The sequence below is a fragment of the Chelonia mydas genome, chromosome 23 (assembly GCF_015237465.2).
Source record: "Chelonia mydas isolate rCheMyd1 chromosome 23, rCheMyd1.pri.v2, whole genome shotgun sequence".
Taxonomy (NCBI): domain Eukaryota; kingdom Metazoa; phylum Chordata; order Testudines; family Cheloniidae; genus Chelonia; species Chelonia mydas.
Genome location: NC_051263.2, coordinates 660,380 through 782,275, shown reverse-complemented (window position 1 = coordinate 782,275; position 121,896 = coordinate 660,380). Strand labels below are relative to the sequence as shown.

At 58.0% G+C, this 121,896-nt stretch overlaps 5 protein-coding genes across 15 annotated transcripts; all 5 read left to right on the top strand.

Moving 5' to 3' along the window:
* Window positions 1-1,546: 1,546 nt before the first annotated feature.
* Window positions 1,547-10,518, top strand: CCDC9 (coiled-coil domain containing 9). 5 transcript variants are annotated; one of them, XM_037884525.2, is made up of 15 exons: window positions 1,547-1,710; window positions 2,484-2,509; window positions 2,922-3,026; window positions 3,619-3,765; window positions 4,188-4,454; window positions 5,482-5,565; window positions 5,775-5,951; window positions 6,214-6,401; window positions 6,578-6,630; window positions 7,074-7,185; window positions 7,654-7,732; window positions 7,971-8,376; window positions 8,617-8,805; window positions 9,058-9,131; window positions 9,713-10,518. In XM_037884525.2, exons 2-15 carry the CDS (start codon window positions 2,507-2,509, stop codon window positions 9,728-9,730), a joined length of 1,902 nt encoding a protein of 633 aa, XP_037740453.1. In that variant the 5' UTR covers window positions 1,547-1,710; window positions 2,484-2,506; the 3' UTR covers window positions 9,731-10,518. The 5 variants fall into 5 exon arrangements, with proteins under 5 accessions (XP_037740453.1, XP_043390405.1, XP_043390404.1 ...); XM_043534470.1 differs by having other exon boundaries at window positions 1,609-1,710; window positions 3,619-3,747; XM_043534469.1 differs by having other exon boundaries at window positions 1,610-1,710; window positions 7,974-8,376.
* Window positions 10,519-14,759: 4,241 nt separating this feature from the next.
* INAFM1 (InaF motif containing 1) lies at window positions 14,760-15,888 on the top strand. The gene has a single exon (XM_037884469.2). It carries the CDS (start codon window positions 14,890-14,892, stop codon window positions 15,298-15,300), a length of 411 nt encoding a protein of 136 aa, XP_037740397.1. The 5' UTR covers window positions 14,760-14,889; the 3' UTR covers window positions 15,301-15,888.
* A 2,958-nt stretch (window positions 15,889-18,846) lies between these two features.
* Window positions 18,847-29,758, top strand: C5AR1 (complement C5a receptor 1). Of its 4 annotated transcripts, XM_043534474.1 has the most exons (3): window positions 23,067-23,116; window positions 23,721-23,774; window positions 26,091-29,758. In XM_043534474.1, the coding sequence occupies exon 3, from the start codon at window positions 26,111-26,113 to the stop codon at window positions 27,185-27,187; it is 1,077 nt and encodes a 358-aa protein (XP_043390409.1). In that variant the 5' UTR covers window positions 23,067-23,116; window positions 23,721-23,774; window positions 26,091-26,110; the 3' UTR covers window positions 27,188-29,758. The 4 variants fall into 4 exon arrangements, with proteins under 4 accessions (XP_043390410.1, XP_043390408.1, XP_043390409.1 ...); XM_043534475.1 differs by lacking the exons at window positions 23,067-23,116; window positions 23,721-23,774 and adding an exon at window positions 18,847-18,889; XM_043534473.1 differs by lacking the exon at window positions 23,721-23,774 and having other exon boundaries at window positions 23,025-23,116.
* Window positions 29,759-31,511: 1,753 nt separating this feature from the next.
* LOC102933214 (C5a anaphylatoxin chemotactic receptor 1) lies at window positions 31,512-36,538 on the top strand. 2 transcript variants are annotated; one of them, XM_037884365.2, is made up of 4 exons: window positions 31,512-32,333; window positions 32,769-32,949; window positions 33,156-33,387; window positions 35,105-36,538. In XM_037884365.2, the coding sequence occupies exons 3-4, from the start codon at window positions 33,303-33,305 to the stop codon at window positions 36,175-36,177; spliced, it is 1,158 nt and encodes a 385-aa protein (XP_037740293.1). In that variant the 5' UTR covers window positions 31,512-32,333; window positions 32,769-32,949; window positions 33,156-33,302; the 3' UTR covers window positions 36,178-36,538. The 2 variants fall into 2 exon arrangements, with proteins under 2 accessions (XP_037740293.1, XP_043390407.1); XM_043534472.1 differs by lacking the exon at window positions 33,156-33,387 and having other exon boundaries at window positions 31,512-32,949.
* Window positions 36,539-38,057: 1,519 nt separating this feature from the next.
* Window positions 38,058-53,206, top strand: DHX34 (DExH-box helicase 34). 3 transcript variants are annotated; one of them, XM_037884362.2, is made up of 17 exons: window positions 38,058-38,178; window positions 40,117-41,075; window positions 41,587-41,898; window positions 42,348-42,611; window positions 42,936-43,038; window positions 43,235-43,452; window positions 44,517-44,691; window positions 44,862-45,055; window positions 45,809-45,910; window positions 46,012-46,236; window positions 46,844-47,011; window positions 47,279-47,393; window positions 47,748-47,854; window positions 48,163-48,420; window positions 49,675-49,851; window positions 50,151-50,280; window positions 50,547-53,206. In XM_037884362.2, the coding sequence occupies exons 2-17, from the start codon at window positions 40,341-40,343 to the stop codon at window positions 50,678-50,680; spliced, it is 3,417 nt and encodes a 1,138-aa protein (XP_037740290.1). In that variant the 5' UTR covers window positions 38,058-38,178; window positions 40,117-40,340; the 3' UTR covers window positions 50,681-53,206. The 3 variants fall into 3 exon arrangements, with proteins under 3 accessions (XP_037740290.1, XP_043390402.1, XP_043390403.1); XM_043534467.1 differs by lacking the exon at window positions 46,844-47,011; XM_043534468.1 differs by lacking the exons at window positions 49,675-49,851; window positions 50,151-50,280; window positions 50,547-53,206 and having other exon boundaries at window positions 47,279-47,395; window positions 47,728-47,854; window positions 48,163-48,343.
* The last annotated feature ends 68,690 nt before the right edge of the window (window positions 53,207-121,896 follow it).

Sequence of the window (121,896 nt, the reverse complement as noted above, 5' to 3'; positions counted from 1 at the left end):
AAACTTCCGACCTGTCCGGGTGGTGAAGCCCTGGGATAAATTGCCTCTGGAGGAATCTCCGTCATTCCAGATAAGACAAACCCCTGCCAGGGATGGTCTACATAATACTTAGTCCTGCCTTGAGTGCAGGGGACTGGACTAGACGACCTCTCAAGGGCTCTTCCAGTCCTATGGTTCTATGGAGGGATGGACAGATGGATGGACGGACAGATGGAGGGATGGACAGGTGGATGAAGGGAAGGACGGATGGAGGGATGGATGGATGGTTGGACAGACAGCTGGATGGATGAAGGGACGGATGGATGGAGGGACAGATGGACAGATAGAGGGACGGACGGAGGGATGGATGGAAGGATGGATGGACAGATGGATGGAGGGAAGGACAGATGGAGAGACAAACAGACAGATGGATGAATGGATGGATGGACGGAGGGATGGAAGGAAGGATGGACAGACGGAGGGATGGATGGAGAGACAGGTGGAGGGACAGATGGAAGGATGGATGGATTGATGGAGGGACAGACAGAGGGACAGATGGAGGGAAAGGTGGATGGAGGGACAGACAGACGGAGAGACAGATGGACAGATGAAGGGATGGACAGAGGGATTGATGGATGGTTGGACAGACAGATGGAGGGACAAACGGACAGATGGAGGGACAGACAGAGGAATGGATGGAAGGATGGAGGGACAAATGGAGGGATGGAGGGAAGTATGGACAGATGGAGGGGCAGATGGATGGATGGAGGGACAGAGGGACAGACAGATGGAGGGATGGCTGGACAGACAGACTGAGGAATGAATGGATGGACGGAGGGACAGATGGACAGACGGATGGATGGAGGGGCAGACAGACAGATGGACAGATAGATGGACAGACGGACAGAGGAATGGAAGGATGGATGGAGGGAATCATAGAATGATAGAATCATAGAATATCAGGGTTGGAAGGGACCTCAGCAGGTCATCTAGTCCAACCCCCTGCTCGAAGCAGGCTCAATCCCCAACTAAATCATCCCAGCCAGGGCTTTGTCAAGGGACAGAGAGACTGTCAGACAGACAGAGGGACAGATGAAGGGATAGACAGACGGAGGGACAGGTGGACAGACGGAGGGACAGGTGGACAGATGGATGGATGGAGGGACAGACGGACGGATGGAGGGATGGCTGGACAGACAGATTGAGGAATGAATGGATGGATGGAGGGACAGATGGACAGACGGATGGATGGAGGGACAGACAGATGGACAGATAAATGGACAGACGGACAGAGGAATGGAAGGATGGACGGATGGATGGAGGGACAGAGAGACTGTCAGACAGACAGAGGGACAGATGAAGGGATAGACAGACGGAGGGACAGGTGGACAGACGGATGGATGGAGGGACAGACGGACGGATGGAGGGACGGACGGAAGGGCAGACGGAGGGAGGGACGGAGGGACTCAGGGACAGACGGAGCGGAGAGGCCCCTGTCTCTGGCTGGGGGGGCTGGGTAACCCCCGGCTGCTGTCGGGTCCAGCCCCCCTGACTGAGCCGGGCCGCGGGCGGGGTTTGGGGGCGTGGCTCAGACCCGCCACCTGCGGCGGGCCCACAGACTGACGGGCTGTCGTGGCCCTTTTAAGGCCCCCCCCACGCCCAAGGAAGCGGATGTGGGGCCAGCCACGTGGGGGAGTGGGAGGAGCGCGGCGGCGGGAGCGGCGGGGACAGGTGGGGCGGGCGGGGGGCTCCGGGGTTGGGGGGCGGGGCTGAGCTGGGGGGATTTGGGGGGCGGGGGGGGTAAGCGGGTCTGGTGAGGGGGTCCGGGGTGGGGGGCGGGAGGGATTTGGGGGGCGGGGCTGGTGGAGGGTTTGGGAGGTGAGTGCGGGCTGGGGGGGGGCTGAGCTAGGGGGCTGGGGGGATTTGGGGGGCGGGGGGTAAGCGGGGCTGGAGGAGGGGTCGGGGGGTGGGGGAGGATTTGGGGGGCGGGGCTGGTGGAGGGTTTGGGAGGTGAGTGCGGGCTGGGGGGGGGGGGCTGAGCTAGGGGGCTGGGGGGATTTGGGGGGCGGGGGGTAGGGTTCGTGGAGGGTTTGGGACGTGAGTGGGGGCTGGGGGGGGTTGGGGTGCGGGTCTGGTGAGGGGGTCCGGAGTAGGGGTCTGGGGGGGATTTGGGGGGCGGGGAGGTAAGCGGGGCTGGAGGAGGGGTCTGGGGGCGGGGGTGGGGGAGGATTTGGGAGGTGAGTGCGGGCTGGGGGGGTGGGGTGCGGGGCTGGGGGGTGCTGAGGTAGGGGGCTGTGGGGATTTGGGGGTCTGGGGGGTTGGGGGGCAGGGTTTGTGGAAGGTTTGGGAGGTGAGGGGGGGGGCTGGGGATCTCCCCCCGTCGGTCTCTGTCTTTGCGTGCCCCGGGGCGCCCCCCAGCTCTGTGCAGTGGGGGTCACGGCCTGGCCCTGCCCCACACGGGAGGGGCCAGGCCCGGGACTGACCCCTGGTGTCTTTCAGAGCAGAGCCGCCCGGCCCGGCCCAGGAGATGGTGAGTCCGGGGGCGGGGGGAGAACCGGCAGGGCGGGGGGGTGTTGAATTCACAGCTCTGGCTCCACCCTGCCCCCCCTCGGGCTGGGGTACCCCAGCAGAGTGTGGGGGTGGAGCAGGAGTCCTGTCCTGGGGGTCACGGTGCTGCTGGCGGCTCCAGGGGTTACCCACAGTTGGGTCGCCCCAGTTGCTCTGACCCAGCCCAGAGTTGGGGGGACCCTCCCCACCCCCTGTCAGCCCCCTTACAGCCCCCAATGGCCCCATCCCCTCGCCTCCCCAAGGTGCCAGGTGTCGGGCTCAAGCCGCGCCCCTCTGGGGGGTGGGGGGGATGTGCAGTCCACCTGCCCCGCTTCCGAGTTTGGGGGGGTCCTGCCCCTGTGGGCCCCCCCCAGCTCTCCCCGCTCTCTCCCCAGTCGGCCACGCTGGACCTGAAGTCGAAGGAGGAGAAGGACGCGGAGCTGGACAAGCGCATCGAGGCGCTGCGCAAGAAGAACGAGGCCCTCATCAAGCGCTACCAGGTGGGAGCGGGCTGGGGGGGGCCAGGCTGCTGCCCCGGGAAGGGCTGGGCAGAGGCGTTAGAGGTAGGAAAGCCCCAGGGAGTTCCCAGGTCCCCCTCCCCTGCGGTGCCAGCCCCCCCCCCATCCCGGGGGCCAGCCCCAGGGTGTCCAACGGGCCCCGGGGAGCCCTGTAATCTGGCTCATGGGACACACAGGCCCAGCAGCAGCTTAGCCCTGGGGACGGTTTATGTAACACCAGGCTGGGGGGGGTTGGTCCTAGAATCCCTGGGGGCCCCCTAAACAGGGACATGGGGGGAGGGGGTTATTTTCTGTGAAGCGAAGGCATCTGGTGCTGGTGGGTGTGTGTGTGGGGGGGTTCTGGGCCTGATGTCCAGATCTCGGGCAGCAGGGAAGGGGGTCGGTACCAGTCCAGATGGGTGCACTGGAGTGGGGATACCAGCCTCCAGGGGCAAGATGGGGTGCATATATTGGGGAGTCCTGGCTTTTTGCTCTGGGGATCGAGGTGGGGGGGGCGGGGAGGTACCAGCCCAGCTGGGCCCCGCACCCCCCGCTCGGCCCGGGAGCCCCGTCACGTCCCTGCCGCTCCCCGCAGGAGATCGAAGAGGATCGGAAGAAGGCCGAGCAGGAAGGCATCGCGGTGACGGGCTCGCGCCGGCCGCGCCACTCCGAGGGGGAGCCCGAGAGGAAGCGGGCGGACAAGGACCTCTCCATCACTGTCCAGGTCTTGCTGTCCCCCGGGGTGAGCACTGGGGCTGGCCGGGGGGGACGGGACAGCCGCCAAGTGCATGTGGGGGCAAGGTAGAGTAGCACTGATCAGTGAGGTGGGGAGGCAGGGCTGCTGGGGGGGCGGGGGGGAAGGTAGCCAATGATCAAGAGTGGGGTGTGGGTAAACCAGCGGGGGGGGCAGCAGTGGGGGGGGGGCACAGCTGCTGTGGTGGGGGAGGAGCGTGGGGGAGCCAGTAGGGAGGGGCAGGGGGCATGGCTGCTGGGGAGCTGAGGGGTACGGTGATCAGTGTGGGGGGCACAGCTCCTGTGGGGGGCTGAGGAGAACACTAAGTCGGGGTGCTGCAAGGGAGGAGAGTGGGGAGCAGCTGTGGTCGAGCCCTGGTGTTGCACGCCCGGCCCTGGCATCTCACCCTCTGCGTCTCTCCCTCGCCCCAGGAGAAGCGTGTGGTCAGCGACAGGAAGTCCCCCGGCGCGCCCAAGGCCAGCCGTGGCCCCGGTCCCCGGGGTGTGGGGCGGGTCGGCCCGTACCCCTCCAGCCGGTCGCCGCGGGCGGAGCAGCCTGACCTGCCCGTCTGGGAAGGGGCAGGAGGCGGCGGAGGGGATGGGCCGTCTCTGGGCGGGCGAGGGCGCAGGCCGCGGGGCCGAGGAGCGGCCGGCGCGGTCACGGCGGCAGGAGAAGGAGGCCCTGACAGGAAATCCAAGGTGCGTCGTGTCTTGCGGGCGGTTTGCCAGGCTGGGCTTAGTTCAGCAATAGTGCGTTGCACGTGCGTTCACGCTCGCTGCACTAGTGCTGGTGGTGTGTGTTGCTTTCTGCTGGGGCAGGTGCCGTGGAGCAGAGAGGGATGAGGGGGTGAAGGGCTCGTAGCAGGACTCTCCCCCAGGGGGTGGGTTGCAGAGTGGGACATGGGGTCTCTCTGGGGGGCACCAGCTCTGAGCCGTTGGCTGGCTGAGGCGGTGGGGAATGGGACACAGAATCGTAGCAATGCCGGGCTGGGAGGGCCATCGAGAGGTCATCGCGTCCAGCCCCCGGTGCTGAGCCAGGGCCAAGGAAACCTAGACCAGCCCTGGCGGGGTTTGTCTGACCCAGTCTCTTGGCCGCCCAGAGCTGAACTCCCCCGAGAGTTCGAAGGCTTTTCCAGATGTAGTTATTCCCTGTTTTGTAGCTGGGCGTTTGATTCCACCCAGCCCCCCCTTCCCAAGAGAAGTGCGAATACTTCACCTGGCTGAATTCAGACCAGTTCTCCAATTGGTCAAGGTCGTTTTGAACCCTAACCCTACCCTCCAAAGTGCTGGCAGCCCCTCCCCTCCAGCCTCCCGGGCGTCATATGCAGACTTGATAAGCGTGCTCTCTGTTATCCCTGTCACTAAGGAAAATATTGACCAGTCCCAGGACTGGCCCCGGCGGGACCCCACTGGATCCGCCCTCCTGGTTTGAGAGCAAACCACGGATAACTCCTCGTAGGGTGCTGTCTCCAACCAGCCAGGCACCCACCTTAGAGTAACTCTGTCTAGGCCACGTTTCCCTGGTTTGCTTATGAAACCGCCATGCGGGACGGTGCCAGAAACCTTCCTGAAATCCCAGCATGTCTCCTCTGCTGCTTCCCCCTCGCCCGCGCGGTCAGTAACGCTCTGCCGTAGAAGGAAATTCGCTTGAGTCAAACTCACGCTCTCGCTCTCTCTGCCGGTGTCCCCGGGGCCTGCCACGGTCTCACTCCCCTCCCCACGCCAGGAGTGGGAGGAGCGAAGACGGCAGAACATCGAGAAGATGAACGAGGAGATGGAGAAGATTGCGGAGTATGAGCGGAACCAGCGGGTGAGTGGAGGGCAGGGAGGGGTGGCCAGGTCAGAAACCTCTTTCCCACCCGCCCCGTTTTGCTAGCATTGCTGGGAGGTGCAGGGGGATGGTGGATTCCCCCCAGACCCCCTGTGCTGGGCCGTCTGCACCACAGCGCCCTCCTTGCCGTGGGGCTGGGCGAGACGGTGTGGGAGCCGTGGCTCCGGGCTGACCCTTCCCCTCTGCAGGACGGGCTGCAGGAGAAGAACCCGGTGCGAAATTTCCTGGATGACCCACGGCGAAGCGGCTCCTTTCAGGAGGCCGACCGCAAGGAGGGGAGCCGGCGGCACGTCCGCAACTGGGGGGGCCCCGACTTTGACAAGGTCAAGACTGGCATGGAGCGGGAGAAGGAGTGGCACGCCCCGGTAAGTACCTGGGGGGAGGGGAGCCAAGGGGGGCCCTGCATGGGGGAGGGCCTTGGGGTGGAGGTCTGTGGGAGGGATAGGTGGCATGTGGGGGGTGGGGGTGTATCCCAGCCCCCTGCCCCTCCGACCAGGGCCAGCTGGAGCCCCTCAGGGCAGGGGCTGTGCCTGGGTGGGAGTGTGTGGGGCGGGGGTCCCGCCCCACGGCCCTGTGAGACGCCTGTTTCTGGCTGTGAGCCGCGTGTGTCTCTCCCCCTCCCTGCAGGGCCGCCGGCCAGGCCCCAGGAGCGGGGGGCCGCTGGACATGACGCTGTCCATGACGGGCCGGGAGCGGGCCGAGTACATGCGCTGGAAGAAGGAGCGGGAACAGATAGACCAGGAGCGGCTGGCCCGGCACCGCAAGCCCACGGGCCAGTGGTGCCGGGAGTGGGACGCCGAGAAGACGGACACCATGTAGGAGGGCGGCGCAGCGGGATTCCTGGGGCGGGCGGGGAAGGCCCCGGGGCTGCGCTGGGTCGCTTGGGGAGGGTGTCGCGGGGGGCAAATCGGGCCCGGTCTGAGGAGCGGGGGGGGGTCTGGTCGGTGGGGGGGTCGGCCGTGGCTGCGCTAACCTGGCACGCGTCTTTCAGGTTTAAGGAGGGTTGTGGCACAGCACCAGAACCGGACCCGGGCGCCAGGCGTGGTAAGTGACCCCAGCAGCACCAGGGCCCGGTGGAGACTGGGGGGGCCTCCCCATGGGTGGGGGGATATAGGGGAGGATGTCTGTCTTGGAGGGTGTTTGGTCCCTGTGGGCCCAGGTGCGAGGAAGCGGGGATGGGGGGGTCCCCTGCTGGACAGCATAGCGGTGGTGGGTGGGTGGGGGACACTGTGCCCTGGGGGCAGGACCCCTGTGGGGGGAGGTCCGTTCCTATGCCCTGGGGCGGACCCACTGGTTCTCCACGGGTTGGACTGGAATTGTGGCCCCGGCAAGGACGGACTCTGGGGTGATCCCGAGGCCTCTGCTCCTGGGAAGCGTCATCCAGCCCTTGCCTGCCTCCCCCCCAGCCCCAGGGGCTGGTCCAGGGGCAGCCCTGCTGTGAGCTCCCCTGCCCCGGACCGTTAACTCCTGCTGCCCTCTCCTCTCAGACGAGAACAAGCGCCCCCCCAGGCCGCCCACCTTCGGGGAGTTCCTGTCCGAGCACCGGGCCGAGCGCAGGAGGAAGGGCCGGGGCCGGCCCGCGCCCACCAAGCCCTACAGGTGAGTCCGCCTTTGCCCTGCTGTGTGAGGGACGAGGGCCGGACTCCTGGGTTCCATTCCTGGCTCTGGGCGGAGGGAGTGGGGTCTGGTAAGTTAGAGCACTGGAGGTGCCGGGGGGCTGGGAGCCAGGACTCCTGGGTTCTGTCCCTATTTAAGCCACTAACTCCGTGTGTGACCAAGGGGGGGGCTCTCACTGCACCCCAGTTTCCCTGGGGCTGGTGTGAACCCTTCCTGGGCTAGTTGGCTCTGTTCGTTGGTGTGTCCTGTCCGTCCGTCCGTTGTCGTCCCACCCACCCACCCACACCCACACACACACAGAGCTTGTGGGGCAGTGGGAGCCCTGGCAGTGCCTCCCCGAGCCAGGGAACAGCCCCCTGGGGGCCAGGCTCTGCAGTGCAAGGTGGGGCAGGTGCTGAATGGGCTCTGGCTGGGTTGGGCCCTCCTGATGCCTGTTCCTCCCCCGCCCAGCATGCACGACAACCGGTGGGAGGAGAAGGACGAGGGGCCGGTGGCCAAGGAGCTCGACCCCCGCCACGAGGAGCCACAGGTAAGTGGGGGGCGGGGGGTCCAGCCATGGCCATTTGGGGAGACCCCACCCTTCCACTGGTCCTCTTCATAGGTGGCTTGGTCTGCAGCTGTACCCCATGTCTCCCTACAGACCCCACTTCCCCCAATCCCGTCATGGAGACTCACCCTCACGGGATCAGGCCCCGTCCCCTGCCCCCAGCCCCAGCTCCCTGGGTCCCGCTGCCCCTCGCTGTCTGAACGTCCCCACCCTGTGCCAGCAGGCGGAGGGACTGGCCCCCCAGCTGCCCCCCGAGCCCCAGCAGCCCCCCGATGAGGATGAGGACCAGTGGGAGGATGTCAGTGAGGAGGATGACGATGAAGGCCATCTCAGCTCGTCGGGCGAGGAGGAGGAGGTGCCCCCCGTGGGAGCCCCGAAAGCCCCGCGGGCTCCGAAGGTTGGGCGGGGCCCAGCCCCCAAGCTGGACATGCCACCACCTGGAGCCCATGGAGGACAGGGCAAAGCCCTCAGCCCCTTCTCCCCAGCTGAGGGCTACCAGCCTGTCTCAGACTGGGGCGAGGAGATGGAGCTGAACTCGCCCCGGGGCAGTGTGAGGGACAGCACCCCGCAGGGCCCCGGCCCCGCCCCCCAGGCACAGGGGGCAGGGCCCCCTGGAGAGACTGCAGGTAAGAGGCACTGGCTGGGCTCTGCCGGTGGGAGGGGAGGAGAGCCTGTGTGTTGGGGGGCACGTAGCGGGCTGGTCTGGCTTGGGGCGTTTGCCCTGTAGGGGCAATGTGGTGGTGTGGGATTTGGGGTGCAGTCCCAGTGGGATGGGGGAGCAGGAGTTAACAGTGGGGAGGGGTCACAGGGCGGGAGTACTGGGGGGGCATCACCCCAGGAAATAATGGCTCCCAATCTCCCCGCAGGGCCGAGCCCCCCAGCTGTGGAGCCGGGCGGGTGGGGCACGGCTGAGCCTGTGGAGACTGGACGGCAGGAGGAGCCGGCTCGGGCCGGGGGATCGATGATGCTAGCAGCCCCTGGCAGCACGGAGAGGCGGGAGCTGGCCACCCCCGCAGCTGGGAGCCCTGAGGAGCTGGGGGTTCCTGCGATGCAAGGTGCTGGGGGGGCGGGGTCTAGAGATGGGGGCTCGGGGGCAAGGTGGGGGGGGGGTCTCCCCTTTGGCCTCCGGGGAACCATGGCTGGGCTGGTGGCAGAGTGGGTGGGCTGGGCTACGTGCTGGGCTCAGTCCCCGGGGGCGCTCACCCCCAGCCAAGAGGGAACCATGTGCTCCTGGGCTGGGGTGATGGGGTGGGGGTGGGTTTGCCCGCAGCCCCCAGCTGCTGATGCTCTCTCCCTCCCGTCCCCAGGAGCCGCGGAGACCCTGAGCCACCTGGAGCCGGAGCCGGCACTGGGCGTGGTGCAAATCACAGACGTGGAGCGGGTGTGTTTCCGTAAGACCTCGGCCTTGCCCGCTGGCTGCTAGCGGGACTCGCCCCTTCTCTCTGTCCCTCTGCTTCTTCGCGGCCCCCCCGGCCGGGTGCTCCCGCTGCGGGCTGACCCACCTGCCGTGCTGGGCCCAGACAGGGAACGGCTCGCTCTGTCACGGGGATAGGCAGATCCCCAACGGGAAACCGGCCGCAGCCTGGCTTGGGGCTGCCGCGCGTTCCTGTCCCGGGGCTGGTGGCTGGGCCAGGCCCCTTCGTGCCTCTGACAGGGCAGCTAACCCGGGGCCTGAGTCTGCTGGCAGCGGGGTGGTGGGGGATTGACTTCAGGGGAGCAGGATCAGGCTGGGGTCTGCTCTGAGGACATGGCAAAGCAGCAGCTGCCGCTGGGCCACCAAGGGGCGAGCAGCTTTAGCCGCCGGGCCTCCCACCTGGGAGCTCTCCACTGGGGTCCGTACTGCAGCATCTGCTGGGGTGTGGGGTGATATGTCTCTGTCAGCCGCACTGACCGAAGCCATGGCCAGGATTCAAACTCACAGCACTGTCTGTCTGTCTCTCTCCCTCTCTCCCTGTTTGTCAGGATAATGGAGAGCCCTGATGCCCCAGAGCCACCCTCCCACCCCCGCGACATGAGGCCAGGCGGCTCCCTCTATGACTTCCACAGATCGGTAGAGCCTCTTTCCAGAGCCGTGTGGGCAGGATGTGCTTTGAGGCTCAGCTGTCTGGGTTAACCTCCCTGGGGATGCAGGGCTGGGTGGGTGTGTGGGTGGCCTGGAGGGTTTATTCTGGTGGGAATTGCATGACACCGAGCAGCTGGGTGAGGAGGTTGTTCCAGTAACCGGCGCTAAACGTCTGGGATCCGACATGCGACTGTCCACAATGAACCTCCCCTGCTGGAGTCTGGGATGGCTGCCCCCGGCTCACCCTGCCCCCCTAGCTCCGAAGTCCAAATGAGGGCTGTGTGTTAACCAGGGGCATGTGTGTGGTCCCCAGCCATGGCTAGCCCTGTCCAAGCACTACTAGCCAATGTCTCCTGTGCTGGGAGGGCTGGAGCCAGCCGCGCTTTGCCCCTTCTCAGCTGTAACCATTGCAAGGGGCTGTTCTCGGGCCGGCTGAATGTGTCCCCATCCTTCTGGTCTGCGCTCCTGAGGAGCCGGTTCCACCCACTGCTGTGCAGACCGTGAACCCTTTCCACAGGGGGTAGAACTCCCCCACCCTGCTCGCTGGGGGCAGGAGCCTCGGGCAAGAGGTGTCTTCACTCCCCGGTGCTGCCCTGGGATGCTTGGTTGTCCTGCCCAGGTCTCCCGCGGTGTCCGGCCGCTTTCGATCATGTAAAAGCAATGCCAATGTACTGGACTTTCTTACAATAAAACCTTCACCAAGCCACTGGGCCTGGCTGCGTCAGGTTCTTCCTGGGGGAAGGGGATGGGGTGGCAGCTCGGGTGCTGTATGCCCAGCACAGCTCTGAGAATGCAGCTTGGAGGGGTGGGGGCGTGTGACTTGACAAATCTCTTAATGGGGCAGCCTGCGCTCCTGGGCACAGCCGTGGGGATGGGCAGCCTTGGAGGTGGCCCTTCACTTGGGCACATGCTCCCTGTGGAATCCTGCTGGCTATGCCCAGACGGGCTGTCCTTTTGAGACAGAAATCTGGGCAGCTGGTGCTTTCTGTAACTGTTAAACGCGGGGCCCTGGCCAGATTCCAGCATTGCTAATTAACCCCCTGTCCTAAGCCACCCTCCCGCAGAACGTTTAAAGTGGCTGTGGCTCCATCTCAAGGAAGGGTGCAGCCGTTACGGCTTCCACCCCAGAGAAAGCTGCAGTACAGTGGGTGATCTCTGGGTAAAGCCCCGGAGGGTCCCAGGGGTGACGGGCGCTGGGTAAATGTAGCTGGACTGGTGGAACCAGCAGGAGCACTGGAGTAACATGGGTGGGCCGGTGCTGCCTGCCAGACCCCCGTGCTAAACCTGGTTTCAAATCCATTAATAGGTTTAATCTCCTGGACGTCCGCCCCTACACTGGGGACCGGAGGAGCTCAGCCGGCTGGGTGCAGAGCTGGCCCTCGCTCCCGTCTAACACAGCCAAGCCTCTCTCCCCAGCACAGTTCGGCTCACGGGTGCTTGGGAGGCACTGCAGCCGGTCTGGGTGCTCAGAGCGCTCGGCTCCTGGTGACGTGGGAGCAGTCGCTCTTCGTCCAAGGGGAGGATTGTGGTTCCCTGGAAGCTACAAAGGGACCTCACAAAACTGGGTGACCAGGCAACAAAATAGCAGATGAAATTTAATGTTGCTAAATGAAAAGTGACGCACCTTGGAAAACATCATCCCACCTCTACTTATATGATGGGGTCTGAATTAGCTGTTACCACTCCAGAGAGATCTCAGAGTCACGGTTCTCTGAACACACCTGGTCAATGTGCGGCAGCAGCCAAAAAAGCGAACAGAGTATTGGGCATCATTAAGAAAGGGGGAGATAAGGCAGAAAATATCATGTTGCCTCTGTATCAATCCATGGTATGGCCGTGTCTTGAATACTGCGTGCGGATGTGGTCACCCCATGTAGCGGGCGGTCACCCCGCTCCGGCCCTGAAAGGGTTAAAAGCCAGCCCTTGGAGCCAATCAGGGTCTATCTGGGCCCTATAAAAGAGCGGCAGGGCCAGAAGGCAGTCAGTCTCTCTCTGGCTTTGGAGAGAGATGGACCTGGCTGCCAGAAGCGGGGACGGGGACAGAGCAGTGCTGGAGAAGGGGCAGGCTGAGCTGGGGAGCTCAGCCTGTCGGCCTGACAGGAAGGCCTAGGGAGGTTCTGGGGCAGCAGGGAAAGGCAGCAGGTCCAAACCCCCCTTGCCAATGATGAGTGGCCATCACAAAGGGCAGTTTGCCCCAGAGAAAGAGGACTAGAGGGTGACTGGCAGTAGCCATTGAGGCAAGGTGGGCATAGGGGGAGGGGGTTCCCCGGGGAAGGGAGACCCAGAGTGTAGGGTGCTGCTGTGGGCAGGACCCCAAGGGAAAGGGGTGCCAGGGTCTGGGAGGGACACAGGCCGGAGGCAGGTGAGACGCTGGCCAGCAGGGGGTGCTCCAAGGCTGAGAAGAGCTAATTCCCAGACTGACTAGCAGGAGGTGCCGTGGCGGTGAGTGCTCGATCTGCTACGCCCCATCTCAAAAAAGGTAGATTAGAATTGGAAAAGGTTCAGAAAAGGGCAACAACAATGATCGGGGGCTGGAACGGCTGCTGCATGAGGAGAGATGAATAATACGGGGACTTCTCAGCTTGGAAAAGAGACGACCGGGGGTGGGGATAGGGTCGAGGTCTGTAAAATCATGACCGGTGTGGAGAAAGTCAATCAGGAAGTGTTATTTACGCCTCGTAACACAAGAACTAGGGGTCACCAAATGAAATTAACGGGCAGTGGGTTTAAAACAAACCAAAGGAAGTGTTTCTTCACACAACACACAGTCAACCTGTGGAACTCTTTGCCAGAGGATGTTGTGAAGGCCAAGACTATCAACAGGGTTCAAAAAAGAACTAGATAAGTTCATGGAGGAGAGGTCCATCAATGGCTATTAGCCAGGATGGGCAGGGATGGTGTCCATAGCCTCTGTTTGCCAGAAGCTGGGAATGGGCGACAGGGGATGGATCACTGGGTGATTCCGTGTTCTCTTCTTTGCCTCTGGGGCACCTGGCACTGGCCGCTGTTGGCAGACAGGACACTGGGCTAGACGGACCTTTGGTTGGAGCCGGTCTGGCTGCTCTTAGGAAGCAGCACTAGGAAAGCCAGGGCCTGCAGCAGACCATGTACAGAGCACACCTGCCATGAGCCCTTGGCCATGGACACAGCACAGCTCTCGGAGGCTAATGCAATCCCTGCCCACGCTGCGGGCGCCACATGGCCCCACTCTGCCCCCTGGAGCCAGCGTGTTTCTTAGCTGTAGTGGGGACAGGGAGGTGTTAGAAATCCAGGAAAGCTGGCTTCCTTAAGACCACAAGGACAGGGCAGGTACAGATGCCTCTCTGCGAGCAGCCGTTCAGTCCCCAGACATGTCTCTCAAATGGGTGCGGGCAGGAGCGTTCATTGCAACGATTAAGGCTGTGATTCTCTCATGGAGGTCGTGGAAGTCACGGATTCCGTGACTTTCGGTGACTTCCGCAGGGGCTGGTGCAGCTGACGTCAGGGCCAGCTACTCAGGTGACCCACAGGCCACAGCCAGCAACACCGGCCGCTACTGGAATGACCGGGAGCCAGCTGCTCCAGTGGTCCCTGGGGCCAGCCGCACCAGCCACTGCTCGGGACGCTCTGGGCAACTGGCTCTGGGGACCGCCCAAGCAGTAGTCCTGGGGCAGCCTTGGGGAGCGCCAGAACAGTGGTCCTAGGGGTGCCCTGGGGACCGTCCGAGCAGCAGGGGTCCTGGGGCAGCTGGAGCAGTGGCCCCAGGGGTGCCCGGAGAGCAGTCCCGGGAGCAGCAGCTGTGGGGAGCAGCACTGGAGCAGCAGGGCCCCAGAAGTAGCGGTTTAGACGGGTATCTTTGGTAGAACTCCTGGACAGGTCACAGGCAATAAATAAAAATTCACTGCCCGTGACCTGTCCAGGACTTTTACCGCAAATGCCCGTGACTACATCTTAGCCTTAGCACTAATGCACGGAGCTCCCTGCGCTGACTGGGTTACGGCACGGAGCTGGGTTCTGTTCCCACCTCTGCCACAGTGGTGCTGGAGGACCTTAGGCAAATCCCTTCTCCCTGTGCCTTCGCTCCCCAGCTGTGAAAGGGATCAACTGTGGTGAGGGACGCCGGTCAGGCAGAGCCCTGGAGCTCCCAGCCACTGCCAGCTAGTGATGCCCGGAAGGGGGGAGGCCCCTGCTGTGCCGTGGTAGCCCCTGGAAGGTGCAGTGGGGCCAGGCGCTGCGCCTACACTAGGCCCAGAGTCACTCCCTGTCCCATGCCATGCAGCCCCCCTGCTGCTGCTGGGATTCTCCAGGGAGGATTGGCCGCGTCATTGGGGTCCCTGGAGCCGGGAGTGTGGAGCTCCCCTGCCAAGGGGATGGCGCATCAGTGTGGAGCCTGCCCAGCGTGGGATTCGGGGCCGGAAGGGTGACAGGGGTGATGCTGCAGGTGGCAGGTGCTGACTGGTCAGGGATGGGGGTGCGGGCGAGGGTCCCCAGGTGCCCCAGAGCCGCACACTCTTCTCCAGCCCAAGCCCCCTGCCCTGGGGTGGGGTGGAGAGGCACCTGTGCCAGGAGGGGGGTGGGGAAGAGGGTCCTTGCAGCCCCCAGAGCTCAGGGGGTGCTTCCTATTCCTGGGGGCTGCATAGGTGTCCCTCCCTTCTTTGCTCTGCAGCCAGGCGCGGGCAGATTCCTTCGAGGCTGAGAATGGGAAATTCTCTGAGACTAGGTGCAGGCTCTGCAGTCAAAGAGATACCCCCACTCCCACAGCATTACGGGGGGCAGAGCTCTGTCTCCTGGGGACCGGATGGGGTGGTGAGCCGGCAGGGAGCCGAGGGGAGGGGGCTGGTCTGGGCCCTGCCGCGGGGGGGGTGGGGGCAGTCTGGGTGGGAGAGGCTGGCATGGCGCAGGGGGGCCGGGGCCGGGGCCGGCCCAGTGCGGGGGCGGGTCTGGCACGGGGCGGGTCCGGGTCCGGCACGGGAGTGGGGGCGGGGGAGAGGCGAGGCTGCCCAGAGCGGGCAGGGCGCGGACGGGGCCGGCAGGACAAGAGGTTCGCGGGCGCCCCGGGCCGTGCCAGCCTCCCCCGTGCGCCCTGGGCGCAGCCGGCATGAAGCAGCGGGAGGGAGACGGGCCCGGGCAGCCGGTGCCCCCCAGCTACGCCGGGGATCGGCCGCGGGGGGGCGGGAAGCTGCTGCTGGGGGGGGGCCGGGCCCCCCCGCGCTGGCTGCGCGTCGCCACCGTCTGCGCCTATTTCCTCTGCGTCTCGCTGGCCGCGCTGCTCCTGGTGATTTACTACGGGCTGGTGTGGGCGCCGCGGGGCCCCGGCGCGGAGAACGGCACCGCGCCCGGCCCGCAGGCCCCGCGGCTCTGCAACCACAGCGGGCCCGGGCAGCGGCTGCAGGCGGCGGCGGCGAAGGGGGCCCCGGGGGGCGGCCCGCGGCCCGCGCAGGAGGAGAGGCGAGGGCAGCAGGGCCCCGCGGGGCGCACGGGCTGGAGAGGCCGCGACTGGACCCACTGAGGCGCCGGAGGATGGAGCCGCCCCTGGCCGTGGGACCGAGCCGGGGCAGGAGGCAGCAGCCCCCCCGGCGGGATGAGACCAGGACGGAGCCGGGGCCCGCGGCCTGGGCGCAAAGGGCTCCCCACGCATCGCTCGGGGCGCAGAGCGGGGACCCCCTCGGCGGCCGCAGGAGCCGGGCGGTGGAAGCCCCAAAGCGCAGAGGCGGAGGGGGGGCAGGTGTCCCCCCCACTGCCGGGAGAGGCGCCCAGAAAAGTCCAAACAGCCTCAGGAGGCGGCCAAGGCCAGGCCCGGGAGAGGCGCAGCTGGGGCGGGGCCGCGTGTGGACTGGCTGAGCCGGGAGAAGGGCCTGGAGGCCCCCGGGGGGCACGAGGCTAACCTAGCAGCATAGCCCTCCCTGCCCCCCAAGGCACCGTGTGCTGGCGCCGGCAGCCTGGGGTGGTTTGGGTGTCAAGGCCATAATAGACTGAGACTTCCAGGGCCACCGGTCTGTGGGGCCCGGACTGCGGGCCTTGGGCTCAGCAAATCCTGTATCCTTCTCTCTCTCTGTCTGTCTGTCTGTCTGTCTAATAAACCACTCGCTGCTCCTGCCCAGCCTGTGTCCTGTGCCGCGCCATTAAACTTACCCATGGGTAGGGGGCATGGGAGCAGGGGGCGGGGTATGGGTTGCAGGGAGTTGCACGGGGTGGGGGTGGAATTGCAGGGAGCGGGGTGAGGGGTGGGAGTTGCCTGGAGCAGGGGGCGTTGCAGGGAGCAGGGTGAGGGGTGGGAATTGCAGGGGGGGAGGAGGGGGGGTTGCAGGAAACAGGGGGAGAGGTGGGAGTTGCAGGGGGAGGGAGAGACTGTGTCACTTTAGCCCATTCCCATCTGTGGGAGTCGTCGCATCCAGACTGGCAGTCAGCAGATACCCTCCAGTCTCCCATATTCCATACAGCATCGCACCCCCCATGCAAAATTGATGCAGAAAGGGGTGTCCCTGGGCACTGCTGAAGGCTTCACAGGAATTTTTCATTCAGTATTGTGACGGGTTGGGTCACAGAAACCCCTTTGGGGCTGCCACCTGGTGTGCCTAAACTGTGTCTGAGCCTGTTTTCCCTGCCAGCTTGGGACCTCAGTGCCCTGCCTGGTTTGAGCCAGACACGCTAGCCTGCTGCAACACAGACCCAGGCCTGAACCACGTCCCCTACAAGCTGCAAGCTTAACTGAAAACAGCTTAAGAAGCGCTCCTGTCTCCAGCACTCAGGTACCCAGCTCCCAATGAGGTCCAAACCCCAAATACATCCGTTTTACCCTGTATAAAGCTTATACAGGGTAAACTCATAAATTGTTTGCCCTCTATAACACTGAGAGAGAGATATGCACAGCTGTTTCCCCCCCCCCCCCCCCAGGTATTAATACATACTCTGGGTTAATTAAAAAAGCAAAAAGTGATTTTATTAAATACAAAAAGTGGGATTTAAGTAGTTCCAAGTAATAACAGACAGAACAAAGTGAATTACCAAGCAAAATAAAATAACACTCGCAAGTCTAAGCCTAATACAGTAAGGAAACTGAATACAGATAGGTTTCAGAGTGGTAGCCGTGTTAGTCTGTTTCAGCAAAAAGAACGAGGAGTCCTTGTGGCACCATTGAATTCGGCTTGAATAGAGACAGGGAGTGGATGGGTCATTACACAAAGTAAAACTATTTCTCCCATGATTATTTTCCCCCCATACTATTACTGTCACCTTCTTGTCAACTGCTGGAAATGGGCCGTCCTGATTATCACTACAAAAAGTTTTTTTCTCCTGCTGATAATAGCCCACCTCAATCCATCACTCTGGTTAGAGTTGGTATGGCAACCCCCATTTTTTCATGTTCGCTGGGTGTGTATATATATATCTTCCTACTGTATTTTCAGAGAGATATGCACAGCTGTTTCCCCCCCCCCCAGGTATTAATACTTACTCTGGGTTAATTAATAAGTAAAGAGTGATTTTGTTAAATACAGAAAGTAGGATTTAAGTGGTTCCAACTAGTAACAGACAGATCAAAGCGAATTACCAAAGCAAAATAAAACAAAACACGCAATACAGTAAGAAAACTGAATACAGATAAAAATGTCACCCTCAGAGACGTTGCAATAAGCTTCCATCACAGACTGGAAGCCTTCCTAGCCAGGGCCCAACCCTTTCCCCTGGTACAGCCCTTGTTCCAGCTCAGATGGTAGCCAGGGGATTTCTCATGACTGCAGCCCCCTTTGTTCTGTTCCACCCCCTTATATAGCTTTTGCAGAAGACAGAAATCCTTTGTCCCTCTCTGGGTTCCCACCCCTCCTTCTCAATGGAAAAACACTAGGTTAAAGATGGATTCCAGGTCAGGTGACATGATCACATGTCACTGTAAGACTTAATTACCCACTTGCCAGCCCACAGGTACACAGGAAGGCTTACAAGTAAACAGAGCCATCTACAGTCAATTGTCCTAGTTGATGGGGCCATCAAGATTCCAAACCACCATTAATGGCCCACACTTTGCATAATTACAATAGGACCTCAGAGTTATATTTCATATTTCTAGTTTTAGAAACAAGAGTGATACATTTATACAAATAGGATGCCTACACGCAGGAGATTATAAGCTTTGTAATGATACTTTACAAGAGACCTTTTGCATGAAGCATATTCCAGTTACATCATATTCACACTCATCAGCATATTTTCATAAAATCATAGAGTGCAACCGCACAAGTAGTATTACACTGTTCAGTTTAACATCAACTTTATCCATATGTAACAGAAATGGTTTATCACAATCAGGTTGGACTCAAACAGACTTTTTTTGGTAAGGTTTATCATGGAAATAACAATGTTACTGAATCCCTTTACAAACTCGTGGTAATATTTGACTGGGTCAATAGTGGCTTGGGCCTTTTGTGATCTCACCAGGAGTTCTAGAAAATAGCCAGTTTATCCCTGTAAGCTACGACCTGGTGTATCTTCTGTGCCAATGACTAGGCAAATCTTCCCCCCTCCCTTGTCAGCCAGGTAATTTGCATCCAGTGACACTAGTTTTCAAATTCTCATCATTGTGCATGCCGCAAAATTTCTTTCCCTTTCTTAGAGTTGACTCATCCTTCCCGTCAGCAGGATTGGGTCCTTTCCCCCTCACCTTTCTCCTAGAGAGTTGAGAGCTGAACCTCCCTGCTTACAAGAACCCTTTGGCTGGCTAGGTGTGTCCACCAACTGCAGCCCCTCTGTGCTCCCAGCATCTACACAGATGCTCTCCTGCATTCTTGCTTTTAGATCTACCACCCCCGCCAGCTTAGAGACTGGACTCTGTTTACAGGGACATAATCAATCCCTACCAACAAGTCAGAATCAGGATTCTGCTTACTCTCCACTCCCCACTCTTGGTTCCACATTGGAGCAGACGGGCCCGAGCCCACCTCTGGCCCCTCTCCCTGCTCCTAAGGGCTGAACTAGGCAATTTGCCCACAGAGCCCTGGAGCTTCCTGTTTGTGGCATTATAAAACCTCAGCGTTCGTTGCCCATCGGCGCTTGTGAAAATCGCCTGCAGCCCGGACGCAGCCCGCGGGGTCTGGGCACATGAGGTGAGTGCTTGCTTAGCTCTGTGCCGCTGTTATGCTGACAAAACGACACCAGATCTTTTCAGGGGACAAGGCCATACGCCATGTTTATTATGATAACACAATCTGATTTATAACCAATAGCTAATAGCTATATACCCCTACCCAGACGCACCCCCACCCAAGGTTCTGCAGATGCTGTACAGTCACCTGTCCTGAACGTAGCTTGAGTCCGTAGCGTGGGATCGTAGCTCGTGGCGGCGAACTGGCCAGGAAAGCCGGGCACGAGGAAGAGCCGAGTCTCTGTCGAGCGCGCACCGATGCCCTTCCATGTTGGCAGCAGAACGTTACCCAAAGTCTTCCATCTCCCCCATCCTTTTCGCAGGCTTCAGTTTGAACAAGCGTCTGTGGGCCTTGCGGCGTCAGGCTGCCTCTGGGTCCGGTGTGGTTGATCACCCGTCAATTGCAGACGCGACTTGCAGCCTCGGACCTGCCTTTGAGCTTGTTTCCATTGCACCTTTGTTCTGTTCTTTGAGGGTGGACTCTTCTCACTCTTCTCTTGCGTCCGACGAAGGGGGATTCACCCACGAAAGCTTATGCTCCAATACGTCTGTTAGTCTATAAGGTGCCACAGGACCCTTTAAAAAGAACAGGAGGACTTGTGGCACCTTAGAGACGAACAAATTTATTTGAGCATAAGCTTTCGTGAGCTACAGCTCACTTCATCGGATGCATTCAGTGGAAAATACAGTGGGGAGATTTATATACACAGAGAACATGAAACAATGGGTGTTACCATACACACTGTAACAAGCGTGATCAGGTAAGGTGAGCTATTACCAGCAGGAGAGTGGGGGGTGGGAAACGGACCTTTTGTAGTGATAATCAAGGTGGGCCATTTCCAGCAGTTGACAAGAACGTCTGAGGAACAGTGGCGGGGGGGGGGAATAAACATGGGGAAATAGTTTTACTTTGTGTAATGACCCATCCACTACCAGTCTTTATTCAAGCCTAAGTTAATTGTATCCAGTTTGCAAATTAATTCCAATTCAGCAGTCTCTCGTTGTCCATTTATTCTTTTACTGTCCAGTTTGACCAATGTACATGGCAGAGGGGCATTGCTGGCACATGATGGCATCTATCACATTGGTGGATGTGCAGGTGAACGAGCCTCTGATAGTGTGGCTGATGTGATTAGGCCCTATGATGGTGTCCCCTGAATAGATATGTGGGCACAGTTGGCAACGGGCTTTGTTGCAAGGATAGGTTCCTGGGTTAGTGTTTTTGTTGTGTGGTGTGTGGTTGCTGGTGAGTATTTGCTTCAGGTTGGGGGGCTGTCTGTAAGCAAGGACTGGCCTGTCTCCCAAGATCTGTGAGAGTGATGGGTCGTCCTTCAGGATAGGTTGTAGATCCTTGATGGTGCGTTGGAGAGGTTTTAGTTGGGGGCTGAAGGTGATGGTTAGTGGCGTTCTGCACTTATCCTTGCAACAAAGCCCGCTGCCAACTGTGTCCACATATCTATACAGGGGACACCATCACAGGGCCTAATCACATCAGCCACACTATCAGAGGCTCGTTCACCTGCGCATCTACCAATGTGATATATGCCATCATGTGCCAGCAATGCCCCTCTGCCATGTACTCTGGCCAAACTGGACAGTCTCTACGTAAAAGAATAAATGGACACAAATCAGACGTCAAGATTTATAACATTCATAAACCAGTCGGAGAACACTTCACTCTCTCTGGTCACACGATTACAGACCTAAAAGTAGCAATATTACCACAAAAAGACTTCAAAAACAGACTCCAACGAGAGACTGCTGAATTGGAATTAATTTGCAAATTGGATACAATTAACTTAGGCTTGAATAAAGACTGGGAGTGGATGGGTCATTACACAAAGTAAAACTATTTCCCCATGTTTATCCCCCCCCCGCTGTTCCTCAGACATTCTTGTCAACTGCTGGAAATGGCCCACCTTGATTATCACTACAAAAGGTTCCCCCCCCCCCCCGACCCCTCTCCTGCTGGTAATAGCTCACCTTAAGCGATCACGCTTGTTACAGTGTGTATGGTAACACCCATTGTTTCATGTTCTCTGTGAATATAAAATCTCCCCACTGTATTTTCCACTGAATGCATCCGATGAAGTGAGCTTATGCTCAAATAAATTTGTTAGTCTCTAAGGTGCCCCAAGTCCTCCTGTTCTTTTTGCGGATACAGACTAACACGGCTGCTGCTCTGAAACAAGACTCTTTGCTGCTTTTACAGATCCAGACTAACACAGCTACCCCTCTGATGCTCTTCTCACTTTGTAAGGGCTGTTGTCTGCATCTTCAGCCGTTGGTGTTTGCACTTCACCTGATCAGGACAAGCTGTGGCTGGAGGTTGATTCCATTATCCGTGCACCCCTCAGTCACACATCTGAACTAAGTTAATAAGGTTACAGCAGGTTTTGCAAAATGGACTAAGCATTTCAAAATAGAGTTTTAGTTACAATATGGAAAAAACAACTTCATTCTTCAGCTCTCCACTGCGGGCCCGGAGCCATCTCTTCTCGGGGGCGGGGGGGGGGGCCTTCCAGTGGGGAACAGCCGAGCCCATGGGGCAAATGCTGGTGTCTTCCAGCCTGCACTTCATGGGCAGCAGCTCCTCCACTGGACATATTCAAAGGGTTTAGGGGTGAGATTCTGTCTGCTCCCCCCTGCATCCTCGTGCCAGAGCTGGGGTGTGTCCCCCATGCAGCCTTTCCCACAGCTACTGTGCTGAGCTGGAGAGTGGCATGGCCATCCGGGGGCACGGCCAGCTGGGACAACCCAGCCGGCGGAAAATGGGGCTCCATCAGGGTGCAGAGCCGCAGGGAACAGAACCCAGGAGCCCTGTTGCTCTGACCACTAGCCCCTGCCGCTCTAAACCATTAGCTCCTCTGCCTAGCTCTGGGGCTAGGACCCTGGAGTCCTGGGTCCCAGTGCGGGGGAGGGGAGGTGGGACCCCCGGTGACTAATGAAGAGATGGCCCAGGTGCCCGTTTTCACTCACACAGGTGCAATTGTGGAGTTTCTCAGGTAGGAACGCAGAGGCAGAATTAGGCCTGAAGTGGGCCCCTGCCCCGCCCCCTGCAGCTAGCAAAGGCCTCTCAGCTGGGAGGGCTGCAGGTAGCTACCCCAGAGGAGTCCTGTGTTCCTGCCCCAGCTCTGGGAGGGGGCTACAGTCTGAGGGGTCCCTCTGCTTCCTTCTCTCCTGGGTAGAAGGAGATGGAGGTAGGGCTGATTCCTACCCACCCTCCTGTAGCTACCCCCCATTGCTGCAGCCTCAGCAGAGGAGATATCTGAATGGGCCTGGGCTGGAGTCCCCCCCAGAGGGTCCCTCAGGGCAGGGCCGAAATGCATCAGTGGGGCTTGGGTTCTGTGGGTAGCGCCCAAGATGCAGACAGCTGGGAGGCCCCATGGCAAGGAGCTCACAGCCTGGCGAGGGTGCGGGGCACTATGCCCTCCCTAGCGCTGCAGCAGGAAGCAGGTTGAGATGAGGTTTTTGCAAGGGGAGACTCTCTCCGGCCCCAGGCTGGCCCCAGCTGCCCACACTGTCTGCAGCGACATGGCTGCTGGCAGCAGACAGGTGTCCCGCCATGCCTCAGTGGCTCTGAGCCGCTGGGGAGGAAGGCTCATGTGAGCCAAAACCTCACCCACTTGGCTGGGTGAGTTAATCTCCCCAGGATGCAATTCGGTTCCAGACAGCCCCTTTGAGATCTCCTGCGTCCGACTCGTCTGTCTGCGCAGGGTCCCTCTGCCATCACCGCCCCCGTCCTGAGCAGGTGTGTGTCAGGCGGGGAGCTGAGAGCGTAACTTGCACTGTCATTTACTTGCACTGTCACTCTGCCACGGCAGAGTGTAGCTGTTCTGACCTGGGGGGGCGTTTCCCGGGTGTAAACACCTGCATGACATGGTGGGGGATGGAGAACAGGGCCCTAGTGAGGCCCAGAATGGTTTAGGTGTGGGTGGCAGCACTGGGAATCGAACCCAGAGCTCCAGGAATGGGGGTGGAAGCCTCCACCACAGCCAGGTTCCTTTCTGGGCTGCCACCCCATCTCTGACCCCTCTCCTTGCTCCTAAGGGCTGAACTAGGCAATTTGCCTGCAGAACCCTGGAGCTTCCTGTTTGCGGCATTATAAAACCTCAGCACTCGCTGCCTGTCGGCACTTGGGAAAATCGCCTGCAGCCTGGACGCAGCCCGCCGGGTCTGGGCACACGGGGTGAGTGCTTGCTTAGCTCTGTGCCGCGGGCCCGGAGCCATCTCTTCTCAGGGGCGTGGGGGGCTTTCCAGCCGGGAACAGCCGAGCCCATGGGGCAGATGTCGGTGTCTTCCAGCCTGCACTTTGCGGGCAGCTTCTGTCCAGCTGCTCTGGCATTGTCATTATCTCAGACAGGCACAAGTTGCTGCGGTTAGACTGGTTTAGATCTCAAAGCTTGTTAAGCCGCTCAGGGCATTGCTGAAAGTGGCCTGATCAAAGGAGGGTGTCTATCAGAATCCAGGTGAGGCGGTGCCACCCACCTTAAGTGCTGGCTCTGGGCTGGCACTCCTAGATCATTTGCTTTTTCCCCCCGGCCCCTTGGGCTTGCTCTGATAGTCTGCCCACAAATCGCCCCATGGCGGCAGCACCTGCTCCCAGACCAGCCGTGTCCCAGGTCAGGATTTGCCTCTCCCGGTGGCTGCATTTGGGGTAGGAGCTTTCGATAGGCTATGGGTCAGCCTGCAAGTTGTTGGAACGGTCTCGGGGTTTGTCCATGGTGTGGCAAGCCTGTTCGGTTTGATGCTGGCAGCTCAATTCCTGGCACCGCGTCTTCTCTTCTCTAAAGGGCAACCCTTATTCGTCGCTGCAGTAAAACAAGCCTTGAGCTGCCTCTGCACAGGTGAGGTTTTTGGTATGACTGAGGTATGAATGTAAAGTGGTGCGGTTATACTGGTGTCACTCCCGTGTAGACACACGTATTCCGCATCAGAGCAGCCACTTTTCAGGGTAGTTGAGGTTGCCTGGGGAGGAGCTGGCACTAACCAGAAGAAGCCCCTCGGATACCTCAGTGCCCCCTTGGCGGCTTACCCCAGTGTAATGCAGTTGGTGGAACGGGTCACACTTCCCTTTGTGGACCAGGCTTGAGATTTTCCCCTGCACCAGGGATTTTGTTCTGGTTCTGTTCTGAAGTCAATGTTTTTGGCAGCTAGGGGCTTGGGCTGTGTTTAACCCAGCCTGGTTGGATCGGCGTACAACCATACTGCTCTGCCAACTAGCTCCGATACGTGTCTGGTGCCAGTGACCGAGCCAGGGCACCCCCACGCCCTGAGCTGTCCGTCCCCCAATAGTTATGACCACTCAGCCTGCTTCGAGCCCTGGCAGGAGGGCTCCTGTGTTTGCAAAACTGGATTGCTCTGTGGCTTGAAACTCTGCAGCATCGGAGCTGCTGTCTGCCTTGGGCTAAAAGCCCCGTTTCTGCACGTTTAGCTCTGTGAGCAACTGTACATGCTGACACGCAGTCACCTGCTCTGGCCACTAGACTCCACTGCCCTCCCAGAGCTGGGGGGGAGAGAGCCCAGGAGTCCTGGCTCCCAGCTCCCTGCTCTGAGCCACTAGCCCCCACGCCCCTTCCAGAGCTGGGAATAGAACCCAGGAGTCCTGGCTCCCATCAGCCCCTGGGTAACCAATAGCTCCCGCTCCCCTCCCAGAGCTGGGGAGAGAATCCGTGAATCTGAGGTTGTGCTGTTGCGCGATCACATTGTTCCTGTCGCCAGCCTAAAGCGGGGGAGATGCCGAGCTCAGGCACTTGCTGCTACCCGTGTGGGGCCCGTCTCCTGATTGCAGCACAGTGACCTGCACCACTCAGACGGGGGTTTTCACCGAGGGCCCACTCCTGTAGGCATTGCTGGCCAAGCCCCCGGATCAGGGCCCGCACCCGGAGAGAGTGCTTTATAAATAACGGTTGTTTTTTCCTACCTGCCCCAACGGCATGGCCTTGCTGTTTCATCACGGAAAGGAAGTGACATTGGGCAACTGGCTCCTCAGTGAAGAGTCGTTAGCCTCCAATGGCCATTCGCTGGCTGTGCAAAAGGCACTGGGGGCCTCAGCCCAGCTCCCAAGAGGGCAGGCGCCCATCTACCCACTGGTGCCACCTGGGCCCCTGGGGGCTAGGTGGAGCAGAGAGGCCAAGGACTGAGGTCTTGTCTGCTCTGGGGGTCCCAGCTACCCCCGTGCAAACGCCGCTGTACGCTGTGATTTGCTTTCCAAGCAGCGTTCAGCCGGACCAGTGCAAACAATGGTGTAGCCTGTCTAGGCTAGGGGTGTGCAGCGGGGCAGGAGCTGGGATCGGGGCACATCGCCAGTGCAACCAATGCCTGGGTGGTTGGTGGGGCTTGGATCCCATCTCATCCTGGAGGGGGTGCAGCCGGCAGGGCCCCGGGGACAGTGCTTGGGGGAAGCCGTCCTGGTAGTACCTAGGCAGCAGATTCACTTTATCCAGCACCAAATTCACGCATGCTAATTCCTGCAGATTAAAATTAAAAACAAACCTGTGAGTGATTCCAGCTGCTCCGAGCCCCGTCTCCACCCGCTTCCCTGCAGTTTGGGGGCCTGAGGCGTCCCCAAGACCAGGGGGCTGCTAGCGGGGGTGGGGGTGGAGGTTGGTTTAAAACCAGGAACATTCTCAAGGGCAGGGTTTTTTTCGGGGAGGGGTTAAGGACAGGGATGGGGGATGAACCCTAATAATTCATGGCCGTTAAGCCGGGGGCTGGGCTGCATGCTCCCCTGCAATGAGACTGGTGGGAAACATCAATTTTCCCTCCCAGTGTGGATGAGGCCAGGGCCTGCCTAGCATGGTATCCCGTCTGCGACAGTGCCCAGCACTATCTCACTCAGAGAAAGGTGTAAAACTTCTTGTAGCTCTGGAGCAGCCTGTCCGCAGGGAAAGGTCGTCCCCCCCCCAGCACCTCTCAGTCAGTATAGATCCTGGCCACACTTCCTGAGTCCTTCCCAGCGGGACGCCAGGTGGTCCCGTGAGTACAAATTTTCAATTCTTTTTTAAAAATCCTGCTAAGCTCCTGGCCTCACAGAGATCAAATGTCGGTGAGTTCCACAGGCCAATCCGGATCTGTGTTTTCATAAAACTCTGTGGTTACAGTGCCATTCCTGCAGAGTAGCAGGAAGTGACTAGCCTTTGTATTTTATTGTTTGTTTACAGGATACAGAGCCTGGTGCAGAATGAATGACACCGAGCTCTATGGTGACTATCCTGACTGGTACGGTAGCTTCACTGCGCCCAGCTTCGAGACGCCGACTCCGCTGCCTTTCCAGCTGACCCCCGTCCTGTGGGCGTCTCTGGTTCTCTACTCCCTCGTCTTCCTGCTGGGCGTGCCGGGGAACGTGGCTGTCATCTGGGTGACGGGCTTCGGGATGAAGCGCACGGTGAACACCGTCTGGTTCCTCAACCTGGCGGTGGCCGACCTCCTCTGCTGCCTGGCGCTGCCCTTCCTGGCCGTGCCCGTGGCCCGCGACAACCACTGGGAGCTGGGTGACTTCGCCTGCAAGCTGCTCCCATCCCTCGCCATCCTGAACATGTTTGCCAGTGTCCTGCTCCTGACGGCCATCAGCCTGGACCGCTGCGCCCTGGTGACCAGGCCCATCTGGTGCCAGAACCACCGCACGACCCGGCTGGCCTGGGGCCTGAGCGGGGCAGCCTGGCTCCTGGCTTTGCTCATGACCCTCCCAACCTTCATCTTCCGGACGACGCACCGCAAGGCGTTCTCAGACAAAGTGATGTGTGTCTTGGAGTACGCTCAAGTGTCCGGTTACCAGACCGCCGTCGAGCTGTCCGTCGCTACCTTCCGCTTCGCCGCCGGCTTCCTGGTCCCCTTCGTGGTGATCGCCACCTGCTACGGCCTGGTCCTGGCCCGTGTCCACAGGAGCCGTTTCACCCGCTCACGCAAGACCATTAAGGTCATTCTTGTGGTGATCATCGGCTTCTTCGTGTGCTGGCTCCCCTACCACGTGGTGGGGCTGATCTTGGCCGCCCACAAGCCCAGCACGAGCCTGTTCAAAGGCGCCGTTGAGTCCGACCCCCTGATTGTGGGCCTGGCCTACGTCAACAGCTGCCTCAACCCCGTCATCTACGTCATCATGGGCCAGGACTTCAAAGACCGGTTCCAGCGCTCGCTGAAGTCCATCCTCCGCAACGTGCTGAGCGAGGATTCGCTCCACTCCGCGGCTGACAGCAGGAGGAAGACCAGATCCACGCTGGAGACCAAGTCCACGATGGAGGACCGGAGCACCGGGGTGTGAGCTGGGGAACGGGCCCGCAGCAGCCCCACCGCAGGCCAGGCTTGTGACATGGCAGGCGACAGCTGCCTCACCTTTGCTCGCTGTCGTTACCCTGGGGGGGTCCGTGTAGGGCACACAGCCGTGCGGCCACCGCCCCTCACGTGCCCCAGGCCCCTGCAGGCTGTGGGGCGGGGCAGACGGTGATTTAATGCACAGTGCCACCTTTATATTTGCATATCTGAATATTCGTGCCCTCATTCTCCTATTTCCCCATCATCCAACCCTTTGGAGCCTCACACCCCTTCCAGCTCCTGCCTTGATTCCCCCCAATCTCCAGTGCCCCATGTCCCCCTGCCCCAAATTCCTTCTCCATCCCTTCCCCCCAGTCTGGCGCCACCCCCAGCAATCCCTCTGCCAGAGAGACGTGACTGGAACAACACCTGGAATCGCTCTACAACCAGATCTCCATGGCTACAGGCCACATGCTGGGTGGGTCTCCTCTCTGGCTAGGGTCCTCTCTGTGGTTGGAGACCTCCATGCCGTGGGGTCTCCTCTATGGCTGGGGTCCTCAGAGAGAGATCCTGCCTCCAGGAGGCTAACTATAGAGACGTGGCGCATGGAGCCTCACCCTCAGCTCTGCAGCTGTCCCAGGCAGGAGCCCTCAGCCTGGGCCCTGCTCTCCCAAGCTATGGGGGTAAAGGCTCTGCCGGGCAGCGGTAGTAGCCTGTTACCCTCTTATACAAATCAGCCATGAGAGGGCGACAGAGCCCCCCCGGCCCCAGTGCAGGGCTTACAGAGACCCAGGGCCGTAGGGCGTGACTCTCCCTGCCCCTCATGCAGGCGTCGGCACCAGCCCTGGATGTGACGCACAGGTCGGAACGGGGCAGCCTCTGGGCACGCACGCTGCAGGGGTGCAACTGAGCACCTGAGAGCCAGGTGCCCATGTGCACCCATGCAAGCAGCCCCCGTGCAAGCTGCTGCAAGCAGCATCCACCGGGGGAAGATTACGGGAGAGTTTCTAGCTTCCCACCCCTGTTGCCAGAGGCTCAGAATTTTCTGTAACTTCCCCATTTTAGTGCTGAGATTTTGGGGTTGGGTTTTTGGAGCCAACCGCCCCCCCCCAGCACCCCGCAGGGGCACCGTCCTGGAAATGGTGGTGGTTTGGGTTTTGTGTCGTGGGGGAGGATGACTGGCAGGAATTCACTGCCCTCCTGCTACAGGGCCCGAACCAGCCCCGACAAGGGGGCAAGTTGTTGAGGTTACAGGTCTGAGTGCACCTCTGCCACGCCCAGGCCTGGGGCACAGCGCCCTGTGTAGCAGCCTTGCTGACCCAGAGGGTCTGAGAGAGTCCTCTGGGGCTTCCCTTTGGGAGCCTGTGCCCAGCAAGCCAAAGTATTGTTTGTTTTAACAATGGGAACAAAGCATTGTGGGGGGGGGGGGAAGGGTTTTAAAAACACAGTCTGTGACCATTTTTTTCTTACCTAAATCCACTCTGTGATGGGGATCGAGACAGGGCCGGCGTCGTCAGTTGCCCCAGCAGCTCCTGCATGTCACCCTGGCCCCCCAAACAGCCCCCCCCCAAGGAGATGCTTGTTACAAACTGCTCGAGCCCCTCTGCTTGCCGGTGTGCCCAGGCCTTGGGCTGGCCTGGCGCTATCTCCTACCAGCGCTCGGGCGTTTGCTGAGCAGTGGCTTATCTTGAACTGTCCTGCCTCCTTCCTGCTTTTTTGTGCGGCCAGACGCCGGCTGAGCTGAACCAATAGCTTCATCCCGCAACGTCCACGGACAGCGGCCATTTCTTGTCAGGGCATGGCTCCAGCTCCGCCACCCCTCGACTCTCGTCCCTCCTGAACACCGGCCTCTGGAGCAGCTGGGACTGGCCGGGCAGAGATGGGAGACTGAGGCAGAGTGAGTCCTGCCCTGATCCGTGGGCCCAGAACGTCCCAGGAGGCCTCACCGTGACGCTCCCTCCGGCCCCGTGTGATTGTGCATTGCTCCGTCAGGGCTTGGCAGCCCCGGTCCCAGCGGCTCCCCCTCGCCCCTGGGCTGAGGTCCCCCTGCCCAGCAGATCAGCAGGTGGCTCTGTGGCTTGATCCTTGGCTCTACGCCTTCCTCCATGAGACTGTACGGGGCTGCGCTGCCTGCTGGGTCGGCACCAACGTGTTCCTGGGTGTATGTCCAGGTTTGCCATAAACACAGACGTGGCTGCTGCCGGGTCTCTCCTTGACGATGAGTGTGCGGGGCCTGGGGGCGGGGGGGGGCATGAAGCCACCTGTTTATCTGCCGGGGCAGGGGGACCTCGGCCCAGGGACAAGGCACCCGAGGGGCTGAGAATGGGGCTGCCACACCCTGAAGGGAGCGTTGGGGGGGGTGTTTAGTGGTTCATGGAGCTGTCCACAAGGCTGGGCGTTTCGGGGCGCTGGTTCCGCGCACGCTGTCCGGGGTTCTCTCTTTGCCAGGGTCCCCGCCAGCAGGGCCTACGCAGACCCATGCATGCCCCTTAGGAATCCCGCCCTCCCAGCACGCGATGCTGCTCCCAGGAGACCCGAGGAACCACTCCCCTGTGCGATGAATAAATGTGCCTCTTTGTCACTGCGTTTGAGTTGGCATTGGGATGTTGGACAGCTGCTTGTGGGTTAAAAACGGAGAAGCAGAACCCTGTTCATAGCTGAGCTCAGCAGCTCTGGGCGGCTGCGGTGGGACGTAGCTAGGGACAGCTGCGTGCGGTGCCACGGGGCGGGGGCATGGCCATGAAAGCAGGTGTCCGAAAGGAGCCACAGGCTGGTTGCCTGGTGGGGTCCATGGTCCGATGAGCTGGGGGTGGCCCCAAAGGCCCCCTCTCCCTCAGTCTGTGGCCCTAAAGCGCAAACAGCTGGGAGTGAAACCTTGATGACTGCTGTTTTCACAGCGTCTCGCACCGAGCCAGGTGCTTCCTGGTGGACACAGAGCACAGCATTCCCTGGCCCCAGGACTCTGAGCCTGCGGTCAGATCCGGGCCGGTGCAGGGGGGGCCACGACCCAAGGAGCCCAGCCGCTGGGTGCTGGGGCCTGCTTTTCGATTTGCCGCAAGTGAAGGTAGCGGGGAGCGGCAGGGGCCGCGCCAGCACAAAGACCTCGCTGTTCTCAGGGACAGCACACGCTGGCCGGGAGGGTGCAAGCAGAAACATCCCCCGTGAGTCTGTGTGTTATGGTTGCACCTAAAGGCCCCAATCCTAGCCTGGGCCCCTCCTTGTTTTAGGGGCTGCAAAGGAGAGCCCCTGCCCACACCGCTAACAAATCCAGAGCCCAGCTGAAAGGTGGCTGGTTTGGTTACACACGTGACCCTGGGGCCAGCAGGATCCTATGGGGGGGAACGCAGTTTGGCAGTTGTGTCCAGGCCTCTCTCCCACCCCGCAGGGCAGTAGCAAGGCGCTGACTGCAGTTCTCGTTTCCGGTGTTTATTTGGAGGCTGGTCACAGGACAGCTGGGGAATGTTCTTGCTGCCCTAAGCAAACTGGCAGCTGATGAAGCAACTGGCCCCCGCAACCCTGCCCAGGGAGGCAGTCATCCCAGCTGTGGGGAGGGTGGGAGGAGCTGTAAAAATGTAGAAATGCCGGGGCTTATGCAAGCAGCTGCGGGCTGTTGCAGAGGTTATGGGTGGAGTTCTTAGCACACCAGCCTCTCGGGAAGTGGCCCCTGTCAAGGTTCCTTCCCCACTCTGAACTCTAGGGTACAGATGTGGGGACTTGCATGAAAACCTCCTAAGCTTACTTTCACCAGCTTAGGTTAAAACTTCCCCAGGGTACAAACTATTTTACCCTTTGCCCTTGGACTTTCGCTGCCACCACCAAACGTTTAACCTGTTACGGGGAAAGAGTTGTTTGGAAACGTCTTTCCCCCCCAAATCCTCCCAACCCTTGCACCCCACTTCCTGGGGAAGGTTTGGTAAAAATCCTCACCAATTTGCATAGGTGAACACAGACCCAAACCCTTGGATCTTAAGAACAATGAAAAAGCAATCAGGTTCTGAAAAGAAGAATTTTAATAGAAGCAAAAAGAATCACCTCTGTAAAATCAGGATGGAAAATACCTTACAGGGTAATCAGATTCAAAACACAGAGAATTCCTCTAGGCAAAACCATAAGTTACAAAAAGACACACAGATGGAATATCCATTCCATTCAGCACAGCTTATTTCCTCAGCCATTTAAAGAAATCAGAATCTCTCGCATCTCAAGCTAGATTACTTACTAAGTTCTAAGACTCCATTCCTGTTCTGTCTCCGGCAAAAGCATCACACAGACAGACCCAGATCCTTTGTTTCTCCCCCCCCCAGCTTTTGAAAGTATCTTGTCTCCTCATTGGTCATTGTGGTCAGGTGCCAGCGAGGTTATCCTAGCTTCTTAACCCTTTACAGGTGAAAGGGTTTTTCCTCTGGCCAGGAGGGATTTTAAAGGTGCTTACCCTTCCCTTTATATTTATGACAGCCCCCATCTCCACTCTGTCGAGGGCTATCAGTCCCTCTGCTTTGGGGCTGGAGCTGACCCCTCACTGGGCAGGGGCGGGTTGGAGGGCACATTCTCCGGGGGCAGGTTATCCCATCACCGTCTCTGCAACAGTGGGCGACAGCCTCTGTTGAAGACTGGGCTAGAGGGACCCCATGGCTGGTCCAGTCTGGCCATGCACACAATGCTGGGCGTTGTGAGTTTGCTAGGTCTCTGCGAGCACTGCTAACGCCCCCTCCTCTCTCTGGAGGACCTGGGCTCTTGGTCGGCCTGAGGCGTGAGTGGGAGCTGCCCCAGCTCCCCTGTGGGATGCTGGGAAGATCCCACTCCAGCCCCGGCTATGATGCTGCAAAGCAGCCAGGCGCTGAGAGGGGAGTCTCTCACCAGCGCATTTTGACAGGGCCCCTGGCCAGCCCTGCTCTGAGGAGCAGCCGGCAGTGACCCACACCCTGCTCCCCTGGGGGAGGGACTCCAAGGCTGGCGCTAGTTTGTTTGCTTCCCTCTGTGCCATGCGCTGGGGACTGTGCGGGGCCATGTGGTAGGCCCTGCTTCATAAACAGAATCTGAATAGAAAGGGCTGATAAAGGATTCACTGCCGGAGTCCGGCTGGCAGCTTGGCATCCTCCACGGCACCTTCTGCGGCTGTGTCTGCGACATGCATTGTTCACACGTGTGACAGCTGAGTGAGTAACCTTCTCTACACCAGCCCCGACGGCCTGTGCTCGCTTCCTCCCTGCCGGGGCTGAGGCGTTGACAGAGGAAGCCCCGGGCCGAGACTGCGTTGGCAAATACAGGGAAGAGCCCTGATGCTGGAATTTCCCATCACCCCACCCTCACCCCTGGCTCTGGCCAGAGCCCCCCGCAGCCCCTCGCACTCATGCCTCCAGCCGATTCTGCTGCCGCTGCAGAATTCCCAACTTCCCCATCTTCTGCAGCTTCACTGAGCTTCCTCCTCACGGCAGCCAGGCCTCATTGCCCAACGCTCTGGTGAGATGCAAACGCAACCGCAGAGCCCGCTTGTGTGTGTGTGTGTGTGTGTGTGTGTGTGTATGTGTGTGTGTTTGTGTGTCCTGTTAACCCTTCGGTGGCCTGGGCTGAGTTTTCCCTTTATGCACCAGGGAAGCAGAGACGACTCCTACCCAAGGAGCGCAGCAGCGGCCGGCCCACGCCTGGGTGGGGACAGCTTGGCACTGAAGCCCCAGCAGAGGAGGGTGAGCCATTGGGGAAGGCACTGGGCTGGGACTCAGGAGATCTGGCTCCAACTCACAGCTCTGCCACAGACGCCCGCTGAGCACTGGGGTGAGTAACTCCATCTCTCCGGGCCTCAGCCCCCCGCTGCCATGTGGGGAGAACGAGCCCTCTTCAGTCTGTTTGCATTGTCAGCTCTTTGGGGCAGAGCCTGTCTCTCACGCTGTGCAGCCCCCGGCACAATGGGGCTCCAGTCTCAGCTGGGCACACTGAGTGTGACTGTCTTGGTCATGGGGGGGGGTGTCACTCCCCCACAGCTGCAGGCCATGGTGACGTCAGAGCAGGACCCTGTCCCATGCCAAGGCAGCTCCCAAGGAGGTCATGGTGCCCATTTTTAAAAAAGGAAGAAGGAGGATCCTGGGAACTATAGGCCAGTCAGCCTCACCTCAGTCCCTGGAAAAATCATGGAGCAGGTCCTCAAGGAATCAATTCTGAAGCACTTAGAGGAGAGGAAAGTGATCAGGAACAGTCAGCATGGATTCACCAAGGGCAAGTCATGCCTGACTAATCTAATTGCCTTCTATGACGAGATAACTGGCTCTGTGGGTGAAGGGAAAGCAGTGGACGTGTTGTTCCTTAACTTTAGCAAAGCTTTTGACACGGTCTCCCACAGTATTCTTGCCAGCAAGTTAAAGAAGTATGGGCTGGATGAATGGACTATAAGGTGGAGAGAAAGTTGGCTACATTGTCGGGCTCAACGGGTAGTGATCAATGGCTCCATGTCTAGTTGGCAGCCGGTATCAAGTGGAGTGCCCCAAGGGTCGGTCCTGGGGCCGGTTTTCTTCAATATCTTTATAAATGATCTGGAGGAGGGTGTGGATTGCACCCTCAGCAAGTTTGCAGATGACACTAAACTGGGAGGAGAGGTAGATACGCTGGAGGGTATGGATAGGATACAGAGGGACCTAGACAAATTAGAGGATTGGGCCAAAAGAAATCTGATGAGGTTCAACAAGGACAAGTGCAGAGTCCTGCACTTAGGACGGAGGAATCCCATGCACCGCTACAGACTAGGGACCGAATGGCTAGGCAGCAGTTCTGCAGAAAAGGACCTAGGGGTTACATTGGACGAGAAGCTGGATATGAGTCAGCAGTGTGCCCTTGTTGCCAAGAAGGCCAATGGCATTTTGGGATGTATAAATAGGGGCACTGCCAGCAGATCGAGGGACGTGATCGTTCCCTTCTATTCGACATTGGTGAGGCCTCATCTGGAGTACTGTGTCCAGTTTTGGGCCCCACACTACAAGAAGGATGTGGAAAAATTGGAAAGAGTCCAGCGGAGGGCAACAAAAATGATTAGGGGACTGGAACACATGACTTATGAGGAGAGGCTGAGGGAACTGGGATTGTTTAGTCTGTGGAAGAGAAGAATGAGGGGGGATTTGATAGCTGCTTTCAACTACCTGAAAGGGGGTTCCAAAGAGGATGGCTCTAGACTGTTCTCAGTGGTAGCTGATGACAGAACAAGGAGCAATGGTCTCAAGTTGCAGTGGGGGAGGTTTAGTTTGGATATTAGGAAAACCTTTTTCACTAGGAGGGTGGTGAAGCACTGGAATGGGTTACCTAGGGAGGGGGTGGAATCTCCTTCCTCAGAGGTTTTTAAGGTCAGGCTTGATAAAGTCCTGGCTGGGATGATTTAGTTGGGGATTGGCCCTGCTTTGAGCAGGGGGTTGGACTAGATGTCCTCCTGAGGTCCCTTCCAACCCTGATATTCTATGATTCTATGGTGGCAGGAATTAGCCCTTGGAGCGCCACAGAAAGGGGGTCCCATTACTGCACCCACTGGGCCGTGGGCAGAGACTTCTGCAGCAGCGTCCCCCTGGCTGGGTTGTGGCTGTGGCATGTACAAGGGGGGGCTGTTATCCAGCAGGCAGGAGTCCCGGCTGCAACTCTGGGTCTGTCTAACCCACAGAGAAATCATGGGGCCTGGAACTGCTGAGCTGGGGGCTTGTTAGTGAAATCGGGCACTTGGCCTTGTGGGGCTCTCATGGCTCCTCGAAGCTTGGGACCAGCCTCTGGCTCAGCTGCTGGAAGCAGGACACCAGCACGGGAAGGGGCTGCGGGGCCTACAGGGGACCTCCAGATCTATGCGACGATACATCCAGGCCTGGCTGGCTCCTGCAGCGAGCACCAGGCCTCTGGGGGACGGTGCCATTTCAGTGCAGAAAAGGGAGAGAATTTTACTCAACCAGAATTTGGTTTTTAGGGCGCGTATCCTGGTGCAGAATGAATGCCACCGAGCTGTATGGTGACTATCCTGACTGGTACAGTAACTTCACTGTGCCTGACTTCGACCCGCCGACTCCGCTGCCTTTCCAGCTGACCCCCGTCCTGTGGGTGTCTCTGGTTCTCTACTCCCTCGTCTTCCTGCTGGGCGTGCCGGGGAATGCGGCTGTCATCTGGGTGACGGGCTTCGGGATGAAGCGCACGGTGAACACCGTCTGGTTCCTCAACCTGGCAGTGGCCGACCTCCTCTGCTGCCTGGCGCTGCCCTTCCTGGCCGTGCCCGTGGCCCGTGACAACCGCTGGGAGCTGGGTGACTTCGCCTGCAAGCTGCTCCCATCCCTCGCCATCCTGAACATGTTTGCCAGCGTCCTGCTCCTGACGGCCATCAGCCTGGACCGCTGCGCCCTGGTGACCAGGCCCGTCTGGTGCCAGAACCACCGCACGACCCGGCTGGCCTGGGGCCTGAGCGGGGCAGCCTGGCTCCTGGCTCTGCTCATGACCCTCCCAACCTTCATCTTCCGGACGACGCACCCCAAGGCGTTCTCAGACAAAGTGATGTGTGTCTTGGAGTATGCTCAAGTGTCCAGTTACCAGACCGCCGTCGAGCTGTCCGTCGCTACCTTCCGCTTCGCAGCCGGCTTCCTGGTCCCCTTCGTGGTGATCGCCACCTGCTACGGCCTGGTCCTGGCCCGCATCCAGGGTAGCTGTGTGGTCCAATGCCACAGGCCCACGGTCGTTGTGCTGGTAGTGATTGTCGGCTTCTTTGCCTGCTGGCTCCCCTACCACGTGGTGGGGCTGATCCTGGCCACCCACGCCCCCAGCGCCCGTCTGTACAAGCTGGCAGACGCCACCCAGCCCCTCGTCGTCAGCCTGGCCTATGTCAACAGCTGCCTCAACCCCATCATCTATGTGGGGATGGGCCAGGGCTTCCGGGGCTTGGTGCAAAGCCTCCTGGCTGATGTCCTCCAGGAGGAGGGTGCAGACCTAGAGTGTGAGGTGCAGGCTCAGTTCACGTCCACGAGCAGTGGGCAGGCCACTGAGACAATGGTTTAGGTCCATGGGGGTCCCCCAGCTCGGGCGGGACCAGGAGAGCAGGGGACTGGACTGACAAGGAGAGAAGCTCGCAGCCTGGCTGCTGTCCATCTGTGCCTTGCGGGTACCTCATCTGTGCCTTGCGTGGCCGCTTAGCCTGGCTGGTGCTGTGAGGAGCTGAGTCTCTGCAGAACCGGCTGGAGGGTGCAGTAAGATCTGCTGCCCCCCGAACATCCTGCAGCCCCTCAGCGAAGGGGCTAGCTCCGTATTACCACTGAACTGCTCCGACTGGAAGCTCTGGGGGCAGGGACCGTCTCTCTGTTCTGCATCTGTACGGTGCCACCACAATAGAGATCACCCATAAATCACAGCCTTGTCGCGATCCCTCTCCTGCCCCCTTCTTTGGCTGGCTTGTGGGAGCCTGAGCCCCGATCCCTGCCACAGCAGAGCACTAACTAAAGCCTCGCCTCGCCGGGGGAGTGTGACTCTGATTGGAAGCAAAGCCGGGGGCTCAGCAGCAGGGCGGATGAAGGGTGCCCCTGTCCCAGACCCAGCTGCCTGGGGGCAATGGGACCCCCAGAACCCTACAGCCCCCTCCCCCCAGCTCTGTGCCCTGCAGCCCTGATGGGCGGGGGGATGATGCGCAGGTCCCCTGCAGGGAGGGGTGGGAATGCCTCCCCACCAATGTAACAGGGGGAGCGTGTCCCAGCCCCCTGCTCGGAGCCCCTCAGGCCCCCACTGCAGGGGGAGCATGTACGAGCCCCACCCCCGGGAGTGGATCCCCCCCAGTGCAGCACAGCGGGGTGCACTGGCCACAGCTGGGAGGGAATCCCCCGAGCCCCCCCAGGAGCCGTTCCCAGGCCCCCTAATGCAGCGGGGGGGGGGCACTGGCCCCAGCAGGGGGGGACCCCGAGCCCCCCGGGAGCAGATCCCAGCTCCTCCAATGCAGCGGGGGGGCCACCAGCCCGAGCAGGGGGGGAATCCCGAGCCCCCCGGGAGCAGATCCAGCCCCCCAATGCAGCGGGGGGGGGCGGCACCAGCCCGAGCAGGAGGGACCCCGAGCCCCCCGGGAGCAGATCCCAGCCCCCCAATGCAGCGGGGGGGGCGGCACCGGCCCGAGCAGGGGAGACCCCGAGCCCCCCGGGAGCAGATCCCAGCTCCCCCAATGCAGCGGGGGGGCCACCGGACCGAGCAGGGGGGGATCCCGAGCCCCCCAGGAGCAGATCCCAGCCCCCCAATGCAGCGGGGGGTCACCGGCCCCAGCAGGGGGGGACCCCGAGCCCCCCCGGAGCAGATCCCAGCCCCCCAATGCAGCGGGGGGGCGGCACCGGCCCGAGCAGGGGGGACCCCGAGCCCCCCAGGAGCAGATCCCAGCCCCCCAATGCAGCGGGGGGGCGGCACCGGCCCGAGCAGGGGGGACCCCGAGCCCCCCGGGAGCAGATCCCAGCTCCCCCAATGCAGCGGGGGGGCCACCGGACCGAGCAGGGGGGGATCTCGAGCCCCCCAGGAGCAGATCCCAGCCCCCCAATGCAGCGGGGGGTCACCGGCCCCAGCAGGGGGGGACCCCGAGCCCCCCGGGAGCAGATCCAGCCCCCCAATGCAGCGGGGGGTCACCGGCCCGAGCAGGGGGGACCCCGAGCCCCCCCGGAGCAGATCCCAGCCCCCCAATGCAGCGGGGGGGCGGCACCGGCCCGAGCAGGGGGGACCCCGAGCCCCCCGGGAGCAGATCCCAGCTCCCCCAATGCAGCGGGGGGGCCACCGGACCGAGCAGGGGGGGATCTCGAGCCCCCCAGGAGCAGATCCCAGCCCCCCAATGCAGCGGGGGGTCACCGGCCCGAGCAGGGGGGACCCCGAGCCCCCCGGCGCAGATCCCAGCCCCCCAATGCAGCGGGGGGGCACCGGCCCGAGCAGGGGGGACCCCGAGCCCCCCGGGAGCAGATCCCCCGGCGCGGGGCGGGCCCGGCTGCGGGAGGCGGCGCTTCTCGGCGGCTGCGGCCTGCGAGGCCCGGGCGGGCCCGAGCGGTGAGAGCGGGGCCGGGGCCGGGGCCGGGGCGCGTGGGGGGCGCGTGGGGAATGGGAGCGTCTGCGGGAGGGATAGCAGGGGGCTCGGGGGGGCCCATAGGGGAATGGGGGGGTCTGTGGGAGGGATAGCAGGGGGTGCGGGGGGGCCCATAGGGGAATGGGGGGGGGTCTGTGGGAGGGATAGCAGGGGGTGCGGGGGGGCCCATAGGGGAATGGGGGGGGTCTGTGGGAGGGATAGCAGGGGGCTCGGGGGGGGCCTATAGGGGAATGGAGGGGGGGTCTGTGGGAGGGATAGCAGGGGGTGCGGGGGGGCCCATGGGGAATGGGGGGGGTCTGTGGGAGGGATAGCAGGGGGCTCGGGGGGCCCATAGGGGAATGGGGGGGTCTGTGGGAAGGATAGCAGGGGGCTCGGGGGGCCCATAGGGGAATGGGGGAGGTCTGTGGGAGGGATAGCAGGGGGTGCGGGGGGGCCCATGGGGAATGGGGGGGGTCTGTGGGAGGGATAGCAGGGGGCTCGGGGGGCCCATAGGGGAATGGGGGGGGTCTGTGGGAGGGATAGCAGGGGGCTCGGGGGGGGCCCATAGGGGAATGGGGGGGTCTGTGGGAAGGATAGCAGGGGGCTCGGGGGGCCCATAGGGGAATGGGGGGGTCTGTGGGAGGGATAGCAGGGAGTGCGGGGGGGCCCATGGGGAATGGGGGGGTCTGCGGGAGGGATAGCAGGGGGCTCGGGGGGGCCCATAGGGGAATGGGGGGGTCTGTGGGAGGGATAGCAGGGGGTGCGGGGGGGCCCATAGGGGAATGGGGGGGTCTGTGGGAGGGATAGCAGGGGGTGCGGGGGGGCCCATGGGGAATGGGGGGGTCTGCGGGAAGGATAGCAGGGGGCGCGGGGGGCCCATAGGGGAATGGGGGAGGTCTGTGGGAGGGATAGCAGGGGGTGCGGGGGGGCCCATAGGGGAATGGGGGGGTCTGTGGGAGGGATAGCGGGGGGTGCGGGGGGGCCCATAGGGGAATGGGGGGGTCTGTGGGAGGGATAGCAGGGGGTGCGGGGGGGCCCATAGGGGAATGGGGGGGTCTGTGGGAGGGATAGCGGGGGGTGCGGGGGGGCCCATGGGGAATGGGGGGGTCTGCGGGAGGGATAGCAGGGGGTGCGGGGGGGCCCATGGGGAATGGGGGGGTCTGTGGGAAGGATAGCAGGGGGCGCGGGGGGCCCATAGGGGAATGGGGGAGGTCTGTGGGAGGGATAGCAGGGGGTGCGGGGGGGCCCATAGGGGAATGGGGGGGGTCTGTGGGAGGGATAGCAGAGGGTTCGGGGGGGCCCATAGGGGAATGGAGGGGGGGTCTGCAGGAGGGATAGCAGGGGTGCGGGGAGCCCATAGGGGAATGGAGGGGGGGTCTGTGGGAGGGATAGCAGGGGGCGCGGGGGGGCCTTGGTGGAATGGGAGTGTCTGCGGGAGGGATAGCAGGGGGCTCGGGGGGGCCCATAGGGGAATGGGGGGGTCTGTGGGAGGGATAGCAGGGGGCGCGGGGGGCCCATAGGGGAATGGAGGTGGGTCTGTGGGAGGGATAGCAGGGGGTGCGGGGGAGCCCATAGAGGTTTGGAGGGGGGTCTGTGGGAGGGATAGCAGAGGGTTCGGGGGGGCCCATAGGGGAATGGAGGGGGGGTCTGCAGGAGGGATAGCAGAGGGTTCTGGAGGGGGGCACACGAGAGCACAGAGAGGGGACATGGGGGATGCTTTGTTGGGGCGTTAGCTCCTTATGGGTGGGAGAGGGCAGGTGCCCTCTGGTGCCAGGGGATGGATCAAGCCCAGAGAGCTGTTTGGGTTTAATCCCCCTGCCTGGCACAGGGTTCCCGGCCCGTCGCGCAGCGGGCCCGGTGCTCGTGCTCTTCCAGAACGAGTTCTTGTCCTTACACATCGCTTTCTGTCCCCCAACCCCCAGGCACTGGGGAGATCAGCCTTGAGTGGGACCCCCGAACCCATTCACCCACCACGGAGTGGCCGGTTGGGGTGAGGCCCCCGCAGAGATTCAGCTGTTTCCTGCCTGCAGCCCTGTCTGGATTTCCAACCACCTGACCCCCGTGGGTTCCCCAAATCCAGATTCCCATCCCCTGTCTCTGCCGAGAAGTGGGAGGTCTTCGTCTGGGGTGACCCAAGGGGGCAGAGATGCTATCGTCGGAGAAGGAGCGCAGGGCCAAGAGGCGAAGCAGAGACCCCTCCCCGTCCCGGGGGCAGCAGGGCGGCCACTGGGACTGGAGCTGCCCCGAGATGCGGCGCCGGCTGGAGGAGCTGTATTTCCGGGAGCAGGATTACATCCGGGCGGGCTCTGAAGACAGCCGCCAGTTCTGGGCCTTCTTCGAGCGGCTCCAGCGCTTCCAGACCCTGAAGGCTAAGGGGGAGCCGGCGGTGTGGGCTCCCCCGGCCCGGGCTGACCCCTCTGCCGCCCCTGGGCTGGCTGGCCTCCCACGGGAGTACGACCCGTGCTACCGCATCAACCTGTCGGTGCTGAGCAGGGACGTGGAGGGGCTGGCGCGGGGCAGGAGCGGGGGTCCGCGGCAGGGCCCAGGGGTGCCGGCCGAGCAGCGCTCCCAGTTCCGTGCCGCCCTGCTGCATTACCTGGACTTCGCCCAGAAGCAGAGCTTTGCCAAGCTGGCCAAGCTGCAGCGGGAGCGGGCGGCCCTGCCCATTGCTCAGTACCGCGACCGGCTGCTGCGGGCTGTGGCCCAGAACCAGGTGGTGGTGGTAGCCGGCGACACGGGCTGTGGCAAGTCCACACAGGTCCCCCAGTACCTGCTAGCGGCTGGGTACAGTCACGTGGCCTGCACCCAGCCACGTCGCATCGCCTGCATCTCGCTGGCCAAGCGGGTGGGCTTTGAGAGCCTGCACCAGTATGGGGCTGAGGTGAGTGGGGCTGAGACCAGGGGTGCCCCAGGACTCAGGCAGGGTCTGTGCCAGGCTGAGGGAATTCGGACAGGGAGGACGTGAGACCTGCTGTGCCCCCCGCTCCTCCTGGCCAGGAATCCCAGCTAAACCCGGCGGGGGTCCCAGATGCCCCGACCCCATGTGGCCTCTCGCTGTTCTCCCCTAGCCCTGCTGCGTGGGGGCAGTGGGTGAGATTGTATGCAGGGAATGGGGGCTGGGCCATGCCTTGGGGATGCAGAGAGCCCTGAGATCTAGGCTGTGCCCTCCTTCCCACCCCCCATGGGGGTCTAGGCCGTGCCCTGGGAGCAGGCAGTGCCTGGGGGTCTGGGCCGGTGATCAGGGGCCTCTCTTAGGGCAGCTCCATGCATTTCAGCACCAGCTGTCTGGGGCGAGCACCATGGTCCCTCCGTGCTGGCCCTCTGCCCTGGCTGGCAGGTGCTGGGCTCCCCTCCCACTTACTGCCCGCCCGCCCGCCCCTGCTCCTCCCCAGGTGGGATACCAGATCCGCTTCGAGAGCACCCGCTCCCCGGCCACCAAGATCGTCTTCCTGACGGAGGGGCTGCTGCTGCGGCAGGTGCAGCGCGAGCCGGCGCTGCCCGGGTACCAGGTGCTGATTGCCGACGAGGTGCACGAGCGGCATCTGCATAGCGACTTCCTTCTGGGCGTGCTGCGCCGCCTGCTGCCCGCCCGCCCCGACCTCAAGCTGGTGCTCATGTCGGCCACCATCAACATCCGCCTCTTTGCGGGGTACTTCGGGGGTGCCCCCGTGGTGCAGGTGCCCGGCCGGCTCTTCCCCATCACGGTGAGAGCATGGAGGGTGGGCGTGGATGGGAACTTGGGGAGCCCCTTGCTGTACCCCTGCCACATCCTTGGGGATCCCCCACCCGGTGCTGAGACGTGGCCACCTCTGGGGTGGGGCACGGGGGCTGTGTGTACAGGGATCCCTCACCCGGTGCTGAGATGCAGCTGTGTCTGTACGCAGGCGGATTAGAACCCAGGAGTCCTGGCTTCCCAGCCCCTCCCCCGGTTCTAACCCACTGGGCCTCACTCCCCGCCCATAGTGCGGCCAGAACCCAGGAGTCCCAGCTCCCGGTGCTGAGCCGGCTAAGCCACGCCACTGCCCTCCCTCTCCCTGCACCTCCAGCCTGCTGGGCCGGGAGGGCGGTGTCCCTGCGGTGCCGGCCCTCGGGCTGCCCAGCGTCGGGCGCTCTCTCTCCCTGCCCTGTGGCCACGGCGTCTCTGCTTGCCCAGGTCGTCTACCAGCCCATCCCCCAGGAGGAGGCTCTGGCAGCGAGCAGGAAGCCGGAGCGGCTGGACCCCCGGCCCTACCTGCGGGTGCTGCAGGCCATCGACCACAAGTACCCGCCCGAGGAGCGGGGCGACCTGCTCGTCTTCCTGAGCGGGGTGGCGGAGATCAGCGCCGTGCTGGAGGCGGCCCAGGCCTATGCCACCCACACCCAGCGCTGGGTCGTGCTGCCCCTGCACAGCACCCTCTCCATTGCCGAGCAGGACAAGGTGGGTCTGGGCGCGGGGCAGGGGCCAAGGCCTCCGCTGGACTGGGCTGTGCCCCCCGGTGGGGGAGCGTGCTGTGGGGAGCTGGCATCAGAGATGGGGCTAGGAGGGGAACGTAGCTGGGGAGTGGCTGTGGGGGCTAGGAAGGGGGGTGCGTGGGGTGGCTGGGGGGAGCGGTGCTGTGGGGTGGGCGGGGGAGCGACTGTGTTGGGCGAAGGGAAGGGGAGGGGGTGGAGAGTAGCTGTGTGTGGGGGTGCAGTGGGGACCAGCAGGGGTGGCGGGGTGTGTCAGGAGCTATGACTCCCCATCTCTTCCCCCCACCCCCAGGTGTTTGACATGCCGCCCCCAGGAGTCCGGAAATGCATCGTCTCCACCAACATCGCCGAGACCTCGGTCACCATCGATGGGGTGCGCTTTGTGCTGGACTCTGGTGAGACGCCGTCCCCTCGCTTCGGGGCTGGGAGGCGTGGGCCAGCACCAGCTGGTGGGGTGGGGGCTCCACTCTCCAGGCCGGCCCGGGACTCCCCTTTGGCTGTGGCTCTGAGCACTGCAGGATGGGGCCGGCCGGGTGCTGGGTGAGGCGTGTGGAGATTGTCCCCAGAGTGTCTGCCTGTCCTGCCCCCCAGGGAAGGTGAAGGAACTCAGCTACGACCCCCAGGCCAAGCTGCAGCGGCTGCAGGAGTTCTGGATCAGCCGGGCCAGCGCCGAGCAGCGGAAGGGGCGTGCGGGCCGGACGGGCCCCGGGGTCTGCTACCGGCTCTATGCTGAATCTGACTACGACGCCTTCGCCCCCTACCCGGTGCCGGAGATCCAGCGCGTGGCGCTCGACGCCCTGGTGCTGCAGGTAGGCAGAGCCGGGGAGGGGGGATCTCCCCCATCCCCAGGCGGGTCTGTCACTGCTGGGGGGAGCGTCCTTCGAAAGGGGGGAACCTGGGTAAATGCTCTGCTCTGTGGGGCTGAGCCCCCAGCCTGCCCAATGTGTGGCCGCGCCGAGTGCTGGCTTGTGCAGCATCCTTGGAGCCGGAACTCGCCCCCAGGTCTCCAGCATCACGGGAGGAAGCGCTGGGCCCAGCCCCTGCAGCCTCCCAGCCTCTGCGTGACGCTTCCAGGGCTGTGAGGCTGTCCCTGCTGGGGGTCCGCTCTGACTCCACCGGCTACAGGCCACGCGAGCCCTCCCCTCTCGGCTCCGCGGTCCTGCAGGGCAGCATCCTCCAACGCCCGAGCCCTCCAAGCGCCACCCTACGGCATCCAGCCCCCTTCCGCCGCTCCCCAGGGAGCAGCGCGCCCCAGCTCGCCATCACCCCCCGGCGCACAGCTCCGCTTAGCACACAGCCGGTGGAGCCGTTCAGCGTGAGAACAAGACAGGGGTTTAGCGGAGAGCGGAGGTTCGAGAAGCAGCAGGTTGAATTAATGGATGATTGGGGTCACTTATAAAATAAAACCTCGGCATGCTATGCGAGCCTGAGCTGAACGAACAGCCGGTCTGTGTCTCCCAGCAAGGACCAGCCAGAACAGCTGTGATCCTCCAGTCATAGAACGTGCCAGCTGGCTGCTTGCCCCTCGGTGAAGGATCCTGGGTGTCTCTCTGTACCCCAGTTACACCCCAAAAGTCCAAGCAGGTCACCCTGCTGTTTGTGGGTGTTCCTGCAGTCTATCGATCCATCTTTTGCTCAGAGTAAGTGGGTGTGCTTGTGACCCCCCCGATGCTCAGCCCGGGTGAGGTAAGCGTCTCTTCTCTCCTGCCTGGCAGGAGCATCTGGGGCGCCTTCTGGCCTGCTTGTCTCACACACCTTCCGAACACACTTTTCAGGGCAGATACACAGCTCCTCACATGTGACCCGCATGTCCGTTCTGCAGCGGTGATGACGTCCAGGTAAAGGGCTAATCTTCCATTTTTCCACCCCCCAGATGAAGAGCATGGGGCTGGGTGACCCCCGGACCTTCCCCTTCCTGGAGCCGCCCCCCCAGTCCAGCCTGGAGACAGCCGTGCGCTACTTGAGGGAGCAGGGGGCGCTGGACAGGGCCGAGAGCTTGACGCCCATCGGGAGCCTGCTGGCCCAGCTGCCCGTGGACGTGGTGATCGGTGAGGTGCCGCGGGGGGCTGGGGAGGCCCTGGCTGGGGGCGGGGGTAAATCGGGGGTGGGGTGGGCGCCAGGGGCATGGAGAGGGACTTTAACCCTTGAGATGGGAGTGGGAGGCGGTTCGCTGCCCCCCCTGCCCCCGTAACGCTCTCCTCCCCCCATCCCGCTGCAGGGAAGATGCTGGTTCTGGGTGCGCTCTTCGGGCTGGCTGAGCCGGTGCTCACTGTGGCGGCAGCGCTGAGCGTGCAGTCCCCATTCCTGCGCCCCACACGCACCAACCCGGACTGTGCCACGGCCCGCCGGCCCCTCGAGAGCCCCCACGGCGACCCGCTGACACTGCTCAATACCTTCAACGAGTGGGTGCAGGTGGGACTGGCAGGCCATCTGCTCTGCAGGAGGGCTTGTGGGGGCAGACCCCTTGGGTGGGGTGTGTCGGGGCGGGTTACATCCTGTGGGGGAGCTGTTGAGGGTCTGGGGGAGGAGATGCCCCGTGGCGGGAGCTGTGGGGTGTCTGGGGGAGGAGATGCCCCGTGGCGGGAGCTGTGGGGTGTCTGGGGGAGGAGATGCCCCGTGGCGGGAGCTGTGGGGGGCGCTCTGGGGGAGGAGATGCCCCGTGGCGGGAGCTGTGGGGGGCGCTCTGGGGGAGGAGATGCCCCATGGCGGGAGCTGTGGGGGGGGGTCTGGGGGAGGAGATGCCCCGTGGCGGGAGCTGGGGGGGGGGGTCTGGGGGAGGAGATGCCCCGTGGCGGGAGCTGGGGGGGGGGTCTGGGGGAGGAGATGCCCCGTGGCGGGAGCTGGGGGGGGGGTCTGGGGGAGGAGATGCCCCGTGGCGGGAGCTGTGGGGGGGGGTCTGGGGGAGGAGATGCCCCGTGGCGGGAGCTGTGGGGGGGGGTCTGGGGGAGGAGATGCCCCGTGGCGGGAGCTGTGGGGGGGGGTCTGGGGGAGGAGATGCCCCGTGGCGGGAGCTGTGGGGGGGGGTCTGGGGGAGGAGATGCCCCGTGGCGGGAGCTGTGGGGGGGGGTCTGGGGGAGGAGATGCCCCGTGGCGGGAGCTGTGGGGTGCAGCAGGATGGCTCCCTGCCCCTCCCCGAATAAGCTGAGGCTTCGGTGTGGCCGGCAGGTGAAGTCGGAGCGGGCTGGCAGCTCCCGGAAGTGGTGCCGGCGCCGGGGGCTGGAGGAGCACCGGCTCTACGAGGCGGCCAACCTGCGGCGCCAGTTCCAGGTGGGTGTGCGGCGGGAGAAGGGTCTGGGTGTCCCCCTCAGAACCCAGCACTGCCCCCACCCTAGCCCCTTCCCCACCTAACCTCCTGCCCCCACCGCCAGGAGCTGCTCCGGGACCACGGTCTGCTGGAGCCTGTGCAGGGGCCCAGGGACAGCTACGCCCGGCAGAGCCGACACCGGGAGCGCCGGGAGCTGCACCGGCTGCGGCAGCGGCATGAGGAGACGGAGGGGCGGAAGCGCAAGGTGCTGAGGCTGCAGGAAGGGGAGGCCGGCTCCTCCAGCGACGAGGGTGCCAGCAGGACCGGGCCGTCAGGCGTCGATATCCAGGTGCATGGGGGGGGGTCCCAGTGGGGAGAGTGTGGGGCAGAGGGCACCGCCCTGCTGGACTCCCCCATCCCACCCCTCACTGGGGCCAAGCCGGCACCAAGAGCTTTCCCTGTGTCACCTGCTGGCTTCCTGCCATGCCCTCCCCCCACCAGCAGGAGGGAGCCAGGACTCCTGGGTTCTGACCCTGCTCTGGGAGGGGAGTGGGGTCCAGTGGGTTAGAGCAGTGGGTGGGGGTTGGGACTGGCCGTGGCCCCCACCACTCCTGGATTCAGTTCCTGGCCCCGTCTCTGTGTCATTGGATACGTCCCCTGGGTGTAAGCCGGGGCCATGCCCCTGCGTGGCCGAGGGGCTGTGGGCACCGAGCCCGGCTGGTGGAAGGGGGCCAGGACCCCATGGCTGTGACAGTGCTGGCCCCTCCCTGCTGGGAGCCCGGGAGCGTCTGCCCGCAGGGTTTGCCGGGACGGGGGCAGTGCCCGGCTCTGCCTGCCGGAGCCCAGGCTAGGCAGTGCTGTCGCTTGCAGTGGGGTGCTCCTAGGGGCTGCCGGGGGCCGCCCTGAGCTCCTCTCAGCTCTGCCCCCCTCACACCCATCGCCCCTTCCCTCGGCAGGACGTCAAGTTCAAGCTACGGCACAACGTGGACGAGCTCCAGGCTGCGTCCGGCGCGGCCCTGTCCTCCCACCAGCTTGCCCTGCTCAAGCTGGTGCTGTGCAGGGGTCTCTACCCCCAGCTGGCCGTGCCCGATCAGTACAACAGCTGCCGCAAGGACTCTGACCAGGTGGGCCTCTCCCGACCCCCCTCCAGCTCCTGGGGCCTGTCTCAGCTCTGGGAGGGGATGGGAGTCTGGTGGTTAGAGCTGGGGGGTGGGAGCCAGGGCTCCTGGGTTCTTTCCCAGCTCTGGAAAGGGAACGGGGTTGGGTCTAGAGGTTTGGGAGTCTGCAAAGGAGGAAGCCCGTGTGCCCAGGCTGGGGTCTCCAGCACTGGTTGCAGTCACCCAGCATGGCCACTGGCCCCGGCCCTGATGCCTCATCTGGTCTCCTGGCAGATTTTTCACACCAAGAACAAGCAGGGGATTGTCCTGCACCCGACCTGCGTCTTTGCCAGCAGCCCAGAGCTGCTGCAGGCCACAGAGGAGAAGGCAGAGCCCGGGAGGAGCAGAGGTAGGGAGAGAGGGACGGGGGGTGGCCTGGCCCCAGCCCCTTGGTGCCCCGACGCGGAGAGAGCTCCCAGTCCAACCAGACCCGGCAAGGACCCTTCTCCCCGTGGCACAGGGCGACTGGGTCCCAGAGAGATGCAGGGACTAGCCTGGGGTCACGCAGGGTGTCTGTGGGGGAGCCGGGGCTGGAAGCCAGGGCCCCTGAAGCCCGGCCCCCAAGCCTGCTGTGCCCCTCCACGTGTTCTGCTGGCCCCGCTCAGAGCAGTGGGGCTGAGGGGGCTGTGGGCCCTCCCCACCCTATGGTCGCCCCAGCCCCCACGGCAGGGCTGAGCTGAGCCCCCCTCTTGTGGCTGTGCAGGTTCCCAGGAGGGGCTGAGCAGCCGGCACCAGCTCCTGGCCTTCGTCTCGCTGCTGGAGACCAACAAGCCCTACTTGGGGAACTGCCTGCGGGCGCCGGCCCTGCAGGTGGGTGCCTGGCCCTGCCCCACACCCCGGCTCCCCTACCCTCTCCCTGCCCCGCGCTTCCCGATGTCCCCCCTGCACTGTCGGTCCTCCCCTTCCGTGCCCCCTCCTACTCTCACCCTCTGTGACCCAGACCCCCCCATAGCCGACCATGGCTCTGCCCCCCAGGTATCCCCACAGCTGACCATGGCTCTGCCCCCCAGGTATCCCCACAGCTGACCATGGCTCTGCCCCCCAGGTATCCCCATAGCTGACCATGGCTCTGCCCCCCCCCCCCCCCCCCCCGACCTGACCATTGCTCTCTCCCCCAGGCTCTCCTACTGTTCTCCCGTGCCCTGGACACCAACGCTGACTGCACGCGGCTGGTGGCAGACTCCTGGCTGGAGCTGTGCGTGCCGGACAGCGCGGCGGCCCTGCGGCTGCTCTCCGCAGCCCTGCAGCTCCGCGCCGCCTGGGAGGGGCTCCTGAACCGGCAGCTGGAGGGGAGGCGGGGGGAGCCAGGGCACAGGCCGGACCCTCGGGAGGTGGCGACGCTGAGGCAGGGGCTGCTGGAGTTCCTGCAGCAGAAGGTATCTGCAGCTTCCCCAGTGCAGCCGGGCCGAGCCAGGGTCCGCCCCGGGCAGCTCAGGCCCTGCAGCCCCCCAGGGAGACCTTTCCACCGAGCTTTGCACCCCTCTGCTCCGCAGGCCGCGAGGGAACATCCTCCCCACCCTACGGATGGGGAAACTGAGGCATGGGGCAGGGCCTGCGCAGGCTCATGCCACCAGGGGGGGCATGGCTGGTAGTTCCCTGTGCAGTGCACCGGTACATTGCCTCCCCTCGCTGGGTGTGTGCTGTCTGGGACAGCTGTCACCCACACGTCAATAGGAAGGGCTGGGGGGCAGCCTGGACACTGGCCGCGATCCCCACCACCACCAATCTGCACATGGTGTGTTTGCAGGATATGAGCCCCTCCCCCAGCTGCTCCCCCTGAACTGGTGGAGATGGGGGTGCCCGTAGCAGGGCACCCCCAGGCAGCTCCCCCTGTGCTCGTGGGGGTGGGGGGGCAGGTAGCAGGGCACCCCCGGGCAGCTCCCCCTGTGCTCGTGGGGGTGGGGGGGCAGGTAGCAGGGCACCCCCGGGCAGCTCCCCCCGCGCTGGTGGGGGTGGGGGGCGCAGGTAGCCGGGCGCCCCCAGGCAGCTCCCCCCACGCTGGTGGGGGTGGGGGTGGCAGATAGCGGGGCGCCCCCCGGGCAGCTCCCCCGCGCTGGGGGGGGGGGTGTTGCCCGGTGCGTTGTGCAGACCCTGTGCCGGGGAATGCACCTCTCTCCGGGCAGGGAGGGAGCAGCCGGGCCCGTAGCCGGGTGACTCGCCCTCGTCCCCCGGGCAGCTCCCCCCCACGCTGGTGGGGGGGGTGCAGGTAGCCGGGCGGCCCCGGGCAGCTCCCCCCGCGCTGGTGGGGGTGGGGGTGCCCGAAGCGGGGCGCCCCCAGGCAGCTCTCCCCGCGCTGGTGGGGGCAGGGGTGTTGCCCGGTGCCTTGTGCAGACCCTGTGCCGGGGAATGCAGCTCTCTCCGGGCAGGGAGGGAGCAGCCGGGCCCGTAGCTGGGTGACTCGCCCTCGTCCCCCGGGCAGCTCCCCCCGCGCTGGTGGGGGTGGGGGTGGCAGATAGCGGGGCGCCCCCCGGGCAGCTCCCCCCGCGCTGGGGGGGGGGGTGTTGCCCGGTGCGTTGTGCAGACCCTGTGCCAGGGAATGCAGCTCTCTCCGGGCAGGGAGGGAGCAGCCGGGCCCGTAGCCGGGTGACTCGCCCTCGTCCCCCGGGCCTCACCCCCGGCGCCCCCTGCAGGTGCAGTACAGCCTGCGCCGGCTGACGGCGTTGGAGAAGCAGAACGGCTACGTGGGGCCCCAGACGGTGGCGGCCGCGCCGGGGCTCCCGGGGCTGTTCCAGGGGGCAGAGATGACGCCGGACGAGGAGAAGGGCGGCTACAGGGTGGCTGAGTTCCTGACCTACAACTGCCTCGCGGTGAGTGCTGGGAGCCTGGGGCTCCCCCCTGATGGGGACTAGCGGCCTCCAAGGCAGGGGCTCCATATCCCCCCACAGCTCCTCTGGCCCAGATCAGGGGGCCCCAAGGCAGCGGCTGTGGGCCCCTCAGCTTCCCTCCCCTTCCCGCCCCCCGGCTCCCCTCCCTGTTCCTGAACTGGGGCCAGCATTCCCCAGGCAGAGGTTCTGGGTCGCACCCCGCTCCCCGGATCGGGGCCGGCAGCCCCTGAGGCGAAGGCTCCGGGTCCCACCCTGCGCCCCTCCGACTTTGTCCCTTGCAGAGCGAGACCGACCTGTACAGCGACTGTCTGCGCAGCTTCTGGACCTGCCCGCACTGTGGCCTCTACATGCCCTTCACCCCCATGGAGCGCGTGAGCCACGAGAGCGGCTGTCGGCCCCAGCCCCAGGAGGGTGAGTCTCTGCTGGGGTGGCGCTGGGCGGGGACACGGCCTGGGTTCCAGGGCTGGCGTCCCCCGTCCGGTCACCGCGCAGGCCTGGGGGTTCTGGGGTGGGTCCCAGCCCAGCCGGTCTCTGCCCCAGGCGCTGCGCTGGCTGGGGGCCACCGGCCATGTCGCTCCACGGGGACGGGGCGTCCCAGCCAAGCCACCCAGGGGGGTCCTAGCTGCCAGGTCGGCTGCTCGGCCCGTCCGGTGACGCCGTTTCGTCTGCTCTTGCAGCTCCCCTGGAAGAGGCCGCTGAGAGTTCAGCCAAAGCAACTGCTCTGCAGAGACCTTATCACTGCGATGCCTGCGAGCGGGACTTCTTGTTCACGTCCACGGAGATCCTGCGGCACAGAAAGCAACACCAGTGACGGCCAGGGTTGTGTGTCTGGGCCTAGCCCTGACAGGGGCCTAGTGGTCACAGCAGGGAGCTGGGTGTCAGGACTCCTGGGTTCTCTCCCCAGCTCTGGGAGGGCCCATGGTCCTGCCCCTACAAAGCGCATGGCAGCGCGTCCTGGCCGGACTCGCGGTGCGGGGTCGGGGTGGGAGCGGAGTCCTGCAGCGTGGCTCCCTCGCTGACTCCCAGGTTAGTTCGTTACGAGTCGCGTCGGCGGGTTCGTTACGGGGCAGGCAGAGACCCCTGCCTGCGGGTCTGTCAGGACCTTGCTCCGGTGCCGGTTGGCCTGGGCCTCTCTGGTGGGGCCAGAGGCCCTGCTCCGCCTGGCGGGGACACGTGTCGGGTGTTTGTACCTGTGAATAAATGTCCCTTGGTTGAGAGCGCAGCCCGCGAATGGGGCCCGGGCCATCCAGGGGAGGCTCTCTGGTACACAGTGGGCTGGAGGGGGTGGCACAATGGCTCCTTCTGGCCCAGCATCTCTGGGTCTGATGGCCCCGATGGGGAAACTCACCAGTGCTAACAGCCGCTTTGCCCTGTGCGGCGGGGGCTGGAACCCTCGCGTGGGCGATGGGGCAGCCCATACCTGGTGCAGCTCAGCGCCCTGCAGCCCCCCCGGGACACCCCCATTCTGCGCCTGGTCTCTGCAGCAGCATCGGAATAGATCCACGCAGGGCAAGCCTGCGTCTGCCCGGCTGGGAGCGGGAGTGGCAGCGGGCGAGGGCCTGGGCGGGAGCTGGGGCTGGGTGGTGCGATGGGATGCGTGGCAGAGATGCGCAGCAGGAAGTCAGCAAGGCTTAGCCGGAGCTTGGGGGTTGGGCGCTGGGAGAGGCCGAGATGGTGCCCCGGTGACAGGCTGAGCAATGAGAGTGAGGGCGTGTGCATGCGGGTATCTCCGTGGGATAGGCGTGTTCACATGGGCAGCGTGCGTGCACACTGTCCATCTGAGATTGGAGTGTGGACGTGCCAGGAGACGGAGGTGCAGCCCAGCGAGTCGCTGGCTGGGAGGGCTGGCTTCTCTGGGCTCAGCTCTGCCAGAGATGCTGCCTGGACTTTGCGTGGCCACGGGGTGGCAGCCTCGCTCTGTGTTTGCAGGATTTGCTGGCGTGCTCCCAGCGCCTGCTCTGAGGTGTCCACGCAGGGTGGAGAGACAGGGACCTCCTGTGTTTGTCAGGCTCCTCATTAGCAATGGGTCACCTGTTATTTATTACATAGAGGCCCCATCGTGCCGGGTGCCTCCCCATCCCCGACCGCAATCAGGGCCCTGGTGTGCCAGGGGCCGCGCAGACGCAGAGCAAGAGACAGCCCCTCCCCTGAAGAGCCCACAGTCCCAACAGCCCTGCAGAATGCACCAGCCCGGAGGACACATGGCGCCCGGCGAATCCTGTCCTGTTGGCTCTGGAGGCCTGGGCTCCGGGGCTTGGGGCTACCCTGCTCTCCTCTACATCACTCCCAAGCCGGCTGCTCAGGAGCTTCTCGGGCTGGCCAGCTCCCCAGGGAGGCTGTGGTTCCTAGGAATTGGGGTCTGAGAGGCAGATCCCCTCCCGCACCTCCAGCCATGAAAACAACCCCACCAATTGGTGGGATGGCCTTGAGTCTAAGCAGCCCCCCCCCCCCCCCCCCCCCCCCACGTTTCCCTGCTCTCCCGTCAGCCCCGTCTCGCTTGCCCTGTCCATTGCGGGTTGAGAGTGTTGCATTGTATAGCACTGGGGCAGAGAGCACAGAGCGCCCCAGGGTGGGCAGGGCAAAAGGGTGTCATAAAGGACACCTCAGATCTAGGGCCACATTTCACACTGGTACCCTTGGGCACAGACCACAAGCAGGGTCTATTGGGTCAGGGAGGCTGGGAGCCAGGATTCCTGGGTTCTATCCGTACTCTGGGAGGGGAGTGGTACCTAGTGGTTTGTGGGGCGGGGCTGGGAGCCAGGACTCCTGTATTCTATGCCTGGCCCTGGGAGGGGAGTGGGGTCTTTGGATTAGAGCGGGGGGGGGGTGGGAGCCAGGACTCCTGGGTTCTATCCCCGGCTCTGGGCAGGGCATGGGGTGTAGTGGTTAGAGCAGGGGCTAGACCTTGCTCCCAAAGGTAATCGGAATTAATGTGCCCCTTTCTGTAACCCGCCCTCTGCAGCCCTGTCTCATGGCGGGTTCACACTGGAGGTTTATATCCCTCTGCTGGCTGGGGAGACTGGGGCTAGTCCTTCAGCTCCTGTGGTTGCGGCTGCTGGGTGTCCCTGTGCCTCACAGGTCTCCGGGAAGATGCCTGCCAGGGGAGGTGTGTGTTAGGGGGCAGCCGGCCCCAATGCCTCGGGGTCACAATGGGGAGATGATCTCTCACGCCCTCCATCTGTCTCCTCTCCCCAGCGCCAAATTCAGCCAAAGTTTTAGGCATTCAAGTGTTATTGAATTGCTGAAGCTGTTTGAAACAGCCTGTCCCCTCATGGGCAGCAAGAGACCCTACCATAAACAATCACGTAAACAAGGCAACCCATGTAACAAGCACACCCCACTTCAAGAAAAATGGCCCTCTTTAAATGCAGAGAATTCCCCTGGTCAGAGCCGGGTCCCAAACATCCTGGGGGCTTGTCTCTCTTCTTGTGAGTGAAGCTGCCGCATAAGAACAGAGATCAAATGAATCCGGTGATCGATCTGTAATTGTGTCACATCCTGCCCTGTGCTGGGGAATTAATTGGACTGTCGAGGTTAATGGAATGTCAGTTAATTCCTTAGCGCAGGGCTGCCGGAGCTGCCTGGTAAACGCTTATTGATTTCGACACGATTAAAGATAAACTGAGCACAGGCCGGTCCGGGTGGCGTCAATGCACAATGACACGGAGGAGGAATTGGAGGAGCAAATACTGGCTGGCGTCGGTGCCCCCGAGTGCATAAGTGGCATCTACAGGCATTTTCAAAGCGTGGTGCACAGACAGACAGTCTCTGCCCCGGAGAGCGCCCCACCAAAACCACAAGACGGAACCCATGTCTCTTCCACAGCCGAGGCCCCAGAGACTGGTGCAGCATTTTCAAATGAGCGCAGTGCCCTTTCAAGTGCCCACGTTGTCCAGAGGTCTCAGCGTGCTGCTGCTTTTGGGGGAAACAGGCCCATGGTTCAGTACCTGAAGGGGAGAGGGGCTCTTCTGACCAGCTGCCCCAAAGTGGTTGCCCTGGGTCACACAGCAGGGTAGTTGCCAAGCAGGGATTTGAAGCTGGGTCTCCTGAGATGCCACCCAGAGTTGTGTGCCCAGCCACCCCCCCATCCTGCCTCTGGGTGCGTTATAAATACAGCGACAGCTTGGGCAGCCAGCTGCCTGTCTGCGGAGACAGGATGTCAGATCCGACACGGCTCACTCCCTCCCGGTTTGCGAAGCCAGCAGCTCCTCTGGGCCAGGCGGGGTGGGTAGTTCAGTCTCTTCAAACAGACTCCCAGCCCCATGCACTGGAGGGCTGTAAAGCGGGGCTGGGCTCCTCATAACTGGGTATCTACAAATTGAGACTGGAGCCAGACGCAGGCCTCCCAGGCTGTTCTCGGACGGGTGTAAATCCGGCGTGAGGCTGCTAAAGCCGGGGGGCACGCCATGGCCATATGGACAGGAGCACCCCCCCCCGACAGCTGCCCTACCCCGCTGCAATCGTTCTGTCCCCGGGGGCAAGCGAGGGGTTCCGTGCAGACGGCCGGCCCGCGAGGGGGCAGGACAGGCAGCCATGCAGGGGTGGGTTGGTTGTCTCACAGCCAGAGGGGACATCCATGCTGTGGCTGAGCTGCGATAAATCCTTCGCCGTTGTAAAACCAGCCAGGCCCTGCTGTTTAATGTGCCGCGCGCAGCCTCACAGCCAAACTCTGCTGCGATTTACAAGGGGCGAGCGTTTGGGAACCAGGCAGCTTAGGCTGGGATGGGGAGAGCCGAGCGCAGCTCCTGAGAACGCATTTGGAACTGCTCTTTAACGAGGGATTTTTAACGATGATGTGACAGTAAAAGCCCCCAAGACGGGATGGGGGGGCGGGGGTGCCATAGCATGAGATTTACAAACCCTCTTGCGCTAAGTGTTTAAATGATGGAAGCTCTGTTCCCAGGTGGTAATTAGGGCATAAATTGTATTTATAACTCATAAGCAGAAATGTCACCAGCTTCATGAACTGAGGCTTGAGATAATAAAAGGATATTGTCGTTCATCATTGGGGCGATGGAGGGAGATCGATCAGAGTTACAGCTTAGGGAAGCTGCGTCTGCGAGTGCATCCGATGAAGTGAGCTGTAGCTCACGAAAGCTCATGCTCAAATAAATTGGTTAGTCTCTAAGGTGCCACAAGTCCTCCTTTTCTTTTTGCGTCTGCGAGTGGTGTTCTCCGCCCGATGCGTGACTCGTCCAGCGTGCGGGCACGGGGCCGAGAATGGGGATCACTGGGCTGGCGGGGGGAGAAATCCATCCGCCTCTGAGTCGGGGCGGTAGGGAGATGCTAGGCCTTGTACCTAGGCCTCGTGCTGGCCCCTCTGAATGGGGTGAATTTGGCCCCTGTTCCCGAGTTTAAGGCAGCCGGGCAGAGGCCCTGTATTCGTCACGTCCCTGCCACTCCGCTCAAGGCCCCGTCCCTCCACTCACCGCAGCAGAGCCCCCTCGCCCGCAGCTCGGCCGCGCCAAGGACCACAGGGGACACATTTACGTTACGCCTCGGAGCCCGCCACGCCCCGGAGGCCGAGCACAGACACTGTTATTGTAGGCAGAGAGTTATGGCCAATCTTTGTCGCACCGGGTGAGGGACGTGCGGGGAATGCAAAGCCGCTGGCCGGGCCAGGCAGGGGAATGAATCGCTCCTGCACGCCGGTGCATGCGGAGAGGGAAGGGCTGCTGAATTCTCTCCCAGAGCAGGGCGCTAAGCTGCAAAGAGCCCGGCATGGTGGCGAGTGTGTGTGTGTGTGTGTGTGTTGGGGGGGGATATCTGACCGGGCTGCCCCTCCATTTGAATCCCCTGCCCCGGGTGGCCCCTCTCCAGTAAGCCAGGCTTTGGAGGGCAGCAGTGTCCAGCGGTTTGAGCTGAGGTGTGTGTGGGGGGGGGCGTCTGGGTGTCAGGACTCCTGGGTTCTATGTACAGCTCGGGGGGGGGGGGGGCGAGGTGGGAGACGGGCTTCTCCTCCTCCTGGCTTTGCCGACCACGCGCCGTGAGCAAGTCCCTTGCCCTCCCTCTGCCTCGTTTTCCCCAGGTGTGACCCGGAGACGACGCTTCGCGAGGCTGCTGAGCTGGGCCCAATCCTCGCACGCATGCGCAGGCTTCATCAAAGGCAGGGTGCAGCCCGGAGGCCGGATGGGAGACTTCAGTGGGGCCTACGCCCAGGGCGTGTGTGTGTGGGGGTGTGACTGGGGCCTAGACCTGGTGTGTGGGGGGGTGGGGTGAGTGGGGCCTAGACCCAGTGCATGGGGTGGGGTGGGGGTCTGAGCAGGGCCTAGGCCCGGTGCATGGGGGGGGTCTCAGCAGGGTCTAGACCTTGGTGTGTGTGGGGTCTGAGTGGGGCTTAGGCCTGGTGGAGAGGGGCGTGGGGGGCACATGGTCCTGTGAATGTCGGGGGCATACATGTAGAACGCATGCACAAAATCAGGGCCAGGTTTCCCGCAGGTGCTGGAAATGCAGCCACGTCTCTCGGTGCCGAACAGGAGCTGGGCTCTGGGCAATATCTGGCCCAAGCTGTAGGCCCGTGCACGACAGATGCACCATGTCGCCAGCTCCTGCAGTTCTTTTCACCGGGGACGTGTGATTTTCGTTGGCGGGTGCAGCCAGGCTGCTGAGGATGTGGGAGGCTCCAGCCCTCTCGTGAATTTGAGCCCTTGGACTGGCTGCCTGTCTCCAGGGACCGCTGCAGGGTGGAGGCAATTCTCTCCCTGGCACTCCCCAGCAACCCAAGCGGGCAACTCTTGTGTTCTCCTCCCACCCTCCCGGCAGCACCTGTCTGGGAAGGGACAGGCCTGGGTGGGGAGCAGCCCCTGGAGCTTCCCCTCCCAGCCTGGGGACCCTGCTGCAGCCCCACTTCCCCTCTGGGTGGGGGTGAAGAACCCCAGGAGAAGCAGAGGTGAGCCGGAGGGGACTGAACTGATGGGGGTGGGGATTAATTGCTGGGCTGGGCAGGGCGGATGAGGGGTGAGAGCTCCTGGAGCAGGGGCCAGACTCACCTTCCCAACGAACGTGGGTGAGCGGGTCATCCTAATTGTCACCTGCATGCGCGGGAGGGGCAGGTCAGCCGCCAAAGGATGGACCAAAAAGCGCAATATACTCGATATATATTTAAAAAACTCTCATGAGACTTTGGGCCAAGCACACGATGTTTGGGGGGATTCGTGAGTTCTTCGGGTTGGCGGGCTGTGGGCATGCAAACCAGGAGAGCCCCTGCGGCTCTCGGCCTGCGCGCTACTCCTCTTAACGTGCGTGGGGTGGAGAAAGCCCCTCCCTGTGCTGTTGTGAGCCGGGCGGAACCTTGTCCCGGGCAGAATTAAAGCCTTGCTGAGCATGGGGGGTGTGGTGGGTATGGTTGCCTGGTATCCGGTTTTCGACCAGAATGCCCAGTCGAAAAGGGACCCTGGCGGTTCCGGTCGGCGGCGCAGTGGGGCGAAGGCAGGCTCCCTGCCTGCCTTGGCTCCGCACGGCTCCCGGGAGCATCAGCATGCCCGCACTCTGGCTGCTAGGCGTAGGGGCAGCCAGGGGGCTCCACGCACTGCCCCCGCCCCAAGTGCCAGCTCCTCTGCTTCCATGGGCCAGGAACCGTGGCCAACGGAAGCTGTGGGGGCGGCAGCTGCGGATGGGGCAGCACGCAGAGGCGCCTGGCCACGCCTCTGCGTGGGAGCCAGAGGGGGCACATGCCACTGCTTTTGGGAGCTGCCTGAGGTAAGCGCTGCCCGGAGCCTGCCCCCTGTCCTCCCAGTGACCCTGCCCCAGACCTGATCCCCCTCCTACTCTCCAAACCCCTCAATCCCAGCCCAGAGCAGCCTCCTGCACCCCAAATCCATCATCCCCAGCCCCACCCCAGAGTCCGCATCCCCAGCAGGAGCCCTCACCCATCCGTGCCCCAACCCCCTGCCCCAGTCCTGATCCCCTTCCCACCCTCTGAACCTCTCGGTCCCAGCCCAGAGCCCCCTCCTACACCCCAAACCCCTCATCCCTGGCTCCACCCCAGAGTCTGCACCTCCAGTTGGAGCCCTCACCCGCTCTGGCACCCCAACCCCCTGAGCCAGCCTGATGAAAATGAGTGTGTGAGTGAGGGTGGGGAGAGCGAGCGAAGGGGGGGGGGGGGGATGGAGTGAGCAAGGGGTGGGGCCTCAGAGGAGGGGCAGGGCAGGGGGCGCGGCAAGGGTGTTCGGCCGTAGAAAGTTGGCAACCCTCGTGATGGGTGTGAACTCACGTTCCATTAACACGGCCGTATGGGTACATCCCTCACAAGCCCCGACCAAAGAGAGAAGGGTTATGGGAGCCCGCTCAGGAGTTTCAGACTGGGTGGATGGAGGGGCTTTTGTTGGGTAGGGTGTGTGTGTCGGTGCGAGGGGGGAGAACAGACAGACAGAGGGCAGAGGAGAAAAGCAAGAAATCCAGGGGGTAGCCAGTGAGCACAGGGGGACCCTGGAACATGCGAGCGCCAGCTAAAAACCTGCCCCCTTTGGCCTTGGTTCCTCCTGCGTTTGGAGAAGCAGGACTTTGCCCGTTCCTTGCGTGAGCCCCGGGGGTGACTGAGGGGCTCGCTGCGGGGGAGAGCGAGGAGCCGACCGGGTCGGGGGGACGAGCCTTGCTGCCATTTCAGCCACGTTCCTGGCAATGGGTGCTGCAGAGCAGCGGGGGCACCCAGCTTCCAGCCCGAGAGCAGCGACTTGGGAAAAGTTGGGTGGACTCGGCTGGAGTTCGCAGCGTGAGTCCGCTGGCCTCTGTGTCCGCGGCTGAAATCCTCCCCACGGGACCAGCCGCAGCAGGGCCCTGACTTTTTCTAGAGCTCCTGCCTGGGGCGATAACAGACTCGCCTCCTACTGACCCACACGCTGACCCACGGGCGGCCTGATCCCGCCAGCTGAGACGGCGCCACGGGATGCTGACCTGGAGGGTGTGTTAGAGGATGACCCGGCCTACCGGGGAGCACGTTCATGCCTGGGAATATTCCTTCGTCTACGGGCTTTGCTGCTGTTCTCCCAGGGGGTCGGGGCAAACACAGGCAGGGCAGAGCCCTGGCCTGGCCTCCCGTTGCGGGGGCCTCTCTTGATTACCGATCCAACAGGCTGTTTGGGCACGAATCTCCAAGGCGATGCCATGACCAGGAGCTCCGAGCAGCTCCCCTGCTGGTCTCCCTGCCGCTGTCTTCCAAACTCCCCTCCAGGAGTCCTGGCGAAGGGTCTAGGATGCGGGCAGAGGGAGGGAGCCCTCCAGGGTCTGGTAATGGATAGAGACAGCCCTGAGTAATACGTTAGGGGGCTACAAAAGATAACGGATGGCAGCAGATATTAAGGGCATTGGCATAACTCAACCTCCTTATAGATTGTAGCTGATGGATTTAAATATGCGCCAGGATAAAGCCTGGTGAGAGAACATTGAAATGCCAAGAGAGAAATCAATCGATCAGCGACCCGAAGAAGGACGCCTGGGTTCGGCCTGCTATTTTTCAGCTCAGTCCGCGGATGAGAAGTCAGGGAAGCAAGTAAACTTCTCCTTAGCAAGTTTATAGAAAGAAGCAGCAGAGAGAGTCGGCTGTTGGCACCACACCAATCTGAGAACACGGCCTGGGCTCTCCAGCCGATGGGCTCCCAAGCTAATGCAGAGCAGCCAGGGAGGGTGAAAAATGGCAATTGGACTTGGTTGGAAATTCCCTCCACCTCCCTTTTTTTCTTTTAATTGCCCACAGAAAGTTTTGGGTTTTTTTTCATCGAAGCCCCCTCAAACTGTTGTTTTCAAACACCTCAAAACGGGGGAAGGTTTGGTGTTTGCATCCAAAAAGAGGGAAAAAAAAAAGAAAATTTCACCCCAAGTGGAAATTTTTCATGAAAATGGTTGTTTTGGTCAAACCAACAAAGAAAAAAACCATAAACTTTTCATTAAAAAGTTCAGATGAAAAATATTCCGACCAGCCCTGCCTGGGATCGCGAGGCGTTTCCTGCTGCCGCCGTCTCTCTGTGGCTGCGTGTGGCCAGAAGCGCCTGCTCTGGGGAGCCCGTGGGGTGAGGCAAGGTCGGGCGCGGGCTCGCGGCCATCAGGGCTGCTGAGCTCTGAGCCAGCTGGGAAATCTCTCTCCCACATTGTTCAGGCTTTAAAGGCCGGATTCTCAAGTGGGCTAGGAGTCCCCGCCTTGATGGGAGCGGCGGCAGGTCTTGGCCTGTTGGGAACCCCTCCCCGAAGGTTCCTGTCTTGTCGCTCAGAGACGCCCCGCATCCCAGCCGCGCTCTGGGCAAGTCACGTCGGCAAGCCACCGGGTTTTGAACGGGGGGGACGATCGTTCCCGCATTCCGGAGACGCTTTGTGCCCCAACACGAGGAAGCTACGGGGCTGCCTCAGCGGATAGCTGCTCCGGCCATGTCCAGCGGACGTGTTCTGTGCAGGGCACGTCCGGGGTTTCCAAGGCCCGACGGGTCCATCGTCCCCGTCCGGCCTGAGCGGCTGCCATCGTCCGAGGCAGAGGGGCTCGCTCCATGGCTCCCGCCGCGCCGTGTGCTGTACCAGAGCCGGCGGCCGAGCGCGGAGTTCCAGTCGTAACCGTAGGCCGTGGAGCAGGGCAGGAAGGTGGGAGGCCGATCTCCCCTCAGGCTGTCGCGGAGACCCACGGATGTGGGGAGGCCTGGAGGGGGGTCCAGGGGAGTATCTGAATACGGAGCTAGCTGCTGTTGGTTCCGGGCCCTTTTTTCTGCAGGCGGGTCACGTGTTGGGGGGTGGAATCTGCTGCCCTTAAACCCCCCCCCCGACCCCCACCCCCCGTTGCTGGCCTTTGTTTCTGTCTCCCACCTTCCTATCTCTGTTTTGCTCCTTTCTGTCTCCCCCTTTTTTCCCTCCTCTGTATTTTCCTGCCTCGCAGTGGCTCTAGGGTGACCAGATGTCCCGATTTTATAGGGACAGTCCCAATATTTGGGGCTTTGTCTTATGTAAGCCCCTATGACCGCCCACCCCCTGTTCTGATTTTTCACACTTGCTGTCTGGCCACCCTGAGTGGCTCCCCCTTTCCCATGCTGCTTGCTAGGGGGGTCAGCAGGGAAACAGCCAAGGCTCGCATTTAAAGCAGCGTTGCCCAAACTAGGGGGTGAGCTCCCCAGGGCAGGGCATGTAGGGCTGGCTGGGGTGGGGAGAGGGAGCGTGGAAGATGTAGTTGTCACCTTTAATAACCCATGGGGGGGGGGGGAAGGAGGGCCATGAGTGGTTTCATTTTCCTGAGAGGGTGGGCAAAAGTTTGGGAATGCAGTTTTAAACCGCCATTGTTATGTTTCAGAGTGAACCCCCGGTAAGCTGAATGTGCGGGGAGTTCACTGCTCTCCGAGCCATTATTTCAGGCTCTCTGCTCATCAGCAAGTCGGAAACGGAGCACGCAGCTAAACTCCCACAGGGAGGGGAGGGGGCCTAATGGATTAAAGCAAGGGGATGCTGGGAGTCAGAACTCCTGGGTTCTATCTCTGGCTCTGGGAGGGGAGTGGGTCTAGTGGTTAGAGCAGGGGGCTGGGAGCCAGGACTCCTGGGTTCTATCCCCCCAGCTTTGGGAGGGGAGTGAGGTCTAGTGGTTAGAGCAGGGGTGGTCCTGGTGGCTGGGAGTCAGGACTCCTGGGTTCAGTTCCCAGCACAGGCAGGCAAACTGGAAATAGGCAGATACCAAACATTCTAGGGTGCCCAGAACTGTCCGCTCTGGAGCGAGGGGCACGTGGACACGTGGACTGACTGATTGACCTGTCCGGGGCTCCTGAGCTGGCAGAATGCGTATTCACGATTGTGTTCTGACTTCCATCCCCTGCCCCTGAAGTACACGCCCTGGAGGGAACCTGAGCCCTCGTCCCTGTCTTCTCCGCTCCACAAGAGACCAGGCGTTGATGGCTTTCCACAAAGAATACAGGGAACAGAATGATCCCCACCCTCCAGACTGGGTCTCAGCCTGGTATGGGATGCACTGGGAGCAGGGCATGCGCTGCAGCGCTAAGGTGTTGCCATGCACAGAACCTGGGAGCGGGGTCTTGGGCAGCAAACCGGCCCAGCGTAGGCCCCAACGCCAGCAGGAGAGGAATCTTCGGGGGCGTGCGTGTGTGTGTGTGTGTGTGTGTGTGTGGCAGAAAACGCCAATTGGTTGAAACTGAAACCGCAGAAAAAGAATTTTTAAACTCTGAAAATTTTTGATTCCCCCTGACATTGTAACTTTTCTAAATGACAAATTCTGTGTTCCGGTTCCCTGGGACTTCTCACTTGGAAATTCCTACTATTCCCAGCAAAGAAACATTAAAAAACATTTAAAATTGAAACAAAACCAAATGTTTTGATTAACCCGACCTGGCATTTTTTCCAGATTTTTTTGGTTTGTGAAAATTTAAGATTTTGAATTTTTGTCTCAATTTGGGGCAGGAAAAATTCAGTATCCTGAAAATGTTCCCTGGACTGGAGAACCGTTTGCAGTCCAGTTTTTCTCCTGGCCCCGAGGACTCTGGCTTAATGCCCTTGGCATTGTTTCAAGGTGAATTCTTTTCCCTGTTTTCCTGTGTGGCTCAGTCAAGACAATTTTGAGGAGGAAAATAAATGAAGAAATCAGTTGGTAACGCTAACAACAGCGGTAGCATGGATGCTTCAGCCATGACCCAGAACATAACTGTTATTATTCCTATTATAATAGCACCTGGAGGCCCCCACTGAGATTGGGGCCCCCCACCATGCTGGGTGCCGCACGGGACACACAGTTAGAGACAGCCCCTCCCCAAAGGACTCACAGTGTAAATAGAGGAGTGGGAGAGGAGCTAGACACACAGAGAGGGGCAGTGACTTGCTAACTCTTGCATGTCAGAGGCTAGAACCCAGGTGTCCTGACTCCGAAGTCCAGGGCCTTACCCACTAGCCCATACGGCCTCTCGGGAGCAGCTGCTCCCCTCTCTGACCATGCAGCTGGCTCTCCTTGTCCCAGATCCCAGCTGAGGTGGTTTTATTCCCAGCAGCCGCAGAGCCATTTTCCCCCACCCTGTTCCACTCCGGAGCACGGAAGGTGCTGAGTTTACATTTAAATCTCCTAGATTATGACACTTGCAAAAGTAAATCCTGAAATTTCCCAGGATCATTTTAACAATTAATTTGTTTGACATTACGGGCAGCCAGCATGGGAATCTCCGCTCCTGCCTGCAATCACTTAATTAAACGGGGAGGAATTACCCCCTCGCTGTTCATTTAGATGCAAGGAGAGACATGTGGTCCCGGTCTTGCTCTGCTGTTAGTCGCAGCTCCCAGAGCAGTCCCCAGCGCAGCCCTCCTGGGTTTAAGGTAGGAGTCTCTTGCAGAGGCCGCACGGACATTTTAACCAAGCCGTCTCCAGGGAGCCGTTTGCACCATTTTCCCCACGCCCCTCCCAGAGCTGGCAGAGAACCCAGGCGTCCTGGCTGCAAGCCCCACTTTGCTCCAACCACTGGACCCCACACCTCTCTCACAGCTGGGAGAGGCATTCTGTTTCTTTGACCCTCTGCTGTACCCAGTAGGCCATGATTCTTTCCCATCTCCTGGTGCTGCTATTTCACAGACAGTTCCAGCTTTGCTAATTCCAGGGCCGCCACCTTTGACACCAAATACACTGGCCAGCCCGGGGCTCCAGGCATTCGACCATCTTGGCTGCTCCCAGCCCCTGAGAGCGTTAGATCGATGTCACTTCCTGCCTCACCAGATCCCCCAGCACCTCACTGATGCCAGGGAAGTTACCTCTGCTCCTTCAAAGGCAGCTGTGACTTCAGCCGACGGGGGAGCCGGGAATAAATAACCCCCAGGCAGCCCGGAGTGCGGGGAGCTGCCGTGCCTCTGTTAAAGTTTCACATGTAAACACAGTTGATGGATGATTTTCCATGGCAAAGGTTTGTCAACTCATATGAGACTCTGGAGCAGTTTTACGGCCGCTCGTATATTTCGAGCTGGCGAGGGCAGGAGTCTCGGCTTCCTGGTGTTCCACAGCCCCCCCTTTCCTTTCCAGGGGCTGCTGGTCTCTGCCCTGAGGTGTCATGGGCATGTCGCTCTAGCAGGATCCTCTGCAGCTGTTTGCCCCAGTGCAAGGTGGGGGCAACTCTCCAGAGCCCCGGCTTGACAGCTGGAAAAGGATCAGATTCCGAAACCTGTTGCCAGTTTACAAATAACCCCCAAGTATTGGTGAAAGTTTTACCCGAAAGTTTTCTTTTCCTAACTTTTTGATGAAAAGCCACAAGAAAAACATTGTCAGGAAGTGTTCAGCGAGAACTTTTGTTTTTGTCTAACTCCCCCCTTTTTTTGACCAGCGCTGATGGCTGCATTTCATGCCCACTTGGCGCTGCTGTGAATGACTGCAGAAGGCTGAGGACAACGGGGAATCGTGATCCATCCCCTGTTGTCCAGTCCCAGCTTCTGGGAGCCAGAGATTTAAGGACACCAAGTGCATGGGGTTCGTCCCTGACCACCTAGGCTAAGAGCCATTGATGGACCTATCCTCCATGATCTCACCTAATTCTTTTTTTAAGCCAGTTATACTTTTGGCCTTCACAACATCCCCTGGCAATGAGTTCCACAGGTTTGTCTGTGCGTTGGGTGAAGAATTACTTCCTTATGTTCGTTTTAAACCTGCTGCCTGTTAATTTCGTTGGGTGATCTCTGGTTCTTGTGTTCTGTGAAGGGGTAAATAACACTTTTTCTCCACACCGTTCCTGGTTTTATAGACTCTATCCTCTCCCCTCTTAGAAAAGAGATGACTAAAATGATCAGTCCCGGTCTTTTTAATCTCTCCTCGTATGGAAGCTGTTCCATCCCCCTTATCGTTTTTGCTGCCCTTTTCAGCACCTTTTCCAATTCTAATGTATCTTTTTTGAGATGGGGCGCCCGAATTGCACGCAGTATTCAAGGTGTGGGCATACCATGGAATTATACAATGGCATTATGATATTTTCTGTCTTTTTATATCCCTTTCCTAATGGTTCCTAACAGTCTTTTAGCTTTTTTGACTGTGGCTGCATGCTGAGTGAATGTTTTCAGAGAACTATCCATAGTGACTCCCAGATCTCTGTCTAGAGTGATCACAGCTAGTTTCGACCCCATCATGTTGCATGTATACAAAATATTGTGAGGTTCAGGAAATGATGTGAACTGGCCAAATGCAGTAGATAAGGGCGTGAGAGAGAAAGAGAAATAAATATGGAGCAAGTCACAAATGGCTGTATAGGGGCAAGAGATAAACTTTTTGTTCTGAGTCTGTACAGCACCTGGCACAATGGGGTCTGCCAGGGCTTCCAGGTATTACTGTAAATAATGAGTAATAAGAGACAGATGCTATGTAAGGTGATAGGTAAACCTCAGGGCCCTGTCATGCTGGGTCCTGCAGACACAGAGTGAGAGACACTCCTTGCTCCAAAGAGTTCATAGGCCAAACAGCCACAGGCTGGGAAGGGAAACTGAGGCACGGAGTGGGGCAGTGATTTGCCCAAGGTCACAGGAGGTCAGTGGCAGAGCTGGGAATAGAACCCAGATGTCCTGAAAATCCTTGAGGATACCTTAGTTAACATGCGGTGAGATTCTGGTAGGAAAGATGCCGCGAGAAGTGCTAATTAATAAATTCTTCCCCCAATTAGCACTTGTGCAGAACTTTTCATCTTCAAAGCCCTTTGCGAACATTACCCCATTTAATCTAGTAAAACGCCCGTAATTATGTTCAGACGCAGCCTATGAAGCCGCAGCGGATTCAGACAGAGCGAGCCAGGGCCCAGGGAGAGACAGACCACGAGGGTAAGTGGCACCAAATTGGAATATTATCCACATTTCATCACTTGGAGCCTTGCTGACAACCTGCAGTAAACATCATGACATCTAGTGAATCACAGCCAGCCAGCTGCCTCACCCATTTCACTTCTCTCCCCACCCCCCAGCCTCCTGTGCATGAAGATTTCCCTTTTGCTCCGTCTCATCCGTGGTTGCTATTTATTAGCTCTCTGGGGCTGAGCCCGGGCAGTAGGAAGCACTTAGCCCCGGAGGTGGGAGAAACAGGCTTGGCTGACGGAGCCACTCGGCTTGTTATGGGCCCAGTGCTGGCTTGATTCCTGCGGGAGAGAGGCTGGTGCGAAGCGTGGTGGGTTTTCGATGGACGTTACAAGGGCTGGCTCCCTGGTGCAGAGACACCGGCCTGGAAATGGCACTTCAGCGGCTGCAGGGAGCCCGAGGCTGCAGCTCGGCCACAATGGGGGCAAAAAGCCACCCACGAGCCGCGCTCAATGCATGATGTGTGCCCCCCTCTGTGCAAACAGAGCCCCCCAGAGGGCTCGCCCGTGCACGACAACAGCAGCAAAGCACATGCACGAGAGGCAAACAGGAGCTGAAGGTTCCCGGGCGTGACTGCTCTCCCCCGCAGGCTTAAAGCCTCCTCCCAGGACAGCACCCTGTGGCTCCGTCCGAGCTGGAGGGACCATGCAGCTCAGTGCAGGGTGCGATCCACAGGGGAGGTGAGTCTGTTACAGCCCCAGCAGGGGAGCCTGGCTCTCGAGCTCAGGCTGCAGCGACTCATCCTTTGAGCTCTGGCAGGCCCTGGTTTTATCCCTAGATGCCGTCTTGGCCAGCGCTGTCATGCTGGCAGCATTGCTGGCCACTTGGGGTGCTGGGCAGAGAGCTGCACCCTCTGAACAGACTTCACGGAGCACGGCAGGGAGAGAGAAGGCATCTCCCTCACTCCTGATTTCAGAAACCTCTCTCCCTCCCATGGCCCATGGTCCCCTGCACCACACTGTTACAGAGCGGCAGCAAGGGCCAGTGGCGAAGGCTTTGGACTCAGGATACCTGGGTTCTGTCCCTGGCTCTGTCCCTGACCTTTTGTTTGGCTTGTCTAAATGCTGTTTGGGACAGGCTCTGTGCAGCACCTGACACAACGGGGCCCCCGATCACGGTCGGGGTCTATGCAGCGCCTGGCACAACGGGGCCTGATCTCGGTCAAGGTCTGTGCAGCGCCCAATGTGATGCGGCCCCGATCCTGGTTCTACCAAAGCAGAATGGGAGCATTGTGCACTGGTATAAATGACTTCACAAGGTGGAGGGCAATGCAAAATTGTACCCAGTGTCTCCTGAAAGAAGATCCAGGTTTCTTAGTGTGTTCCCGTGCCTCAGACCCACCCAGCAGCTCCATGAACTAGCTGAGCATTCTGGGTATTAGCTTGCACATGAGCACCACCCGACCTGCAGCGCTGGGTTTTGAAAGGTCTTTGAGCAGCCCCGTGGTCACATCTCTGTATCTGGCCATACGATGGATCCGGGCAGTGCTGTTCTTAGGACACAGTAGCAGCTGGGAGCAATTGATGATCAAAATAGTTGTTTAGTTCAAGTGGAATAATTAATTTTTGAAGCTGCAGCCCAGAGTGTGGGGACGTGTCCATCACACGCAGCCCAGCGCCCGGAGGAAATGTCCGTGGTGTTTGGATAAAAAGAAAAGGGACCACTTATTAGCAAAGAGCTCCTGATTACCCAGCAGCTGTTAGCAAACTCTCTGGGTTTAATTACCTGAGCTGAGCTGTAAACACAAGGGAACAAATTCTGCTCATTTGCTCTGGTGTAAACCCAGGGTTACTCCACGGATTTGAGAATTACTCTGGATTTAGTCCGGTGGAATTGAGGGCATGCAAACACAGTGCACGCAGTGTCGTGTGAACTTCGCACCATTCACAACTGCAGGTTGTGGGCGCCTTGTGCAGTTCATTTCTCTCCATCGTTGGCAACTTTAAAATCAAGCTTGAATGTTTTTCTAAAGCTGTGCTCTAGTTCACCCAGGAATTAATGCAGGGAAGTCCTGGGCCCGTGTTATACAGGAAGGCAGATGAGATCATAACAGCCCTGTCTGGCTTTATACTCTGTGCAGCTGTAAATAATGCAAACCAGTCCCTGCAAATATTCCTTTGAACGAAATGAACATGTAGAGCGATTATCATGCCCCTCATCAGCCAGCAGCGTGTTTTACCTGCAGAAGAGGATTTGACAGCCCCAGGCAGGAATTTAAATTCACACCTGCAAGCATTTGTGCTGGAAGTGCTTGCAACTTCATCCAATCAGGGAACAGGACTAATACCATGTGACTTAACAGTCCAATCACCCACCTTAGTGCTCAGGCTGGAGCGTAAAAAGTTGGAGAAGATATAGAAGAAGTTGGAATAAGGTCGGAAGTTGGGGTCTGCTCATGGCGGGTCTGCAGGCAGCTATGGGCCGCAAAAATGGGCTCTAGTGTGAATCATGCACTCAGCTCGAGCTTCTTGTCTCTGCTTAAAGGCCCCACCAGGCTCCAAACCAACGGGGCACGGCTAGCCAGATTTGAGGGACACTACCACTGCCTTGCTCCTGCAGCGGGAGACCTGCAGCTCTAACGCCGCGGTTCCCCTCTCGGTATTAGATCTGACCAGGCCTGGAGCTGAGCTCTCAGAGCAGCGTGGGGTTCTCTTCCAAAGCCCTGGTTTGAAGGCTTCATGTTCCTGAGTTAACCAGGGATTCCTCCTGCCTCCAGGGCTGGCCCCAGGCTGCAGCCAGCCATCCCACCAGAAGGGGAAAATCTGTCCATGTGCCGTGGCGCCCTGGGGTGGGATTTACGTTCCTGGGGGTGCGTCAAGGGCAAGTAGAAAAGCACGGAGACGTCAGACGAGGGGTACGTCCACTGCCGTCGGAGCTAGGTGTGACTGCAGCATATGTCGCCAACTGCGTGCTTAGGTGCCCGTGTGTCTTTGTGGGGCTGGGCTTCGGAGTTCAAGGGCCTTGTACAGCGCGGTTTGCTCTGGGTCGGGTTCCAATGGGCTGTGTGTAACAAGAGCGTCACAGACGCTCATCCCTTAAAGCCACAGACCCCAATTACCCCCCTCCCCCTAGACACAGAGCCCCCTTTGCCTGCAAACTCCTTAAATAGCCTTGGAGAATGACACAGCCTTCAGAAAACCCCTTTGGCAACTGTCTGCCCCAAGAGGGGGTTTTAAGAGCTTTCACGCACCATTGTCTGTTCGACTAGGGGAACCCTTGGCCACAGCCCAGCACCCGGGGTAGTGCACCAGCGCAAACCCCAGTGCTGACAAGGCAAAGGAGCTGTTTGCACGGGCGGAGTATTTATTATTTGCATTACAGCAGCACGTTAAGGGGCCCTCTGAAATCAGGGACCCCCCATTACAGAATCATCAACATGTAGGACTGGAATGGACCTTGCTAGTTTCCTGTCCCGAGGCAGGGCACATATTAGCTAGCCCACCCATGACAGGTGTGTGTCTAACCTCTTCTTAAAACCCTGTGGTGCCAGTGGTCCACAGCCTCCCTAGGGAATTTGTTCCAGTGTTTAGCTACCCGGAGAGTTAGGAAATTTTTCCTAATGCCCAACCTAAACTTCCCTTGCTGCAAATTAAGTCCATTGCTTCATGGCTTGTCCTCAGTGGATAATGAGAACCGTTTATCATCCTCCTCTTCATGGCGTCCTTTTACGTACTCGAAGACTGTTATCATGTCCTCATCCCCCCAAAGTCTTCTCGTCTCCAGGCTAAACAAACCCAATTTTTTCAATCTTCCCTTGTAGGGCAAGTTTTCTCGACCGCCAGTCATCTGTGTTGCTCTTCTCTGGACTTTCTCCAGTTTGTCCACATCCTTCCCAAAGGGTGGTGCCCAGAACTGGACACAGTACTCCAGCTGAGGCCTTATCAGCGCTGAGTAAAGAAGAATTACTTCTCATCTCTTGCTTACAACACTCAGGCTAATACATCCCAGAATGATGTTCACTTTTTTTTTTTTTTTGCAACAGCGTTACCTTGTTAACTCATTTAGTTTGTGATCCACTCTGACCCCCAGACCCTTTGCTGCAGTGCTCCTTCCTTGGCCGTCATTTCCCAGATTGTATTTATGCAACTGATTATTCCAGTCCGTAGGCCGGGCCCTGCCCCAGAGAGCTCACAGACTGAAACAGATGCAGGGTGGGAGGAGACGGAAGTTGGAACTTGCCTCAGGTCCCTCAGCAGGTCTGCAGCAGAGCCAGAAATAGACCTCAGCTCGCCTGACTCCCAGGCCAACGCTCCATCCCAGGGGTGGGCAAAGTTTTTGGCCCGAGGGCCACATCTGGGTGCGAAACGATATGGAGGGCAGGGTAGGGAAGGCTGTGCCCCCAAACATCCTGGCCCCTGACTGCCCCCCTCGGAGCCCCCGACCCATCCAACTCCCCCTGCTCCTTGTTCCCTAACCGCCCCCTCCCGGGATCCCACCCCCTATCCAACCCCCCCTGCTCCCTATCCCCTGACTGTCCCCCGGCCCCTATCCCCCCCACCCTCTGACAGGCCCCCTGACAGGCCCCATCCAACCCCCCCTGTTCCCTGCCCCCAACTGCCCCAGAACCTCTGCCCCATCCAACTGTTCCCTGTCCCCTGACTGCCCCCCGGGACCTCCTACCCAACCCCTCACCACTGCGCACGCGCCGTTGCCACCCCCTTACCGTGCCGCTCATGCCATGCGGCATGGCTGCGGGGGATGGGGACAGAGGGGGAGGGGCTGGGGGCTCGCCTCCCCGGCCAGGAGCTCAGGGGCCGGGCCAGACGGTCCCGCAGGCCGCAGTTTGCCCCCCTCTGCCCTATCCACGATGCCACTCCAGTGCCTCTCACCTGATGCCTCGCCTCTCAGAGAAACGCCACCGAGGAATTTACAACCCTGTGCGCTGTAGCAAGGACCCCAGAGGTAAAACCCCCGTCTCTCGATCTCTGCCGCTTCCCATTTCCCTAATCAGCTAACTGAAGAAAAGCAATCAGAGGAAAATGCGATTGTCAGGGAAATAAATGGAGGCACCTTTCCCTGTGAATGGCTCTTTCTTTGTAATTGGAAAAGCGATGGCAGCTGCGTGTCATAAACCGAAATCATTAGCCTGTTAAGCTCAGCCAATAGCGATGGCGTGATACGCCTCCCCCGCGTCACGTCAGTCCCGTTTACCGTGCCTGAATTGCACGTGTCCTGCCCCATAGATGCAGCAAGGAGGGGTGGGGGTGGAGGTTGCAAAATGAGGCAATGACCAACTTTCAACCCATACCAAGGGGAAACGAATGTAACGCCAGCCACTCCACTTCAGGAGTTTATAGAGTGCACTCCACTCCACTCAAACTGGCTTAGTTAAGCCTAGGCAAGCCCCCGTGTGAATGGTCTGATTTCAGATTAAGGGTGGTTTATTTCATTTTTAGCTTAAACCTGTTCCAAAGAGCTTTTCTGCATGAGAAAGGTGCACCGGTGAAAAATGGCAGCTGAAGTGGTTGGCCTAGATCTCCCAGGATGCACCACGACGCACCTCTTTGGAGAGCCGCCGCACTGTTTCATGGGAGTCTCAGGCTGATGTGCATAACGAGTTTTTGGTTTTCTGGCAGGCAGAGTGTTTCGCTTCCCCGCCATTGCACATGGCAAGATTTCCATGCGCTCTGCTGGCAGGTGAGTAACCCTGGGAGCAGCCAGTTCTCCAGAAATCTGCCTGTTGTCAGAACTGGCTGTCACTATGCGCCCGAGTGCTGGGGGCCTGGTTCAAACCGAGCCCCCGCTCGCTAGTGACTGAAAGGCAAGCCCATGTGTTATGCCATTGGCCTTACAGAAGGTTCCTTGCCCCCCGTCAGGGTCAGGGCCCTGGTGGGTGTTATGGACGGAGGAAGGGGAATGGGCTGTCGTGGGACTTTGAGGAGCTGGATCAGTTCCCAGCTCTCTCAGAGACACTCTCCAGACCATAGTTCCCATCTGTGAAATGGGGAATTGATTCTTCCTGTGTCTAAATTGTGAGCGTTCAGGGTAAGGATTGTCTGTACGGCACCTGGCACAATGTACTGCCGGCTCGACGGGTGCCGCGAGGGAAATGCTGTGATCACAGAGTGGGGCAATGGCTTGTGACTTCTAGGGAAATCTTTACACCCTGCTGCCAAGAGAGATGGATAGTTCTCATGAGCAGACGATTCTTTTAAGGTCACAGATCACGATGGGGATGCAAACGAACCAAACCCCTCGCTGCTAACCTCACTCCCCGGCTGCACGTCTCAGGCAAGTTAAATTGGCTGTCTGTTGCTGGGGCGTCTCTCCATCAGGCAGACCAGAAATAATAACAGGACTCCATGTTGCAGTGAGGTGTGTTAGAGCGAAATGAGTTAGGGAAGGTTCATTGGCCCCCTGGGTGCTTTGCTAATTTTGTAGTGAAAACAATAAAGGAGAAAAAAATGTTGTTTGTTGAGGTGAAATTGGTTGTAATTGGTTTTGATTGTTGAGTTACTTAATGGAGTTGTGCTCTTCCTTTAAATATTTAGGAGTCTGTCATTAGATAAGGTCTGTGTAGCGTCAGGAGGTTTTGCATTTCAGGTAATTTCTTTACCTTAGAAAAGAAAACCTTAGAAGAGATGCTGATGTTTTATCATGTATAGTATTTTTCATCCCGTCAACTCGTCCAGGAGCATTCAGACCTGATAAACTCATTAGCATTGCACTTCTCTGATTTAATTCAGAAACCGTGAACGAACGTGTTAGACATAAACTGCACGTTTCCCTGTTCTGTGAATTATCCCGCCTTGACGATGCAGAGGTTAACGCTTGTCAGTTATACGCAGACATTCTTGATGACAGTGGGAACTGAATTAAGGATATTATTTTGACAGCTTGACAGTAAAATCTCTGGCACTGATGTTGCATCTTCATTATAAGTTTCATTCTGAAGCCCCCTGTAAAATTAAAAAACAACCCAGGGGTACAAGCCCCCCCTCCCCCGCATTCTGGAATAAGATGGATAGCTTTTATCGAGATGCCTGGACCTCAGTTTAACAGTTCCTCTGAAGAATGTTACCTCTCAGGGTGAGGTCTAGTTGTTAGAACCTGGGGCTGGAAATCAGGACTCCTGGGTTCTAGTCACAGAACCGCTGCTGATTTGCTGTGTGTGAACATGTTCAAGTCACCTTTCCTGTCTGAACCTTGCCTGTGAGATGAAGATAGTGGAACTGATCTGCCTATCAATGTTAAGGTCAGAAGGGACAATTCTGACCATCTGGTCTGACCTCCTGCCTGACACGGGCCAGATAATTCCATTCCGCGATTCCCACGTCGATCCCGTAATTATGGATTGAGCGAATGAGGAGCTTTTACAAAGATGCTTCAATTTCAGAACTTCTGGCAATGGAGAATCCACTGTGACCCTCGGTAACGTGTTCCAATGGTTACTTCCCCTCACCGTTAAAAAGCTGCCCCTTATTTCCAGTCTTAGCAGGTCTGGCTTCAACGTCCACCCATTGCATCTTGTTCTCTCTTTGTCTGGAAAACTAAAGAGCCATCTCCTGTCTTCTCACCATGTAGATACTTACAGACCATGCTCAAGTTGCTTCTTAACCCTCCCTGATAAACTAAATAGATTGAGCTTTTTCAATCTCTCACCACAAGGTAGATTTTCCAGACCACGAATTATCCTTGTAGCCTTCCTGAACCTTTTCCATTAGAGGTAAAGCTATCTCCCTGCTCCTGCTCCATATGGCCCGTCTATACACTGAAAACCTGGACTTTAAGTGCTGTTTAGTCAAGAGTTTTTTCAGCTCTTAAAATCCCATTTTCTTGCTGTGTCCCAGAGGAAATGCAGACAGTGGGGTTGGTTGAGGATTGCTGTGGCTAATGGGGTTTCTCTGGTCTGTGACAATTCCTAGACCGTTTCTGTGAAAACCTCAGTGACACGACAGAACTCCATGTAATGCTTAGAAACGCTATGAATAACAGGTGCTAAGTGATTTGTGGAAATTGTTTTTTAAAAAGAAACGGCGCAGCATGTTACAACACAACGTAGAGCTGGGAAATGAAAGCTTTTAAAATAATCCAGTTGCACAGCCCCATTTATAAAGCTCACACGCTCGTGTACCTGTCTCCGAATCCTGGCATGATAATCCATCTCACATTAGTTTATTAATAAAAAATCAATTCTGGTGAATTATTTACTGAGCACTAATTAAATATGAATGCATGTTCCCTTAGAGTAAAATATTCCCCCAATGCCTTTGGCTACGAGCCTTATGGCAAGTCACTTTAAATTCTGGATTGTGAAGGTCTCCAACGGATATTTTTTTTTAAAATATGTGAGAACCTGCTCTTGGGTAAATCAGGACACCCCACTTCCAAAACGGAGCAGAGGGAGGGTGCGGGGAGGGGGGGGCAGGCAGAGTTTTGGTGCAAACTAACGTGTGTTTATCTTCGCCTACCAAAAACCCCAAACTGAACCCTGCAACTTCTGCCAGAACCCACAGCCCTAGGGCACAAAATGAGACACTTCACAAACACGTGGAAAGGAAGATTTTGTAAAGTGGAGCTATAAGGACCCCAGCACCAAAGGGCCTAAGGAATAAGCTCCTGGGATTATGCCCCAAAAGCTGTGGGTTCACTGCTCTGCTTGGCCACAAACTCCTTTTGTGACCTTGGGCAAGTCCCTGGAGTTCCAGGCAGCACTTACCTCAGGCGGCTCCCGGAAGCAGCCAGCATATCCCTCTGGCTGGCTCCTAGGCAGAAGCGCGGCCACGGGGTCTGTGCATGCTGCCTCTGTCCGCAGGTGCTGCCCCCGCAGCTCCCGTTGGCCATGGTTCCCGGCCAATGGGAGCTGCAGAGCTGGCACTTGGGGCGGGGGCAGCATGCGGAAACCCGTGGCCACCCCCCAGCCATAGGGACATGTCACCACTTTGGGAGCCATACGGAGCCGGGTAGGGATGGGAGCCTGCCTTAGCCCTGCTGTGCCGCTGACCGGACTTTTAATGGCCCAGTCAGCGGTGCTGATTGGAGCCGCCAGAGTCCCTTTTTGACCAGGCATTCTGGTTGAAAACCAGACGCCTGGCAACACTAACTCGGCACAATGGGGCCCTGATCTCGGTCGGGGTCTGGGCAGCGCCTGGCGTGATGGGGCCCTGATCTTGGCCAGGGTCTGGGCAGCGCCTGGCGTGATGGGGCCCTGATCTCGGTCGGGGTCTGGGCAGCGCCTGGCGCGACGGGGCCCTAATCTTGGCCAGGGTCTGGGCAGCGCCTGGCGCGACGGGGCCCTGATCTCGGTCGGGGTCTGGGCAGCGCCCAGCATAGGGTCCCGAGGGTGCAGAGTCAGAGCTGGGAACAGCCCCCAGGTGTCCTGCCTCCTGCTCCATAGGGTTTCTCGCATTCCAGGGCAGCCTTCAGCACACGTCAGAGGAATTGGGTTTTGCTCCCCTACAATTGCCATTAATGCTAGTGGCTGCTGATGGATGAAGGGGTGGCAAGTCTGGGGGTGGGGATGGGCTGGAGGGTGCCGGGGGACATGCCGAGGTTATTTTTGTAGCAAAGCAGACCAACTGGTGACTGACTTCTTCAATATCTCGGATAGTGCCCCAGCTTGTTCCCGCAGGCCAGCACTTTAAATAATTATTCTACGCTACAAATAAGTCGTAAATGAGAGGAACAGAGTAGAATTTAATTATATCAATTAAATACAGTCTATTGTGGTGCTGAAAACAAGACACAGCAGTTTAGCTGCATTATTATTATTTTTAAATAACTTGGGAGTAGCCTTGATTTGCATATTTGGCCATAAACATCCTGCCTGCATTGTTCCACGCAGCGGGAGAATTCTGCTACTGGCGGTGAGGGCTCTGCCGTGCGCTCACCCGGGAGAGAGAGGCACTCAGGAATAAGAAATAGCCTCGTTCATTGCACAGAACGGCCTCGCTAGCTTCCGGCTCTCATTACCTAAGAGTCTCACACTCTGTTAATTTATTGAGCCTCATGGCACCCATCGAAGTCAGGGCCAAGCGAATAGTTCCAGAGCCCAGAGGGGGAACTGAGGCAAAGAGAGACACAAAGGCCAACCTTTTCCAAAGCACCTACGTGACTTAGGAGCCAAGATCCCATTTTCAAAAGTGGCCTTTGTGGCCTTAGGAGCCTTTGACAATTTTACCCTGAGGTCTAGAGACACACAGGGGGCTTAGACTCAGCGGTGCCGCTGTGCAAAAGGCGCTCTCCATTCTGCATCTCCTGCAGCAATGACTGGATCACCCAAAGCAGGAAGTGAGCTTTGAGGAGGCTTTGCCTAGGGCCTGCTTTGGAAACCCCAGTTGTTGTATGCAGGAGATGGAGAAGGGACATACGTTTCCAGACTGCAGTTGAGCACCCAGGCCTAAGGAAATGCACGAAAAGCCCTTGATGCTGCTCTGGGATGAATCCGCAGAGCCTGGCAGCCATTCATACTTGGCACAGTGATTCGGCCACATAATTTATTTCTTTGCAATTATCTTCTCGCTTTATACGAGAGGGACTGAGAGAGAGAAGAGGGGCTGGAGAAGGGCTGAGTCTGAAGAGGGCTCGGTAAAATAAACCGTTTCTTAAATATGGATCAGTAAGAGAACATTAAAATCAGCCACGAGCAGGGAATTTGAAGTAATCAAATTTTTATGAGCTTGAATCCCATGAATTTCAATCTGGTGCTGTTTTCAGCTCGTCTGGCTCCGACACTTTGGATTTATCCTTCTGAGGAATAGAACTAGCAATGGGTCAGTGAAAAAATGCAGTTTCTTTTCTCAAGCAGTCCTCTCTGATCCCTGTGGTGTGTTTTTCTGCAGGCCTGTTCCTCTAATGAGAGCGGCTGAAAGTCAGGGCTGGGGATTTAACTTGCTTTTAAACTAATATCAACATCTGTCCGTGGCAGCTTTAAGAAACTAAGGGCAACATAAGGAATTAATAACGATCTAGGCCTGTTCATTTAAACTAATGCTCTTTGGCAAGTGAGCCTGGATTAGACTACTACTTTAAAGAACCAGATCTCTCGCTGGTATAAATTGACAGGGCCCTGTTAATGTTGATGGAGCGGTGTCAATTTACACCAGATGGGGATCTGGCCCCATTGACTTCAATGGAGCTACTGCTGATTTGGATTTACACCAGATGGGGATTTGGCATGTGCTTGTGGAATTCACTGACATACGGGGCTGAATTCTGTGCTTAGCCACACAATGGAAACTCCGTCTGTTTTTTTATTTCATTTTTGCCAGAAGCTGGGAATTGGCCACTGTCGGAAGACAGGATACTGGCCTAGATGGACCTTTGGTCTGGCCCAGTATGGACATTCTTATGTCCCCATTGCAGGTGTGATTCCTCCAGTTTTCATCCAGACCACACCACACGATCCATTGTCTACAGCCAAGCTCTACGATACAACCGCATTTGCTCCAGCCCCTCAGACAGAGACAAACACCTACAAGATCTCTATCAAGCATTCTTACAACTACAATACCCACCTGCTGCAGTGAAGAAACAGATTGACAGAGCCAGAAGAGTACCCAGAAGTCACCTACTACAGGACAGGCCTAACAAAGAAAATAACAGAACGCCACTAGCCATCACCTTCAGCCCCCAACTAAAACCTCTCCAACGCATCATCAAGGATCTACAACCTATCCTGAAGGATGACCCATCACTCTCACAGATCTTGGGAGACAGGCCAGTCCTTGTTTACAGACAGCCCCCCAACCTGAAGCAAATACTCACCAGCAACCACACACCACACAACAAAAACACTAACCCAGGAACCTATCCTTGCAACAAAGCCCGTTGCCAACTGTGTCCACATATCTATTCAGGGGACACCATCACAGGGCCTAATCACATCAGCCACACTATCAGAGGCTCGTTCACCTGCGCATCTACCACTGTGATAGATGCCATCATGTGCCAGCAATGCCCCTCTGCCATGTACATTGGGCAAACTGGACAGTCTCTACGTAAAAGAATAAATGGACACAAATCAAACGTCAGGAATTATAACGTTCAAAACCCAGTCGGAGAACACTTCAGTCTCTGGTCACTCAGTTACAGACCTAAAAGTTGCACTTCTTCAACAAAAAATCTTCAAAAACAGACTCCAATGAGAGACTGCTGAATTGGAATTAATTTGTTAACTGGATACAATTAACTTAGGCTTGAATAGAGACTGGGCGTGGATGGGTCATTACACAAAGTAAAACTATTTCCCCATGTTTATTTTCCCCCGCTACTGTTCCTCACACGTTCTTGTCAACTGCTGGAAATGGCCCACCTTGATTATCACTACAAAAGGTTTTTTTTCTCTCCTGCTGGTAATAGCTCACCTTACCTGATCACTCTCGTTACAGTGTGTATGGTAACACCCATTGTTTCATGTTCTCTGTGTATATAAATCTCCCCACTGTATTTTCCACTGAGTGCATCCGATGAAGTGAGCTGTAGCTCACGAAAGCTTATGCTCAAATAAATTTGTTAGTCTCTAAGGTGCCACAAGTCCTCCTGTTCTTTTTATTATGAAGTGGATTCATTTGGGATTGGCAGTAGGTGGGAGGCCAGGTACAGAGGAGATGAAAGGCCTGGTCACCCCTTGTTGGCGCTGATTAGCAGCCTCTGCCCCACCCCCAGAGGTGGCATGGAATTGCTGCATTCGAGAGTGTTTTATTTCCAAAGAATGGCTTGCATTGATTGCAGAGCAGAGACTGGCCAGGCCTGAGCAATCAATGGAATGATTAAATATGTGCTGGGACATAGGCAAGTGTGTGTGAATGCACACGCACACCCACAAACACACACACACACCCTTCCCCCACACAGCCTGCTGGCTGGTGCTGTGATATGCTGATATGTAGCAACGGCATGAGGGTTCTGCCGAAACATGCACAATTACAGCTCCACCTGCCGGTGCGAATGCAGACACACAGAATGAACATGGGTGTGCATACATGGCTGCCCACACGAGGAGCATGCACGAGTGTGTGTGCATGCACACACACACACACCACTGGATGAGCACAGATATGCACATGCACAAAATGGTATCTGCACACAAGCATGCACAGATGTTCACACACACACACAGACTGACATGCAAAGCTACATGTGCACACACACACACGGGTGAACCTATACACCTACACACACACACACACACACACGTTCACTAGTTGCCCACATGCACCCCACGTCCCCGCCTTCCACAGAGAAGCAGAAGCCAAGCCTCAGGCGCACCCCTCGCCACTTCAATTGAAGCAACTCCCAAGACACAAATCCACCCAGATCCCTTTGCTTCAGTTTTGTACCATGCCGCATTTGCACGCACTCCGGCTGTGTGAGCTCAGAGGAAAGCCAGCTCAAGGCAAGCTGCTGCCCTAAGCAAAGCTTCAGTGCGCTGCCCCCCCCACCCACACCCCATAGGTTTAGGGCAGCAGATTTAGCCCAGCTACGGGGCTTGGACCAAGTCTGAGTGGCATAGTGACCTGGTGCACAGGGCTTCAGGGCCACTCAAACTTGGCCTGGCTGCCTCTCTGTCATGACGAAGGGGCATCAGGGCCAAATATGCTGCCCTAGGCATCTGCCCAGGGATCTGCCACCCTGGACAGCTGCCTAGTTTGCCTATAGCCAGGACCGGCTGCACTGCAGCGCTCCTGCAGCTGACGGGCTCTGGTCAAGACACTTAGAGTTATTAATTCAACCCTTTATTTGAGCCAAAAGCATAGCTTGCAGCTACGATTACTGTACAAGCAACAAATGACAGGTAGGCAGAAAAAAACAATGGCCAGTTACCGTCTCCTGGGGCGTGAGTGTAACCCTCACACCTCCTGGGTGTGGTGTTCTGTCCCATTGAGTGGCACCGAGACCACTCAGAGCAGTGGTTCTCTAACTTTTGTACTGGTGACCCCTTTCACACAGCAAGCCTCTGAGTGCGACCCCCCCTTATGAATGAAAAACACTTTTTAATGTATTTAACATCATGATAAATGCTGGAGGCAAAGCGGGGTTTGAGGTGGAGGCTGACAGATCACGACCCCACAGGTAATAACCTCACAACCCCCTGAGGGGTCCTGACCCCCAGTTTGAGAACCCCTGACTTAGAGAGACAGATTAATGTGTCTGCTCTACGGCCTTAGCTAAGGGCCATGTGGCTTTTAGCTCGTGCAGTGGAGGCTTATGCACTAAGCTCCAGAGGTCCCAGGTTCGAGGACAGCCAGGGTCTGTCAGTGTTACATGAACAGATCACAATGAATTCCTCCTACAATGCTCCAGCTACCCCCTTACAGTCTAGCACAATGCCTAGCACCGACCCAGCCAAATGATACAATCATAACGTGCCTCCAGTCGGCAATAAGCATCATGTGTCCTATATCGCTCACACAGTGTGTCTGTGCATCACTCGGTTTACACAACTGTTCCTGTCTGCTCTCCTTCCATCTTAGTCTATCGCTTTGCTGATTGGTTCATTTCCACTGAGCGTGATCTACTTCTTAGGCACTGTAGAGACTTTCCTGGTTTTCCTTAGTCGCCTTTTGGCATATGACTGTTGTACCGACAGCCGCCACGTCTCTAGGGAATATCCTCTGTGGGCAGAACATCACCTTTGTCCTGCACAGCGGCTGGAAGCATCACCAAGCGAGTCTACATAAGAACACGTCGGCAAGGCAATGGCCGTGCCCGGCAAAGCCTAGGCCAAAGCCAGCCAGCTGAGCACCAGTATTAGCCTGGCCCGTCCAGACAAAGAGACTATACCTGACCTTTGCTTACGCTGCTTCCAGCGCCAGTGCTTTCCATTTGCTAGGCCGCGTCGGCCGTGGAAAATAACCAGGAGGGCTTTTTTGGTTTTGTTTCAGCAGGTGGCAGGGCCTGGTGTTCCCTTAGGGCTGGGAAATACGCTAAGTTTCCTGTGGCATGTCCCCCGTGCAGTCGTGGGTGTGAGAGCCGCTGGTAGAGCTGTACCTGAGCTGGCTTCAATCCAATGCTTAATTTGTAATGAAAGAGGTGCCGCAGCTCAAGCAATGTTTTTACATTCACAATGGATGCAGCAAGCCCAGAGGCGCTGGGGCTCTGACCTGCCAGGCTCAGAGGCGCCAGGGCTCTGACCTGCCAGGCCCAGGGGCGCCGGGGCTCTGAGCTGCCAGGCCCAGGGGCGCCGGGACTCTGACCTGCCAGGCTCAGAGATGCCGGGGCTCTGACCTGCCAGGCCCAGAGGCGCCGGGGCTCTGACCTGCCAGGCCCAGAGGTGCCGGGGCTCTGACCTGCCAGGCCCAGGGGCGCCGGGGCTCTGACCTGCCAGGCTCAGAGATGCCGGGGCTCTGACCTGCCAGGCCCAGGGGGGCCGGGGCTCTGACCTGCCAGGCCCGCAGGCCCCGTGGCTCTGACGTGCCAGGCCCGGAGGCGCCGGGGCTCTGACCTGCCAGGCCCGGAGGCGCCGGGGCTCTGACCTGCCAGGCCCGGAGGCGCCGGGGCTCTGACCTGCCAGGCCCGGAGGCGCCGGGGCTCTGACCTGCCAGGCCCAGAGGCGCTGGGGCTCTGACCTGCCAGGCCCAGGGGTGCCGGGGCTCTGACCTGCCAGGCCCAGGGGCGCCGGGGCTCTGACCTGCCAGGCTCAGAGATGCCGGGGCTCTGACCTGCCAGGCCCAGGGGTGCCGGGGCTCTGACCTGCCAGGCCCGCAGGCACCGTGGCTCTGACTTGCCAGGCCCGGAGGCGCCGGGGCTCTGAACTGCCAGGCCCGGAGGCGCCGGGGCTCTGACCTGCCAGGCCCGGAGGCGCCGGGGCTCTGACCTGCCAGGCCCGGAGGCGCCGGGGCTCTGACCTGCCAGGCCCAGGGGTTGCCGGGGCTCTGACCTGCCAGGCCCAGGGGTGCCGGGGGCTCTGACCTGCCAGGCCCAGAGGCGCCGGGGCTCTGACCTGCCAGGCCCAGAGGCGCCGGGGCTCTGACCTGCCAGGCCCAGGGGCGCCGGGGCTCTGAACTGCCAGGCCCAGGGGCGCCGGGGCTCTGAACTGCCAGGCCCGGAGGTGCCGGGGCTCTGACCTGCCAGGCCCGGAGGTGCCGGGGCTCTGACCTGCCAGGCCCAGGGGCGCTGGGGCTAGGAACTGCCAGGCCCGGAGGTGCCGGGGCTCTGATCTGCCAGGCCCAGGGGCGCTGGGGCTAGGAACTGCCAGGCCCGGAGGTGCCGGCGCTCAGCCCTGGCAGAAATTAAGCACTGCTTCAATCTAGCTCGCTCAGATACCAGAGTGGTGAGGCCAGACCAGCCTCTGTGGCAGTGCAGGTTGTACGAGGCCATCTGGAACCTGGGTAATTAGCCCACCCTGAATCCCCTGGGTCCCAGCTAGCGCTAGCCCTGGTGTGGCTCCTTCAGCTGCATCACACCCGTCTTGGCAGTGTATAAACCCCCTTGGGGGCCTGTGACGTTCTGGTGGGGGCCCCAGGCTAATGCTGCCGCTTCGTTTCTGAGTCAGGCGTGTGGGAATCTTCAGTGACAGACGGTTTTTCCCCTGCTGGGATGGTGCATTTTTGTTCTTTATTTACTATTAGGGAGGGAGGCTGCCCATGAAAACAGGGTCATCGTTACAGGTCACTTAATCATAGAATCATAGAATCATAGAATCTCAGGGTTGGAAGGGACCTCAGGAGGACATCTAGTCCAACCCCCTGCTCAAAGCAGGACCAACCCCAACTAAATCATCCCAGCCAGGGCTTTGTCAAGCCTGACCTTAAAAACTTCTAAGGAAGGAGATTCTACCCCCTCCCTAGGTAACACATTCCAGTGTTTCACCACCCTCCTAGTGAAAAAGTTTTTCCTAATATCCAACCTAAACCTCCCCCACTGCAACTTGAGACCATTACTCCTTGTCCTGTCATCTTCTACCACTGAGAATAGTCTAGAACCATCCTCTCTGGAACCACCTCTCAGGTAGTTGAAAGCAGCTATCAAATCCCCCCTCATTCTTCTCTTCTGCAGACTAAACAACCCCAGCTCCCTCAGCCTCTCCTCATAAGTCATGTGTTCCAGTCCCCTAATCATTTTTGTTGCCCTTCGCTGGACTCTCTCCAATTTTTCCACATCCTTCTTGTAGTGTGGGGCCCAAAACTGGACACAGTACTCCAGATGAGGCCTCACCAATGTCGAATAGAGGGGAACGATCACGTCCCTCGATCTGCTGGCTATGCCCCTACTTATACATCCCAAAATGCCATTGGCCTTCTTGGCAACAAGGGCACACTGCTGACTCATATCCAGCTTCTCGTCCACTGTCACCCCTAGGTCCTTTTCCGCAGAACTGCTGCCTAGCCATTCGGTCCCTAGTCTGTAGCGGTGCATTGGATTCTTCCGTCCTAAGTGCAGGACCCTGCACTTATCCTTGTTGAACCTCATCAGATTTCTTTTGGCCCAATCCTCCAATTTGTCTAGGTCCCTCTGTATCCTATCCCTACCTGCCACCGTATCTATCACTCCTCCCAGTTTAGTATCATCCGCAAACTTGCTGAGGGTGCAATCCACACCATCCTCCAGATCATTTATGAAGATATTGAACAAAACCGGCCCCAGGACCAACCCTTGGGGCACTCCACTTGATACCGGCTGCCAACCAGACATGGAGCCATTGATCACTATCCGTTGAGCCCGACAGTCTAGCCAACTTTCTACCCACCTTATAGTGCATTCATCCAGCCCATACTTCTTTAACTTGCTGACAAGAATTCTGCCCACAGAACGGCAGGAGTGGAGCTTCAACCAGTGGGGAACGTGCACAGTAAATGCCGGAGATGCTGGCTGAGATGGCCCAAGCTGCCCGGTTCCTGTCCCTTGTAAAAGGCTTTGGGCTGGCAGGGGGAGCGTTCCAAAGGCAGAAGCAGCGGGTCCGTGCCAGAGTCAGGCACCCACCAGGCATGTCTGCCATTAGACATCCCCCTCAGCCCTGATTCCTGGAGAGCCTCAGCCAGTCTGCAGTCACCAGTGGCTTTTTTTTATCCTTGGATGATGGAAGCAGCAGCTAGGAGTTGCACAGCTGCAGGCCAGTGGCTGGGGACCAGCCGAGGGCTCAGGACACTTGGGTTCTAGTCCCAGCCTTGTCATTGACCTGCTGGGTGACCATGTGCCAACCCTTGTTCCCGCTGGGACACTGCCCCCCCCTTTTTTTGACTTGTCTGTGTGGATTGTGACCCTTCAGAGCAGGGACATGACAGGGGCCTTGCTCTCAGCTGGGGTGCCTAGGTGCTTAGAGTAGCACAAATAGATGGAATTATATGCCTGGGATGGACAGTGAGAGTGAGGGGTGAGTAGATAGATCGATAGATAGAGAGGGTGTGTGGGGGTGGCTGGTTTGATATGTATGGGGTAGATAATAGATTATGTGTATGGGGATGGATAGATGGAGGGGTGTGTGTATATGGATGGATGGATAGATAGGTGCAGATAGGGATGGAGGATAGAGGGCTGGGTATGGGTATGGATGGATGGAATGAGGGGTGGGTATGGGGATGGATAGATAGACAGGTGGGTATGGGGAGGGATGGATGGATAGATGGGTGGATATAGGGATGGATGAATAGATAGACAGAGGGGTATGGGTATAGATGGATGGATAGAGGGGTGTGTATGGGAAGGGATGGATAGGTAGGTGGGTATGGGGATGGATGGATGGATAGAGGGGTGTGTATGGGGATGGATGGATGGATAGAGGTGTGGGCATGGGCATGGAATGAGGGGTGGATATGGGGATGGATGGATAGACAGGTGGGTATGGGGAGGGATGGATGGATAGATGGGTGGATATAGGGATGGATGAATAGATAGACAGGTGGGTATGGGGATGGATGGATGGATGGGGGTGTGTATGGGGATGGATGGCTAGAGGGGTGGATACAGGGATGGATGGATAGAGGGGGTGTGTATGGGGATGGATGGATAGATAGACAGGTGGGTACGGGGAGGCATGGATGGATAGACAGGTGGGTATGGGGAGGGATTTATGGATAGATAGAGGGATGCGTATGACGGGTAGAAGGATATGGCTATGGATGGATTATGGCTCGGGCAGATGGCTAGAGGGATGAGTATGATGACGGATACATTCACTAGAGAGACACCTGACTCAGCTATTCCAGCAGCTGTCTCCTTAGGAAGAGGGTCGGAGCAAAACGTCTCTAATGCCGCGCAGTGAGCAGGGCCCCACCGCCACGCCCTCCCTGGTCCTGGCGGCTCCACCTGCCGCTCTCAGGGGAACGCTCTGGGTGACATCCATCACACCCAAGGAGCAGGCTGCTCGCGGAGGCGTGTTGGCATCAGAAGGAGTGGGCTCTGTTAGCTGCAGTAGTGGCCTTTAATTCATCAATAATGGAGCGCTCACATGGTGGGCGATTGCAGCTGCGTCCTGGTTTTTGGCGCCCGCCCCAGCTCCTGTAGCTGCTGATGTAGAGAACAGTTTCGTTTCAGACCCCGCGCCTGCTGTCTGTGCTGAGCGTTAATGGGGTTTTAAAGCAGAAGGGGCATGGGCGGGATGGGCGAGCGGAGGGAGGTCGGGGCACTTCCCTCCGCCTTGTCTCACAAGCCCAGGGACCAGAGCAGCGGAAGTGGAAGGCAGCACATTCAAAACTGATGCAGGGGAATAAGTTTTTTTCCTGCCCAGTGCACAGCTGGCTTGTGGAAATCCACGGCAGGCTCTCACGGAGGCCCTGGGCTTAGCGGGGGTTCAGAAAAGGCCTGAGCATTGATACGCTGAGGCGGAGCATCCAGGGTTATCACGAGAAAGAGTCGTCCCCCGTACCCCCCCCAATTCAGAGCATGAGTCCATCCCTAGCTATTTTGGAGGCAGGAAGGGACTTTTCCTGGGGGTGGCGTATCCCATCTTTGCAAGGTTTCATGCGGCTTCCTCCGAAGCATTGGTGTTGGTCCAGTGGGCTGGATTAAACCCCTCTGCCAGTCTGGCCATTCCAGCGTTCCTATTAAAGGGTCCTGGGGGAGCTGGCTTCTTAGGGGTGGGAGAGGGGCACAGTTCCCTCCTGAAACACTGTCACACCGGACAAAACATGGCTTCTGGCAGGGGGAATCCCAGGCCAAGTTACTTGTGCACCCGGGGCACGGCCCAAGGTCCCGCTTTGATCTGCACATACTGAGCAGTCAGCCCGATTCTTCACTAGGTCATTTGCTGGGATGGTTTAGTGGGGGATTAGGCCCTGCTTTGAGCAGGGGGTTGGACTAGATGATCTCCTGAGGTCCCTTCCAGCCCTGATATTCTATGATTACAGGGCCCCATCCAAGTACCATGGATGATGACAGGAGAGGTCGCCTTGGTGCTGACTTCTCCTGACCCCGGCGATTAGGAGGCGCAGGGGCAGCTGATTAGCGTGCTCAAAGTTCTCTGTAACCATCCCAGACGTGTCCCGTTAAAATGTGGGGGTGTCTCCCCCGCCTCTGCTAGCTGCCAGGAAGCTGAGGATAAAAGATACAAGGTTCGAGGCTCCATAAAAAGCCCAGCCAGGCTTGATGGCTTCTGTGCCGCACAGGGAGTTTATAAAAGTCTCTAATTATCATTGTCATGTTACCCCCTCTCGCAGACACGGGGTGGGACATCGACTAGTCACACAGACAGGAGCGGGCAGGAGCAGCAAAGCCGGTGTGCTGGCGCATGGTGGGGCAGAGTCATACTGGGGGGTGGGGTGGGGTTCTGCAGAGCAGAGCTGGAGAACCTCCCCATGGCAGGTTATGTACAAGCCCCTTCCGCCCTTGTCTGGGACGTCGCACTTTAGCCTCACAGCAGCCCTGGGATGGAAATATCACTGCTCCTGGTTTGCAGATGGGGAAACTGAGGCACAGAGAGGGGAAGTGATTTGGTCAAGGCCACAGTGGGACGTGGCAGAGCTGGGAACAGGAACCCAAGCGTTCTCACTCCTAATTCACCCCTGCCCTAGGCCCCATTCACCTCCCAGAGCAGGGACTCGAGCCCAGGAGACTTGACTCCCAGAGCCCCTGCTCTTGCTAATTAGACCCCACTCAGGTCCCAGAGCTGTGGCTAGAACCCGGGAGTCCTGGCTCACTGTTTACACCAGGGAGGGCAGAGTGGGTGCAAACTGCTGCCAGGTCAGCCTGGTTGTGCTTTGCACGCACTTTTCACTGGGGTGAATGGCTGCAGCGGGTCCAGGACAGCACAGAACCCAGCCCTTTGCATTCTGTGCAGGGCTTTAACTGGCCCCGGGGTCAGTTACAGCAGCCTCAGGGCTGCTCTAACTCACACTGTGGCGCCCTGGGAGTGGAGAATAGCCACAGTGCAATGCACCACACCCCCTACCTGCAGGGCTCCCCAATGGGCAGGGAGGCCCTTGTGCAAGAGAGGAGTGCAGGTGATTCTCCAGGAGGTGTACCCCCCTTTACGCTGCCGGAGCAGCACAGAGCGGGGCCTGAGCATAGCCCAGGATCAGGCCCTCAGCGAGTGTCAGTGAGCAAAAGCCACCAAAGGGGCCTCGGTCCTGAGTGTGTATCTGACGCAGACGGGACTGTGGGTGGAGCCCTGCCTCTTCCATGCTGAGCTGCTGCTCGGCTCCACGGGAGCCCTGCACAGATGCAAAGCAGCTAATCTCTCACCCGCACTCCCCCTCTATTGCACTCAGCACATCTCAGCTCTGTCACCATGACAGCCACAGACGTGCAACCCCCAGTGCCACCGCAGTCTGGGCTTGACGTTTTCTTTTGCGTCTCCATCCTCTTCCCTTCTCCTCCCCTCAGGGGGCTGCACAGGGGGGCGTTGGCGCGGCTCACAGGGCAGCTGGCACTGAGCTCCATGTCCTCGGTGAAATGCCACGCAGGCACGAGGGGCTAGGTTGTGCATGAGAATCATTCCCTGGCTGGAGCTGGGGCCAGGAGTGGGGACCCTGGCTACCCCCCACCCCATCGCCTGGCATAGCATGGTCTATACGGGCGTCTCTGTGCACTCATGTAGTTACAGGTACAGCTCCCTGGTGCTGGTCCACTGCACGGGTCTGAGACTGGGGGGAGTGTGCGTTGTGCAGATCCCCGGCCGCTGGACATGCCCTTCCCCAGCCACACTCCAAATCCCCATTCGAGTCAGTTTCGCTGTGGTCTGGGAACGGGCGTGAGCCCAGCACATATTTAGGAGGGTCTCTTCCCCACGCAGCTCGGGGGGGCTCGCCCATGGATCTGCCTCTCCTTCTGTGCAGCGTAGCCAAGCCTGGCTTTCCCTCAAGGCAGGGATTTTGCAGGAAAGGCCTGTGGGCCCAATTCTCTGCGCCTTTGCTGTCGTTTACACAAGTGCAAAAGTGAGTGTGACACACTGCCATTCTGCTCTTCACCTTGCACTCGTGTAAATGACAGCACGGGGGGCAAAGCCCTGGGGCTTGGGGCCAATGAATCTCTCAAGAGGCTGGCGGGGGGGGAGGGCTGTCCAGACCTCAGCCAGGTTCCCAGTCTCCCTCCTGTTCCTTCATTCCACTGCATTCGCTTTGGCTCCGGTTCTGCATGGCGCCCGTGGCTGCTGTCAGGTCAGCGGCGCCCTGGAAGCTTGCACACCTGCTCCAGCTCTTTCTTTATTTACTGTATCCCACAGCTGTGTCCCCACCCCCTCCCCGGCCGTGCATGGGCGCACGCACACACACGCAAGCTGGAGGCCTGCTGCAAGGTCGCAGGAGGCCCCGCAGGACCGGGATTTACGGCTCTTGACGGGGAGAGACACACACCAGTAGGTTAATGTAATTTGCAACCGGCCAATGGCTCCTTAGCCTCAGCACAGGATGGCCTCAGCTGCTTCCCTGCAAAGCGTGGGCATGAGGAAGTCACCCTCCCCGGCGGCAGCCGCTGGAAGGGGCTCAGAAATCACACCCAACCCGATGCCCTCGCCACTCTACAGACCTTGCGGAGAGGCAGAGACGTGACGACAGGAGCTGGGTGGAGCCCGAGGCTGGCGCAAGCTTCCAGGCCGGGATGTAATGTCTAAAACCAATCCTGAAATGAGCTATAAAGCCGCGCAGCCCGTGATTGAGCCCCCGGGATCCATCGCAGGAGGGGCTGTCCCCACGGGGCGGGGGGGAGGGGGGCCTGGCTGCAGATCAGAGGCCCTGCCAGCCACCCCATCGTGCTGACACCGCGACAGCCTGCCCCCGGATGGGTTGGCCGCAGAACCGGGGCGCTGTGCTGCTAGCCGGGGAGGCCAGGCAGACGGTGCCGCAGCCCCGGTGCTCTGGCGGAGAGAGAAGATGAATCAGAGGGACACGCTGATACAGAATGGGCGAGAGAAGATAAACCAGCAGCACCTCTTGGTCCTTCCTCATCAGCTGTGCATGCCTGGGGTGGGCTCTCCTTGAGCAAGGGGAGCTGGAGGGATTCGCAGACCTCCTGCGGGGCACAGCTGTGTCTGGCCAATTAATCTGACCTGTCAGCAGCTCCTGCCACCCATGGGGAACCGCAGGAGAAATGACCAGAGAACCGCCAGGCAGGCTCCTGCAGACGGAGCCGGGGGCCACGGGGCTCTTTCAGCTTCGCCAGTCGGCGCGGCCTAGTGCGGCATTGCGCCAGCTCTGAAACATTGCGCCTGCCGCCCCCTCTCGGGCCGCTCTAGACATGCTCGGCCCCGCCAGCCCCATTTCACACGCTCAGGTGGGTCAGGATGCATGTCTGCCCCCAGACCTCCACCCCCAGCCATGAGGCCCCAGCCTGTCACGGCCTCTCCGGGCAGCGAGGCGCCAGCCTGTGGCTCGTTAATGGGAGGGACGGGCATGTGCCAGTCTCCTCCTTGCGCCGCCGGGCTCCACGCTTTGCCCGCTGCTGCAAGCAGCGTTGCCGGCCTCCCGCCGCTCCCGCTCGGTGCCAGCCGGCGAGACCGGCCACCGGGTTTCATCAGGCGTCTGCGAGATGGTTCGTGAACTTCTTTGGTAAAGTAGATGGTATGATGGGATAACATGGTTTTGGTCATTAAATATTCATGGTAAATAGGCCCAATGGCCTGTGATGGGATGTTAGATGGGGTGGGATCTGAGTTACCCAGGAAAGAATTTTCTGTAGTATCTGGCTGATGAATCTTGCCCATATGCCCAGGGTTTAGCTGATCGCCATATTTGGGGTCGGGAAGGAATTTTCCTCCAGGGCAGATTGGAAGAGACCCTGGAGGTTTCTCGCCTTCCTCTGTAGCATGGGGCACGGGTCACTTGCTGGAGGATTCTCTGCTCCTTGAAGCCTTTAAACTACGTTTTGAGGATTTCCATAGCACAGATATAGGTGTGAGGTTTATTGCAGGAGCGGTGGGTGAAATTCTGTGGCCTGCATTGTGCAGGAGGTCAGACTAGATGATCATAATGGTCCCTTCTGACCTAAATATCTGTGAATCTATGAATCTATAAGTAATTAAACTTGGAGGAATATTCATGTATCACAGAGGAGAATTCATCACAGCCTGCTCCGACGTGGCCTGAATCTCATCCTGCCTGGGCAAAACTCGGCTCCCTAATGAGGGGGCTGCCGCAGCACCTGCCTGGTGCCTGCCATTTGAATGAGAGGCTGTGACAGCCCCTTGGCCCCCCTCGCTCACCCACAGCAGGAGGCCAGCCTTCTCAATCAGTGCGCTCAGGTCACGCCACGAGGCAGAAATGTTTGGATTGCAGCAAGGCAGCTCCACATGAGACGTCTCTCTCCAGTAACTGAAGCTTTAGGAAGGTATGGGGGGTCCCCCCCCCCCAATATTGGTGCAAAAGCTCTAGTGTAACTGTGGTTCACGGGTGCCAAAGGAGTCTTGCCCCACTGCAGCGTTCCCTGGTTGGAAAGGGTGAGCTGTGCAGGTCCAAGTTCACTTTTTACACTGGTGGAGCATGTCCACGCACTAGGGTCCAGCAGCACGGCAATTGCATTGGTGTAGCCAAATTGGTGCAAAAATCCCGTATGCCCTCAAGACCTTGCCTGACATCTCAATCAACCTGCTAAGGTCACACCGGAAGGAGAAACGTTTGTATTTCTGCAAGTCACTCCCCTGCCCCTTGGTCTCTTTCCTTTTTCGTCTGTGCAACGTGGGAAGGAAAGGACTGTGGAACTCATTGCCACAGGATCTTGCTGAGGCCAAAAACTTAGCAAGATTCAGAGGGACTGGATGTTTCTGTGGATAGCAGGAATAGTCAGAATTATATGACGGGAGAGTGCCGCCTCGTGGCCCCCGACCCTGCTCCCTTGTGACTCACTGGGGCCTTCGTGTTGCTATCATTGCTCTCATTAAACCGTCCACAGTTTCCATTCGCTAACTGGGCAGAATTCGGTTTGTTTGCTCCGAGTGCCACCAGGTACCGCAGCCAGGTGCCACCGCCCCTGTCAGGCTGGGTACCGCGGTCTCAGATGGGAGTGGAGCATAAAGAAGAGAGCAGTGCTCAGAGTTGGGGCCGCTGAGAATTATTTAGGCAGGCGTCTGCCTCTATATTTCAACAGCCCCAAATTAGCTGAGCTGGCCGCTGGGCTGGCAGGAGATGAGACGATGGTGAGAAGCAGTCGGGGTTTGCATGAAGCAAATTGCAAATCCTTCAGCAGCTGGTGATGGATTTTAAATTCAAACAGTCAGCTAATTCCTGTTGCTGCCAGGCCTCCATCCCCACTCGGCGGCTGTTTGCTCAGGGAGAAGTGGTTCCTTAGCAGTGGGCGGGAAGATCTGGCTACGCAAGAACAAAACGGGCCCTGTCCGTATTGCAGAACCACGTCAGTTACGTAGCATGTTTTATTCACACAAGGGGAAGGATGATCCGGTGTGTAGGACACGGGTTCAATTCCCTGCTCTGCCACAGGTCTTTGGCAAGTCACTTAGCCCTTTCCACTGGTGTAAGTGGCCATACACAGGGCAGTGCAAGGGGGAGCCAGGCCTTCTGTCTGTCTTCGCTCTGTCCCCAGATGGGGAGCAGCATACTAAGGGTAGGTCTGTACTGCAATCCCGGGACTGCGGCTGCCTGCATCTAGCTAGCTTGGGTACTAGTGTAGGGCTGCCAACTTTCCAACTGCACAAAACTGAACACCCTAGCCCTGCCCCATCCCTGAGGCCATGACCCCTTCCCCTCCCCTTCCCCAGGGTCCCACTCCCCACTCACTACATTCCCCCTCCCTCCGTGGCTCGTCTCCCCATCCTCACTCACTTTCACTGGGGCAGGGGGTTGGGGTGTGGGACGGGGTGAGGGCTCTATATGGGGGTGTGGGCTCTGGGGTGGGGCCAGAAATGAGGGGTTCAGGGTGTGGGAGGGCACTCCAGGCTGGGGCAGAGAGTTGGGGTGTGGGAGGGGGTGAGGGCTCTGGTTGGGGGTGCTGGCTCTGGGGTGGGGCTGGAGATGAGGGGTTTGGGTTGTGGGAAGGGGCTATGGGTTGAGTCAGGGGGTTGGGGTGCAGCAGGGGGTGAGGGCTCTGGGGTGGGGCTGGGGATGAGGGGTTCAGAGTGTGGGAGGGGGCTCTGGGCTGGGGGTTCAGGCTCTGGGGTGCAGGAGAGGACTCTGGGTTTGGGGGGCTCAGGACGGGGTTGGGGTGCAGGAGGGGGTACAGGCTCTGGGATGGGGGTGCAGGCTCTGGGATGGGGCCGGGGATGAAGGGTTTGGGGTGCAGGCGGGGGCTCTGGGTTTAGGGGGGCGTAGGATGGGGTTGGGGTGCAGGAGGGGGTACAGGCTCTGGGCTGGGGGTGCGGGCTCTGGGGATGAGGGGTTTGGGGGGCAGGAGGGGGCTCTGGGTTTGGAGGGGCTCAGGGCTGAGGGTTGGGGCTCGGGGTTGGGGGCTTAGCGTGAGATGAAGGCAGCCATGTGACACAACGCTACACGCAGCATCACAAAATGCAGGACACAATTCTAGCCAATGCCTAACCCGGCCAGTGACGTACACAGGGCACGGCACGTACGGTGCGGCACTACACACCAGCCCCTGCTGCAGACACACTTTCATCCCCAGCACCAGGCCGAGGTTGTGCCGTCCCCGTCCCCGAGTGAACTCACAGGAACCCCAGCGCTGGAGGGGACGGAGGGGCGGCCCAGGGGTGCTCTACAGACTCCATCAGCCGTGGGCTTGGCAGAGGCTCCCCCACATCGTCTGCCCCCTTGGGCTGGGAACTGCGGTGATGAACTAGCTTGGCAATGGCCTGCAAAGCTGCCGATGGGCCCGGGCTCGTCACCCGACGTGGTGCAATTTGGCAGCCAAGTGGGGAACAGGCCAAACCGTGAACGGAAATGAACAGGTTGGATAGTAGGGTGGGATTGGTTGGGATGGCCAGGGCTGAGATCCCACTCCCTTCTCGCAGCTCAGCCCTGGTGGAACAGGATAGATAGGTAGAGGGGGGCATGGACAGTGGGTATGGAGATAGATAGATAGACAGATGGATGAGGTGTCTGGGGATAGATAGATAGATAGATATAGATTAGATAGAGGTGGGGGTATGGAGGTAGATAGATTAGATACAGGGGTGTCTGGGGATAGATAGATAGATAGGTAGATAGATAGATAGATAGATGGGGGTGTCTGGGGATGGATAGATAGAGGGGATGTCTGGGGATAGATAGATAGATATAGATTAGATAGAGGTGGGGGTATGGAGGTAGATAGATTACATACAGGGGTGTCTGGGGATAGATAGATAGATTAGATTAGATTAGATTAGATAGATAGGGGTGTCTGGGGATGGATAGATAGAGGGGATGTCTGGGGATAGATAGATAGATAGATTAGATGGATGGTGTGGGGAGGGAGTGGGGGAGAGAGAGAAGAATAAACTTAATTCACCCTGCAGAACTGCCAGCCCATTAACTTTCATGAGCATAAATATTCACCCTGGTTGTTAGGGGCTTGGTAAATGAGCTGCGCTCACTGAATCCTTAACACCTTTCAGTGTCTGGGCCCCGTGAGTGCTGAGTGTGACATGTTGTTGAAATGCGACAGTAGCCATGACCTCCCCAGAGGCCACCTCTCCAGCAGCCGTGGGGCCACGGCGCTGGGGGACGCCAGGCAGCGTTCGCAGAAGGACGGCTCCACCGTTCAGCTGTGAAGGTGCCTCCCTGTCTTTGCGTCGCAGTGACATCGGGACGCCCCCCGAAGGGTGACACGCCTGGAGCCCCTTGCCCCAGCTGCTGAGTTCAGTTGCGAAAGTTGGGGGGACAGGAGGTGGGGCAGAACAGAGGGTGGGGAATGGGACCCGCACAAGGCTTGTGTATCGCTCAGCTCCCACCAGGCCTTAGACGTCATGTTTCTTCCCATTTCACGAGGCCTAGAGACCCCGTAGCCCCCCGCCAGGCTTATGGATCCGGTAGACATCCCCCCAGCCTACGGACCAGCTAACCGCCCCCCGCCCCCGCCCAGGCTTAGGGGCTACTTAGCCTCCTGTGCCACACGAGACCTAGGGTGCCACCTGCCCCTCCCCATGAGGCCTAGGTGCTGGTTAGCCCCCCAAGGCCTTGGCACTGCTTAAATCCCACCTCATTGCAGAGGGTTGCCATGGTCCCTCGGCCCAGGGGTGCGAGAATCCCAGAGCGATGTCCACCCCTCCACAGGGCTCTGTCTGGCCCAACAGGCGTGGGCTGGGAGCGCTGGTCTTTCGCTCAGTGAAATGGCCATGGTGAGACGGGGCATTGGCACCTCCCCCCTCACCGCGCCTTGGCACATTTAATTGCCAACACAGCAAAATGTCTGTCCTCATCTGGAGTACAGAGGCAAGGCTCCTCTCGGCGGGAGAACAGACTTTCCCCCCAAAATGGCATCCTTGGAAAGTATGTGCCACAGACACACAGACCTGCACCCAGCACCCAAAAGTATTGCAGCCACACACACACACAAACGCGCACACACACACGCATAGAGAGACACAGAGACACACACGCACAGCTAAGCACGCCCGTGCCAGCAGACATACACACGTGCGCACACACGCTCATGGAAAAACTGACAAAAAACAGCGGCACTTTTGCATACAGAGGCAAGCTGCAGAGACAGAAATGTAGCAAGAGCTTCTCCAATTTCTGAACTTGTTTTAAACACATTAATTATCACTTAGCACATTGTGTTAGATTCAAGTGGGTTATTAGCAAAGTGTCTGGACAGGAATTTTCTACTAATTAAAGCAATTTGACATTATTTTTAGTGTTGACGTTACATTTTATTTGCCGCTAAATGCTGTGATGTTTCACATTTTACCCACTGATTAGCACTTCACCATTAATGTTCGCTCATGTCATTCAGCAGCCGCAGACGTACGCACGTGTAAATACACACTATTGAGTTGTTTCTTTAATTTGTCAGGATAATTTCATGTTTTTGAGATGCCGTCCTCTAAGGAGAGTGGGGCAAAAATGTTTGTGAGCAGGGTCTGAATGAGCTCTCCCCTGACATCTAGTGGTGAGCTGTGGAAAAAGACTTCAGAAGCTGATCTCGTTTGCATGGGCACACCCACCCTTCCTAGGTGCTCAGCATGATGGGATTGCTTGCCCAAATGATCCCTGCTGGCTGGTGTCGGATCCGCAGTCTCCTTGTTATTGAGGCAGGAGTAATACAGCGTTGTTATCCTTGTTGTGTGAACCGAGGGCAGCAGAACTGTACCTGGCATACCCCATTGGAGGGACTCACCCTCAACTGAAGGGCACTCGCTAGGCAGGGGACATGGGTTCCAAAGCCAAATGAGTAGAGAAAAGGTGGAGGTAGGTACTTGTGTTTGGGGGGGGGGGGGGGGGGGGAACCTGTTTAAGGGCTGCTACTTGATCCCCTTTCCATGACATAATAAAAGCTAATTAAGAGTCTTGTTATATGTTGTAAAAGCTGAAATCACTGATTCCTAGGTCTATATATTAGACCTATTTTGGGATAGTCTCTATTGCAAGAGATTGCCCAGTATGCACCTGCAGTGAAGTGAGGCTCTCCTGCTAATAAGAGAAAGCTGTGCTAAGTGTGGGGGAAGCCCTGAAGGCATCTTGGTGAGCGGACAGCTGGCGGAGAGGGCCAGAGCAGAGCACTGCAGAGGCGTGGCAATCGGCCGTTGGGGCAACGAGCGAGTGCCTGAGCAGTGGAGTGTGTAAGGTGCCTCCTTACTCCCCCTCCACACAGGGTGGGAGGTGAACTCTGCAGATGAACCTCTGAACTGTGGGGCTGCACTGGCCAAGGACAGCAACTGTGAGTGGGGTTCAGAGAAGGGATGGGCACGTTAAAGGGACTTTTGGGTTGCTGGACTTAAGAACCGGAGGGAAAAGGACACTGCCCAGCCTACGTGGGGGTGGGTCTTTTGCTCATGGTTTGTGTTTATGAAGCCTAGTTGTGGTGTTTTCCCATATTAATGCTGAATTAATTCCCTCCTTTTATTAAAAGTTTTTGCTACACTCAGACCCTGTGCTAGTGAGAGGGGAAGCATGGCCTCTTAGAGGCCCCCAGGGAATGGTGTGTAATTGTCCCAGGTCACTGGGTGGGGGCTTGAGACGGTTTTGTGTTGTATTGTTGAAAAGGAACCCCTAGATACACCTTGTTGCTGCTGGCTCCACCTGGCAGAAGGGTTACATGATAAATAAACTGTCTGGGGCCAGATCCTTGGCTGGTGTAAACTGCTCTCATGTCTGGGACAGCACAGTGGAGAGGCAGTAATCTACCCCAGCTGAGGAGCTGGCCTGTTAATTAGATTTCACAGACTGGAGGGGTAATAGCTTCTACATCCCAAGTGCCTGTGCCAGTTTTATGAGAAGTTTAACGTCCTTTCAGTTCTCTTACTCGCATATTACGAGAGCAGAGGCTACAGACGGAAAGGATGTGATACACTGCTCTGGCTGGAAAGTGGGTGGAGGCTAATTTGGCACTCCCTAATCAAACTGACTATTTTGTATTCTTGTACTGGGCTAGCACCTCCCAGCTGCAGGCAGGGGCCATCGTGCTGGACAGAACACAAAGACGGGCCCTATCCCCACGAGGCACGATCAATGCCCAGCACCTCCCAGGCAGGAATTTGCATGCCCTACCCACCAGACTATTGGCTATTCTGATCTTGTCTTGGGCATCCTGCAAGGATTCTGGGCTAGATGGTTCATTCCTCGGTGCTAGGGTGGGATGGAGACCAGACCTTCTTGGGCCTGAGTTTGTTGTGTTTATGACATACAAACAGAGAAGTTAGGTGAACACATAAAATACTCTTTCTGGAAGCTTGCAATGTCACACAACTTTCTTTCTTAAAATCCAGAACCTTAGCACACAAGAATCAAAAGCAGAGAGAGACAAAGCAGGCTGCTCCGTAAAGCAGAGAGGCACACCTTACTCTGAAGCTGGATCTTTCACCAGCTTATTCTACTCCCTTCTACAGAGCCCGCTGGCCTGCAAGTAGGATGAGAATTTAAAATTACAGCTTGCAATTTTAAACACAGTTTTCAGTACACTGCAGAATTTAAAACGAGAGAAGTTCTGTTAGCAGAATTACTCCTGATTTGTACCAGTGGGAGCAGAGAAGCAGGTCTCACTCCCCACAGATCCATGCCCAAGGGGCAGCATGTTTTAGTATTTCCTTTTGCCTGCCTCCCGTTCACCCGCTGTGCTGCAGGGATCAGGGCCAGTTCTAAGGTCCCCGTTATAGGTGGGCGGGGGAAGTGGGCATTGAACAAATCAGACAACACCTTTAAGGAATCCGTGATCTAGTTAAACCCTTGGAAACTACTGGATTTTAAGAGGTTAAAGAAGCGAAATTTGGCTACTGTGTCAGAATTTTGCTGTGGTTTATAATTTGTCTAATGGATGAAGACTCTCCAGTCGGTGTCTGTTCCACTGCTTCACATTTGATCATGTTGTCCATATTTTGGCCTTTCTGACAATAATTTTGGGGCCCTTGAAGATCGTTTTTGGGGAAGGAAAAGTCTCCTTTGCCCCCCCACCCCAGGAGAGCTGGGCCAGGTGAAAGCTGCTCCTCAGTCTCTGCTTCTTTCCTTATAATTGAATTTTCCTTTCAATTTGCACGTTGGTGAATTTTCATTGGTTTAACCCTTCTGGGTTGGTTTTATCTGCAACTGATTACAGGCAATTTCCGTCCAATGGAGTCTCAACATTTGCAGAAATCAATTAACCCGCCAGTTTGCTAAATGCATTATTTGGGGGTGGGGTGGGACCCGCTGATTTGGGGCATCGGAAACCTCTGTGCCACTGAGGTTACGTCTGCACTAGCCAGCTTACAGTGGCACAGCTGTATCAATGCAGCTGCACCCCTGGACGATCGCTCATGTAGCCGCTCTATGCCGAGGGGACAGAGCTCACCCGTCAATATAATTAAAGCACCCCCAACAAGCAACAGTGGCGGTGTTGGCGGGAGACCGCAGACGTAGCGCTGAGCACACTTATGCTGGTGAAACGTATGTCGCTCGGGGTGTGTTTCTTCACACCCCTGAGCAACGTAAGTCTTGCTGACCAAAGGGGTAGTGTAGATGAGGCCTTGGAGACAGGAGGGTTGGTTCTCGGAGCACGGACTCAGTGGGAAGCATCCATTTATCCGGGCATGGGCGTGTGTGTGTGTGATACTCCCCAACGTGTCTCAAAACACCTCTTGACTCCAACATTTTTCTCTTTTATCAGAATTTTCTGCACATTTTTTGTTTAAAAAAAGAAACCCCCCAAAATAATCATTTAAAAATAAAAGATTTTTACTGGAAATGGAAAATGGCCAGTACAAGCCGGAGCCTGTGACGAAGGGGGCAGGTGTCTCCGGGGTCCTTTCCGGGTGGTTGCTTGTGGAGTGGCAGCTGCTTTTCCAGGGGTCTTTGTTCTGTTCCAAGCTCATGGTTCTAGGCGCTTTGCCAGAGGTGCCTGCAGCCCCTAGCGACTCTTCCTGACGTGCCCAGGAGAACTGAAGACCAGATTCTGCTAGAACCCGCCGATTGCGACTCGTGGCACTTTGCTTAGCTTCTCTGGGGGCGCTTTTGGCTGGGGAGAAGCCCGGCAGTTTGGCCTCACTTGCAGCCTTTGTGTTACTGCCAGGACTATTCGACCCATGGACATTAGTGGCTCTGAGATGGGCCAGGTTGTTTCACCAGCAAGAGTTTCCCTTTCGTCTCAGATCTCTCTGGTCTCACAGGGAGCAAGTGACCCTGTGTTTGACGGGTCCGACTTGGTGATGTTTCTACCATGCTGCTTCCACAGACTCCTGGCCAGAGCGCAAAGGCTCCCGTGTACTGGGAAAGCTCCCAGGACCCAGCGTGGACTCTCATCACTGAATACCATGCTGCAGCCTCTGCTCTCCCAGTCCTGACATCTTCACACGCTCTGCTTTGCTGTTACCCCTCAATCCTGACCCACAGGTGCCTGCTATCCCACCCATGGGCTCCCTCCCACCCTCGCTCTGCCAATATCCTTCAGTCCTAATGTGCAGCCCCCACCTGCAGCTCCCCCGTTACCCAGCCCTGGCCTGCCTGCCCTACACCCCGCTCTGCTGATTCCCCTCCGTCCCAGCCTGCAGCCCCTCCTGCTATTCCAGCCCCCGTCTTGTCTTGATTGCAGACAAGATAATTGTATCCAGTGTGTGCAGTAGTTTGTGATGTGCAAAAACAGGGATTAAACCAAGATCAGCAGAACTGGCTTAATTTGTAAACAGAGCAAGTTTCCCACTGCATCACAGTCAGGACTGTTTCAGATCAATGGATTCTTAAAATGAACACGCAGGTCCCCATTGGCTCGTTCATCTCTCTGGATCATTTTCTCTAGGTGTCTTCCCCTCCGCTTTGACCCTGGGGTTATTGCCTCCCGTGACAGAGGGCTGGTTTTTCCACTTTGTTTTTGTTATTAGACATGTGAAATGTGGCCCATTTACAAGATCTGTTTGCTCTTTTGGTGACAGGACAGAAAATGGAATGCAAATCCGCTTTGCCCAGCTGGGAGCGGGATGCAGAGTTGCATGGGGATGTGCCAGGTGGGGCTAGGAGGATATTTACACGGAGAGTGCCTGTTAGATGGAAAAATATTTAGGGCTTAGAATGCCGAGGCTGGCATACAGGCCTGTTACTCTTAACCATTGTGCAGAGAGACACCAGGCACTGCTGTGTTGATTTGTACCCGCTGGGGATCCGGCCTGGTATCTCCTCCAGTCCCCGGGGACCCAGTTCCAGGTTGTGCAGCAATCTACACCGGTGCAGCACGAGTGTAGGGTGCAGTGGTTGTGATTTGTGCTGCAGAGGGATGGGGAACGGGGCTACCCTCTTGCAAAGCCAGATCTGTCTGGGAGAGCCGGCCCCTTGAGGCAGGCGGGCAGCCCCTCTGGAAGTCAGATGGGACTTGGCTCTCAGAGGGAACAGCTCCTACCTGCTGGCAAAGAGGGGTAAAAGCCCTGGAGGAGCCATAAAAGCTTTAAAGGTCAATGACACCATTTCCGCAAAGGGTAATGATGGAGTGAGGCAGGAGATGCTGCCAGGCTCCGGAAACGTACTCTCCTAAATGGGTACCACATGCAAATGAGCTGCCTTTTAACGGCTGCCCACAGCCGGAGACGCAGAAATACAAGCTGGGCAGGGGTCCCCCCGCTGTTAGTTACGGCAGCCCCCAGACTCAGCAGCGAATCCAGGTTTCCAGTCTGGCTCTGATTAGAATGTATCAAACCGGCTGCTATTACTGGGGCTGCCAGAGGGGAGGGAGAGGGTCTCCGAAGATCAAGGTTTCAGTCCTTCTGACACCAGAAAACACAATTTGGGCAGCGTGTAGGGGTGCAGCTGGGCCTGTGGGTTGGGATTGAGGGGCACCAGCAGAGCTGTGTGTCTGTGTGTGGGGAGCCCAGGGCTGGGATAGCCGTGGGGCTGTGGTTCGGGAGTGAGGGGCACCGGCAGAGCTGTGGGGGTGGGGAGCCCAGGGCTGGGATAATGGGGGGGGGCTGTGGTTCGGGAGTGAGGGGCACCGGCAGAGTTTTGGGGGTGGGGAGCCCAGGGCTGGGATAATGGGGGGGGGGCTGTGGTTCGGGAGTGAGGGGCACCGGCAGAGCTGTGGGAGTGGGGAGCCCAGGGCTGGGATAACGGGGGGGGGCTGTGGTTCGGGAGTGAGGGGCACCGGCAGAGCTGTGGGGGTGGGGAGCCCAGGGCTGGGATAATGGGGGGGGGGGGGATGCAGTTCGGGAGTGAGGGGCACCGGCAGAGCTGGGGGGGTGGGGAGCCCAGGGCTGGGATAATGGCAGGGGGGGATGCGGTTCGGGAGTGAGGGGCATCGGCAGAGCTGTGGGGGTGGGGAGCCCAGGGCTGGGATAATGGGGGGGGGCTGTGGTTCGGGAGTGAGGGGCACCGGCAGAGCTGCGGGGTTGGGGGTGCTCAGGGCTGGGATAATGGGGGGGGGGGATGCAGTTCGGGAGTGAGGGGCACCGGCAGAGCTGGGGGGGTGGGGAGCCCAGGGCTGGGATAATGGGGGGGGGGGATGCAGTTCGGGAGTGAGGGGCACCGGCAGAGCTGGGGGGGTGGGGAGCCCAGGGCTGGGATAATGGGGGGGGGGGGATGCAGTTCGGGAGTGAGGGGCACCGGCAGAGCTGGGGGGGTGGGGAGCCCAGGGCTGGGATAATGGGGGGGGGGGATGCAGTTCGGGAGTGAGGGGCACCGGCAGAGCGGGGGGGGGGGGGAGCCCAGGGCTGGGATAATGGGGGGGGGGGATGCAGTTCGGGAGTGAGGGGCACCGGCAGAGCTGGGGGGGTGGGGAGCCCAGGGCTGGGATAATGGCAGGGGGGGATGCGGTTCGGGAGTGAGGGGCATCGGCAGAGCTGGGGGGGTGGGGAGCCCAGGGCTGGGATAATGGGGGGGGGCTGTGGTTCGGGAGTGAGGGGCACCGGCAGAGCTGCGGGGTTGGGGGTGCTCAGGGCTGGCATGCAGTATTGGGTCCAGCAGCCAGGCTGATCAGAGCAGGGTCGGCAGCCCTGCTTCCTGACAGAGGCCAGCACCAGCTGCTCCAGAATTTGGCGCAGGAAACCCTGCAGTGACTGGCTCTTCCCCAGGGGAGGTGACCTCCTGATGCCTGCCAGCCGTGGGGTCCCCACCCTTCATGAGAAGGGGGAGTGCTAGTCCCTACTTTATTTATTGCAGCCTAATCTCCGGGGGCATCTTTGGGGCGACAAGTTAATGGCACTTATGGGGGGGATAAATTGGTTTTACGAGCCGGGAATTGAATGGAATGTATAATTTTACTGTTATGTAATGGAAACATGATGAAGGCTTTTATGAGGCCACACATCTTTTTAATGTGTCCAGAAACAACAATAATAAACACAGCAGTTATACAGACTGACTCCCCCCTTGCTCCCCCCCCCCGGCTCCAGTACCAGTGTCTGATATAATCACAGCCCCTCAATGCCCCAGCTGCACCAGGACAGCTCCCTGCCAGCCGCTGCTTCTGCCCGGTGAAAACCGATACGATGCAAACTCTTCCAAACAGGTCCAGCCAGCGGGGCGAGGAGAAAAGAGTCATCCATGAAAAATACCTTTTTGAATGACATGGAGATTTCCCTGGGGAGTTTCTGTGTAGTTTGAAATTTACCAATTTTTGCATGAAAGTAAAAATTTCAGGTCTCTTCTCCCCCACCCCCCCCATTGCTCTTCCTGCCTTCCCCCTCCCCCACTTTTAAAAGAGGGGAAGCCCCTCCTTTCCAATGGAAAGAAACAAACAAAAAGATTGGAATGAATTGAAAGGGACATTGTTCATGGTCATCAAAAATGGTCATCAAAATGGAAAATTCTGGAAAAAATGTGTACCAAGTTTTTTCCCCCCTTTCATCCAAAAATGTTCCTCAGACAATAATTCCCATGTTTTGTCCCGGCCGAGCTGGTGTGATTCTTTAGATTGCGACAGTGCCTGGGCTCCCCAACCTGCGTGCCCTGCATCAGAGAGAGAGAGAGTGTCCCTGCCCTAAAGTGCTCACAGTCTGAACAGACAACAGTGTGAGGGGAAACTAAGGCAGGGAGGGGGACTGACTTCCTCCAGGTCACACAGCAGGTCAGTGGCAAAACGAGAACTAGAACCCAGGGGTTCTGAGTGCCCAGTCCGGGCCCAACACAGGGTGCTGGCCAGGGGGCCATGCTGCTGCTGCTTCTCCTACAGGTGCCAGCTGGGGTCGGGGCCCCCTTGCGCTCGGTGCTTTGCCCACAGTCTCCTATCTTCTCTCTCTGCCTCCACCAGCTCAGGTTTCCCAGGAGAGGGGGGCGGACGCTTGAGACACTTCAAGTGGAATTGCACAGCTCCTCAGAGGAGAGACCCGTGCTCGCCCCTGGGGAAGACAGGGCCCCCCGTTCTCTTGGCTGGCACAGCTCAGGGCTCTCCTCTGCAAATGCCATTAAAAACGCATGACATTTGCATTCATTTAAACACGAAACAAAGCTGAAAATAAACCTGCCACCGCGCCTGGTGAGAGATTCGTTAACGGGAATGAGTCCTCATGCCACCGATGCGGCAGCTTCTGCCACAGGGTTCCTGCGCTCGGCCAGGCGCCAGGGCCTTAGGCCCCTGAAGTCGGAGCAGGGCAGGTGGGTCCCACGAGCTGCTCTGTGCAGACACAGGAGCTGCACATGGGATGAATCTGGATGTGTGTGCTGTGCATGAGTGTGTGTGCATGTCCGTGTATGAGCGTGCATGAGCGTGCATGCCTTTTTCACCTGGGCATGTGCACACACGCTATACTTGGCTCACTACTGCACCAAACAGCACCGTGTTTTAATTACAGCTCCATGTCCCGCTTCTCCAACCCCACGCGCTTTCCTGGCCAGTGTGTTGGGCCCCAAACCGTTCTGAGACGCTCGGGTTGGGTTTATTTGTGAATATTTGTCTTCAATTAATTGGGGGGGGGACTTGCTCCGTTACTATAGCAACAGACCTCTTAGCGATGGGAGAGGCCGCCGCCATGGTTACAGACAATTTGGGGAACCCAAGGAATAGCTGGTTTCTTTGGTACTAAGCTGGTGCCATGGACTTCAGCGAGATATTTACCTGAGTGAGGACTGCAGCACGGGGACCCAGATGTTTTAGGGTGAAATTCATCCCAGTGCAGAGCTCTGACCGCCACAAGTCCTGGGCATGGGCACCACTTAAATACATCCCTATAGATCCATCGTCACACAGCTCGTTTACTCTCCATCTGTCTGTCTCCAGCCATTTCTGTCTGTCAGTCCATCCATCCATCCCCCCCATCCTCTCTCTATCCATCCCCATGCACACCTTCTCTCTGATCCATCCATCCATCCCCATCCTCTCTCTATCCATCCCCATGCACACCTTCTCTCTGACCCATCCATCGATCCCCACGCACACCTTCTCTCTGATCCATCCATCCATATCCCCCATCCTCTCTCTATCCAGCCCCGTGCACACCTTCTCTCTGATCCACCCATCCATCACCTCCTCTCTCTATCCATCCCCATGCACACCTTCTCTTTGACCCATTCCCATGCACACCTTCTCTCTGACCAATCCATCCATCCCCTCCTCTCTCTATCCATCCATCACTCACACCTTCTCTCTGATCCATCCATCCCCCGCATCCTCTCTCTATCCATCCCCATGCACACCTTCTCTCTGACCCATCCCCATGCACACCTTCTCTCTGACCCATCCATCCATCCCCATCCTCTCTCTATCCATCCCCACGCACACCTTCTCTCTGATCCATCCATCCCCCCCATCCCCTCTCTATCCATCCCCACGCACACCTTCTCTCTGATCCATCCAACCCCCCATCCCCTCTCTATCCATCCTCATGCACACCTTCTCTCTGATCCATCCATCCATCCCCCGCATCCTCTCTCTATCCATCGCCATGTACACCTTCTCTCTGATCCATCCATCCCCCCATCCCCTCTCTATCCATCCCCATGCACACCTTCTCTCTGATCCATCCATCCCCATCCTCTCTCTATCCATCCCAATACACACACATTCTCTCCCCACATCTAAATTGAGCAATCTGTAACACTTGCATTAGGTGCCATGAGACCACACAAATGGACATGAAGCCGAGTGGCCGGCGTGGTCTCTGCTATGGTGGGCAGGATGTGATGCTCAGTTAAGGAGTGGGGTGGATAGTCTCATGAGCAAAGGCACGTACTTTGTTTGGCTGAGTGGGAATTAAGAGGAGCACCAGGCGAGCTGTCGGAGAAGAAGGAAAGGGTGGGTACTCCAAGCAAGGAGAGGAGTTATTTAGTGAGACACATGGGTCATGAAGAGGGCTGATGGGAAACAACCCCCAACGAACAGGGGCAGCAGCTCGAGACGCTGCAAGCAGAACTGGATAGAGACCCAGAGGAAAGATCACGGTGGACCTGGGGAAGGCAGTGCTGCCAGTTCTCATGGGGTTATCGCGAGTTGGTGTTTTCCTAGCCCCCAGCTCTGAGAGCCATGTGAGAATTTCAGCTTTGAGTGTTTTTAAAAAATACGTTTCTAGCCCTCATGGTTGCAGAGAAAACTCTGAAAATGTCACCGGCACATGCCTAACTGCTCAGAAACGAGCAGGAATATAAAACATCCCTTGTCTTCCAAGCCATGAATTGTATTGTTGTTTCCAACAGCCTTTACTGATTGCTGACTCATGTGACCTCCTCCTCTCCATGGGGCCCCAATGCTGAAGGAACAAACGGACCTCCAAGGGCCAGTGGCCACTTTGACATTTCACCATAGGTGTTAGACGTTTGCTTTGGATGTTCAGCGGAATTTGTTGGCATTTCACCAGAGCATGGGGTTGGGATTTCAAAGGTGCCTTTGCAGATATTCCACTCTGCCTGCATTCGGACACCCTGGGGGGCTTGGTGGTTAACCAGTCGGAGGGGTGGAGCAGGAGTCCGAGGAATCGCAATGAGCGTTGGTACTTTCCACGACAGAGCCAGGACCTTACTCGCAGCACATTAGAGGTCTCTTTCCCCTCCCTGGACTCAGAGCTCACTGGAGTCCTGCGTTAGCGTCACACCGCCGTGACTCCGTAAGGTGCCGTGAAGGACACATCATGCTTTGCAGCACTTTTCATTAAGCCAACAACAATTTTCATAAGCAATTCATCAAATTCCACCTTTATTGGAAATACAGAAGCTCTTGGGGGGAAAAGAAAGCTGCAGTGGTTAGAGATGAGGGGGAAATTTTTCAAAAATGCTTAAGTGACTTAAGAGCTCAGGTCCCCTCTTCAGCAGTCATGTACAAGTGACACCCATGGGAGTTGGGCACCTAAAGATTTTTGCGGGGCTGAGCCTAACTTTCACTGAAAAGTCAAGGGGATTCCGGCTCCTAACTGCCCCAATACTTAGGCTCCTGTGTCATAGAGGACCTTTTGAATATTTGACCTTGAAAGCGGGAATTTTAAAGGTATTGAGACACTCGACTCCCTTTAAAAATCTGCCCCTAAGTGACTTAGGAGCCTAGGTCACATTTTAAAAAGTGACTAAAGTACCAGAAGGCTAAACCCTGTTTAGATTCTGCAGTGGTTCTGTGGTCGTCCTTCCCTACCAGGCTCGGAGGGAGGCCACTCCGCCTCACTACAGATCCAAAGAGCCAGGTGTTTAAAAGTGTCTAGGTGCCTAAGGACACAGACGGGTGCCTGCGGGGGGTGGTTTCAAAGGGGCCTAATCACATCTTCAGGCACCTTTAAAAATCTGCCCCTAAGTCATTGTGAGACCTCGCAAAGGCCTGGTGCCTGCAGCTGGCCGGGGGAAGAGGCCATGCTGGCCGCGGTGGCACAGACAGATACAGGGATGGCTCTGACCTTCCCTACGGCACATAGGAAAGCAAAGCTGACTGCTACCCCATCAGACCGGCTCCTTCATTCCCCATGGGCGCGGGATGGCTCCGCAAGAAAAGAGCGGGGTTGTCCGGGGGATGGGAAGGAGGGGTGGATGGAGCTGGTGTTCTGCAGCAATTGGGGGCTTCTCAGCCTGTTGGTTTCAGGCTCTAGGCAGGGGGTTATTTACACTCCCTTGTGGTTGTAACTAAAGGGACGGATTTCACTTCTTCCCAGTCCAGCTCCGTGGCAGCTGCATATGATTGGAGGCCAGAGCAGAACCCTGCTGGGCCCCTGGGTCTTCAGGCCTCCTTTCCTGGATCAGAACCACGTGCAAGATGGGAGGTGATGGGTTACTGAGCCTGTGGGAGGTCTATGTGCGAGGGCATGCATGGGTGGCTGTGTAGTTCGTGGGAGGGGGCAACATATCAATGTGCAGAAGAGCCTGTGCTCATGGAAGATTCACAAACAGTGAAATGCACTTTTGGCATCTGGGGCAGCAGCTGCTGCTAGGCACCTGGATAAGAACTCATGAGATCTGGGTTCAGCTCTCACCTCCGCCACAGGCTCCCTGGGTGACCTCAGCCAAGTAGCTTCATCTCGCCAAGCTTCAGCTGCAAGGTGGGGATGATAATATTTGGCACCACAGAATATCAGGGTTGGCAGGGACTCAGGAGGTCATCTAGTCCAACCCCCTGCTCAAAGCAGGACCAATCCCCAACTAAATCATCCCAGCCAGGGCTTTGTCAAGCTTGACCTTCAAAATATCTAAGGAAGGAGATTCCACCACCTCCCTAGGTAACGCATTCCAGTGCTTCACCACCCTCCTAGTGAAAAAGGTTTTCCTAATATCCAACCTAAACCTCCCCCACTGCAACTTGAGACCATTGCTCCTTGTTCTGTCATCAGCTATCACTGAGAACAGTCTAGAGCCATCCTCTTTGGAACCCCCTTTCAGGTAGTTGAAAGCAGCGATCAAATCCCCCCTCATTCTTCTCTTCTGCAGACTAAACAATCCCAGTTCCCTCAGCCTCTCCTCATAAGTCATGTGTTCCAGTCCCCTAATCATTTTTCTTGCCCTCCGCTGGACTCTTTCCAATTTTTCCACATCCTTCTTGTAGTGTGGGGCCCAAAACTGGACACAGTACTCCAGATGAGGCCTCACCAATGTCAAATAGAGGGGAACGATCACGTCCCTCGATCTGCTGGCAATGCTCCTACTTATACAGTCCAAAATGGCGTTAGCCTTCTTGGCAACAAGGGCACACTGTTGACTCATATCCAGCTTCTCCTCCATTGTAACCCCTAGGTCCTTTTCTGCAGAACTGCTGCCTAGCCACTCGGTTCCTAGTCTGTAGCGGTGCATGGGATTCTTCTGTCCTAAGCACATCATCACCACACATCAGTGGCAGAGGCAGGATTAGAACCCAGGACTCCTGGCTGCCAGTTCTACTGCTCTAAATACACCGTGCACACAGGGTGAAGGTCACTCATGCTGAATATCAGAGGGAGAGCAGGTAATTCATTGCTATGTAAATTGCTTTCCTGTAGGCATTTCTGAGTTGGACTGAAGCCCCAGGCCAAATCTGTATCCAAAAGCCAAAGCTGGAAACGTGCGAGTGTCTGTGAAATTCGTTCCCTGATTGTTTCCAGACTGAAGGGAGCTTCCAGCAGCCTCCGGTGTTTGCAGTTTTGATCAATAGCAGCCATGTTCGACCCAGCAGTTTACATTCGCTGCTCAGCACTAAAGGGCGCTGGGGCAGGGACGCCAGCAATGCCTGGATTCGCATTCTCTCCCTGTCTGCTCATCTAAAGTCAATTTGCTAATGTTGTACTGTTAAATCCTGCTTGGCATTTTCATTCTGAGCTCCAGCGTGCACAGATGATTATTTATGAGCTACAACTGATTTGCTTCGTGCATGCGTAATATCTGCCTGTCCCTCCTCCTCCAAGGTCTAATAATGTGCGTTTACAGGGCTCAGCACTTTCACAGTGTGCTTTGGAGACAATTCTGAGGCAGTTATGTCTCTCTCCATGCCGCTGCCCTGGATTTAATATTCTCCCCTGGCTCAAAGGAACAGGATACTACTGAGCCACGGGCACTTGGGGGTTAACCTCCCCTCCCCCATCCCCATCATGAGAGCTGCAGTGTTGGGCATTCTTGGAAATGGGCAGCATTTGGGATGGAAAAGGGCTGTCCCAGGATACGGAGGCATGAGGTGAATTTGGCGCTGATGGAAAACGCTGGATTTCAACCCTGCAGTGACGTTCGCCGTTCCCCACACAGGAACCTCCTGGACAACAGCAGGGCAAATGTCCTGGATATAAACCCAGAGACACGGCTGACGAGATCAGGCCCAGGTTCCCTCTAGCCCAGTCTCAGCAAGTGGCCAGTACAAACTGCAAGGTGCAGTGGGCAGCAGTGGGAGAATCTGCCCCTGTGAAGGTTTCAGCCTAACCCTAAGGGCTAGAGACTGGCTTAAGCCCTGAAACATGAGACTTTATCTCCCTCTTTTCTAGCTTTAACGGTTAGAGCTCTGGCTGTTCCAGTTATCCATTTACACCTGGATCCAATCCGGCCTGAGGGTGGTGTTTCTGCTGGACTCCTCTGAATCCTGCGGTATCCAGTAGAGCACAGATCTGGATATTCAGCCCAAACTCGGCTGGCTGCAGCCCTTGGCCATCTGTCACAGCCCTTGCTTTGCATTTTGTGATATGGCTGAAGCATTTGGGTAACAAATGAAATTCTTCCTCTGTGAGGCTCAAACTCCAGCTCCAGGCGCGCTTTCACACTCAGTAATTACTTATTTGCAGACCGTTGGGACAAGCCAACCAGTAGGGCTCAGAATTTGCCCTTGGAAATATTATTTATGCTGCCAATGAAAAACCTGGGGAGACACGAATGCAAAGGACTTAATCTATTGACCAGCCTTAGCATAGAAAATGACCACAGTGTTTACCTGCATGGTACCTTTCAGCCACTTAATCCCTTTGCCATTCAGGAAAACACCTTCCCAGATTCCCTGCAGGACAATTTCCCTTCCATATAGAGCAGTTTACCTCAGTCGGCTGCTTGGCTGTTTGCTTAGAGGGCAGTAATTGCTGCCCATGGAAAGCTACTTAAGAAAAAGGCAGGCCTTTAAAAAAATAAAGAAATGTGCATAAAATGTCTGTAAGTTTCCTTCCTCCCAGGAGCGGGAGGAGAGGAAGCCTGGTCTCCGCAGGGCCAGCAGGTTACAGGTGGAGTGGAGAGCAGCAGGTGACTGATTAATGCACAGGCTCGGGGGAGGAGGTACACAGGGATCACCCCAAGCCAAGTGTCCTGTGATCCCCTGGAGAGGCCAGATGGGGTCCTGTGGCTAGGGGCACAGGGCCAGACCTAGCTTCGACCTGCTGCGTGACCGTGAGCAAGGCACTTGACCCCCAGCCTTGTCTGTTTAGGTTGGGAGCTCTGTGCGGCAAGGACGGGGTCTGTGCAGACCCCAGCATGAGAACATCCTGTTCTCAGTCATTATGGAAATTACGATAATAATAATAATAATTAATAAACAGAGCTGCAGTAACAAGCCTTTTTTGGGGGATATGGGTCAGGACGATCTCTGCAAAGCCAAACAATGCGCCTCTCCCTGGGGCCAGGTATCATCATTCACGCCTCTTGCCTAACAGACAGTGCCCACGGGGCACCCGGCGCGGTGCCTTCACGCCAGCTCGCCGTGCAGCCAGTGCAAAGCAGGTCCAGAACAGACGCCTTTTATGCCAGCGTACGTGACTGGCTGCACCAGGAGCCGGGCCACGGAGACTCAGGCACCGTTCCTGATTTGTTGTTGAGATCCGGGTCCCACTGTCCTGGGCTCTGCACACACCCCACCCAGATGAGTTTAGGCTGCAATTCAGTGCGATTTGGGCACCTAACTCGTATCCCTTCCTGTGAAAAATCTCAGGCTACAAAGACCAAGGAAGAATCATTATCCTCATTCCACACACGGGGGACCGGTGGCCCAGAAGGATGCAGGGACTTGGCCCCGCATGGGGCCGTAACAGAGCCGGGAAGTGAACTGAAGTTCCCGGAGCGCCTTTCGATGCCTGCCTCTCCTGGCTGAGGCAGTCACAGCGGATGAAACTGGAGCGATGCATTGGTGACTCAGGCCCCAGGTCCCTTGCAGCGAGACACGGTCTCCTCCGAAGAGTGGGTCCCGGGGCTGAAGATGCCCTGGGGGAGGGATTCATTGGCATGTTCGTGGAAAAGCCGGGCCCTGCACCGGATAAAAGCAGCTTTGCTGGGGAGGACGCAGAGCAGGTGGCAGAGCATGATGCTAACAGAGAACGGACACCAGGAGGAAGTTCTCACCCAGAGGCAATGGGGACCTGCTCTGGATACTGCGGGGCTGAGCAGCCGGGTTCCTCCCAGGGCCAGGGACCTGCTGACAGCGCAATAGCTGCCATGAAAGAGTCGCTCCCTAGCAGTGAGGGTGCCCAGGCGTCGCCCGGGGGAGACAATGCCGAGCACCCAGGGGCAGGGGATTCCTAGCTGAGAGCAGCCTCTCTTGGTCTTTAGTGGCTTGTCGGGGCAGGTACTTTCCTTTCCTCCCTAGGAGACCTGAACCCAGGCCCCGGCTCCTTGACACCACTGTCCGCTCTGGGCAATCTCTAGCCGCGGGTATACGAGCGTCGACGAGGCCTGGCAGACCTGCCCCGAACAGGGGTAGACACCGTGGCTGAAACGGGAGCACCTGGGGGTACCTGCACTTCTGCCTTGTTGGGAGCTGCCCTGGTTAGCAGTGGGGGTTACAGAGTACGGACAGCGCAGACACAGACTCCGCATGCGTCTTCTCCGGTGCCGATCGCTCTCCTGCCAGGCTTCATAGGCCAGCCCCCTACAGACAGGCCACCGAGATCCCCGAGTCCTCGAGAGCCATTCGAGTCAGGGGCACGTTAGATCCTGCATTTCTTGAGCGCTTAGAGCTGTAGAGGCTTGTTCGCATGCACCGTAACGGAGGCTTATTCAGTCGAGAGCTTTCCATCGATGATGCGGGGAGATTTTTTGGAAGTGAAAATGCTAAGCACCAAAGGACAGGTTTGGATCGTGATAATGGACTCGCAGGTGCCTGGGGGAAAAAAATCTCTCTCCTGACAGAGTTCTGATGTGGTTAAAAGGCGATTTAGTTATGTGTGCGCACTAAGGATAAGCTGGAACAATATCTCTAAGCCCCTGTTATTAATATCACTGATTCCGTTTCCTTTTCATCCTCACTGTCCCCAACATGTGAAATGGTCGGCTTCCCAGCTCCGCTTCTGCAAGGCCTTTTCTGATGTGAAATCAAGCTCTCCTCCTCTTGGCTGCTTTATGCCACCCTTCCTCTTGGGATTCACCCTACTGCCGCTCGCCAAAGGGGGCTGGGTAGGGGAGTAACATACTTTCCAAATCCAGGACTTGGAAACTCTCGTGGTGTCACCATTCAGGGTTATGAGATGGTCGTCCCAAAGGCAATGAAAGTGCTTTGCTCGCGCAGCAGAGAGACGGGCGCGTTTCGCAGAGGGGAAGATTGTCTCCAGTAACTTCGATTTCAGAGGCCCAAGGGGAGTTAGGGCCCCACACAAGACTCACAGAAGTGTCCCCCTTGAGACAGCTGATTCTCAAGATGCTCAATATCTGCTCTCTCACGAGCAGGCTTTTAAAATGTCTTAAACTGAGCATCCAACACTTGAGGCAGCCAAAACTATGAGTCCCTTGTGAAGCTCTTAGCCCCTTTGAGAATCCCAGCCTCCGTGTCAGCGTGAATTTAGTGTGGAACAGCGAATAGGGAGCATGAATGTTCATTCTGAGTGAAAGAACAGCTCTGAGAGTGTCTCCACTTTCCCCCCTTTTCGCTGCACTCTTAACACTGTTGGTTAGATGGCTGGACATGTTTCCAGTGTGACTGGTACGAATCTGAACTCCAAAGCAAAACCTGAGGGGTTTGGACGCATAGATGAGGAAAAATATTGCACAAGCGGCCGTGACGCAAGGCCTTGCCTAGCTCTGCGTGTCTCTGTGCCATACACAGCGGCTGCTGTGCAAAGCTTGGGTCACGCTAGCTTAGGGTTAGGGTTATGGCACGGAGAGACATGCAAAGCTAGGCAAGCGCTTGCATCACAGTGGCTTGTTCCTGGGACTCCTCCTCCACCCACCCTAGCGAGACACAGGAGCCAAACCCACAGTGAGCAGCCTGAATCTCCTGCCCGGCTTGCTCTTTGTTCTCTAGAGTAAGCGCCATGGGAGACCCAAAGGCCATCAGTAAATAAAACTTAGTGTCCTTATCTTAGCCCTGAGAGCTTGACAGGGCTTATCAGTATTCATTTCGGGCTTGCAAAGCTCACAGGCGATAAAGCTCACAAGCCAGCGTCTCCTGGAGAGGACGAGGGAGCAAGACAAATCCCCCTTGCCGGTTACGCCAGGGAGTCACAGGGTGAGTGAAGCAGCAGGAGGCATCATGTGGCACTGGAAAGGGCGCAGGGGCTCGTTTCACCACACAGGGCTAAAGGGGCCAGACAGCCTGGTCCCTCTCTGGCTATGTCTACACTGCACACTAAGCCCTGGCTCTGACTCAGGTTTGAGCCCAAGCCCCCCTTCTGTCTACACACAAGTCAGTGTGACTCGGGCCAGCAAGCACTCAGGCCCTGGGTGCTAGAACCCTGCTGGGGGTGGGTCAGAGCCCAAGCCCCGCTGAGACTAGGGTCCAAGCCCTCTCATTTTGCAGTGTGGACGCAAGTCAAGCTGCAGACCTGAGTCAGAAGGTCTGTGCCGTGCAGCATGGACACATTAGACGGCTGGGAGACCGGGATCCAGCCATTGTAAACCCAGGTTTGCAATGCAGTGGGGATGGTCACGTGCACTGAAATACTGAATCCACAAGTCTGGGGCCAGGGACCCAGGCTTAACATGCAGTGTAGATATTCCCTCTGCTTCCTCACCCCTCCTTTGTGGGGTGAGTCTGTGAGCTCCTCAGGCTGGGGCCGTCTCCCGCCGTGTCTGTAAAGATCTGCGATACACTGATAACAATGAAAGCACCCAATTTATCAGGGCCTTGAGCAGCAATTTACACTGGTGCCAAAAGGCGCCTTGAGTGTTATGCACCCAGTTTGCACAGGTGATATATAGGTCACCAGTGCGAGAGGTCAGAGCTCACCCCTGGAAGCAAAGCCCCAGTGTCTGGCTACGGGGAAGTGTCTGTCTCAGAGCCCTGCTGTACAGGGGAGGCTGGGGGTGGGGAAGAGCAGGAATCAGGATTCCTGGGTTCTATTTTGGGCTCAGGGAGTGGAGCCTAGTGGTTAGAGCTGGGAGGGGCTGGGAACCAGGACTCCTGGGTTCTATGCAGGCTCTGCCACTGACAACCCGCGTGACCCTGAGCACCTCGCCTATCCTCACAGTAAAGAGCTTAGAGTCGGAAGGAAGACAGTACTGAAACACAAAGTACGGGCACGTCTCTCCCCCACTCCCTGTCTGCAGCACCCGCTGCCGCCTCCCTCCCATAAAAACTCTTGCTGCTTCTGGCCAGAGCATGGGCCGCAGGCCTGGGGCTGAGAGCCAAGCCCCCAGCCCTGGCCCACACAGTGCCAAGCACAGGACCGCAGCTCCCACAGGCTTTGAGCCAGGCAGAGACCCTGACTGGGAAGCTGCGGGGTGGGCAGGTAGCTCACAGAGACTAAAAGTACAGGGCAAGTTGAGCCCCAGTGGACCCATTTGCGTCGCGCTCCAGGCTGCTCTGGCACCACAAAGGGGCTAGGTAGGAGCATCCCCTGAACCAGCCCCATGCCGGGACCACCCAGCTGGCGTGGAGCTGGCCAAGGGGCCTGCCCCACCCTGCTCCCAGCCCTCACGTAGGGGGCAGATGGGGGGTGAGGCTGGCACGCACCGCACAGTGGCTGTTCTCTGCCAGCGGTTACCTTTAGCCAATCGCTTCACCGCTCCGGACCCGGCTCCCCATCGGTGAAATGAGGAGTGTTAACCCTGCCTCTCCTTTCTCTCAGGCTGTTTCTCACGTTAGTGCCGGGTTAGCCTGCTGGGCACCTGCCAAGCACCCGGCCCTGCTCCCGGGGTGCCCAGTTCCCACGCACATCCTGTACGTTCACTGCACAAGGGCATGGGGCGGCTCTGTTAGAGGGATGCTCGAAGTCCAAAATAAACACGGAGAAGCAAAGTCTTCCATTTGACCCAGGTTCAGTCCTCAGCTGGCGCCTCCCCCTCCCAGCCTCTGCAGGGAGCCCAGAATCCACCTCGCCTGTGCTCATGCCGTCCGACCTTCCCTCTGCTAGGCGGCTGTGTTCCTCAGTCCCCGGGCCTGGCCTCAGCCAGCCTTCTGGCCCACCCGGAGCGCTGGAGATCTCCTCTCTCTGTCCTCACCAGGCATCTGCTGCACTGAGCTCTGCCTCCCAGCCAGGCCCCTGCTTCAGGTGCCCTGGGTCCAGGCTGATTGAATCCCCAGCAGCCCCACAACTCATTCCTGCCTGGGGTGGGGTTCATGCACCCCATCACACATGCAAAGGAGGAAAGAAGTCATTGGGCAAGGAGCTGGCCAATGGGCAGGTGAGGCTGGTGCAATGAGGTGGGAAAATTGGCAGGGCAGGGGCAGAGTTATACAAAGCTTTGAAGGAGAACCCAATTCCCTGCTCTAACCCATTACACCATGACGGCCAAAATTCCTTCACCACGGCTCTGGAAGTCTCCGCTTTCCTGTCCGTTCAAAGGGAGCTGTTTTTCCTTCTGGCCACCAGCCTACGATCAGTTCTGGGGACAGAACTGTACCCAGACCATGGTACAGAGAGATAGGTGTGTAGGCTCCTGGATAGAGGATACATGCACTCATGAATGGATAGACGAGTACTTATGTGGATGGATGGACAGAGAGTACCTGCACTCACGAATGGATAGAAGGATACTTATGTGGATGGATGGACAGGCAGAGGGGTGTGTACGGGGACAGACAGACAGAGAGCCTGGCCTGGCACATCTCAGAGTGAAGGGACTGTTTCAAGGCCCACTGTCAGCCTGCATTAATTTTATCTGTGATGGGTTCTGCCCCCTCCCCTAGGCAACCTCCCATGAAAACCGCCCCAGAAATCTGGGCACACCACTGCACTCTGTGGGGCTTGCTTTTAAGGGAGGCCCCTCTTGCCACGTCCCGTAGGCATCGGGCCCTTTGAGAGCTAAGGGAAGGGGGAGGTATACGTGTCTGACCTACTGTGGCCCACCACGGCTTCCACACACAACCTCCAGGGGACTCGGAGACCCGCTGAGCCATCACCAGCTACTCCCCCTGCCACTCCCTGCAGCTCCCGTTCCCGAATGGCAGCATCAAGAGCTAATGAGGCCTGGCAGCACTAACCACCATTTATAGGAACATAATTAGTAATAATAGCTGAAGCAACACCAATAACATCCTCACGATGGGGTGCCGAGCAACGATGTGGCTGTGTCAGAATCCAGAGCAGCCTGATCTCGCCCGGATTTATTCCCCCTGGGGAATAACTGGCAAATCTGTGCTGAAAACTGGGAAGCCAGAAACTTCCAGAGTCTTTCGCGTCTCAGGATCTGCTGTTCCCTTCATGTGCTTGCTTCCGAAAGGGGAAATAAACTCCTTAGCATGGGGCAGGGTGGGGAGCCAGGACTCCTGGGTTCTATCCCGAGCTCTGGGAGAGGAGTGGCATCTAGTGGGTTATAGTAGAGGGGGCTGGGAGTCAGGACTCCGGGGTTCCATTCCCAGCTCTGTCCCACAATCAAACCTGCCGAGCTCTTTCGAAAATCGGGCAGCAGTTGTGGGGGATGCGTCGTCTTGACACCTCCATCCAAAGCAACGTCTCCAAGGCCACACACACAGAGAGGGGGGCTGTGGCAGAATTGGCCCAAGATCCCTCGAGTCCCAGCCCAATGCTTTCGCTGCTGGACCCACTCTGCAGTGACAGAGACCGTGCAAGCATCTGGCCAGCCGTGACAGTGAAGTGGCAACTTCTGCTAAGAGACAATTCCCAGCTCAGGCGCCAATGGAGCAGTGACAGGTCTGATGTCACCCTCTTGGGTGAGACACAAGGGACTGAACCAGAGACCCCCAGAGCTAAAAGCATAAGCTGCTGGAGCGTGAGCTAACAAGGAGAGCCACCCTAGGCAGCACGGCAAAGACCCCATCCTCTGTGGATCAGCACAGAGAGGGAACCCGTCAGACGCGCTTGTCCGTGGGTGGCATGAGCTCTCCTTGCTACTGTGCCCATTCTTATTGAGCAGATATCCATGTACTGGGGAGGCTGCCGTCCTCCTTTAGCGCGCCCTTTCCTGGACATTGAACGGGACGTTTTTACAGCCTGGGTCTGCGACGGAGCCTTCCTTGGCTGGAGATCCGGAAAGGAATGACATTCCAGAACAAAGGTAGGCAGCCAATTGAACCAAGGCTCTTCCATGGCTGCACGTTTGGTTCAGCTTCTAATTAAAGATAACGGAATGAGTAGCGATTGCAGAAATATCTGTAATTATTCCCGTTTCACACGGGGAGATATTCCGGCTTAAGCAAATAACAACACAAAATATTAGCTAGATAGCTGTGAAATATTAGCAGGCTTGACAACCAGAGAGAGAGCACGAAACAGCTCACGCCCTGTCTCCTTCGGTTGACCAATCTGCTGAAAATACAATATAGCCATTGCTGTTTACCCAGGCTCAAAGCGAACTGCCTTAATGCTATTAAAATAAGCTTAGAGCAAGTGGTTTACAAAACAGAAAATTAAATAAGGTTGCTGTGGCCATAAAGGAGTGGGATTAATTTTGTCGGAGTTATGCTAATGAAAGCAACAAATTTAAACCTTATGCAATAAAAACGTTGGGTTTACTTTTTAATGAATCAATAAATCTCCTAACCCTTTTAAAAAAACAGACGTGCTGACGTTGTCAAAATGCAAAGCTCCAAAACAAGGGGAGATGCTGAGCGGGAGGGATGGATTCGCAGGGGCCTGCTTGCACCTAGGGGTCGGTCTGAGGATGCCAAACACGTGCAAGTGCCATGGAAGGGTGACTGGTGGTCACGGCGCTGGTCTGGGACTTAGGAGATCTGGTTCATAGCTTCACCAAGTTTAAAGGCAGAAAGGGCTATTAGATTAACTAGTCTGAGCTCCTACATAGCACCGGCTATTACATTTACCAGTTACCCCTGTATTGAGCCCAAAAACTTGGGACAGACTAAAGCGTTTCAGGCCTCAGGAGACTAAATTGTTGTGAGGAACAGGAGAGCCCGAGGGGCCACCTATGCCCGAGGCCCCTGCGCTGGCAAGGAATGGATTAGATGAGATATGGCTAGATGATCCTAGGCAAGGCACGCCCCCATGCTCCAGAGAAAGGCAAAAAGCCCCTAAGGTCCCAGCCAATCTGATCTAGGGGAAAATTGCTTCCCAGCCACACACTGGCCATCGGCTTGACCCTGAGCATATGACCAAGGCGGGCCAGCCAGGCAACTAGAGTAGGATTCTCTGTTCCACAGCACAGCACAGGTCCATCCCATCTGGTGTCCTGTCTCCAGCTGTGGCCAATCCTTGATGCTTCAGAAAAAAGTGACACCCCTTCCCCTCTCCACCGCACACAATACATCAAGCCAATTGTGCACTGGGAGGAAAAAATCCTTCCTGACCTTGGCCGGTGACCAAGAAAATTCTACAGCAGGAAGATCCATTCTTTGCTCTTCTGAGTTACAGATCAACATCGATAACAGCTACTGGGCATAGTCCAACACAACTCCTGATAAGAAGACAATTCGGAACTACTGTTCCAACTTTGGAAAAGAACCTATCTCTATAGTGGCCAGACCTGAAGAAAGTAGAGAATTCAGATAAAAATACAGAAAGAGCGAAGGAATTCTTTCACAAACAGAGTGCACTCAGAGAACTGCTTGGTCTAGAACCTGGCGACTGTGTTTGCAGCAAACCGGATGGAGAAGAAGAATGGACAACTCCAGCTGTCGTAAAGAAAATTCATTCAGTGCCCAGATCATACGTGATCGAGACTGACAGTGGAGAGTTTAACAGAAACCGTCAACATTGACAGTTCATTGTAAAGAAAAATCAACAGAGCAGACGCTATAGATGGTGGATGCAGAACAAGAAGCGAAGACTTTCCAGACCAACCGGAGCCAGTCGTTTGGGTCACGTAATTTGAAAACCAGGACAAGTTAGAGACATTTAACAGGCTGTTAGGCACCAAACTTCAGAGACACTGTGGCAGTGTGAATTTCATGAAGGTTAGGAATGTAGAATTGAGAGAGGGAAACGTAACGTACTGTCATGGATGGATATAAACTGTTCAGGAAGGACAGGCAGGGCAGAAAAGGTGGGGGAGTTGAACTGTATGTAAGAAAGCAGTAGGACTGCTCAGAGCTCCGGTATGAACCTATGGAAATACCTGAGAGTCTCTGGATTAAGTTTAGAAGTGTGAGTAACACGGGTGATGTCGTGGTGGGAGTCTGCTATAGACCACCAGACCAGAGGGATGAGGTGGATGAGGCTTTCTTCAGGCAACTAACAAAAGTTACTAGATCACAGACCCTGGTTCTCATGGGAGCCTTCAATGACCCCGATATCTCCTGGGAGAGCAATACAGCGGTGCACAGACAATCCAGGAAGTTTTTGGAAAGTGTAGGGGACAATTTCCTGGTGCAAGTGCTGGAGGAACCAACTAGGGGCAGAGCTCTTCTTGACCTGCTGCTCACAAACCGGGAAGAATTAGTAGGGGAAGCAAAAGTGGATGGGAACCTGGGAGGCAGTGACCATGAGATGGTCGAGTTCAGGATCCTGACACAAGGAAGAAAGGAGAGCAGCAGAATACGGACCCTGGACTTCAGAAAAGCAGACTTTGACTCCCTCAGGGAACTGATGGGCAGGATCCCCTGGGAGAATAACATGAGGGGGAAGGGAGTCCAGGAGAGCTGGCTGTATTTTAAAGAATCCTTATTGAGGTTACAGGGACAAACCATCCCGATGTGTAGAAAGAATAGTAAATATGGCAGGCAACCAGCTTGGCTTAACAGTGAAATCCTTGCTGATCTTAATCACAAAAAAGAAGCTTACAAGAAGTGGAAGATTGGCCAAATGACCAGGGAAGAGTATAAAAATATTGTTCGGGCATGCAGGAGTGAAATCAGGAAGGCCAAATCACACCTGGAGTTGCAGCTAGCAAGAGATGTTAAGAGTAACAAGAAGGGTTTCTTCAGGTATGTTAGCATCAAGAAGAAAGTCAAGGGAAGTGTGGGCCCCTTATTGAACGAGGGAGGCAACCTAGTGACAGAGGATGTGGAAAAAGCTAATGTACTCCATGCTTTTTTTGCCTCTGTCTTCACGAACAAGATCAGCTTCCAGACTGCTGTATTGGGCAGCACAGCATGGGGAGGAGCTGACCAGCCCTCTGTGGAGAAAGAAGTGGTTCAGGACTATTTAGAAAAGCTGGACGAGCACAAGTCCATGGGGCCGGATGCGCTGCATCCGAGAGTGCTAAAGGAGTTGTCGGATGTGATTGCAGAGCCATTGGCCATTATCTTTGAAAACTCATGGCAATCGGGGGACGTCCCAGATGACTGGAAAAAGGCTAATGTAGTGCCCATCTTCAAAAAAGGGAAGAAGGAGGAACCTGGGAACTACACGCCAGTCAGCCTCACCTCAGTCCCTGGAAAAATCATGAAGCAGGTCCTCAAGGAATCAATTCTGAAGCACTTAGAGGAGAGGAAAGTGATCAGGAACAGTCAGCATGGATTCACCAAGGGCAAGTCATGCCTGACTAATCTAATTGCCTTCTATGACGAGATAACTGGCTCTGTGGATGAGGGGAAAGCGGTGGACGTGTTGTTCCTTGACTTTAGCAAAGTTTTTGACACAGTCTCCCACAGTATTCTTGCCAGCAAGTTAAAGAAGTATGGGCTGGATGAATGGACTATAAGGTGGATAGAAAGTTGGCTAGATTGTCGGGCTCAACGGGTAGTGATCAATGGCTCCATGTCTAGTTGGCAGCCAGTATCAAGTGGAGTGCCCCAAGGGTTGGTCCTGGGGCCGGTTTTGTTCAATATCTTCATAAATGATCTGGAGGATGGTGTGGATTACACCCTCAGCAAGTTTGCAGATGACACTAAACTGGGAGGAGAGGTAGATACGCTGGAGGGTAGGGATAGGATACAGAGGGACCTAGACAAATTGGAGGATTGGGCCAAAAGATATCTGATGAGGTTCAACAAGGACAAGTGCAGAGTCCTGCATTTAGGACGGAAGAATCCCATGCACCACTACAGATTAGGGGCCAAATGGCTTGGCAGCAGTTCTGCAGAAAAGGACCTAGGGGTTACAGTGGACGAGAAGCTGGATATGAGTCAACAGTGTGCCCTTGTTGCCAAGAAGGCCAATGGCATTTTGGGATGTATAAGTAGGGGCATTGCCAGCAGATCGAGGGACGTGATCGTTCCCCTCTATTCGACATTGGTGAGGCCTCATCTGGAGTACTGTGTCCTGTTTTGGGCCCCACACTACAAGAAGGATGTGGAAAAATTGGAAAGAGTCCAGCGGAGGGCAACAAAAATGATTAGGGGACTGGAACACATGACTTATGAGGAGAGGCTGAGGGAACTGGGATTGTTTAGTCTGTGGAAGAGAAGAATGAGGGGGGATTTGATAGCTGCTTTCAACTACCTGAAAGGGGGTTCCAAAGAGGATGGATCTAGACTGTTCTCAGTGGTAGCAGATGACAGAACGAGGAGTAATGGTCTCAAGTTGCAGTGGGGGAGGTTTAGGTTGGATATTAGGAAAAACTTTTTCACTAGGAGGATGGTGAAACACTGGAATGCGTTACCTAGGGAGGTGGCGGAATCTCCTTCCTTAGAAGTTTTTAAGGTCAGACTTGACAACGCCCTGGCTGGGATGATTTAGTTGGGGATTGGTCCTGCTTTGAGCAGGGGGTTGGACTAGATGGCCTCCTGAGGTCCCTTCCAACCCTGATATTCTATGATTCTATGATTCTATGAAAAAAGAAAAGGAGTACTTGTGGCACCTTAGAGACTAACCAATTTATTTGAGCATAAGCATAAACTCAAATAAATTGGTTAGTCTCTAAGGTGCCACAAGTACTCCTTTTCTTTTTGCGAATACAGACTAACACGGCTGTTACTCTGAAACCTATGATTCTATGAACGCAATGTTAAACTGTATTATTCAGCCACTAAGTGATGCAACGTGCAACGTACCTAATTTAGGCTAACCTCAGCCACTGCTGGCCGTGCATTAACTGGTCTCATGCTGACCCCCTCTCTGGTGTCTCTCTTTGGGAAGGAAGCTCTGTAGCCTGTCCATATCTGGTAGAAGAGCCTGGCTGGGCCAGCAACCTACCGTGTGCAAGGTGTGCATGACAACGAGAGAGGGGCCCCAGCCGCCCCACCTGCCCAGTTAGCACAAATGTCTGCACCGATGGATGGTGTGGCAGCCCACCCATTAGCATCCTCGTCTTTCCTTACCTTAGCGCTCCCAATGTATCCTTCAGCCCTCGCCAGCTCTCTGCAGCCTGTCAGCATTTTCCATTCCTGGTCGTTCCTTCAGGCTACAGCACTGGCCTGGGGCTACGTCCACCCAGCCACTGATCTGACCCCCCA

Excerpts from the sequence above, each read along its gene's own strand:
- CCDC9 (XM_037884525.2), top strand. Across the intron at positions 3,027-3,618 it reads CCCTCATCAAGCGCTACCAG|GAGATCGAAGAGGATCGGAA; the intron begins GTGGGAGCGGGC and ends CGCTCCCCGCAG. Across the intron at positions 6,402-6,577 it reads GCCGAGAAGACGGACACCAT|GTTTAAGGAGGGTTGTGGCA; the intron begins GTAGGAGGGCGG and ends CGCGTCTTTCAG.
- INAFM1 (XM_037884469.2), top strand. The coding sequence starts at position 14,890 with ATGAAGCAGCGGGAGGGAGACGGGCCCGGGCAGCCGGTGCCCCCCAGC.
- C5AR1 (XM_037884366.2), top strand. The coding sequence starts at position 23,675 with ATGCTGGCAGCTCAATTCCTGGCACCGCGTCTTCTCTTCTCTAAAGGG. Across the intron at positions 23,775-26,090 it reads CTTGAGCTGCCTCTGCACAG|GATACAGAGCCTGGTGCAGA; the intron begins GTGAGGTTTTTG and ends GTTTGTTTACAG.
- LOC102933214 (XM_043534472.1), top strand. The coding sequence starts at position 32,643 with ATGCAAACGCAACCGCAGAGCCCGCTTGTGTGTGTGTGTGTGTGTGTG. Across the intron at positions 32,950-35,104 it reads GACGCCCGCTGAGCACTGGG|GGCGCGTATCCTGGTGCAGA; the intron begins GTGAGTAACTCC and ends TTTGGTTTTTAG.
- DHX34 (XM_037884362.2), top strand. The coding sequence starts at position 40,341 with ATGCTATCGTCGGAGAAGGAGCGCAGGGCCAAGAGGCGAAGCAGAGAC. Across the intron at positions 41,899-42,347 it reads GCCGGCTCTTCCCCATCACG|GTCGTCTACCAGCCCATCCC; the intron begins GTGAGAGCATGG and ends CTGCTTGCCCAG. Across the intron at positions 44,692-44,861 it reads GCCCGTGGACGTGGTGATCG|GGAAGATGCTGGTTCTGGGT; the intron begins GTGAGGTGCCGC and ends ATCCCGCTGCAG.